General features: G+C 46.4%; 3 protein-coding genes across 4 annotated transcripts in view; 2 read left to right on the forward strand and 1 right to left on the reverse strand.

Moving 5' to 3' along the window:
* Window positions 1-2,816: 2,816 nt before the first annotated feature.
* wdfy2 (WD repeat and FYVE domain containing 2) lies at window positions 2,817-66,988 on the forward strand. 2 transcript variants are annotated; one of them, XM_080204268.1, is made up of 12 exons: window positions 2,817-2,987; window positions 21,478-21,545; window positions 30,650-30,723; window positions 38,281-38,335; window positions 41,206-41,356; window positions 41,475-41,587; window positions 43,414-43,540; window positions 43,651-43,756; window positions 55,205-55,306; window positions 57,988-58,118; window positions 58,991-59,099; window positions 64,601-66,988. In XM_080204268.1, exons 1-12 carry the CDS (start codon window positions 2,851-2,853, stop codon window positions 64,628-64,630), a joined length of 1,203 nt encoding a protein of 400 aa, XP_080060394.1. In that variant the 5' UTR covers window positions 2,817-2,850; the 3' UTR covers window positions 64,631-66,988. The 2 variants fall into 2 exon arrangements, with proteins under 2 accessions (XP_080060394.1, XP_080060395.1); XM_080204269.1 differs by lacking the exon at window positions 2,817-2,987 and adding an exon at window positions 23,169-23,237.
* Window positions 66,989-82,258: 15,270 nt separating this feature from the next.
* Window positions 82,259-110,548, reverse strand: dhrs12 (dehydrogenase/reductase (SDR family) member 12). Its single transcript, XM_080203330.1, has 10 exons — window positions 110,360-110,548; window positions 103,816-103,949; window positions 94,966-95,048; window positions 93,177-93,272; window positions 90,511-90,592; window positions 86,745-86,806; window positions 86,470-86,574; window positions 85,301-85,391; window positions 84,736-84,873; window positions 82,259-83,105 (listed from the first exon to the last, which is right to left on the reverse strand). Exons 1-10 carry the CDS (start codon window positions 110,413-110,415, stop codon window positions 82,984-82,986), a joined length of 969 nt encoding a protein of 322 aa, XP_080059456.1. The 5' UTR covers window positions 110,416-110,548; the 3' UTR covers window positions 82,259-82,983.
* Window positions 110,549-122,411: 11,863 nt separating this feature from the next.
* Window positions 122,412-144,179, forward strand: part of shroom2a (shroom family member 2a) — a 214,150-nt gene continuing 192,382 nt past the window's right edge. Inside the window, exon 1 of the mRNA XM_080204271.1 lies at window positions 122,412-122,731. Within this exon, the coding sequence (XP_080060397.1) occupies window positions 122,540-122,731 (192 nt within the window). The 5' untranslated portion in view covers window positions 122,412-122,539. The remainder of the gene's footprint in view (window positions 122,732-144,179) is intronic.

Consider the following 144,179-nt stretch of genomic DNA (forward strand, 5'->3'; position numbering starts at 1 on the left):
TGGATTGGGAACACTCTAATGTGACACCCTTATTCAAAAAGGGAGAGAGGCAAGAAATAGGAAACTATCGGCAGGTTAGCTTAACCTCTGTGGTGGGGAAGTTGCTGGAATCAACTATTAAGGAGGAGATGAATGAACATTTGGAAAGATAAAGCTCAATCCACAATTTGTCAACATGGTTTTATACAGGGAAAGTCATGCTTGACAAACTTGCTTGAGTTCTTTGAGGACATTACCAGCAAGGTGGATAGTGGGGAACCTCTGGATATGGTATATCTGGACTTCCAGAAGGCAGTTGACAAAGTGCTGCATAAAAGACTGATCCAGAGTGTGAGATTGGGGGTAGAGTACTCGATTGAATTGAGGATTGGCTGACTGACAAAACAGAGGATTGGGATAAATGGGTCCTTATTTAAGTAGCGGAGTGGGACAGGGGTGGGTCCTCATATCTCAACTGTTTATCATCTATCTGAATGACCTGCAAGCAGGGATAGCATAGAACATAGCAAAATTTGCAGATGAGACTAAAACAGGTGGGAAAACAGGCAGTGAAAAGGATATAAAGATTTTACAGACCGATGTCAATAGGCTAGAAGAAAATCTGGCAAATGGAGTTTAATGTGGATAAGTGTGAGGTTGTCCATTTTGACAAAAGAAGTAGAATGGCAAATTATTACCTAAATGGAAAGGATATTAAAAATGAGTCTGGGCAGAGGGATCTGGGTGTCTCTGTTCATGAAACACAAAGTCAGTATGCGTTTACAACATATTGTAAAGAAGGCAAACGGGATGTTGGCATTTATTACAAAGGGTCTGGCGCATAAAAGTAGAGCAATGTTGATGCAATTGTATAGCGTGTTGGTGAGACCACATCTGGAGTACTGTGTCCAATTTTAGTCTCCTTATTTCAGGAAGGATGTGGTGGCATTGGAGGCAGTTCAGAGGAGGTTCACCAGATTGATTCCAGGGATGGAAGGAGAGATTAAACAGTTTGGGCTTGTATTCACTGGAATTCAGAAGGATGAGAAGGGATCTGAATAAGGTAAATAAAATTTTAAAAGGGATTGATAAAGTAAATGTGGACCAAATGTTTCTTCTTATGGGGCAATCTAGAACAAGAAGTCAGAGGTATAGGTTGAGAGGTGGTAGATTTAAAACTGAGATGAGGAGAACTACTTGTTGCAGATGGTGGTGAATTTGTGGAACTTGCTGCCCCATAGTGTGGTGGAATCTGAATTGCCGAATAGTTTCAAGGAGATAGATATATTTCTAATAAAAAAAGGATAAGAGGATACGGGGAACAGGTGAGGAGGTGGATTTGAGACGGGGCGAGATCAGCCATGATCTGAGTCAATGGCAGAGCAGGCTCGAAGGGCTGAATTTGCCTACTTCTCCTCCTAATTCCTATCTTCCTAACACCTCCAGGAGAACATGCAACCAGGATTAGCAACCCTAGTGTGCACGCGATTTACAAAAAAATTCAAATAGGCCATAAGTTTTTTTTAAGAGATAGAAGGTGCATGAAAGCACAATATTTAAATCTGTTACTTGTTAAGAACCTGTGGCATTACACACATTTGAGTAAAGACCAGACATAAACTTTAGCTGATGTGAGGCTATGGAGTGTAGGGATAACTTGGGGAAGATGAATAGAAGCAATCAGTTCTCATTTTAAACTTTATGGTGACATTCCAATGCAGGTTCCTCAGATGTGGAAATGCCAGTGTTGGGCTGGGGTGGGCACAGTAAGAAGTCTCACAACACCAGGTTAAAGTCCAACAGCTTTATTTGGAATTATGAGATTTCGGAGGGCTGCTTCTTCATCAGGTGAGTCATAGGACTTTAACCTGATTATAGAAGATAATTATAGGCCCCTACAATGTAGAGAGAGACCATTTGGCCCATCGAGCCTGCACCAACAACAATCCTACTCAGGCCCTATACCCATAACCCCATATATTTCCCCTGCTAGTCTCCTGACACTAAGGGGCAACTTAGCATAGCCAATCCACCTAACCTACACATCCTTGGACCGTTGCAACGGTATAGGGAGCTCCTGGAGGAAAGCCACGCAGACACGGGGAGGAACGTTCAAACCTCACACACTGACCCGAGGCTGGAATTCAACCCAAGTCCCAGGCGCTGTGAGGCCACAATGCTAACCACTGTGCTACTGTGCCACCCACTGATGAAGTGAGACATCTTACATGTTGCTCAGTTCACTTGAGCCATTGTAAACTTGGGGCACTGGGTGTCAGCCTCCTGGTAAATGCAATGTGACCGATTTAACATCGTTTTTATTACAAATGTAATGACTTTAGAATTTTAAATGATAAAGCAGAGATGGATTGCATGTGGTTCGTGACACTCCATATTAAAAGATATGTGGGTTGACAAATGGAACGATGTTCATTCTTCAGAATTAAATATAAGTGCTGGATATAAAACACTGTGACCAGCTAAAATGAAACGGCAGAAACCCATTTATATTATTAGAGATTTATCGAATCATAGAATCTCTACAGTGCAGGAGGCCATTTGGCCCATCGAATCTGAACCGACCACAATCCCATCCGGCCCTATCTCGTAACCCTACATATTTACACCGCTGATCCCCCTGACACTCGGATAAATTTAGTTTGTTCGATAATTGAATTAAATAATGGTCGTAAAGACACTTCCACTTTCTGCAGCTTTCCCTTCCACTGCCGACGGAAGCTTTTCTCCGCCGCACCGGTCGGACACATTTCGGAGCTGCACGGCGGCGCTGGTTTCCGGAGTTGCGCGGTGGCGGCTGCGCGCTGGCGCGGGGCTGACGTTGGGCTGGAGCGGCGGCGGCGGTTTGTCACCATGGCGGCGGAGAGCAACCCCCGGGCTCTGAGCCGCAGGCCCGTGCTGCTCAGCAAGATAGAGGGATCTCAGGATGTGGTGAACATGGCGGCCATCATCCCGAAAGAAGATGGAGTCATCAGTGTCAGTGAGGACAGGTCTGTTTGAGCACAAAGAGGAGGGGGAGGCGTGGGGGGGGTGGGAATGGGGGGGGTGGGGGGGGGTGGGAATGGGGGGGGTGGGGGGGGTGGGAATGGGGGGGTGGGGGGGGGTGGGAATGGGGGGGTGGGGGGGGGAATGGGGGGGCGTGGGGGGGTGGGAGTGGGGGGTGGGAATGGGGGGGTGGGGGGGGGGGAATGGGGGGGCGTGGGGGGGGTGGGAATGGGGGGGCGTGGGGGGGCTGGGAGTGGGGGGTGGGAATGGGGGGGCGTGGGGGGGTGGGAATGGGGGGGCGTGGGGGGGTGGGAATGGGGGGGCGTGGGGGGGGTGGGAGTGGGGGGTGGGAATGGGGGGGCGTGGGGGGGGTGGGAGTGGGGGGTGGGAATGGGGGGGCGTGGGGGGGTGGGAATGGGGGGGCGTGGGGGGGGTGGGAGTGGGGCGTGGGGGGGGTGGGAGTGGGGGGTGGGAATGGGGGGGCGTGGGGGGGGCGGGAGTGGGGGGTGGGAATGGGGGGGCGTGGGGGGGGCGGGAGTGGGGGGTGGGAATGGGGGGGCGGGAGTGGGGGGTGGGAATGGGGGGGCGTGGGGGGGGAATGGGGGGGAGGCGGGAGCGTGGGGGGGGGAATGGGGGAGAGGCAGAGGGGGGGAACGGGGGGGAGGCGGGAGCGTGGAGGGGGGGGAAACGGGGGAGGGGTGGGGGGAGGCGGGGGGGAACGGGGGAGGGGTGGGGGGAGGCGGGGGGGAACGGGGGAGGGGTGGGGGGGAGGCGGGGGAATGGTTGGGGGGGCGGCGGGGGGAATGGGTGGGGGGGCGGCGGGGGGAATGGTTGGGGGGGGCGGAGGGACGGCGGGGGGGAATGGTTGGGGGGGCGGAGGGACGGCGGGGGGGAATGGTTGGGGGGGCGGAGGGACGGCGGGGGGGAATGGTTGGGGGGCGGAGGGACGGCGGGGGGGAATGGTTGGGGGGGCGGAGGGACGGCGGGGGGCAATGGTTGGGGGGGCGGAGGGACGGCGGGGGGGAATGGTTGGGGGGGCGGAGGGACGGCGGGGGGGAATGGTTGGGGGGGCGGAGGGACGGCGGGGGGAATGGTTGGGGGGGCGGAGGGACGGCGGGGGGGAATGGTTGGGGGGGCGGAGGGACGGCGGGGGGGAATGGTTGGGGGGGCGGAGGGACGGCGGGGGGGAATGGTTGGGGGGGCGGAGGGACGGCGGGGGGGAATGGTTGGGGGGGCGGAGGGACGGCGGGGGGGAATGGTTGGGGGGGCGGAGGGACGGCGGGGGGGAATGGTTGGGGGGGCGGAGGGACGGCGGGGGGGAATGGTTGGGGGGCGGAGGGACGGCGGGGGGGAATGGTTGGGGGGGCGGAGGGACGGCGGGGGGGAATGGTTGGGGGGGCGGAGGGACGGCGGGGGGAATGGTTGGGGGGCGGAGGGACGGCGGGGGGGAATGGTTGGGGGGCGGAGGGACGGCGGGGGGAATGGTTGGGGGGGCGGAGGGACGGCGGGGGGAATGGTTGGGGGGGCGGAGGGACGGCGGGGGGAATGGTTGGGGGGGCGGAGGGACGGCGGGGGGAATGGTTGGGGGGGCGGAGGGACGGCGGGGGAATGGTTGGGGGGGCGGAGGGACGGCGGGGGAATGGTTGGGGGGCGGAGGGACGGCGGGGGGAATGGTTGGGGGGGCGGGGGAATGGCGGAGGGAATGGTTGAGGGGGCGGAGGGATGGCGGGGGGAATGGTTGGGGGGGAGGGGGAATGGTTGGAATGGTTGGAATGGCGGGGGGAACGGTTGGGGGGACGGGGGGAACGGTTGGGGGGCGGGGGAATGGCGGGGGGAACGGTTGGGGGGCGGGGGGAATGGCGGGAGGAACGGTGGGGGGGGCGGGGGGAATGGCGGGAGGAACGGTGGGGGGGGCGGGGGGAATGGCGGGAGGAACGGTGGGGCGGGGGCGGGGGGAATGGCGGGAAGAACGGTGGGGGGGGGGGGCGGGGGGAATGGCGGGGGGAACGGTTGGGGGGGCGGCGGGGGGAATGGTTGGGGGGGGCGGCGGGGGAATGGTTGGGGGGGCAGGGGGAATGGTTGGGATGGTGGGGGGAATGGTTGGGGGAGCGGGAGAATGGCGGGGGGAATGGTTGGGGGAGCGGGAGAATGGCGGGGGGAATGGTTGGGGGAGCGGGAGAATGGCGGGGGGAATGGTTGGGGGGGCGGGGGAATGGCGGGGGGAATGGTTGGGGGGGGCGGGGGAATGGCAGGGGGAATGGTTGGGGGGCGGGGGAATGGCAGGGGGAATGGTTGGGGGGGCGGGGGAATGGCAGGGGGAATGGTTGGGGGGGCGGGGGAATGGCAGGGGGAATGGTTGGGGGGGCGGGGGAATGGCAGGGGGAATGGTTGGGGGGGCGGGGGAATGGCAGGGGGAATGGTTGGGGGGGCGGGGGAATGGCAGGGGGAATGGTTGGGGGGGCGGGGGAATGGCAGGGGGACTGGTTGGGGGGGCGGGGGAATGGCAGGGGGAATGGTTGGGGGGGCGGGGGAATGGCAGGGGGAATGGTTGGGGGGGCGGGGGAATGGCAGGGGGAATGGTTGGGGGGGCGGGGGAATGGCAGAGGGAATGGTTGGGGGGGCGGGGGAATGGCAGGGGGAATGGTTGGGGGGGCGGGGGAATGGCAGGGGGAATGGTTGGGGGGGCGGGGGAATGGCAGGGGGAATGGTTGGGGGGGCGGGGGAATGGCAGGGGGAATGGTTGGGGGGGGCGGGGGGAATGTTTGGGGGGGGCGGGGGAATGGCAGGGGGAATAGTTGGGGGGCGTGGGAATGGTTGGGGGGCGGGGGAATGGCGGGGGGAATGGTTGGGGGGGCAGGGGGAATGGTTGGGGGGCGGGGGAATGGCGGGGGGAATGGTTGGAATGGTGGGGGGAATGGTTGGGGGGGCGGGGGGAACGGTTGGGGGGGGCCGGGGGGAATGGCGGGGGGAACGGTTGGGGGGGCCGGGGGAATGGCGGGGGGAACGGTTGGGGGGGCGGGGGGAATGGTTGGGGGGAACGGTTGGGGGGCGGGGGGAATGGTTGGGGGGAACGGTTGGGGGGGGCCGGGGGGAATGGCGGGGGGAACGGTTGGGGGGGCGGGGGGAATGGTTGGGGGGGCGGGGGAATGGCAGGGGGAATGGTTGGGGGGGCGGGGGAATGGCAGGGGGAATGGTTGGGGGGGCGGGGGAATGGCAGGGGGAATGGTTGGGGGGGCGGGGGAATGGCAGGGGGAATGGTTGGGGGGGCGGGGGAATGGCAGGGGGAATGGTTGGGGGGGCGGGGGAATGGCAGGGGGAATGGTTGGGGGGCGGGGAATGGCAGGGGGAATGGTTGGGGGGGCGGGGGAATGGCAGGGGGAATGGTTGGGGGGGCGGGGGAATGGCAGGGGGGGGGGGCGGGGGAGGAGGGGGAATGGTTGGGGGGGCGGGGGAATGGCAGGGGGAATGGTTGGGGGGGCGGGGGAATGGCAGGGGGAATGGTTGGGGGGGCGGGGGAAGGCAGGGGGAATGGTTGGGGGGGCGGGGGAATGGCAGGGGGAATGGTTGGGGGGGCGGGGGGAATGTTTGGGGGGGCGGGGGAATGGCAGGGGGAATGTTTGGGGGGGGCGGGGGAATGGCAGGGGGAATAGTTGGGGGGCGTGGGAATGGTTGGGGGGCGGGGGAATGGCGGGGGGAATGGTTGGGGGGGCAGGGGGAATGGTTGGGGGGCGGGGGAATGGCGGGGGGAATGGTTGGAATGGTGGGGGGAATGGTTGGGGGGGCGGGGGGAACGGTTGGGGGGGGCCGGGGGGAATGGCGGGGGGAACGGTTGGGGGGGCGGGGGGAATGGTTGGGGGGAACGGTTGGGGGGGCGGGGGGAATGGTTGGGGGAACGGTTGGGGGGGCCGGGGGGAATGGCGGGGGGAACGGTTGGGGGGGCGGGGGGAATGGTTGGGGGGAACGGTTGGGGGGGGCGGGGGGAATGGTTGGGGGGAACGGTTGGGGGGGGCGGGGGGAATGGTTGGGGGGAACGGTTGGGGGGGGCGGGGGGAATGGTTGGGGGGAACGGTTGGGGGGGCGGGGGGAACGGTTGGGGGGAATGGTTGGTCGGGGGAACGGTTGGGGGGTCGGGGGGAACGGTTGGGGGGTCGGGGAGAACGGTTGGGGGGGCGGGGGGAACGGTTGGGGGGGCGGGGGAACGGTTTGGGGGGCGGGGGGAAGGGTTGGGGGGTGGGGGGAATGGCGGGGGGAACGGTTGGGGGGGCGGGGGGAACGGTTGGGGGAGCGGGGGGAATGGTTGGGGGGGCGGGGGAATGGCGGGGGGAATGGTTGGGGGGGCGGGGGACGCAGGAGAGTCACGGGGGGCGCGGGAGAATGGCAGGTGGCGGGGGTGGGAGAGTGGCGGGGGGTCGGGGGTGGGAGAATGGTGGGGGGCGGGAATGGGGGTGGCAGGTGTCGGGGGGAGTTGGGGGAGGCGGGATCATGGGGGTGGTAATGGTGGGGGTGGAAGGGAAAAAGGCGGAAGGGGATTGGAGGGGGGAAGGGTGGAAGGGGATTGTGGGGGAGGGTGGAAGTGGGCATTGAGTGAGGGAATGAAGGGCAGAAGGGGTGTGGAGTTGGGGATAAAGGCGGAAGTGGGTTGGAAGAAGGGGGGTGTGGATGAGGGTGAAAAGGTGGAAAGGGGATGGAGGAGGAGGGGTTAAGTAAGGGTGGGGAAGGATGGACGGGAGGGTCAATTGAGGGGGGACTGGAGAGGGCATGGGTGGGGACGGGAGAGGGGAGATGGAGGACGAGGGGAAAGGGAGGAGTTGGAGCGGGGTAGATGAGGGAGGGTGGGGAGGGGGAGACGGGAGTGGGTGGGAAAGAGGGAAGGAGGAGGTGGTGGGATGGAGGAATGGTGTGATGGAAGGGGAGAGGATGAGGAAGAGAAGGGATGAGAGAGGAGGGGCAGTAGGAGAAAGGGTGCAAGGGGATGTGGGGTCGAGGGGACAGCATACGAGAAGGGGAGAGAAGATGATGCGGGGTGCCGAGGGGGGAGGGGAAATTAATGGGTGAGTTGGGTGGGAGCAACAGAAGGGGTGGGGAATGCTTGGGAGGCGAGGGGTGAGAGCAGGTGGTGCAGGGACCTCAGAGGGAAGAAGGAGGCGAGCAGTGGAGAGTAGGGGCATGAGAGGGAGAGTTGGAGGAGTAAGAGTTGGGGGTGTGGTGGAGTGGGATTGCGAGGGAGAAGTAATTCTTCCAAATACTTGCACAAGCAGTGCATTTCGTCTGTCTCAGATGATCAAGTGGTTCTTGTTGGATGGGAAGGGAATGTTAATTGCATTGGGAAAAGGCATTCCATTTGATGGAGCAAGTAGTGTTTTGTGACACCTTGGCTTCTTGATTGAGTTTGATTTTATCTTTGATCAATGATGGGAAAAGAGTTCACAAGGGCTTAAATTATGGTTTGAAGTGGGGTGGGGGCGTAGCTCAGTGGTAGTTGTGTGCTTGAGGACCAGGGTTCAAATCCTGGTGTCCCCAGCTCAATTTTATCTTTTCATTGCTTCATTCAATAATCCAATACATTTTATACTAAAAAACAATAAATTACTGCAGATGCTGGAATCTGAAACCAAAAGAGAAGATGGTGGGAAATCTCAGCAGATCTGGCAGCATCTGTAAGCAGAGAAATAACTGACGTTTCGAGTCTAGATGACCCTTTGTCAAACATTTTATACTAAAGTCTGTTTCATTAGGGCATCAATCATCTCACTTGAGGCCAAGTACAAGAAGGGATTTGGGGTGCAGGATGGTTTAGATTCCCCCTGTGGTGTGCCTGCAAAACCTTCCTTTTCAGGTGAAGATCCGATTCCCTTTTGAAAGGCTGAATTGACCCTGCCTCCAGGGGACTCTCAGGCAGAACAGTCCAGGTGCAAACCACTGGTTCAAATAGAAAATGCAATGTCTCTTCCAGACAGGAGAATGATTTGATTTTGTATTTCTTCAGCAATGGGCAGAAACTTGTTAATGGGTTAAATTTGGGCAGGTGACTGGGGTGGTAACATAGCTAAATGGCAGAGCATGTGCTTTGGCAGTATGAGGACCTGGGTTCAAATCCCAGCATCCCATCCTAATTTTATTTTACATTCTTTCATCTAATCATATCTCATACGATGGAAAATGCCTTCTGTGCATCAAGCATTACACGTGTTTAATTTATCTCCTCTTTCCTGTTTCATCCACTAAAATGGACATGAAATGTTTTCTGATTCTCACTTTAATCATGTTTCAAGGTGGAGTATTATTCAGCACAATATATTTCACCACATTGAATGATATTCAGGGGAGTTATGATGGAGCATGTGGTGTTCTCTGATATTTGGTATCTTCCTTGTTCATCAAATGACGAACAAGATTTATTTAAACCAATATCGTTTAAATGTACAGATAAACGTTGATCATGTTTTGAACCAGGGTATTATTCAGCACGATATCTTCAGTGACAAATCGGGATTGATGAAAATACGACAAAGAACCACAGATAATTTTAACACTGAAAGCAGAAATTATTCAGGCGGAAAGCTCCCTACACTGGGAATGAAATTCTGAGCACGTATTAATACTAAGTGTTGGGATAATTTAGGAACATACGATACAAGAAGGGATTGGAGTACGGGATGATCTAGGTTCTGAAGTTAAATGGATTGAACTTCTTCATTTGTAACTTTATTGTGATCCAAAGGATGATATTTGATTTATTATCGTCACATGCATGGGCATACAGTGGAAAGTATTGTTTCTTGCATGCTGTAGACAAAACATACCGTTTGTAGAGAAGGAAATGAGTGCAGAATGTAGTGTTACAGTCGTAGCTAGGGTGTAGAGAATGATCAACTTAATGCAAGGTAAGTCTGCTCAAAAGTCTGTCAGCAGCAGGAAAGAAGCTGTTCTTGTGTTGGTTGGTCCGTGTCCTCAGACTTTTCTATCTTTTTCCCGAAGGAAGAAGGTGGAAGAGAGAATGTCTGGGGTATGTGGGGTCCTTAATTATGCTGCTTGCTTTGCCGAAGCAGCGGGAGTGTAGACAGAGTCAATGAATGGGAGGCTGGTTTGCGTGTTGGATTGGATGAGATGCGACAACAAAAAACACCTCAAGCCACCACAGACTTAGGAGCAACTGATCTAGAATGATACAATTTTAGAGCTGGAACCATTCTATGTCGTTGCACCACCAAGAGGGGATGTGGAATATAATTGAAAATAGACATCCCGAGCAAGAGGATCAAGCCTGAATCCAGCAAGTGGTGTTTTCTCAGACTTGGTAAAGTTGAGTGATGGTGAAGTAATGAGTGGTGGAAAAGTGGCTGAAAATATGTGCGGCTGATTTAGTGAATACAAGTCTGACATGCTGATTAGTCTATGATGAGCTCAAAGCTAGGGGGGGAATGGTTTCAAAGCTTGGTATTCCTATCCGAATTCTGTTTTTGTTCTGTCAAAAATCGCAGCAACATATTTCATAAAGGAGAGTTTAATTATTGATTGTCGAGGACTCCACATTTCTCTCTTAGTTGGTAAGTTCAAGAAAGGAAAAAGGAGATCGTCCTGGAAATTATGGACAGGTGAGTCTCATATTGTTGGTTGGGAGGCTATTGGAAAGCATTCTTAGGGATAGGATTTAGGCCATTTGGAAAAGCACGGCCTAATTAGGGAAAGTCAGCATGGTTTTGTGCGGGGCAGGTTATGTCTTAGTAAATCAATGGGTTTTTTTTTGAGGAGATGATGGGGGGAGGGGGCAGTAGATGTTGTCTATCTGGATTTTATCAAGTTTTTTTTTTAATCAGGTCCCTCATGGTAGGTTCATTCCAAAGATTAACATGTCTGTGATTCACAGTGACTTGGCTACTTGTATACAGAATTGGTTTGCTCATAGTGGGGAGTGTGTGTATCGGTGGTCCGGTTTTTTTTGGCTAGAGCTCGGTGACTAATATTCCTCAGGGATCCATATCATGGAATCATATAATACAGAAGAGGCCCTTCAGCCCATTCAGTCTGCACCAACATTAGAAACACCTGAACTCCCACCTAATCCCATCTGCCAGTATTTGGCCCATTGCTCTGAATGTTGTTCCATAATGGGACCTCTGCTGTTTGTGATATACATAAATGACTTGGATGAAAACATAGATGAGTGGGTTAGTAAGTTTGTAGATGACATGTAAGTGGCGTTGTAGATGATGTAGAATGTTGTCAAAGGATACAGCAGGATATAGATCTGCTGCAAATGTGGACGGAGAAATGGCACCTGGAGTTTAATCCGGGCAAGTGTGAGGTGCTGCACTTTGGAAGATCAAATATTAAGGGTAAGTATACAATTTATGGCAGGACCCTGAACAGCATTGATGTTGCAGAGGGATCTTTGGGTTAAAGTCCATAGCTTCCTGAAAGTGGCCACACCAGTAGATAGGGTGGTAAAGAAGGCATATGGCATGCTTGCCTATGTTGGTCAGGGCATTAGTACAGGAATCAGGATGTCACGTTGCAACTTTATCAAACTTTGGTTAGGTCGTACTGAGAGTATTGTGTTCAATTCAAGTCACCACGTTACAGGAAGGTTGTGGAGAATTTGAAGAGAGTGCAGATGTGATGTACCAAGATGTTGCCTGGAATAAAGGGTATGAGCTACAAGGAGAGGCTGGACAAACTTAGGGTTGGTTTCTCTGGAATGGTGGAGGCTGACGGGGAACCTGATAGAAGTCTGTAAAATTGAGAGGCATAGATGGGGTTGACAGTCAATGTTTTCCCCAGAGTTGAAATATCTAATACTAGGGGGCATGCGTTTAAGGTAAAAGGGGGAAAGTTCAAAGGAGATGTGAGGGGCAAATTCTTTTTAGAGAGTGGTGGGTATTTGGAAACTGCTGCCAGGGATGGTGGTGGAGGCAGATACGATAGGGGCGTTTAAGGGGCTTTGAGATAAGCACATGAATATGCAAAGAATAGAGGGATATGGGCCAAGGGCAGGCAGAAGGCATTAATTTAGTTTGGCCTTTTTTATGGCACAACATAGTGGGCCAAATAGCCTGTTCCTCAGCTGTACTGCCCTATGTAAGAAGTGGGTGTAAGGAGGGTGGCAGATGGTGATGAGATGAGGGATGGGGGAATGGCGGGGGGCAAGGGGAGTCGACAGGAACAAGTTGAGAGAAGGAACAAGACAGGATTAGAACAGAGGAGATGAAGGGAGGACATGATGTGGGAGGCATGAGGTGCAGTGGGAAATGAGAGGGGAGGGAGGCAGTGAGGAGCAGAAGGAGAGGGGGGAGCTGAGCAGGGCATGGGATTTTGGGGCTAGGTGGGGGGGGGGGTAGTGTTGGGCTATGTGGGGAGAGATGTGAATGGGTTGGTCTCTGTGAGCCAATAGATTTAACTGAATGTACTTTCATCTGTACTCAACTCAGCTGCCCAGTATCTCCACTATCAGTTGAAATGAAATGAAGCATTCAAGGTGAAGCTTTTTCACGGGAAGCTAGAAGTTGCTCGAACTGCCAGCAACTGTTTTTAGCTCTTGTTGACTTCTCAGCGGTGGGTAACCAAGTGGAAGAAAGTTGTTGATGTTTCTGTGACTGTGTCTTTTCCTCGTGACTTGGAAAAATCACTCATCACTTCCACAACACTTACAGTAAAATGCTGGATGGAAGAAGGTCACTTGTGTATTTCTAAAATGTTCTTCTTGCAAGTATTATTTTTGAAAGAGTGCACCTGATTCCAGTGAGTTGTGGCCTTACTCTTGGCTAACTCAGTGGGGGTAATTTTATTTTCTCCTGTAATTATTACAGACTCTTTTGAATGATGGGTCAGGCTTCTTGTGTCATGGAATTTTGTTTGTGTGCCTCAGTGGAAATGGGCAAACAGTTTAGCCTCCTCTGCTACTGAGAAGGCAGCTGAGATTTTTTTCCCCTGGTGATTTAGTTGCAGAGTGCAGTTGCTCGTACATTGAGTAGCAAGATCATGGACTCACCTCCTCTGCAGACTGCCACTTCAGTGCACCTCTCAGGAGGTGTGTCTGGTCTGCCATTTTCAGTTATACTGAGGCCCTGTCCTCCTGCTCAGGTAGACAGCAAATGCCACATTGAAACAAGAGAAGGCCATTCAGCGGCTTGAGTCAATTCTGCTGTTCATTCAGATTGCATCAGACCTGCACTTCAACTCAATTGGACTTTTTCTGTATTCTTTGGTATCCTTAAAACACCCATTGCCTCAGCTTCTGCGGCCATTTGGGAGTGAGTTCTGATTACCACACTGTGTGTGGGAAGAATGCTTTCCCTCCTGAAGTAAAGCAGGCAGTTCTCCTCATCTGGCTACCACCGTTTTCTCAATCAATACAGTCAAATCACCAGCCGGTAGGGTTAATCCTCCATGTTTGAACAGGGGGGAGTACAATAGGATGAGAGAGGAATTGGCGAATGTTGATTGGGGGAGCACATTGGAGGGTAGGTCTGCTGAGGAACAGTGGAGGATCTTTAAGGAGATCTTTCTTGGTGCTCAGCAGAAATTTATTCCGATGGTTAAAAAGGATCGTAGGAGGAGAGATAATCAGCCGTGGATAATGAAGGAGGTAAAGGAGAGTATTAAATTAAAAGCTGATGCGTTTAGAGTGGCCAAGAGTAGTGAGCGAGAAGAGGATTGGGAGAGGTTTAAATATCAACAAAAAATGACGAAGAAGTTGATAAAGAAAGGAAGGATAAACTATGAAGCTGGGCCAGCGCTAAATATAAAAAAGAAAGTAAGAGTTTTTATAAATATATAAAAAGGAAGAGGCTGGCAAGGGTGAACGTTGGACCCTTAGAGGATGAGAGGGGGGACTTAGTGGTGGGGGATGAGGAAATGGCTGAGGCCTTGAATAACTTTTGCTTCGGTCTTCAAGGAGGAGGACATGAATAGTTTACCGGGTGTTAACGATGGAAAGATGGTAGGAGTGGAGGGCCTGAATGACATTATTGTTACTAGAGAGGCAGTGCTAGATGGACTGGAGGGACTGACTGTGGACAAGTCCCCAGGACTGGATGGAATGCATCCAAGGGTTCTGAAAGAAATGGCGGAGGTGATAGTGGATGCCTTGATGATTATTTTCCAAACCTCACTGGATTCCGGGGAAATGCCGGAAGATTGGAAAACGGCTAATGTTACTCTGTTGTTTAAAAAGGGTAGCAGGCAAAAGGCAGGGAATTATAGGCCGGTTAGTTTAACGTCTGTTGTAGGCAAAATGCTTGAATCCGTAATCACGGAGAAAATAGCGAGGCATCTTGAAGAGAATTGTTTAATAGAGCGGACGCAGCACGGTTTCGTTAAGGGGAAGTCGTGTCTGACGAATTTATTGGAATTCTATGAGGATGTGTCTAGTGTGGTGGATAGAGGAGAACCGGTGGATGTAGTGTTTCTTGATTTTCAGAAGGTGCTTGATAAGGTGCCGCACAAGAGGTTGTTACAGAAGGTTGGGGGCAGGGTGTTAGCGTGGATAGGGGATTGGCTGTCAAATAGGAGGCAGAGAGTGGGTGTCAATGGGTGCTATTCGGATTGGCGGTTGGTGACTAGTGGAGTGCCCCAGGGATCGGTGCTGGGGCCTCAGCTATTTGCCATTTATATAGATGATCTGGAGGAGGGAACCGAGTGTAAGGTGTCCAAATTTGCTGATGACACAAAGATTGGTGGAAAGGCAAATTGTGCGGAGGGTGTGGAAAGTCTGCAGAGGGATCTAGATAGGCTGGGCGAATGGGCCAGGAACTGGCAAATGGAATTTAATGTTGGCAAGTGTGAGATTGTCCACTTTGGTAGGAATAATGGTAGGAAGGACTATTACTTCCGTGGCGAAAGGCTGCAGCATGCTACAGTGCAGAGGGACCTCGGGGTCCTTATGCATGAGTCGCAAAAACCCAGCCTGCAGGTGCAGCAGGTGGTCAGGGAGGCAAATGGGATGCTGGCCTTCATAGCAAGGGGGATTGAATATAAAAGTAGGGAGGTCTTGCTGCAACTGTACAGGGCACTGGTGAGGCCGCAGCTGGAGTACTGTGTGCAGTTTTGGTCGCCGCACTTATGCAAGGATATTTTGGCCTTGGAGGGAGTGCAGAGGAGGTTTACTAGGCTGATGCCGGAGTTGAGGGGGTTGAGCTATGAGGAGAGGCTGAATAAACTAGGCTTGTACTCGGAGTTTAGAAGAATGAGGGCAGATCTCATTGAGACGTACAAGATGTTGAATGGGATGGATAGGATAGAGGTGGAGAGGCTCTTCCCGCTCAAAGGACAGTAGGGCTAGAGGGCACAGCCTCAAGATAAAAGGGGGGCAGTTTAGAATGGAGTTGAGGAGGAACTTTTTCACTCAAAGGGTGGTGAATCTCTGGAATTCTCTGCCCGTTGAAGTGGTGGAGGCTGCCTCGCTGAATATATTTAAGACGCGGGTTGATAGGTTTTTGATAGGCAAGGGAATTAAGGGTTATGGGGAGAAGGTGGGAAAGTGGAACTGAGCCACGACAGATCAGCCATGATCTTATTGAATGATGGGGCAGGCTCAAAGGGCTAGATGGCCTACTCCTGCTCCTATTTCTTATGTTCTTATGGCGGGAGTAATTTATACGTACCCACATTCACCAGATGGATGTCATCCCAGAATTTTATCTGAAGCTCTGGTCTTGGTTGAATCAGAAGTGAGTGGGATTTGAACCCTGCACCTTTTGACTGAGAGACTGGAATGTGATCGCTAAGTCAACAACCTGCTCTGACAGGGAGATAACAGGAGTCATATTCCATTTGGGGTAGGGATTCAATAAATCTGCAGTGACACTAAAAATCCCTGAAGCAATGGCTTTACATCAGGAAGCGAGAACTGACCAATTTTGGCCCAGATATGTCTGTTGTTCTCTTTACCTGTGGCTGTTTATAGAATTCCGTTCAATGTATCCCGAGTTCTTTTGTATTGATTCCTTGTGGTGATTACTTCAGGTGGCGAAGCTATCCTTCAAAAGTTAAAATTTAAACATTTATTTCCAGGACACAAGTAAGGCTTACATTAACACTGCAGTGAGGTTACTGTGAAAATCCCCAAGTCGCCACACTCCGGTGCCTGTTTGGGTCAATGCATCTAACCACGTCTTTCAGACTGAGGGGAAACAGGAGGAGGAAACCCACAGACACGGGGAAAGCATGCAAGTTCACAGACAGTGACCTCAACCAGGAATCGAACACGGGGTCCTTGGCGTGGAGAGGCAACTGTGCTAACCCCAGGGGAATTTTACAGGAACTTCATTGCAGTGTTAATGTAAGCCAAATTTGTAACACTAATAAATAAACTTTAACGATGGAACCTGCTGCAGGGTGTAGGAAGTAAACCTCTGACATAGCCTGTTGAAGCATCTGTGAAGTTGGTTCTCAAGTAACACACTGGTTGGGATTTTAGTCCCCAGTGAAACATTGAGCTTGTAAACCAAGTACAAAGGGAGTCAATTAGCTATATCCTAAATTTTTATACTAAAAATATCTGTGAAGTGAAAACCTCATGAGCTCCTCAGTTTCTTCAATGTAAACCAATAAGCTATACAGGTAGATAAACTTTCAATTCGTTGACGTTTGCTGGACGTTTTGGAGTGAGAGTAATTGATTTTAATCCCCGCCTGTATTTTTTTTGCTGACCAGAAAAGTAAAGCTTTTATTAGTCACAAGTAAGGCTTACATTAACAATGCAATGAAGTTACTGTGAAATTCCCCAAGTTGCCGCAGTCTGGTGCCTTTTCGGGTCAATGCACCTAACCAGCAAGTCTTTTAGAATGAGAGAGGAAACCAGAGCACCTGAGGAAATCCACGCGGACACATGGAGAACGTGCAAACTCCACACAGACGGTGATCCAAACCAGGAATCGAACCTGCGTCTCTGGCACTGAGGTAGCAGAGCTAACTACAATGCTGCCCACACTGCCAGAAGTAAAATGTTAGGGCAATGGGAGTGCTTCTATCGGCATCTTGGCACTGTGGTTAGCGCTGCTGCCGCACAGTGCTAGGGACCCAGGTTCGATTCCCACCTTGGGTCACTGTCTGTGTGGAGTTTACATATCTTCTCCATGTCTGTGTGGATTTCCTCTGGGTGCTCCGGTTTCCTCCCACAGTCCAAAGATGTGTGGGTTGGATGATAAATTGCCCCTTCGTGTCAGGGGGACGAGCTAAGGTAAATGCATAGGATTGTGGGGATAGGGCCTGAGTGGGATTGTGGTTGGTGCAGCCTTGATGGACTGAATGGCCACCTCCTGTACTGTAGGATTCTATGACCTGCCTCTCCCTAACCAGATTACCAAACTGTCATTCATATGCTTCAGAGATTTCAAACCCAACCTTGTGGAATTTGTCTTTAATTGGACTTGTTTGTTTCAGTCTCCTTTTGCACACTCAGCTAAATTCCACACGAGGAAGAGGATGTTCACTTTTCAGACATTTGGTATTTTTGGACCTAGGGGAAACTCACGCCCATGTTTGCAAATCTATGGTTCAGTGAGTTACGGTTGTTCCTCTTTCCAGAAGCCTGCAAAACAAAGCTTGAATAATCAAAGTTCCTGGGGTTCTGTTTATAACAATGAAGTTACAGTATTTGTGTGTGGGTGCAAAGTTAAACTTTCTTGGCGATGTTTAGTCTTTTATGTGCTTGGATTCCATTATCAAAGTGTACAAGGGCCTGGAATTCTTTTGCTTCCCCATTTTCTCTTCGGTTGTTGATTCTTGTGGGAAAGTTCCATAGTTTTGCTCCAGGTCTAATTCTGTCACCATTTAAAAATCCAATGTTCAGGGTGGAGCTCTGTGCAATAGCACAGAATGGTAGAATGTATATTGACTTGATCTTGGTGAAGGTGCTGACTTCAGCTGTATTCTGAGATGTTACTAAACCATTGTCATGTTTCTCTCCTATACCCTGTGCAGTCAGTTCAGAATATGATTGGCAGTCCCTCGCTATGCTTGTTGAGTGGGAAGTTTGATCCAGTGACAGCGAAGGAGCAATGATATATGTCCGAGTCAGGGTGGCATGCAACTTGGTTGTCTTTGTCCTATTAGCTGTTGAAGGCCATGGGTGCTACAGTGCAACCCTTGTTGAGTTACTGCTGTGTATGTTGCATAATACAAATTACAGTAATGATAAGCTGGTGACTGGGGTCTGATCGAGTGGACCGCTTCCTCTGACTGATATGTTCTCATTGCTTTGCTCCTATCCATCTGACTGGGTTTCCTCTTGCTGTCAGTTTGTTCATGGGGCAGTTTAGATTCAGTGTTGTTACTTCTCCTCTTGCTTCCCCCTGAGACTGAGTTAAATTTTGAGACCAGCCCAGCAATTACTGGGCTTGTTCATGTGTGAGGCATAAACATTTAACCAAGCTCCTAGTCGTATCGTTTTTCCTGTTTCTTGATAGTCATTTCATAAGTTCCAAATTTGCTGCTGCTATGGCATTTCAACTGCTTAATAGCAGCTCGTAAAATTAAAACCATTTACTTTGTCTTTCCTCCCTATTGGTAAATAAATGTCAAGCTATACTTTAGTTGTGGAGTTGAAATCAAAGAATAAATAACAGGACAGTATAGCACAGGAACAGTTACTTCGGCCCTTCAAGCCTGTGCTAATCATGTTGTCATACCTCGACCAACTGCCCATATCTCTCTCTTCCTTCTTTGTTCATGTGTCTATCCAGATAAGTCTTAAATGTCACTAATATGTCTGCCTCAACCACTCACTTGGCAGTGCATTCCAGGCCCCCACCACTCTTTTGAAAAAAGAAACCTCCCCCGCATATCTCCACTGAACCTTCCCCTCTTACCTTGACCTTGTGCCCCCTTGTGGCCAGTGCTTCTGGTGGCGCTGCTGAGTTGCTGATCCTTTGGTTGGCTGGCAGCTCTTAGGAGTGGCCACCCATCCATAAGAGGGATTATCACTCAGACAGCAGTCACTGACAAGATATAGCCTTTTCTCTTGTATTAGCAGGCCCCTCACCACAATAACTAACTCCAGCCTTCAGTATTAGTGGGGCGAAGAGCAGGCCAAAAGAATCTCAAACTTGTTTTTTATTTTCAGGCTTTAAGGGTACTGGTTGATAGCTTGATAGTGGAGAGTGGACAGACATCTCCATTTGGACCTTGCATTCAGTTACAGACAAAGCCCATCCCCTTTATCTTTATGTGCATGTTAACAGTGGTCATACTGAGGAAATGCCAGCGTTGGACCGGGGTGGGCTCAGTAAGAAGTCTTACAACACCAGGTTAAAGTCCAACAGGCAGGGGATCATGAGCTTTTGGAGCATTGCTCCTCCGTCAGGTGAGTGGAGAGTTGGGTTCACAAGCATGGCATATATAGACGGATACACAATTGCAAGATAATGGTTGAAATGCGAGTCTTTAGAGGTACAGCCAGTGTGAGTGGAGAGAGGGATAATCACAGCTTGAAGAGCTGTGATTGTCTCAAACCAGGACAGTTGTAAGATTTTGCAAGCCCACGTGCCTCCGGGTAAGAGTTCTCCAAGGCGGCCTTCAAGACACACAGCATTCAGAATGACCGAGCAGAAACTGATAGCTAAGTTCCGCACGCGTGAGGACGACCTCAACCAGGATCTTGGCTTTATGTCACACGACGTGTAACCCCCACAATTTGGCCTGAGTTTGCAAAATCCTACTAATTGTCCTGGCTTAAGACAATTCACACCCCTTTAACCTGTCATTATCCCTCTCTCCACTTGCACAGTCTGTACCTGTAAAGACTCGCATTCCAACCATTATCTTGCCATTGTGTCTCAGTTTCTATGCCGTGTTTGTGAACCCACCTGTCCACTCACCTGATAAAGGAGCAGTGCTCCAAAAGCTTGTGATTCCAAATAAATCTGTTGGGCTTTAACCAGGTGGTGTGAGACTTCTTACTGTGTTAAGTGATGATCAACATCTGTTTCTCTTGCGTTTTTTCATTTGAAGAAGAACATCAATGTAGCTTTAATGGTGTGCAAATAAAGTCTTTGTGGGATATTTTGAGTAGCTTCTAATTGGTGATTTGTTAGTTCAGACAACGGGACAGCAGCTATTTTAAATGGGCTCCCTTTGGGGCGGCATGATAGCACAGTGGTTAGCACTGCTGCCTCTCAGCGCCAAGGACCTGGGTTCAACTCCAGCCTTGGGTGACTGTCTGTGTGGAGTTGGCACGTTCTCCCCATGTCTGCTTGGTTTCCTTCCGGTGCTGTGGTTTCCTCCCACAGTTTGAAAATGTACTCATTAGGTTGATTGACCATGTTAAATTGACCCTTAGTGTCAGGGGGAATGGTAGGGTAAATATGTGGGGGTATAGCCAGGGAGGGATTGTTGTTGATGGAGGCTCAATGGGCCAAATGGCCTACTTCTGCACTGTAGGGATTCTGTTCCTTTCCGTATATTCCCCTGTGTTGATCCCAGCCTTTTATCTGATGTTGGAATTGTAAATTAACAATGATTCTGTAAGGAGGTTAAGGCACAGATTTCGTGGTCGAAATTTGTGGGGGTGACCCTTGGGCACATTTCAGAATTCCTAGCGAAGGAAAACTGTTGTGAACCTTTATGGTCACGGCATTTCCTGAACCTCAAACAGTTTTGGTGGTGAAATCCAGTCTTAAGATACCTTGATTTTGAGTGTGCTTTTGTTGTCTGCCCCTCTGTCAGGTGTTGACTTGCTGAGAGTTAAGTGCGTGGGAACACAATACCCTCTGGCACCAAACCCAAGTGGCCATTGTACATGAATCTTGACCTTGAGGAGTGGTGGCATAGCTCAGTGGTAGAGCGTGTGCTTGGCAGCATGAGGGCCAGGGTTTGAATCCCGGTGTCCCCACCCCAATTTGTTCACTAGATTGATCCTAGAAATGAGGGGTTTGTTGTCTGAAGAGAGATTGAACAGTTTAGACCTGTACTCTGTGGCAGTTAGAAGTATGAGGGGAGATCAAACAGGTATTCAAGGTGATAAAAGATATGGATAAAGTAGATGTGGAGCGGATGCTTCCGCTGGTGGGGCATCCTAGGACAAGAGGTCATTGCCTTCAGATAAAGGGTAGCAAATTTAAAGCAGAGTTGAAAAACTACTTCTCCCAAAGGGTTGTGAATCTGGAATGCTGGAACAATGAGTAAATTTAAGGAGGAGTTAGATTTTTAATTGGTAATGGGTTGAAAGGTTGTGGGGAGGAGGCAGGAAAATGGGGATGAGAAGCATATCATCCATGATCAAATGCGGAGCAGACTCAATGGGCTGCATGGTGTAATTCTGCTCCTGGATCTTACGAATTTATGAACTTGATGTGGAGTGTTGGCAGATTACTGTTGGTTCTAAACAGGGCCCTGTGATATTCTGTTTTTGATGTAAATACACAAAAATGAGAGAGGAGCCCGAATCCAGTAAGTGTTTATAAGATTAGAACATTAGCAGTTTAGCTTATTTGTTTCTTTTACTCAATGAATGTATGAAGAAAAATTAAAGTAATGCCCTTATCTTTCCTTTCCTAGAACAATTCGTGTGTGGATTAAGAGAGACAGTGGTCAGTACTGGCCAAGCGTTTACCACTCAATGGCATGTAAGTGCATTTTGCATGTAAAGGAGAATGCATCTGGAAATACTCGGTCTGTGGACTAATCACCATTAAATTAGAACGAAAGAAACAAGTTCAAAATCCTATTTGTGACAGATCCTAATATCAAAATTGAATTATAACCTTGGCTGTAAAGTGTTTTATAAACAGCTGGAGCTGTTCCACCCTGACTAACTTTTCAACCCCTGGTGAAGTGCTGAGATAAGTTAATACACCTGTGACTGTCAAAATCTCTAGAATAACTTGGGCAGCACAGTGGTTAGCACTGCTGCCTCACAGCTCCAGGGACCTGAGTTCGATTCCTGGCTTGGGTCACTGTCTGTGTAGAGTTTGCACATTCTCCCCATGTCTGCATGGGTTTCCTCCAGGTGCTCCGGTTTCTTCCCACAGTCTGAAAGATGTGCTGGTTAGGTACGTTGACCCGAACAGGCTCCGGAGTGTGGCGATTAGGAGAATTTCATAGTAACTTCATTGCAATAAATAAATATTAACTTTAAAACTTTGATTTGTCAAAAGTCTGAACTAGCCGCATTAAGCTGTACTATTTTATGATCATGACGGTTGCCTGATATTAAAAGCAAGTTCACAGCCATCACTTGTGTGGGCTTCTTGGTGCACGTTTCTGAGAGAATTACACTGTTAAAATGTAGGCATCGCTACCTACCCAATGCTTGCCACCATTTCTTGAGCAAGAAAACACTTGACCTCTGTCAATCAGTTTCTTGTATTGTTCGCTGGAAAACATCTTAAGAGTGGCTTAGATTTCCTTGAGCTCCATTTTGTCCTTCCTCTACTCCAGTTCTTGTAGGTTCGTTTCCTTCATAAGAAACACCACTTCCTTTTGTAACCTTGCCAATATATCCCTAGCTTCTGGCCACCTGACTTCTACTCCTGGAGGAGGATCAGTGCCCATTGACTGTTAATACGTTCTTGGTTTCATAGCTGCCAACAACTCTTTAAAAATCATAATCACTTGCAGATCTTAAACCCCACAAGCCCATCATACCAGTGTCTACTTTTTGAAACAGCTATCCAATTAGCCCCTCTTCCCTTTCACCCCTCTTCCATCCTACTATCAATCCACCAGTGCCTCTTTTCTCCTCATAGCTTCTTGACCATGTTGTAGAATAGAATCCTCTGGAGATTAAAGTACAAATTAATGGGCAACTGTTAACCTGTGTATATACTGTGAGGAAGTCATCTGGTTGCGTTGAAAAAGATGTCGGAATTGCTGACTGTGTGACCTCCTGGAGACAGAGAATTATCAGATGTACCATGTTACTGTTGGATACAATGTGGTACAGTAGCCGAGAAGCTGAATAATTTATTTCCCCTTGGTATCCCTGAGGTGTCTAATCATGGTCAGTAACTTATTTCCAAAAATGAGTACTTCACAGCGAGGTGCCATGATGGATTAAGTCTTTAGTATTTCTCGATATTTGGCTGTTGTCTGCTTGTTGCTCCCTCTTTGTACTGGCAGGATTGAGCACTCTTTATTTGTGTCCTGAATTCTAAATCAAAAGGAAATTAAAGCAAGTGATCTGTCTTTGCCGGCAGTGTAGCCTGAACATGAAATATGATATTGTTAACCAATCAAACATATTCCAGGGTTCCTTCAGTGTGGTCTTCCAGACACCAGATTGAGTGTTGCATTGAAGCCTTAAAGTTTAGTCTCAGGTTAGTTCATTTCTATTCTTTTTAGCGATTTTGTTTTTGGTGTAATTAAGTTTTCTCATGAGGGTAGCCATGCACTGCTCGAGTGCCCTTTGCAGTGGGTAGTATGCAAGTTCAGGATCGTGAATTTTTGATTCAACTTCCCACCTTCTGATTATGTTGGGGAGGTAATCTAGTGCAGAGTAAAGACATGGCATAGATTGTGAAGAAAATCTAGGGTTCTTGGTGGCATAGTGGTTAGCACTACTGCCTCACAGCACCAGGGATCTGGGTTTGCTTCCTGGCTTGGGTCACTGCCTGTGTCATTTGCACATTCTCCCCATGTCTGTGTGGGTTTGCTCCGGGTCCCTCCGACAGCCCAAAGATGTGCTGGTTAGATGAATTGGCCATGCCAAATTCTCCCTCAGTGCACCCGAACAGGTGCCGGAGTGTGGCGACTCGGTGATTTTCACAGTAACTTCATTGCAGTGTTAATGTAAGACTACTTGTGACTGATAAATGAACTTTTACTTTAATGCTATCTAGTGACATGCAGAGCAATGGGCATGTGAATGATTTTGGGTGAACACAAGAGTCTCTTGCTTTTAATTTCATCCATTTTTAAGTAATACGCTGATATGCCAAGGAGTGCTGCTTGGATGAAGTAATGGACTGAGACAAATCACCACCTTCATGGAAGCAGGAAAAAAGGAACTTGTGGCCCAGTGCAGGATAAAAGTTTCTCCACTGGTTTCTTAGACCATAAAACATCGGAGCAGAAGTGGATCATTTGGCCCATTGAACCTGATCAGCCACCATTCAATATGATCATGACTGATCTGGTATGATGATCCTCAGCTCCATTTTCCTGCCTTGTCCCTTAACCCATGATTCCCTTCCTGATGAAACAGAATCCCTACAGTGCAGAAGGAGGCCATTCAGCCCATCGGGTCTGTACCAATCACAATCAATAATCTTGGGTACTGGTTCAAATACTTGTACAGGTAACCTTCACGTTGTAATACTCATGTTGAAGCTCAGGTTGCACATGTAACTTGGTACTTGGCCAGGTTTGGGATTTTTAACTTACAGATTTTACAGTGTGGTTGAGGTGGTTAGAAAGCTGGTTAGTCGACAGGCAGCAAAGAGTTGGAAAACATGAGTAGTTTTCCAATTGGCAGGCAGTGATTCGTGGGGTACTACAGGGCTCTGCTAGTACCCCAACTTTTCACATTAATGATGTAAAAGAGGGAACTGAATGTATTATCTACAAAGTTGGATGGAAGGGTGAGCTGTGAGGAGGATGAAGAGACGCAGCTCACAAGTTGCACCAATGATATCCCTAGCTACTCGGCTTACCAACAACCCTTGCTACTCAGCTTACCTATAACCCTCAATTCTATCAAGTCCCACGTACTCATCCAGAAGTCTCTTGAAAGACCCTATCGAATTTGCCTCCACCACCACCAACAGCAACTGATTTCCACTGACCCACTACCCTCTGAGTGAAAAACTTGCCCTTGATATTTCCTCTGTACCTACTCCCCAGCACTTTAAACCTGTGTCCTCTCGTAGCAACCATTTCAGCCCTGGGAAAAAGCCTCTTGAGAATTCACCCGATCTATACCTCTCAACATCTTATACACTTCTATCAGGTCACTTCTCATCGTTCGTCTCTCTCAGGAGAAAAGACCGAGCTTCCTCAACCGATCCTCATAAGACATGCCACCCAATCTAGGCAACATCCTTGTAAATCTCCTCTGCACCCTTTCAATAGCTTCCACATCCCTCCTGTAATGATGTGACCAGAACTGAGCATAGTACTCCAAGAGAGGTCTGACTAGAGTCTTATAAAGCTGCAGCGTTATCTCCCGACTTCTAAACTCAATCCCTCGATTGATGAAGGGCAGTATACCATACGCCTTCTTAACCACATCCTCTACCTGCGAGGCCGATTTAAGAGTCCTATGGACCCGTACCCCAAGGTCCTTCTGATACTCTATAGTGCTCAGAGTCTTACCCTTGATATTATACTCCCATTTGACCTGCCAAAATGGACCACTACACATTTATCTGGGTTGAAGTCCATCTGCCACTTCTCCGCCCAGCCTTGCATCCTATCTATGTCACACTGCAACTTCTGACATCTCTCCAAACTGTCCACAACACCACCAACCTTTGTGTCGTCAGCAAACTTACCTACCCATCCCTCCCCTTCCTCATCCTGGTCATTAATGAAAATTACGAACATTGTATGTTGGCCTTCATGGTGAGAGGATTTGGGCACAGAAATAAGGATGTTTTACTGCAATTTTATAGGACATTGGTGAGGCCATACCTGGAGTATCGTTTGCTGTTTTGGTGTCCTTATCAGAAGAAGACTTCCTTTCTATATTAAGATTAAATAAGATTTGATAAACATGTTCTCAGTGTGTTTAGGCCATGTTTGATACTGTGAGCCCCTTGTAAGAAATCCATTAAATCCATACATAGGGGAATGATAGTTTTTTTTTACTGAAATAGCGAATGTTCAGAGGATGGTTGAAAAAATGGTTTTGCAGATTTTAAGGGAAAACTTGGCTGGAGTATTATAAGTAGTTTTGGTGTCCTTATGAAGGATGTCCTTGCTATAGACGGAGTATAGCGAAGGTTTACCAGGCTGACTCCTAGGGTGGCAGGTCTGTCCTATGAGGAGAGACCATGTCAGTTAGGATTATATTTACTGAAGCTTAGAAGAGCAAGAGGTGATCTCATAGAAACTTATAAAATTCTAACAGGGTTAGATGGGGTAAATTCAGAAAGAATGTTCCTGATGGTGGTGGAGTCCAGAATTAGGGGTCATAGTTTGAGGGTAAGGGGTCAACCTTTTAGGACTAAGGTGAGGAAAAATTTCTTCAACCACAGTGATAAATCCTTGGAATTTTCTACAACAGCAAGTAATTGAGGCCAAAATATTGTGTGATTTCATGAAGCAATTAATTATAGTTCTAGGGACTAAAGGGATGTGGGGAGGAGAGGGGATGTGATCTGGGTATTGAATTTAAACTCCATTTATTAGTCACAGGCTTATATTAACACTGCAATGAAGTTAGTGAAATTCCCCTAATTGCCACACTTCGATGCCTGTTCAGGTCAATGCATCTAACCAGCACATCTTTTGGACTTTGGGAGGAACCTGGAGCACCTGGAAGAAACCCACACAGACACAGGGGGAACGCGTAGACAGTCTCCCGAGGCAGGAATTGATTCCGGGTCCCTGGTGCTGTGAAGTAACAGTGCTAACCACTGTGCCGCCCGAGACATGGAGAACATGTAGACTCAGCACAGACAGTGACCCTGGTGCTGTGAGGCAGGAGTGGTAACCACTGCGCCACCATGACAATATGGTAATGATCAGCCATGATAATAATGAATGGCATTGTGCCAAAGAGCTATTGGAAGAGCTTTCCGCTTAGTCCCACTTAAATCTTTGTCCATAGCACTGTAGATTCCTCCTTTTAAAATAGTCATCCAACTCCTTTTTACAATTGAATCTGCTTACACCTTTTAGACAATGCATAACTCACGATTTTTTTCAAATCTCCTCATTTTTTCTTTGAGTTTTTTTTTGGTCAGTGTTTACTGAGCACTGTAATCGATAAATATTGGAATGCCCTTAGTACCCCAGCATCTGAAGCTGTGGAATGACAATCCTGCTGCTTCAAGTTCATTAGTCGCAAGGCTTACATAAACACTGCAATGAAGTTGGTGTGAAAACTCCCCTAGTCGCCACACTCTGGCGCCTGTTCAGGTCAATGCACCTGACCAGCACATCTTTCAGACTGTGGGAGGAAACCGGAGCACCCAGAGGAAACCCACATCGACACGGGGCGAAAGTGCAGACTCCACACAGACAGTGACCCAAGCCAGGAATCGAACCCAGGTCCCTGATGCGAAAAGGCAGCAGTGCTGCCCACCATGCCGTTCTTTACAGCCATTTGACGAATGCATGGTGGCGCAGTGGTTAGCACTGCTGGTTAGGTGCACTGACCTGAACAGCACCGGACTGCGGCGACTAGGGGAATTTCAGAGTAGCTTGACTGCAGTGTTAATGTAAACCTTGTGACTAATAAACTTTAAGCAGCAGGGCTGTCGTTCCATAGCTTCAGATAGTGGGGTTATAAGGGCATTCCAATATTTGTCTACTACAATGCTCAGTAAATATTGACCAAAAAAAAACCAAAGGAAAAATGAGCATCCAGGGAGACTGGGATTTTTCTTGTGCAAATGTTGCTGCTTCTAATTTCTGTTGCGTTGTCTCCACTCCCTTTGCCAGAACTGTGAGTGTGTGTGTTTTGGTCAAGAATGGAACTGAGCCCAGTGGATGAACCCCTTTGAGCAGGCCATGGACACTTGCTGCTCAGGCGAAGAATGGCTGGTTGGGTCAGGTGCTGTTATTGTCCAGAACAATCTCCTAAACAGGAATAACCAGCCTGAGGATAGAATGCATGAACAGAAGAAGTTCACAAAGAATTCACGGGGGGAAATGTGCGTGCCATGTCTCCAACTTTTTGTCCTTCTCATGAAATGCTGAATCAGGAAAGCAACGTTAAATTAGGTGTTATTATTACATAGAAACCCTACAGCGCAGTAGGAGGCCATTCAGCCCGTCATGTTGTACCCACAAAAATCCCACATGTGCCTTATCCCCACAACCCCACACATTTATCCCTCTGACCTGCACATCCCAGGACACTAAGGGGAGAGAGAGAAAGACAGCGAGATAGAAAGAGAGAGAGGCACAGAAATAGAGAGAGGCAGAGAAAGTGGGGAAAAATTTAGCATGGCCAATCAACCTAACCCGCACATCTTTGGAGTGTGGAAAGACATCAGAGCACCTGGGGGAAACCCACGCAGACACAGGGAGAATGTGCCAACTCCACACACACAGTGATCCAAGTCGGGAATCGAACCCAGGTCCTTGGAGCCTGTGGGGCAGCAGTGCTAACCACTGTTCCACTATGTTAGGAGCTCTGACAGAGAGTCATTCAGACTCAACATTAGCTCTTAACTTTTTGAGTCATCCAGACTCAACCTTCTCTCCACAGATGCTGTCAGACCTGCTGAGATTTTCCAACTCTTCCTGTTTTTGTTTCAGATTCCAGCATCTGCAGCCTTTTGCTTTTATCCATATCAGGTGTGTCTTTGTGTGCAGAGGAAAATATGATTCATAACTTGTCTGATTTGTCAGCTGAGTTTCGCAGTGTGGTTCCCAAGTATGAGTATGGTCTACAGTCAGTGAGTTGTGAAGGAAAAAGAAGGGAGGAGAATGAGAAGAAAATAATTGTGTGAAATACTCTGCTTCTATACTGAACTGAAAAGGCAGTATTAATTTTCTTCTCACAGTAGAAACTTGTTTTATGAAATTGGGAAACATTGGTAGCACGGTGGCACAGTGGTTAGCTGCCTCACAGCGCCAGGCACCCGGGTTCGATTCCTGGCTTGGGTTACTCTCTGTGTGGAGTCTGCAAATTCTCCCTGTGCCTGCATGGGTTTCCTCCCACAGTCCAAAGCTGAGAGGCTTAGGTTAATTGGCCATGCCAAATTTCTCCTGAGTTTCAGGGGGGATTAGCAGCATAAATAGAGGTTTTCAGGGGTAGAGCCTGGGAGAGACTGTCGTTGGTGCAGGCTCGATGAGCCAAATGGCCGCCTCCTGCACTGCAGGCATTCTCTGATATATTCAGTGAAGTTCATGCACGGAGCATCACTGACCTGTTTCCCACGACTGGTGTGTCAGTCGATGAAGAAAGCAATGATCTCTGCTATCTTTACTGAGTGTAAATGTTTGTGCAGTGAGCCCCCACAGATGACAATTGATTTTTATTACGGCTGACTGGGGCTTTGCAGCAACTGAAATTTGTACAATTGCTATAGCTCACCTCTAAAAGTATGAGACTGATGTTTCCAAGCGGCTGCAGCAACAGTCCAGAGTAAAATTTGTCTATTTTGTGCTAACCTTTTGGTGTTGCCCTTCCGCCACCGATTGCTTATAGCAGCCGTGCAGTCCAAAACAAATGTGTTGGGTGAAATCCAAGGTTCAGATTTCCTGCAAGAGGTGTCAGTTTAAGGAATAGCTTACTCTGCTCTTTAGAAGTTTCAGGTAGGCTCAGAAGAATAGCTCTTTTTAAAGGCTCAAGTTTCTATTTAGCCAAATCTCTATTAGCACGGTGGCACAGTGGTTAGCACTACTGCCTCACAGCGCTAGGGACCTGGGTTCAATTCCTGGCCTGGGTCACTGTCTGTGTGGAGTCTGCACGTCCTCCCCGTGTCTGCCTGGATTTCCTCCAGATGCTCCGGTTTCATTCTGTTTATCCAGAAGAGGTTCTAGGTGCTCACCGCTGTTTCTATGTCCCAAACAATAAAGGTTATTGATGCATCTTCACTTCCACTACAGTTAGATTTGTATTTCGATTATGTAACTTCCTGTGTTACATTTACCCAACTCTTAATTTGGCCTTAGGTGCAGCAACCACTTCTGAGCTTTTCAGTCTCGGGCCAGAGATTGTAGATAGAGGCATTCCTGTACTTGTAGACTTAATGGACTTGCATTACAACATGCTTGAAATGTCTTTGTGGGTGGAGGCATGTGATCAATTTACAACATGGTTTGTGGCAGGGTTTGGGGATACTTGTCACAAGTGTTTAAAATACAGGAGTTTACAGCTAAGTGAGAGTGAGAAATCAATTAACTGTTTGCTGCAGCTAATGTGTCACATAATTATGCATGTTCTAGAGTCAGAGGTTTACAGCATAGAAACATTCCTTCGGCCTCACTTGTCCGTGCCACTCTTTTTTTGAACCCCTAAGCTAATCCCAATTGCCCGTATTTGGCCCCTATCCCTCTATAACCATCATACCAATGTAACTGTCTAAGTGCCTTTTAAAAGACAAAATTGTACCTGCCTCTATTTTTCCCTCTGGCAGCTTATTCCAGACACTCATCACCGTCTGTGTGAAAAAATTGCTCCTCTGGGCTATTTGTATCTCTCCCCTCTCACCTTAAACCTATGCCGTCTAGTTTTAGAATCCCCTACCTTTGAGAAAAGATATTGACTATCTAGCTGATCTATGCCACTCATTATCTTATTGATCTCTTTAAGATCACCTCTCAGCCTCCGACACTACAGGGGAAAATGTCCCAGTTGATCCGACCTCTCTTTATAACTCAAGAAGACAAACTGCTTGCCAACTGTTTAACATGACCATTGCACTATCCAATTTTATTTCAAGTCAAACATCGGAAAAAGAAATCTGTAGAATTTTTACTGGATGTTATGGAACAGTGCTGTATTGAAAAGTGGGCAAGCTTAAAGTATGAATTAACGCAGTGATTTTTGACATGTTCAAAATATTCATGTCAGCCTATCCATCATTACAGTGAACATTTTCCTTTACAGCTTCATGTTCATGCATGTCCTTCAACCCAGAAACAAGGAGGCTTTCAGTAGGACTGGACAATGGTACAGTCTCCGTGAGTACCTGACTATAGAGGTCATTCTTGTAAATGGCTGTCAACAAGTGTCTCATCTATCTTTGGTGTTTCTAGCATCTTTTTAAGTATCTCCATCCTTGTTCACTTCATCCCCAAGAAGAAATACTCTTGGGCAACAGCCAGCTCTTGGGGTGAGAGTTGGAGTTGTTACAGACAAAATCAAGAATAATAGAAGCATTCCTGTTCTCAGTGCGCTGTCCTTTCCCAACTTAGTATTTATTGATGAATATTGTCACTGCATCACTGCCATTTGGCAGCACAGGAGGGTGGTTGAAGAAGGATACTTGGAGTGGTTTGAACTGAAATCTGCTTTTCCTTGCTGCGATACTGGCATGCTTTTACCCCTTGGCATAACCAAGGAAGGTATTGTGCAGTGGCATTCACAAACCGTTTTGGCTAAGGGTTTTGAGGGTTCCCCATTGGGTAGGAAAATCTAAGATTTAATAATGCTGTGATGTATTCCCAGCAAGTCTATGTTTTGTCTTCATTCTAAAAGGAAGTTTAAAACACGTTTTGCTGCATAGCTTTTCAAGGTGGTTACACAACTGATATACCTGAAGAATGCAGGTGTCTGCATTTGGAGGCCCACAGGGAAGAAAATACCTTATGGGTCACAATAGGTTGTTTCAAGTACTAGTGCCAAGGTTAGTCTGACAGCTGCCAAAACTTCCCCGTTATGCTTCATAACAGAAGAAATCCACAGTATTGTTGGACGCCTGACCATGGGCAACAGTAACAAGTTACTGAAGCATTTCACAATATTTTTAGAAGTTGGAGCAGGAGAGGATGCTTTTTTGGGGAAATGGACCCACAACCAAAAACAGTGACAAAGTCCTGCATGACGAGGAGTTGTAGCTATAAGACAGAGACTCAGGGTTCTCATGTTGCCAGCAAGAGACTGGGTATGTGGAAGGATTCCAGGGCAAGAAAGCACTCTTGTGTGAGGCAAACCAAGAATAAGATGCACTGGCATTCTTATTTCAATAACAATTATAGGCAAATATTGGAATTTTTGGAAGCAACTTGGATGCGGGGCTAAAGCCCATCTGAGGAGGGAAGCTTATGCAACAGAAATTTGGACACATTTGTGCAGAAACCTCTCTCATTGTGCTGCCTGATGAAGCACTGAGTCGATTACGGAGAATAGAGACTTGAAGCTTTTGAAGATAAATGTAGTGAACAGCTGAGGTGCTAGAGGAGTAAGAGAGTGGCTGAAGTGCTGTGAAGGATAGAAAATGGATGTCAGTGTTGGATTGAGTAGATCAGTGTATTTAGAACCATCAAGGAACAATGCAATCTCTGCAGTATTAATATTCACTTGTGAAATTGGGGGTGGAGATGATGCTTTAGTGCAAATGTCACTGGCCTGTCATCCAGAGGCCCAGGCTAATACTCCAGGGGCACAGGTTCAAATCCCACAAAGGCAACTGGTGAATTAGATCTGTTAATAAATCTGGAATTGAAAACTAGTCTCTAACGGTGGCCATGGATCTGTCATCGATCAATTGTTGCAAAAACTCACCTCGTCCTTTTCTAGAGAAAGAAATCTGCCATCCTTGCGTGGTCTGGCCCGCATGTGACTCCAGACCCACAGCAATGTGATGGACTCTTAACATCCCTCTGCAATGGCCTAACAAGCCACTTGGTTCATAGGAAAATAGGGATAGGTAACAAATGCTAGCTAGCCTTGCCAGTGTTGTTCACATCCCACAAAAGAATAAACAGGAGTTTTAAAAGATCCAGTATGTGGAAGCATTGGAGAGTGTAGCAGGATGCTGTCTGGTTTGGAGGGTAGGTCTTATGAGCAAAGGTTGAGGGAGCTGGGACTTTTCTTTGGAGCAGAGGAGGATGAGGGGCAACTTAATAGAGGTTTCTAAGATGAGGAGGGGGATAGATAGAATGGACGTGCAGAGACTATTTCCTCAGGTGGATGTAGCTGTTACTAGGGGGCATAGCTATAAGGGTCGTGGTGGGAGATATAGGAGGGATGTCCAAAGTAGATTCTTCACTCAGAAAGTGGTTGGGGTGTGGAATACACTGCCTGCTGTGATAGTGGAGTTGGACACTTTAGGAACTTTTAAGCGGTTATTGGATAAGCACATGGACCATACCAGAACGATAGGGAGTGGGATAGCTTGATCTTGGGATTGGGCATAGCTTGGCACAACATTGAGGGCTGAAGGGCCTGTACTGTGCTGTACTATGTCTACGTAGTATATGTTTCATCAAATTTGATACGACTACCTGAACGAACATTTAGGTAAGAAGAGCTGATCCTCGGGTGTCTTGGATAAACAAGATTGGCTCTCCAGTGCTAAGTGATTGTTAAATGATTGCCTTGTCTAGATTCTAAAGCTATTTATTTTAAGCCATAGCTGCGTCTTTGGCATTAATCCAGCAGACTGTAGAAATTGAATGTTTTCAGTAACAATTTTTTCTAGACTGGTTGACCCTTTATAGAATTAATAGTTGTGGCTGGAGGCTTTGGTATGCATCAAAGGCCAAGCACTGCATTATGGGAGCACATCTGCACCGTTCCATCAGCCACATGGAAATCTTTAAAGGGAGACAGATGTCAGCGGATAATCTGTCATGCATGTTATATATGCACCTAGAATTTACATTGGAAGTTTATTTTGGGTTGAGTTTGTTTGCTTTGGAACTTGTTAAGGGCTAGACATGAATTCACTGGTGTGGCACTATTGAATCAATTAATTATTTTCTCAAATAAAATTTTACATTCGGGAGCAGGGTTGAGAGTCAGTCATCATCTTAAGTAACAAAATTGGGAAAATTGATTTGGAGAGGTGATGTTGCAATGACAGTGGTTGTTGCAGCCCCCCTTACTGCCTTTTATCTCCGCTGCTTGTAAGACTACAGTCTTACGCTGAGCGCAGAAAATTTGCCAAAACAGTCCACTTGTTATCGGTACCCACTTCAATCAGAAAAAGTGAATAACCAAATCCAGGGAAAGTTAATTGTTAGTGACTTGCAGTACCGCCAGTTATACTGTCCCACTTTATGGCAGATAGCTGCCTATAACAGCTCGATAGTGTTAACCTATTGCAGTTACTGTAGCATCAATTATAAAGACACTTCTGAAAGAATCTAGGGAAAAGATGGCAAAGCCATGATTACAAATTTAATACGCTTTGTTAAAAAGATGTGGTGCCACAAGGGAGATGGAACATGTCGATAAACTCGAACAGCTGACTTAACATCAGTAGTGGGGAAAAAAATGGAATTCAAGAAAATAGAAAAACATCTCTATCCAAAAAAAAAGAATTATCCACTTGGATTTTAAAAGTGGATGTTTTCCTTGGTTGATCACTTTGAATTCTTTCAAGAGGTAATGGAGAAGATAGACAAAGGTGACGTACTAAATGTGGAGGTATCTAGATTTCCAAAAAACTTTCAAGTGCACAACAGCAATGAAAAAGGTCAGAACATGAAGAGTCAGGGGACCATTGGCAGAATGGACAGCTGGCATGCTGCAAGACAAAGGAGTACAGCAGATGATCGATCTCGACGAGGATCAGTGCTGGGAAGACTCAACGCAACTTGTAACTTTGCAGATGACACCAAATAGGGGGCATCATCAACACCAGAGAATTGAAGCAAGTTGCAAGAATAGCTATATAACTAACATATTAGTTTTAGCATAAATGTGAAGTATGTCATTTTGGTAAGAAAAGCAATGATTTCATAGAATCCTACAGTGCAAGAGGAGGCCATTCAGCTTCTCGAGTCTGCACTGACAACAATCCCACCCAGGCCCTGGCACCATGGATTTACCCTAGTTAGTTCCCCTGATGGTAAGGGACAATTTAGCATGGCCAATCCACCTAGCCTGCACATCTTTAAGAGTGTGGGAGGAAACCGGAGTACCTGGAGGAAATGCATGCAGACATGGGGCAAACGTGCAAACTCCACACAGACAGTGATCCAAGCTGGGAATCGAACTCTGGTCCTTGGCGCTGTGAGGCAGTAGTCCTTGCCACTGTGCCGCCCACAAGCCACATGAGGTTCCATCATTCTGTTCCAAGTTTTACTTCCTCCAATCAAGTTTGATCGTCTCCTCAGCACCTCGCCGAGAAGATGGCTCTCGACAGGGCCAATCTCAGGACCTCACTCAACCATCCAATCAGTCGAAAGAGCAGGGATTTGATCAATTTATGACCCACACTAAGTGGGAATAAGTAATCTAAATAGAATAAAGAAGCAAAGGGATCTTGGAATACAATACACAAATTACTAAAAATTTGATTTATTATTGTCACATGTATTAGTATACAGTAAGAAGTATTGTTTCTTGCCTGCTAGGCATATTGTTCATAGAGAAGGAAAGGGGAGAGTGCAAAAACCATAGAAAACTTACGGTGCAGAAGGAGGCCATTCGACCCACCGAGTCTGCACTGACAACAATCCCACCCAGAATGTCACGTTACAGTCGTAGCTAAGGTGTAGAGAAAGATCATCTTAGTGCTGTACATGAATAAGGTCATAAAATCAAATCAAACACGGGGTCTAAGTCTGGGGAACAGAATTAAAAACCAGGGAAGTTATACTTAATCTCATTGAACCTTGGATTAGACCACAATTGGAGTACTGTGTGCATTTCTGGTCATACTATACAGGTGTTATAAAGGAAACGAGAATGTGCAAAAAGAAATTCCAAAATAATTGAGGCTATGGCTACCATGAAAGGGTGGAATGGCTAGCTCTCGTTCTGTGTTCAGAGGATGTTTCCACATGTGGTGCATGGGAAAACTAGAGGCCGTCAAGATAAAATATTCACTAGGCAATCAAGTAAGGAATTCAGAAGAAATGTTGTTAATCCACAGAGTGGTGAGAATGTGGATCTTCAACAGACCCTGATGGTTCCAGGGCATGATTCCTGGTGGTTGCCAGCACAGAAGGGGGCCATCTGGCCCATCAAGTCCATGCTGGTCAACAAAGATCTGACTGCACTAATACCATTTTGCAGCACTTGGCCCTTTGTCCTGAAGGTTAAGGCAGCACAAATGGATATTAAATTCTTCATAAATGTTACAAAAGTTTCTGCCTCGACCACTGTTTCAGGCAGTGAGTTCCAGACTTCCACCTCCCTCTGGGTGAAAAAGTTTCTCTTCCAATCCCCCCTTTGCTTTCTACTTCTCAGCTTAAATCTATGCCCACTAACCCTTCTAATGGAAAAAGAGCCTTTCTAATCACCCTATCTATGCCCCTCATAACCTTATACACCTCTATTAGGTTCCTGCTCAGCCATCACTCCTCCAAGGAAAACAGCCCCAGTCTATTCAGTCTTTCCACACATCTCAGACCCTCCAGCCAGGTAGCATCCTGGTAAATCTCCTCTGCATCCTTTCCAGTGCAATCACATTCTTCCTATAATGTGACCACAACTGCATGCAGTGCTCCAGTTGTGGCCCTACCAGTGTGTTTTATATAGATCCAGCATGACCACCTTCGCCATGCCTCGGCTAATGAAGACAAGTATCCCATGTAACCTCTTAACCACTGTATCTCCCTGCCTTGCCATCTTGAGGATCTGTGGATATGTCTTCCCAAGGTGCTTCTGATCTTCAGTAATTTCCACTTCCTACCGTTCATGGTGTAATCCTTTACCTTATTAGCCTTTCCCTAGTGGATTACCTCAACATTGCCAGGTTGAATTCCATTTGCCGCTGAGCCAGTCCATGTATATCCACCTGCAGTCTGTGGCTCTCTCTCTGCTATTTCCCATCCTATCAATTTTTGTGTTATTCATGAACTTTGTGATCAGACCCCTGAAGTGAAAGTTCAAATAATTAATGTATACCACAACTATTAAGGCCCCCAGCACTGAGCTCTGTGGAACTGGGAACAGACTTCCAGTCACAGAAATATCCTTCCACCATCACCCTCTGCTTCCTGCCTCTCAGCCAATTTTGGATCCAGTGTGGGACTTCATCAAAAATCTTGCAAAAGTCCATATAGACCATATTAAATGCATTACGTTCAGCAACACTCCTGGTTGCTGCCTCCAAAAAAAAATTGATTAACTTGGTCAAACGTGGCCTTCCCTTATATCCATGCTGACTATCCCTGATTAACCCATGTTTACCCAAGTGCAGATAGATGCTTTCCCTCTGAATTCTTTCTCGTAACTTGCCCACCCCCGAGGTTAGACTGACTGGCCTCATTTCCTGGTCTAACCCTACCTTCCTTTATGTAATTTATATGTATTATCAAAGTATGTGAAAATTGTTTCTTGCGTGCTATAGAGAGTATATCGTTCGTAGAGAAGGAAATGAGAGAGTGCAGAGTGTAGTGCTATAGTCACAGCTAGGGTGTAGAGAAAGATCAATTTAATTCAAGGTAGGTCCATTCAAAGTCTGACAGCAGCAGGGAAGGAGCTGTTCTTGAGTCAGTTGGTACGTGACCTCAGACTTTTAATCTTTTTCTCAATGGAAGAAGGTAGAAGGGAGAATGTCTGGGTTGTTTGTGGTCCTTGATAATGCTGGCCGCTTTGCTGAGGCAGCGGGAAGAAGAGACAGAGTTAATGGATGGGAGGCAGGTTTGTGTGATGGATTGGGCTACATTGACAACCTTTTGTAGTTTTATTTAACTAGTAACTAATGGATTTACTGGTCCCTTCAGCTTGTCCCACGCAGTGACGATCTCCCCAATACTTCCCACCCCACCTTAGGCTGCATAATGTTAGCAGTCCTCTGGCACCTCGTGTGGCCAGAGAGATTTGAAAATTGAAATTAGAACATTGAAAATTACTGTGTCAATCTCAACAAAACTAACACATTTATCTGCAGGTTTATGAGGAGAGGCTGAATAAACTAGGCTTGTACTCGTTAGAGTTTAGAAGAATGAGGGGAGATCTCATTGAGACGTATAAGATGATGAATGGGATGGATAGGATAGAGGTGGAGAGACTCTTCCCGCTCAGAAAGGACAGTAGGACTAGGGGGCACAGCCTCAAGATAAAGGGGAGGCGGTTTAGAACAGAGTTGAGGAGGAACTTCTTCACTCAAAGGGTGGTGAATCTCTGGAATTCTCTGCCCGTTGAAGTGGTGGAGGCTGCCTCGCTAAATATTTTTAAGAAGCAGGTTGATGGGTTCTTGATAAGAGAGGGGATTAAGGGTTATGGGGAGAGGGCGGGAAAGTGGAACTGAGCCACGACAGATCAGCCATGATCTTATTGAATGGCGGGGCAGGCTCGAAGGGCTAGATGGCCTACTCCTGCTCCTATTTCTTATGTTCTTATGAATCTGTTCTGAACAGAATTATCCAGAGATCCTTTGTCTCACAGCTTCATATGACCAATTGTTTGTTACACCGATAGATGCGTATCATGGGAAAATAATGTTTGCACAAAGCTGCTAGCTATACATATGGGAACTGACCTGTAAAAAGAACTTCTGATGCTGAAGTTTCTTAAAATTTTAAATGAGCCAAAGCAGTGCTGCTGCTTTAATTTAAATGTATATATGAAAATGACCTGAAAAAAGGTTGCAACTTAAATGTTATGTCTTTTGTCAGGAGTTTATTTTGTCGGAGGACTACAACAAAATGACTTCTGCAAAGAGCTACCTGGGTAAGGAACTTCTTGATTTTTTTTCTCAATTGAGAGGGAGGAAAAGAGCACACACACTGAAGAGCTAGGTGTTTTATCCATTGCCAAGGGCAGGAAACTGCTACTTTAACCATTGATAGGGTTTTCACGATTTCACAGCATTGCTCAGAGTCGTTGACTTGGAGGGAATCTCTGAGTGCAAGATTTTGTGTTATGGGCTAACCAAATGCATTAGGTATTGTCTCATTATAATGAGATTGAAAACAATGGGTTGATGCCATGTTGCAGAAGTCATGGAGTCCTCTTCTACCAATTGGGGGTGTTTCCAGCCTGCATACTTGTGTATAAAAAATGATGGACAGTGAAAGATTTACTGGTCCATTCAGCCTGTCCTACACAGTGACAATTTCCCCGATACAGATACTTACTACCCCACCTTATGCTGCACAATCGCTCATAGGAGAAACATGACAACCCAGTTAAAAACCTAGGCCAATTGTGGAGGTGTGGGGTGGTCAGCCAAGCTTTTGGCAAAATGCCTCAGTGATCAAATCTTAAGACCACTCTGGCCATGGCTAACGTTGTTCACGAGGCAGGTTTTCACGATGTGATCTTCATCCCAACCAGAAACAGGTCCAACTTTTGGCTGAAGGTATTCAGTGAGTCAGAGACTGCACACTATGGCAAGCTTGTTCCACAAATCTACTATTTTCTGGCAAAGAGACCAATTCCTCACATCAAACGTAGTTGTAGCCTTGACATGGCTTGAGATTGTGATCCCAAACCCATTTAGTTGAAATCAACTGTCTACATTGAAATACCTTCATTGTTTTTTAAACCCTGTTCAAATCACCCCTAAACCTGTGCTTCTCTAAAGTTTGAACCAGCTATTTGAGCCTACTCTCGGCAACTAAGTTTTTTAGCTGACTCTTAAAGCCATGGCCTGATGTTAAAAATAGAACTGATGAAGTACTACATCTCTATTTTCAACATTAATAGAACCATAGAATCCTACAGTGCAGAAGGGGATCATTGGACCCATTGAGTCTGTGCTGCCTTGGCCCTATCCCTGTAACACCAAGCAATTTATCCTAACTCGTCCCCCGTCACTAAGGGACAATTTACCCTGGCCAATCCGCCTAACCAGCATGTCTTTGGACTGTGGGAGGAAGCTGGAGCACCCAGAGGAAACCCACGCAGACACTGGGAAAATGTGCAGACTCCACACAGACAGTGACCCAAGCTGGGAATCGAACCCAATTCACTGAGTCTGAATTGTGCTGACTATATTGTTGGTTGTTTCAATGATTAAAAATTACTCCTGGGAGATTGGTCATTGCTTCCAATACCAAAGTATGTGAGCCTTGGGCCTTCCCGATTTCACACTGAGCAGCTGGTGAATGTGCAGCACCAAATGTGTCACTGCATTGGCAAAGCCAATACCTACATCTTGGTGTAGCAGAAATGTAACCTGTGTTTGCTTTTTTGATTTCCTATTTCTGCCGAGTTTCCGTCTATGCGATTACCAGTTCGTGTGAAAGGTCACTTGTGATCCTACAATCTAAGAGTGGGGTTGTGGTGGCAGGAAAACATATTTTTTAATGTCTAAGCAGTGAGCAGAATTACATATAAAGGAGGCCATTCAGCCCATCGGAGTTGCACCGACAACAATCTCACCCAGGCCCCATCCCCTGTTAATCCCCCTGACACTAAGAGCCAATTTAGCGTAGCCAATCCACCTAACCCCCACATCTTTGGATTGTGGGAGGGAACCCACACAGACAAGGGAAGAATGTGCAGACTCAGCACAGACAGCGACCCGAGGCGGAATTGAACCCAGGTCGCTGGTGCTGTGATGCATTACTGAGTAATGCTCAATACATTAGTGAGCAAATCCTCTGCAAGTGGATACAAGAACACATGAAATAGCAGCAGCAGCACTCGACCATTTGGCCTGCCGAGCCTATTCCATCATTGAATATGATCGTGGACTGATTCTGGGCTTCAACTCAATTCTCCCTCTTCTCATATCCCTTATGTCTATCTCAGTGTGAAATATATTCAATAATAGTGCATCCACAACTCTTGGGGGCAGACAATTCCAAAGACTTGCCGCTCTGAGTCAAGTAATTTGATTAAAGCACATGGGAGCGCGGTTTCCAACTGGAAAAAGTTCCAGGAGCAAAGTCCACGTTAGCACAAACTTGCAGCTTTTCCATTCTTGATACGGTAAGAGTCTGACAACACCAGGTTAAAGTCCAACAGTTTATTTGATAGCACAAGCTTTCAGAGCGCTGTTCTTCATCAAGTGATCAGCAATACTTTGAAAGCTCGTGCTACAAATAAACCTGTTTGACTTGAACTTGGTGTTGTGAGATTTCTTACTGCGGTTATCTCAGTCCACCGCTGGCATGTCCACTCCATTCTTCATGTTCAGTGACAGTGGCAAAGCACGTTTTTTGGGTATATTGTGTTTGTGCTCTCTCGTCCAGCTTGAAAGAGAGTAACTGCACGCCTGTAAGCTGTTATCATGCATAACTTTGTAATTTCTGTTGGGTGGGCTGAGATTTCAGTCTTGTGCAGGGAAATTAATGAGACTTGGAAGAGAGATTTGTGTTCAACAGTAGAAGTGGCAATTAGTATATTTTGTGCCTATCTATTTTTCCCTGCCATTTGAAACTGGGGCAGTGATGTTGAACTAGTGCATTCAGTTTTAACTGTTCCCATGAATGTAGCAATGTCAAGAGTAAGCAGGCTACTGAGAAGCTTGGAAAGCTCTGATTTATGGGATGGTGCCTCTACTATTTGCCACTTTTATATATTTTGCTCTATGTTAATGTGAAATTCATGAGCTTTAGAGAACCAACATGATTTGTTCCCTTTTTTTTCAGCTCATCAGAACCGAGTGACAATGGTCCTATTTATCTTGGAGATGGAATGGGTGCTGAGCACAGGGCAGGACAAAAGCTTTACTTGGCATTGCTCAGAGAGTGGCCGAAGATTAGGTAGCCACAGAACTTCCGCTTGGGCCTCGTGTCTACAGTATCCTGAACATAACAGTTAACGTGCTGTCTTATATAGAGTGTAACTTCTGGCATTTAAATTAAAGCACTTAAGACTGCTTTACACATGTTTTGTTTTCCATAACCACTTTTCTCAGATTTGACATTGAGACACGACATGCTTTTGTGGGGGATTATTCTGGGCAGGTGACGATTTTGAAGCTTGAACAAGACAATTGCTCTGTAGTTACGACATTTAAAGGACACAGTGGTAAGCTCACCAGACCTTATCTAATGAGAGTTCACGTTTGCCTCCCTGTCTCAATCAAATAATGCATCATTGCACAGTTCCCACTCCTCATTGCTTCTACAGTGTCTCCTTCGTTGCAAACGTTGCGAATATGAAAGTTGCTTTTGATTATTTCTAGCTAAAGGCCTAGTCACATCCCAATCGTCAGTAAAATGTTGTGTTGGTGATGGGAAACACAAGAGTAACTGTTGGCACTGAAATGGGAGTAAGCTGAACAAAACACTGGGCCACTGAAGCCAAACGTGGTATGGACAATTTGGCAGTGAATGGTTTTGGGGAGCAGTCCAATATCTGATTTTTATCATAGTTAGAAAGCTCTGGAGCTTCACTGTGGTCAATGGGAGAGGAGAGAGGTTGTGTCTCTGAAGTAAAGCAATCCCATAAGTTGACTTGCTAGCACTGACAGAACTGGATGGAACTTGCAAATGTACTAGGTGACACCAGATAATATTTTGCCACTTTTATAAAGACTTGAGTAAACGGATAAAGACTGAAGAGGAAGGAAAGACAAGTGTGTTAAGTACTCCTTCAGTTACCTGCACAAATATCTTCCACATAGTTAATTCCCCTTCACGGAGACATGACGCTTTCAGGATGATGGTCATTGTAGGGTATTGGCATACAGCACTGAACTGGACTCCTTTCTCCTACCATCCATACAAGTCAAGTGATTTCTGAGTAAGTTACTGGAGCCAATCGAGGAAACCCTGCAATGTATATACCCTGAATTAGGATGTGAGGAGATCCCAAATACAAAGTGGGTAATAATGTGCTCGTTAGGCAGCGCATGTTGCATGTGCTTCTTTCATTCAAGGGTTAGAATGTTCTTCGGAGGCATTCCAGGCTACGCTCCTGCTTTGTTTGTACAAGTTAGAAAGTGAATTTATCAAGGGATGGGGTGAAATGCTTATTTGTGTATAAACAGGCTATGTACTTCCAGCTGTTCAAAGAGAGGTATAATTCATCAGAATCCTGAGTTTAGCTTCATTTCTGTTACGGAAACATGTAAATGAACGGATGTATTTGTGACAGGAAGAGAACTGGGGCGACACAGTAGTTAGCAGTGTTGCCTGACAGCACCAGGGACCGTGTCTCTGTGGAGTTTGCACATTCTCCCTGTGTCTGTCTGGGTTTCTTCCAGGTGCTCCAGTTTCCTCCCACAGTCCAAAGATGTGCGGGTTAGGATGATTGGCCATGCTAAATTGACCCGAGTGTCAGGGAATTAGCAGGGTAAACGTGGGGTTACGGGGATAGGGCCTGGGTGGGATTGTGGTCAGTGCCGACTCGATGAGCTGAATGGCTTCCTTCTGCACTGTTAACTCTTATTGCATATAGGTCTCCTCAGACCTATTGGATGTAAGTCTACAGTCCAACATGTCGGAAATCATTCATTTCACCCAGTGGCTTAGAAATGCAGCTGACCTGGGAAGAGGAAAACATTGTCATCAATGTGAGGATGCTGTTCCAAGGTTGGGCTTAAGCTTTGATTTGCACCCATTAGCTGCTCTGGGAGTGTTTGCTACAATTGTAAGTCAAAAGTGTTCCATTCTTTGCTGCTGGCATAGAGCTTGATGAGCACAAAATGCTGTTGCAAGATACAAAACAAATAGTACTAGGTACGTGGCAGGAGTAATGCAGAAGTACCTTCTATGAATGAGCTTCTAGCATAAAGCTAAAATTGAATTGACTTAGCCAATGCCAAACATCGTAGGTTTGTTTTTTCAATTGCCTTCATTATATTTCAAACAGCAATTACTTGGATCATTGAAAATCTCTCCGTTTTTCAGGCAGCATCACTGCACTTTGCTGGGACCCAGTTCAACGAACACTATTCTCAGGCAGCTCTGATCATTCCATTATTATGTGGGATATAGGGGGCAGAAAGGGAACTGCTATTGAATTACAAGGCCACAAGTGAGTGTTCAGCATTTGTATTGATTTGCACATATGCTAGCTTTTCTGACCAGCGCATGAATGCGATTATGCTGCTTTAGCTAACTCTTTGTTCTGTTTCTGTCATACAGTGATAAAGTTCAGTCCCTTTGTTATGCACATCATACTCGGCAGCTGATCTCTTGTGGTGCAGATGGTGGGATTGTTGTGTGGAACATGGATGTAAAGAGGCAAGAGGTCAGCATGCAATTTCATTCAGTCCTTGACAATTTGGACACCGTTCAAACAGAATCCACTCATTTGTAATAATTCATATGCTTTTGACAGTGAGACTGCTGTCATGAGTGGCACTACAATCAATGCAAGGTAGAAAATGTACCTAATTTTGAAGCCACTCCATACTGTTCAGTTTCGCACTTAACATGTTGGTTTGCTTAAGTTGCATTCCCATAACTGTTGTTGGGAGGTAAATGGCTTTTCAGGTAAACGCATGCTTTGCTCTGCAGGACTGGTGAGGTAGCAGATAGGGAAGTCTGATCTGTGGTCAGCCACCAGATATCTCTGAGCTTTACCATACAGCTAGTGGAGTGGTTTTTAACTTGTAGCCACTGTTCTCATGTGACAACCAGAATTGCAAGCTTACCACAAAGAGCAACATGGCAAAGACCAGATTATCTGGTTTTTGCCATCTTCACAGTAAGAAGTCTCACAACGAGTTAAAGTCCAACAGGTTTATTTGGTGTCATGAGCTTTCCGAGTGCTGCTCGTTCATTAGGTGAGTGGAGAGTTGGGTTCTCCAAGAGGGCATATATGGGCAAGGACTCAATTGCAAGATGATGGTTGGAATGACAGTCTTTACAGGTAATCAAGTCTTAAAGGTACAGACAATGTGAGTGGAGAGAGGGTTAAGCACAGGTTAAAGAGATGTGTATTATCTCCAGCCAGGACAGTTAGTGAGTTTCTGCAAGCTCAGGCAAGTTGTGGGCGTAGTGTGACATGAACCCAAGATCCCGGTTGAGGCCGTCCTCGTGTGCAGAACTTGGCTATTGGTTTCTACTCGGTGATTCTGCGTTGTTATGTGTCTTGAAGGCTGCCTTGAACACTTAGCCGACGATTGGAGGTTGAATAGCCTTTACTGCTGAAGTGTTCCTCGACAGGAAGGGAACACTCCTGCCTAATGATTGTTGAGCGGTGTCCATTCATCCGTTGTCATAGTGTCTGCATGGTCTCGCTAATGTACCATGCCTCGGGACATTCTTGATCTTGCAATTGAATCTTTGCCTATGTATGCCCTGTTTGTGAACCCAACTCTTCACTCACCTGAAGAATGAATAGCGCTCTGGAAGCTTGTGATTACAAATAAACCTGTTGCATTTTGTTGATTGAGGAAAATATTTTGACAAGGATACTGGAATAACTCCCCTGCTCCTTTTCAAAGTAATCCCAAGAGGCCTTTTACACCCATCTGACAGGCAGAGGGGCCTTGGTTTAAAGTCTCATGAAGGACGGCACCTCTAACAGCAACTCTTCCCTCAGTGTCAGCCTTGATTTTTGTGCTTTAAGCCCTGGAGTGGGATTTGAACCAGAACCCTATGATTCCAAGGCAAGTGTTCTTACCAACTGAGCCACAGTTGATATGTGAAGTGCAGAGATGAATGAGATACTGCAGAGTGGTTGGACACTGTTTTGTACCTGATGCAGAGGTGAGCTAGTGCCTGAGAAAAAGTTGGAGAGGAGATAAAACCTCATGAAATATAACACAAAAAAGAGCTCAATCCTGTCATTATTAAATTGTTTACAAGGTGAATTAATAATATAGCGGAACAGAATCCCTACAGTGCAGAAGGAGGCCATTTGGCCCATCAAGACTGCACAAGATAACAAATTCCACCCAGGCCTAATTCCCGTAACCCCCAACGTTTACCCTAGCTGGTCCCGCTGACGCTAGGGTCATTTTAGCATGGCCAATCCAGCTAACCTGCACATCTTTGGGCTGAGAGAGGAAATCAGAGCACCTCGAGAAAACCCACACAGACATGGAGAGAATGTGCAGGCTTCGCACAGACAGTGACCCGAGGCCAGAATTGAACCTGGGTCCCTGGCACTGAGGCAGCGGTGCTAACCACTGTGCCACCATGCCACTCACCTTTGTCTACCCACCAAAGATGAGTGTTGTTTTAAAACAAGGCTGACTCTACTGCGGCTCTGAGGGAGTGGTGCACTGTTTTTCCGATGAGAGTTAAGCCATGATCCCATTAAATTATTCAAGTGGATGTAAAGTATCCCATGGCATTATTTTGAAGCAGGGGAGAGATACCTGGCCGGTATTTATCCCTTGAGTCAATATCACAAAAAAATGCTTCATTAGCTGTAAAGCTCTTTGAGGTGTCCACTGTTTGTGGAAAGTGCTTTGTAAATGCACGTCTGGTTTAAATGGAAGAAAATCTGGCAGTGGACGTTGATGGCAGACATTTATTTCCCATCCTTAGTTTTCTGCTGTTTGATACTGAGTGATGTGCTAGGTCACTTCAGAACTCAGCTAAAAGCCAGGCATGTTGGTATTAGACAGGAGTTGCATGTAGGTGAGATCTATAGATTTATAGTGCACAAAGAGACCACTTTGTCCACAAGCCAACTGGAAGGGCAATTCAGTATCAACTCCCTGCTCTTTTCCCTGTACAACACGATGGCACAGTGATTAGCTGCCTCAGAGGGCCAGAGACCTGGGTTTGATTCCCAGCTGTCTGTGGAGTTTGCACATTCTCCCCGTGTCAGCATGGATTTCCTCCCACAGTCTGAAAAACGTGCTGGTTAGTACATTGATCTAAACAGGCACCAGAGTGTGGCTACTAGGATAATTTCACAATAACTTCATTGCAGTGTTAATGTAAGCCTTATTTGTGACAAATAAATAAACTTTACATTCCTGTTTCTTTTTCCTCCTTCAAGCAATGATCCAGTTTCCTCATTGAGTCTGTATCCACTACTGTCAGGCAGAGCATTTCAAATCGTAACCACTCATGGCCTACAAAATGGCTATCTTTGTGTATCCTCTGGTTCTTTCTGTTTTGTGCTGCCTGGCTGTTGACCCTTCAGCCATCGAAAACAGTCGCTCTTTTCTCTGTATAAATCCTTCATGATTTTAAATACCTCGGTCAACCCCTCTAATCCTTATCCATTGTACTGTGAACACACCAGCTTTCCAAATAATTATAATCCATCATTCCTGTTACAATCCCAGCCAATAGTACTTCTGGGCAAGTCTGATCCCAGCATGGAACCTGCTAAATGCATAGATACACATATATTAATTAGGAACAGGAGTAGACCATTCTGTCATTCAGTAAGATCATGACTGGTCTGATTGTAACTGCAACCTTACATTCCTGCCAACCCAGATAACCTTTCACCCCTTGTTGATCAAGAATCTATCTAGCTCTGCCCTAAAAAAAAAGTTAAGACTCTGCTTCCATTCCTTTTTGAAGAAGAGAGATCTAGAGACTCTCAACCCTCAGAAAAAATGTTTTCTCATCTCGAGTGCGTGAGCCCTTAATTTTAACAGTGGCCCCTCGCTCTTGATTCTCCAACAAGAGGAAACATCCTCCCCACATCCACCAGCAGGATCTTAAAGGTTTCAATCAAGTTGGCTCTTAAACTCTGCTGGACACAACCTAACCTCTCCAACCTTTTATCATCAGACAACCTGCTGATTCCTGGTATTCGTCTATTTAGCCTTCTCAATGCTTCTAATGCATTTACATCTGACAAAGAGCAGTACAGTACAGCACAGGAACAGGCTGTTCAGCCCTCCAAGCCTGCTCTGATCATGATGCCTGCCTAAACTAAAACTTGAATTCTCATTTGGGCTCTTCAAACTATTGTGTTTAAAAAAACTTCAAAAAGACCCATGTAAAGTTGCAATGGCTGTGCATCTCCCACATTCTAAGCTGAAAACCTTTCACATGTCTTGGTGTCCTCTCTCTACTGTGCCTAGTCACTGCTCCTTCCAGGTTAAATGCCATTTGCTCTTTCTCTGCCCAAGTCTCCAACCAGTCTATATCTTGCTGTATCCTCTGACAATCCTCTTCACCATCTGCAATGTCACCAATTCTTGTGTTGTATGCGAACTTACTGATCAGACTAGCTACATCTTCCTCCAAATCATTTGTATATATATATATATGATGAACAACCTTAAATAAGGTGCCAGGTATTACGTTAATGATATTCCAGGTGTGGTCTCACCAATGTCCTGCACAACAGAAACATGGCCTCCCTACTTTTGTAATCAGTTTCCCTCCCAATAAATAATATCATTCTGTTCGCTTTCCTGATCACTTGCTGTACCTGTATACTAACCTTTTGTGATTCATGCACAGGGACATGATTCCTCTGCTTCTCAAAAGCCCTGCAATCTCTCACCATTTAGATAATATGCTTTTTTTTATTCTGATTGCCAAAATGGACCATTTCACATTTTCCCACACTATATTCTTATCTGTCAATTGCTAAAATTGTTTGAACACTTGACTGCCCTGAAGCTTTGGACTGTGTTAACCTGCATCTGTAATCTCCTGATTTATGCAATCAAAATTGCGACATTGTTTCTGTGAATTTCTCAGTCGTTGGGTCTGTCTGTTAGACACCTTGCTGAACTAATGAAATCAACATTGCTATAATATTTATAGAATCTATTTCCGCTATATATACACTTCACAAACGATTGTTCCCTTATTCAAATTCAGTTCAGGACATTCATTATTAATTGGAAAAACTGTTTCTGTTCTGTTGCTGCATGTATGATCTTGACAACATCATCAGATAAGAATACAGGTACTCCTCCACCTCCCATCAGATGAAAGAGCACAGAATATTTTGGAACTTGAGTCATCCAAGCTACTTTTGCAGCTTTGAATAGCAAGTTTAATAGGAGCAGGCAATTTTTTGAGTGTATTATGATTTTTGTTTTGGACTGGTTTGAAAGTGGACTTTAAAAGAAATGAAGCTTAACATTGTTTGATTTGATTTATTATTGTCATGTGTGTTAGCATACAGTGACAACTATTGTTTCTTGTGCACTGTACAAAGCAATACAGTTCATAGAGAAGGAAACAAGAGAGTGCAGAATGTAGTGTTATAGTCATAGCTAGGGTGTAGAGAAAGATCAACTTAATGCGAGGTATGTCCATTCAAAAGTCTGACGGCAGCAGGGAAAAGGCTGTTCGTGAGTCCGTTGGTATGTGTCCTCAGACTTTTTGTATCTCTTCCCTGACGGAAGAAGGTGGAATAGAAAAGGTCCGGGGTGCGTGGGATCCTTAATTATACTGGCTGCTTTGCCAAGGCAGTGGGAAGTGTAGAGAGAGTCAATGGATGGGAGGCTGGTTTGCACATTGGATTGGGCTACTTTCATGACCTTTTCTAGTTTCTTGCCATCTTGGACGGAGCAGGAGCCATACCGAGCTGTGATACAACCAGAAAGAATGCTTTCTATGGTGCATCTGTAAAAGTCGGTGAGAGTTGTGGGAGACGTACCAAATTTCCTTAATCTTCTGAGAAAATAGAGGCGTTAGTGGGCTTTCTTAACTATAGTGTTGGCATTGTGTGTGCACAGGAGGAGGAAGTAATCTCTGCAGTGCTCCATCTAGTCTGACCAAATTTAAGTCCAACCGATTTATTTGATAGTAAACTCAAGTTTTTGGGGTTTCTCCCTTCGTCAGGTGAAGTAGGGACAAACCCCAAAAACTTGTGAGTTTACTATCAAATAAATCGGTTGGACTTAAACCTGGTGCTGTCAGACATTTTACTGTGTTTACCCCAGTCCAACGCCGGCATCTCCACATCGTGCTCCATCTAACCAGTTTACAATTCCAAGTCTTCACTTTCTCTGCACTAGTTTACAAAGTGTGTACTCTAAGCAATGAGGTTGATCTGTTTGGCATTACGGGCTGCACTCCTTCCAACCGGCAGTCAACTGAAAGTCAAAAATCTTTGTGAAGCGGCATTATTTACCTAAGACCTTGCTCTGCCCCTATCAGTGGTATTCCGAGTCAGGAATTGTAAACTTGAATTGACCTTTGGAAACTAACACAACCATCTCACCTGTTGCTGCAAGTAGGTTTTGTTCTTCTGCCATTAAGCAAACCAGGTCATAGTCATTGGAGAGTAACAAGCTGTGCAAAAAAACTACGGACAGTTTAATCATTTAAAAGAAAATGAAAATAGTCAAAAGCAAAGTATCCATGAAGTGTTCAGGGGAGAAAAACCAGTTAGAAATCTGCACGTGGAATTCTGAGCAGGGATATTCAGTTACTGGAATATATGGTTTCATCAAAGTAACAATCTTCCCATTTCAACTAGTGCTTTGCTAAATATAAATAGCAAATGGACTCGTGTTGTGAGCACACATGCTGACAAAATGAGCCACATGGTGTTATTACTTTGCTTGTTTTGTGAGCCCAGCTGATACTGGACAAGTCCAATCCCAAGATGGAGCCTGGTTTGATAGATCATTTTCGAATCATAGAATCACTACAATGCACAAGGAGGCCATTCAGCCCATCGAATCTGTACCGACCACAATCCCACCCAGACCCTATTCCCATAATCTCATATTTGCCTTGCTAATCTCCCTGACACTAGTTTAGCATGACCAATCAACCTAACCTGCATATCTTTGGACTGTGGGAGGAAACGGGAGCACCCGGAGGAAACCCATCCAGACACGGAAAAACGTGCAAACTCCACACAGGCAGTGACCCAAGCCGGGAATCGAACCCGGGTCCCTGGCGCTGTGAGGCAGCAGTGCTAACCACCATGCCATTGTGTCGCCTAGTATTTGTTCTCCTTTTTGTTTGTTTTAGTTTCCCTAAACTACTCGGCCCTTGATAACGCATTGCTTCACTTTGATATATAAAACCACATCAAAAAGCAAAACACAAACAGGGCCTGGAGACTTCCCAGTTCCATCTTAAAAGAAACAAATTCAGGCTCCATCTTTCTTAAATTAAACACTATAACTTAAAGCTATATCTTGTTCCGAGCACTCATAAATACCTTAAAACTGTTAGGTTCCTAACACTCGTTAAACGGAGGTGCTGACTTTTAAGAACAGCCAAACAAATCTAAAGTAAGTGAGCATATGTGTACCTGCACTTTGTGCTTTTTAAAAAATCCTTGCATTTTGATTGTTTGAATATAAGAAAGCTGTGTATCCTAAATGTCATCCTTCCTTTTTGAGTTTGTTCCCTCCCAACTTGTTAGAATTTTCAGGACCTTGGCTTTTAATGTTTTACTGCAGATCCATTTGCATATACTAGCCCATGAGTTAACTGTGGATTTGGGTTGCAGGGCTGTTGTGATGGGGAGAGAGCAGGGAAAAGAAATTACAGGCTCTGTTGTCAAATAGAATCATAGAATCCTTACAGTGCAAAAAGAGGTCATTTAGTCCATTAAGCCTGCACTGACAGCAATGCCACCCAGGCCCTATCCCCGTAACCTCACATTTACCCCACCAGTCCCCTGACACTAGGGGGTAATTTAGCACAGCCAATCAACCTAACCTGTACATTTTTGGACAGTGGGAGGAAACCAAAGTACCCAGAGGAAACCCATGCAGACATGGGCAGAATGTGCAAACTCCAAACAGTCACTTAAGGCTGGAATTGAACCTTTGGCTCCGGAAGCTGAGAGGCAACAGTGCCAGCCACTGTGCCACCGTGCTGCCTCTGCTAAGTCACACATTTAGTTCAGTGCATATCTTTTTGAAATGTTCAAATACTTGGCTGCTAGACTTCTAAAATGAAGCTGGAGTGTACTTCCCAACTGTTTCAGCTTTGCTGGAGAACCGGTTTTCCTTGTGCATTACGTCTAAACAAATGGAAGATACAGCTGGTTCCATTGGGAGACTCTGTAACCTTAATATTATGCAAATCACAGCTTTCTTTGCCTTTTCGTGATATTAAAAAGATTTGAGTCCTTTAGCACTGCATTGATCTCTTTGTCAGAGATGCACCAAATGCAAGAATTGAACTCCTTGCTTTGTCTCCCAAGATTTATATGACCGAGGACCAAGCCCCTAAATAAACATCAACCAGACTGTTGGATAGCACTTAGATTAGTGTTCCCTCTGAGTTGTGAAAGTACACAACATTTTGTTTGGATGAATTATTGTCACGTGTATTAACATTGAAAAGTATTGTTCCTGGCGTGCTATACAGACAAAGCATACCGTTCATAGAGGAGGAGAGTGCAGAATGTAGTGTTAGAGTCATAGCTAGGCTATAGAGAAGGATCAACTTAATACAAGATAAGTCCATTCAAAATAACAACAGCAGGTAAGAAGCTGTTCTTGAGTTGGTTGATATGTGACCTCAGACTTTTGTATGTTTTTTCCAATGGAAAAAGGTGGAAGAGAGAATGCCCAGGCTGCGTGGGGTCCTTAATTATGCTGGCTGCTTTGAGGCAGCGGGAAGTGTAGACAGAATCAATGGATGGGAGGCTGGTTTGCGTGATGGATTGGGCCACATTCATGACCCTTTGCAGTTCCTTTGTGTCACAGTCATAATAGAGAAAGATCAGCTTAATATGTGGTAGGTCCATTCAAAAGTCTGATGGCAGCAAGGAAGAAGCTGTTCTTGAGTTGGTTGGTACGTGACCTCAGACCTTTGTATCTTTTTCCCGAAGGAAGATGGGGGAAGAGAGAATGTCCAGGTCCTTAATTATGCTGGCTGCTTTGCCGAGGGAATGGCAAGTGTAGACAAAGTCGATGGATGGGAGGCTGGTTTGTGTGACGATTGGGCTACATTCATGACCCTTTATAGTTCCTTGCAGTCTTGGGCAGAGCAGGAGCCCATACCAAGCTGTGATACAACCAGAAAGAATGCTTTCTATGGTACATTGGTAAAAGTTGGTGAGAGTTGTAGCTGACATGCCAAATTTCCTTAGTCTGAGAAAATGTTGCACAACCTGGAAGGAACTGTATAGGCTGCTCACAAATTGTCCCCTTAAAATTACAGGTATTGCGTTTTAAAATGAAAGGGCCACACACAAATTTGAGGGGAAGTTGACTGTCACTGCAGCTTATTGCTATTGAGGCAGACATCACTGTATAGTTGAGTGCAGATAAGCTTATTTGTTGGTGCTTGTGTGTCCAAAGGAGTCCTCTCTGTGTTGAAGTAAACTTTGTTTATTAGTCACAAATAAGACTTACATTAGCACTGCAATGGAATTACTGTGAAATTCCCCTAGTCACGACACTCCAGCGCCTGTTTGGGTACACAGGGCAAATTTAGCATGGCAATGCACCTAACCGGCATGTCTTTCAGACTCTGGGAGGAAACCGGAGCACCACACAGACATGGGGAGAATGTGCAAACTCCACACAGACTGTAACTCAAGCCGGGAATCGAACCCAAGTCCCTGGCGCGGTGAGGCAGCAGTGCAAACCACTGTGCCACCGTGCTCCAAAAAGGGGAAATTCCCAAATAGTCTGAAGTGACGAGTGATGGCCCCAGTTGTTCATTCCATGTGTAGATAACCTCTTTTGGGAATACATGGTAATATCACTTTTTAAAATATTCAGAATTTGAGGCATTGTGAAGTGTACAGAAAATTTCAAAATGACATTGAGATGAAAGCAGGTGGACAGAGTGAAAGAAAATCTGGAGTTCCCACATTATCCATGTTTGCTTGTGACGACAGCCCTTCCTCAAGATACTTTGACCATAGCTTGGGCCTTTCAGACCGTGGCTGAATAGAGTTTGTACTCTCTGAATGAAGGAAGGAAAATTGCTCAAGGGTTACCAGAAGTTGTTAATGATAATTGTACTGGCATTATGGCTATGTTGGAGGCAACTTGCAAATTGTGTCTCATTACTATCAGTGTGAAGTAGCTCAGTGGCAAAGCGTGCACACTTCCATAACACACTATTGCCTTGAATTAACAGCTGTAGTGCTCAAAGTTGGCCTTGTTGTTAAATTGGAGAGATTCCCATCTGCATCTCTGACTCAGCTTTTGAATAATTGTTTGAAATTTAAATAAATGAGGGAGAGTGTGTGTGGTTTCAGTCTTGAATGCAGTTCACCCTTTGTGCACTCAACCTGGCATTTGTGATAAGAGAGTGCATTTTTTACTTGTGTGGATTTACAGTCTTTATCACCTTCTTGCTGCCATCCTTTCAAAGAACCACATTATACCACCACAATCGGTACTGTATGTAGAGAAGCGTACTCCAGTGGCACAGTGGTTAGCACTGCTGCACCACAGTGTTAGGGACTGGAGTTCGACTCTTGGCTTGGGTCACTGTGTGGAGTGTTCACGTTCTCCCCATTCTGGGTGGTCCGGTTTCCTCCCACAGTCTGAAAGACATGCAGGTTAGGTAGATTGTCCATGCTAAATGCTCCCTCGGTGTTACCTGAACAGGCAGCAAAATGTTGATTAGGGGAATTTCATAGTAACTTCATTGCAGTGTTCGTGTAAGCTGACTTGTAACTAATAAATAAACTTTAACAAACTTATGGGTCTGGGAAAGGACCTCGTCACCAGTGTGTTTGCAGCTTGACCCTGGGTAACTTCCCTGTATTTTGATAAGTTGCTAGTTTGTATATGTAGGTTAATCTTGAATGAATGTGAGAGAGCATATCCAAAATAGATAATCTAACTTTTCTCAGCATTTTCAGTAATACATTCACTTGGGACTGGTGGCAACGTGCGTTTTCTTCCATGTCTCTTTTTATCCATTCAATCTTAAACCATCTTTTGGATGAGACATTGAACCGAGGGTAAATGTAAAAGATCCTGTGGCACTATTTTGTGGTTTTCTCCAATGTCTCAGCCAATATTTATCCCTCACTCCACATCACTGTAACAGATTATCTGGTCATTATCATATTTCTGTTGTGTGAGTTTGCTGTGCATAAATTGGTTGCTGCATTTCCTACATCACATTAATGGGGAGGCAATGGCCTAGTAGTATTATTGTAAGACTATTAATCCAGAAACTCAGCTAAAGTTCTGGGGGACTGGGGTTCAAATCCCGCCACTGCAGACAGTGGAATTTGAATTCAATAAAAATCTGGTATTAAGAATCTGCTAATGACCGTGAAACCATTGTCATTTGTCAGAAAAGTCCATCTGGTTTGCGAATGAAGGAAATTGTTATCTGGTCTGGCCTACATATGACTCCAGAGCCACAGCAATGTGGTTGACTCTCAGCTGCCCTCCAAGGGCAACTGGGGTTGGGTAATAAAGCTGGGCAGCCAGTGACCTCCGTGCCCCATGAATGAAAAAAAAGACTGACTACATTTTGCAAAGTGCTTTGAGATATGTTCCGAGCTTCATTATGGAATGTTACACTTCGACCTGACTGTAGTTTATGTCAGGAGACCATATTTTTCAAACTCCTTTATTAGATACATGTGGGTGAAGTGTAGTGATAAACTCTCTTTGCTACAGCAGTGTCTAATTCCAGCTTTACTGGTGTATACATTGTGGTATAAGTCTCCTTAGACAAGTAGAATGAACTACCATTGTGTCCCGTGGCAAAAGTGTTGAAAGTGGCCCTTTAATTTGGGGATAATAATAGCCATCCAGGAAAGGGAATCTGATTTGAATTTGGTTTATACGTCTATCCCAAAGGATTCAGGTGACAATGAAGTAACTTGCTTCTCTCTCCATTTTGATACCAGACTCCTGATTGGTTGGATAGTGATTCCTGCCAGAAATGTGACCAGCCTTTCTTCTGGAACTTCAAACAAATGTGGGACAGTAAGAAAATTGGCTTGAGACAGGTGTGTAATATTTGTACGTGTGAATGAAGATGTATTTGAAAAGTTATTTCATTGCAACTGGTTGAAGGTTGGAGCTCTGATCTTCAAAATAGTCACTGAGTATATACACCATATATTAATATTATAAAATAGAATCCCTACAGTGCAGGAGGAGGCCATTTGGCCCATCGAGTCTGCACTGACCAGAATCCCACCCTGGCACTATTCCCGTAACCCCATACATTTACCCTAGCTAGTCCCCCTGACCCATGTGGGCAATTTAGCACGGCCAATCCACCGAACACGCATATCTTTGGACTATGGGAGGAAACCGGAGCACCTGGAGGAAATGTGGATAGAGGATTGGCTGTCGTGGATAGAGGATTGGCTGTCAAATAGGAGGCAGAGAGTGGGGGTCAATGGGTGCTATTCGGATTGGCGGTTGGTGACTAGTGGAGTGCCCCAGGGGTCGGTGCTGGGGCCTCAGCTATTTACCATTTATATAGATGATCTGGAGGAGGGAACCGAGTGCATGGTGTCGAAATTTGCTGATGACACCAAGATTGGTGGAACGGCAAATTGAGCGGAGGGTGTGGAGAGTCTGCAGAAGGATCTAGATAGGCTGGGCGAATGGGCCAGGAACTGGCAAATGGAATTTACTGTTGGCAAATGTGAGGTTGTCCACTTTGGTAGGAATAATGGTAGGAAGGACTATTACTTACATGGCGAAAAACTGCAGCATGCGACGGTGCAGAGGGACCTCGGGGTCCTTGTGCATGAGTCACAAAAACCCAGCCTGCAGGTGGTCAGGAAGGCAAATGGGATGCTGGCCTTCATAGCGAGAGAGATTGAATATAAAAGTAGGGAGGTCTTGCTGCAGCTGTATAGGGCACTGGTGAGGCCGCAGCTGGAGTACTGTGTGCAGTTTTGGTCGCCGCACTTACGCAAGGATATTTTGGCCTTGGAGGAAGTGCAGAGGAGGTTTACTAGGCTGATACCGGAGTTGAGGGGGTTGAACTATGAGGAGAGGCTGAATAAACTAGGCTTGTGCTCGTTAGAGTTTAGAAGAATGAGGGGAGATCTCATTGAGACATATAAGTTGATGAATGGGATGGATAGGATAGAGGTGGAGAGGCTCTTCCCGCTCAGAAAGGACAGTAGGACTAGAGGGCACAGCCTCAAGATAAAGGGGGGACGGTTTAGAACGGAGTTGAGGAGGAACTTCTTCACTCAAAGGGTGGTGAATCTCTGGAATTCTCTGCCTGTTGGAAGTGGTGGAGGCTACCTCACTAAATATTTTTAAGACGCGGGTTGATAGGTTTTTGATAGGCAAGGGGATTAAGGGTTATGGGGAGAGGGTGGGAATGTGGAACTGAGACATGACAGATCAGCCATGATCTTATTGAATGGCGGGGCAGGCTCGAGAGGCTAGATGGCCTACTCCTCCTATTTCTTATGTTCTCACCCATGCAGACATGGGGACAACGTGCAGACTCCACAGACAGTGACCCAAACCCGGGTGCTGTGAGGCAGCAGTGCTAGCAACTGTGCCACCCGTGCATATAAAACTAATCATATTGAGTTTTTTCTTGTAACGGTATATTTATAAAATGTGCAAATATATTCAAGTAATGAGGATAATGAGATGTATATTCAATGTAGGTACTGTCCTGAATTGACCAATATGTTCTGACTGCTCAGGAAATGTCAACTTTTTTTTTTAAAGTCCGCCTTGACACCCTGTGAGCAAAAGGGTAAACAGGATCTAATACTTGGATATTGTCAATAGAATTTTGCACCTAGTCACAAGATGTGAAAATAGCTCAGATTGATGTTGTTGCCCAGTCGTTCTTTCCTCCCACATGCTGTGTCCCCATTCAGCACTTCTGCCTTCCTGGTTCATTATTCCACGGGGCAGCCAGACAGTAAATTGAAGTTACGTGGTCGTGGTCTCTGTGTTATAAGTTAACATTTTTGTTAATATAGATAACTTTAGATTCTATTAAAGCAAGTGTTCCCCTCCCTCTTGAAGCACGCTGCTTTGAAGAATAGCCTGTCAGGGACAGAGGAAAACCAGGTAGGTAACTCAACATGCATCTCATGCCTGCGTATCTTTCAGTGACATACGAATTTGAACCATTCTTCCTTTGTGAATTTAAAAAAGAATCCTTGCAGGTATGGCAGGTTCTCACTTGAAATTGTACTTGTGTTCCTGACAATTGCAACTTTAATTGAAACAACTTTAAACGAATCATGCTTTCCCAATAAAACTCATGTTAAAGCTGTAGTTAGGTACTGTAGGACCGTCGCCTTTTGAGAAAAATAATTAAACTTAATCACAGAATTGTTACAGCACAAGAGGAGGCCATTCTGCCCATTGAAATATTTTGCATTGTTAAATCCCTATGTTGGTTGCTTTTAAACTATAAAATCTAAAAGCTGGAATAAATTCTTCATCCTGATCCTTTCTACTTACTACCTGCTCACCGCCCCTTTTGTAATCCAACTTTTTCCCTTTCACTGACTTTCTTTCCCTCTCTTGCCACTTCCTGTCCTGAACCCCTCTCCTCTGCTTCCTTTTTACCCCTGAAGACTATTCATCCAAGCTTACAATCCTTCCATGCCGAATTTCAATCCAGCTCTTTGGATGGATCTGTGGCAGGCTATTACAGTGTCACATCTTCCCCTTTTGTTTCATTTAGCACCACTGCAGGAAATGTGGGAAAGCCCTGTGCGGGAAGTGCAGCTCAAAACGATCTTCCATTCCACTGATGGGATTTGAGTTTGAAGTGAGGGTCTGTGATTGCTGCTATGAATCAATAACAGATGAAGAGTAAGTATAATGAAGAATTAAGAGTTGGGAAGGGGTGGTAGTGTCAGGCCTTGGGTTAAACTTTGAAATGCTGGTATAATTCAGCAGTAACTTCATTTTGATTAAACTCTATTTTGATTGAGAATGTCTTGTATCAAAGTTGGTATGGTGCTTCAAAGATTTGAATTCTGACAAGGCCACCATTTCTCGTTGTTTGTAATGACCTGGAGGTGGTGATTTGCCATTTTTCTTTTTACACTAAAGATTGATTGATTGAATTTGAAAGATGTACATTTTGTGCAATGAGTCAACTTGGCTCGCTTATTCTATTCTTCACTCAGAGCTAAGATGATTGAATTTCATCCCACTGCAAGACATACAAACCTAGGCTGACATTTCAGTATAGTAGCCACTGCTCCCCTCTGTCGGTATGGAAGACTATGTTCAACGCTGCTCCATCCTGCAACAGGTCCGCAAAAAGCTATTCACCAATAACTTCCTATCTTCCCCATCCACCCAAGGGTCAGCTGGAAGCACAGTCGCTTTTGTATCACATTGAGCAGGGTGCAATTCAAAGACCCGTTGCAGGACTTGCAGCACAAAAATTAAGAGTGATGTTACAGTGCTTCAGTTTATTTTTGGAGGTGGAGCTGTCTCCCAGGTGAGACTAAACTGGGTCCTGTTTGATTGAAGGGATGAAGATGGGGGCGATACCAGAGGAGATGACCATGATTGGAGAAACTTAAGGTTTTTAAAATAATTACATTTATCAGAGCTGTGTAGCTGCGCATGTGTCTGTGTGCAGAAGGCAGAGAGTACCAATTGTGGGCACTGACAATTTTGTCTGACAGCATCAGAATTTAAACTGTATTTTTGTGAACATATTCTTGCAGTCGAGCACCCACAGCTACTTTCCATGACAGCAAACACCATGTGGTCCATATGCACCTTGATCTAACCAGAGGCTGGCTTTTGACATCGGGCAACGACCGAGTTATTAAGGTGAGGGTAATAATTGTCTTTGCTCCACTGTAACAAGTTTCACAACACCAATTTAAAGTCCAACAGGTTTATTTGGTTGCAAAAGCCACTCGCTTACGGAGCGCTGCTCTTTTGTCAGGTAAGTGACGAAGGAGCAGCATTTTGAAAGCTCATGGCTTTTGCAATCAAATAAACTGGTTGGACTTTAACCTGGTGTTGTGAGACTTCTTACTGAGTTTACCCCAGTCTATTGCTGACATCTTAACACCACTGGCCAGTGTCTGTTCCACATGTAATTCTCACTGCCTATGGAACTGTGCGCTTCCACATTCTGATTGTGATAAACTTGGGGATCGTTTTTAGAGTATGTTAAATGGGAGTTTTGCCTGCAGCCAGTGAATACTGGAAAATTAACCCACCAATGTGGAGTAATGATACAAAAGGTTTCCAACGCTCAGTGTTTATGCAGCCAATAAGTGTCTCTAGTTTTTGCTGAGCTACCCATCAGCAAGTTGTCTTAATGATTTGCTGCTGTTGTTAAAGATAGACAATTGATGGGCATGATTTGAATAAGGACTGGGAGCACGTGAAGAGATTCAGCTGGGTTGCTAGGTTGGTCATTCGTAGAACCACAGAATCTGTACAGTGCAGACTGAGGCCATTCAGCCCATCAAGTCTACACTGACTACAATCCCACCCAACCCCTCATATGGTACCCTGCTAATCCCCCTGACACTCGAGGTCAATTTAGCATGGCCAATCAGCCCAACCTGCACATCTTTGAACCGTGGGAGGAAACAGGAGCACCTGGAGGAAACCCATGCAGACACAGGGAGAACATGCACACTCCGCACAAACAGTGACCCAAGGCTGTAATTGAACCGGAGTCCCTGGTGCTGAGTCCGCAGTGCTAACCACCGTGCCACCCTGCCGCCCCTAACTTAGGAGGTAGCAATCTAATGCTTCATCCTCTGAATAAGCCTAACATTAAGGAAAAGATTCTTGTTTTATTTCTTAACTCACCATTTGACTTGGATCCAATTAAGTCGCACCAAAACTTCCCAAGACACTGAATGAACGTGCACTTATAAAGCACATGGAAATCAGCTTAAATATTGAGGATGGTGAGGAAAATGCTGAACTGATGCCATGTTCCTTTAAATCATTCTGTGCATGAAAGAACTAATTTTGGAGCTGGACTTGTGTCATGGAATGTTTTCAGTTTTCAGTTCTTATGTTGCAAAGAGACATTCAAAGATTTAAATATTTATAATTGAGGTTTCCACAGTTGCAGCAGAGTCCCAGGAAATTATGGGCTAGTAGAAAAAGCAGCATAGCTGACTTTATCCTTTAACTTCCTTGAACTTTTGCATTGGCCGTTGAGCATATCAATGTAGACATGTTATTGCAGCAGTTGATGATTTTGGGAAATTCCATCCTCTTACTGATTTGTGTACATCCTTGTAATAAAAACAAGCAAAGAGAAATTCTTACTAAGTTTAGGGAACAAATTACCAATTTGATTTACTACTTTACAGATTTCAGCTTCTATTCAGAAAATTAGTTTTCTTGATTTTGAAAGTTTGGACCTCTCTTCCCCAGCCTCCGTTAAACTCTCTGCCACACTTTTCCCCATTCTTTTTAAGACTATGAGTCATAGGAGTACAATTAGGCCACTTGGCCCATCGTGTCTGCTCCACCATTCAATCATGGCTGATATTTTTCTCATCCCCAGTCTCCTGTTTTTTTCCCCATAATCCCTGATCCCCTTATTGATCAAGAATCTATCCCTATCTTAAAGGCTTTCAATGACCAGGCCTCTACAGCCTTCTGTGGCCCAAAGCTGCTCACAGTACTCCAAATGGGGTCTGACAAAAGCCTCATACAGCCTCAGAAGTACATCCCTGCTCTTGTATTCCAGCCCTCTTGACTTGAGTGCTAACATTGCATTTGCCTTCGTAACTGCCGACTGAATCTGCAAGTTAACCTTAAGAAAATCTTGAACAAGGATTTCCAAATGCCTCTCTGCTTCTGATTTCCAAAGCATTTCCCCATTTAGAAAATTGTCTATGCCTCCATTCCCCCTTCCAAAGTGCATAACCTCTCACTTTTCCACATTGTATTCCATCTGCCACTTTGCTCACTCTCCTAACCTGTCCAAGTCCTTCTGCAGCCCCCCTGCTTCCTCAATACTACCTGTCCCTCTACATATCTTTGTATCACCTGCAAACTTAGCCACAGTGCCTTCAGTTCCTCCTTCCAAATCATTAATCTATATAGTGAAAAGTTGTGGTCCCAGCACCAACCCCTGAGGCACACCACTGGTCATCTGAAAAAGACCCCTTTATCCCCCACTCTCTGCCTTCTGCCAGTCAACCAATCCTCAATCCATGCCAGGATCTTACCCTTCGCACCGTGGGCTCTTAATTTATTTAACAGTCTTCTATGCGGCACCTTGTCAAAGACCTTCTGGAAATCTAAATAATCATGTCCACTGGTTCTCCTTTATCTAACTTCCTTGTTACCTCCCATGACCTCTCTTTGACAAAGCCGTGCTGACTCGGTCCTATTTTATCATGCACTTGCAAGTACTCTGTGATCTCATCTTTAATAATGGACTCTCAAATCTTGCCAGTGACCAAAGTCAGCCTAAGCAGTCTATAATTTCCCAACTGCTGCCTCCCTCCCTTCTTAAACTGTGGCGTGACATTTGCTACTTTCCAGTCCTCTGGTACCCTTCCTGCCTCCAGTGATTCCTGAAAGGTCACCCCAACGCCTCCAAAATTTCCTCAGCTGTCTCTTTTAGCTATCTGGGGTGTAGTCCATCTCCACTCCAGGTGACTTATCCACCTTCAGGCCTTTCAGTTTCCCAGAACTTCTCCTTAGTGATGGTCACTGCACTCATCTGTGTCCCCTGACTCTCCTGGAGCTCTGGGATCCCACTGGTGTCTTCCACCGTGAAGACTGATGCAAAGTAACTATTCAGTTCCTCTGCCATTTCTTTGTTTCCTGTTATTACTTCTCCAGCCTCCTTTTCCAGTGGTTCAATATCTATTTTTGCCTCCCTAACCTTTCATATATTGAAAGAAACTTCCTGTTATCTTTTATATTATTAGCTAGCTTACACTCACATTTCATCTTCTCCCCACTTATTGGTTTTTTAATTGTCCTCTGCTTGCTTTCAAAGGCTTTCCGATCCTCTGGCTTCCCACTAATCCTTGCCACATTGAATGCTTTTTTCCTTTGCTTTTATGCTGCCCTTGACTTCCCTCGTCAGCCATGGATGCCTTGTCCTTAGCAAGACCTCCTATAACATCTAACTTCCACCTACACTGCTTACAGTATCTCCTAATTCAGTGACATCTGCAAACTTGGAGATGTAAACCTTGATTCCTTCATCTAAAACATTCATCACTGTGAAGAAAACCTTGCCACGTGTATCCAGCTAGAGGAATATTTTGAGCATGAAACCCTTGAACTTGGAGCAAGTCAGCATTTATTGTTCATATTCTAACTGAATCCTAATCTTTCCGTGTTAACTTGAATCTTCAAATGTCACGTTTAGAGCATTACGTTGGAATCTTGCTAGAATCTAAAGAGCCACAATCACTAAATGGGCTGAGCTATATGGACCCCATATATAAGAACATAAGAACATAAGAAATAGGAGCAGGAGTAGGCCATCTAGCCCTTCGAGCCTGCCCCGCCATTCAATAAGATCATGGCTGATCTGTCGTGGCTCAGTTCCACTTTCCCGCCCTCTCCCCATAACCCTTAATCCCTTCTCTTATCAAAAACCCATCAACCCGCTTCTTAAAAATATTTAGCGAGGCAGCCTCCACCACTTCAACGGGCAGAGAATTCCAGAGATTCACCACCCTTTGAGTGAAGAAGTTCCTCCTCAACTCCGTTCTAAACCGCCTCCCCTTTATCTTGAGGCTGTGCCCCCTAGTCCTACTGTCTTTTTTGAGCGGGAAGAGTCTCTCCACCTCTATCCTATCCATCCCATTCATCATCTTATACGTCTCAATGAGATCTCCCCTCATTCTTCTAAACTCTAACGAGTACAAGCCTAGTTTATTCAGCCTCTCCTCATAGCTCAATCCCCTCAACTCCGGTATCAGCCTAGTAAACCTCCTCTGCACTCCCTCCAGGGCCAAAATATCCTTGCGCAGGTGCGGCGCCCAAAACTGCACACAGTACTCCAGCTGCGGCCTCACCAATGCCCTATACAGCTGCAGCAAGACCTCCCTACTTTTATATTCAATCCCCCTCGCTATGAAGGCCAGCATCCCATTCGCCTTCCTGACCACCTGCTGCACCTGCAAGCTGGGTTTTTGCGATTCATGCACAAGGACCCCGAGGTCCCTCTGCACCGTCGCCTGCTGCAGTTTTTCGCCACGTAAGTAATAGTCCTTCCTACCATTCTTCCTACCAAAGTGGACCACCTCACACTTGCCAACATTAAATTCCATTTGCCATTTCCTGGCCCATTCGCCCAGCCTATCTATGGAAACCATCCCAGTGGTAATACACTCACACCCATGTTCCACAGGCTGTATTTCAATAAAAACAAATTACTGTGGATGCTGGACTCTTTCCCTCTACCTTATCCCCCTTTCCTAATCTTTTCTCCCCCTTCGCTTCCCCTCTCCCCTCTTTGCCTAAATTTTACCCCTCTTCCACCCATTCCCCCCACCCCCCACCGCTGCCATTTGGCTATTCACACCCTTTATTCTCTCTGTGGACTGCCATTAGCAGTCTTTCCCCTAGTTTCTGTGGCTATGACTCATCTTTCATTCACTCCCCCTGCAGTATAAATACCTCCCACTTTCTATGCCTTTTAGCTTTAACAAAGGATCATCTGGATTCGAAATGTCAGCTCTTTCCTCTCCTTACAGGTGCTGTCAGACTTGCTGCGATTTACCAGCATTTTCTCTTTTGGTCTATATTTCAATCTTGTTGATGTGCATTTCATTTTGCACCCCCACACATTTAGCAACTTTTCTTGAGTTCCTAACCAATTTTGTTTTAACGTAAAAATTTTACATCATACTTCATTTTACTTGAAGCAGGTGGTGAAATTCCCTGGGGGATTTCTCCAACTTCAGTGCAGCTGGTGAAAGTTGGGTTTTCCTTGGTCTGGAATTAGGTATACACTGTTAGGCACTGCAGTGCTTAATGGTGTGTCTCAGAACAATATTGAGTGCAAGCTGAGTGGAGTGGCTTTGGGATGACAGCTAGAAATGAGCAAAATGAGGCTACCTTCACATCCCTGGAAAAACCTTGTAGCTAATTCCAGTAGTCGTGTTTGTTATCTGTTAAACATTAATTCCCTGGAGGTTCCAAATATTTAATTTATAGACATGTTAAGTTCCGAGGAAAAAACCATATAGTGAAGCTAAACTAAATAGACCTATAGTACCCCAGGGAGCTAATGATAACTAATTGAGCTTAACTGTGAGCAGGTTTCTTGTGTATTTGTTAACTGGAATGCTGATTGTACTTCCCTTCCCACACAGCTCTGGGATATGACCCCTGTGGTGTCCTGACATGCTTCTGACAACCACGATAAAGGATTCTGTCGGAACAGGCTAGTCTACACGTGGAGGATCAGTCTGCAATGGTAATACAGTGTAAAGGCTTCAACGAGGACCAGAAAGGAATTTGATATTTTTCAAAACGACCTTCCAAACCCTGTGCAGTTTTTAATAAGCCTGAAGTGCAATGATTTTGGAAAAACTTGGCTGAGGAATGGATTACGGTTTTCCAGAGGGTAATTTGTGTGGTTGAGGTGTTTAATTTTGTTGGAATTTTTTGATGGGCCTAAACAATTTTTGTGAGTTGTATGTGTTTTTTAATTGCAGTGACAGTTTCTGTCTGTCTGTCTGTGTTGTTTTGTATTTCAGTTCTTTTGTTACTCAGCAGCCATCCTTAAGGACACGCCCTGTAATGATGATGTTCTTTCTAATAACTGTGTGAATTTGTGTAAAGTAGCTTTTTGTTGAAAAATAATTTAGACTGATATCTCGGGCTTTTTTCCACAGTAGAAGGAAACACATATACTAAAACCAAAATGAGAACAAAGGAAGTAATAAAGGCCTAATTATCTAGATAATAATCTTCCCCTTTCAGACCATGAAATTTCTGTACTAAAAACATTCCATTTAGTCCTCAGTGATTTTAAATAGTTAAGCCAATCTCCTCGTCTACAGAGGTGGGTTATGAGCAAATGTGGTGTTTTCTCGAACTTGTAAGGTGTAAATGACATAAATTATGAGCTCTTGGAACTTGGGTCCGTAGGAAGAACAGTAACTCTAAACAAGCCAATGCAACCGATACTCAGCAATGTTTACTACAACTGACAGTCTTGCTGTCAAGGCTGCTTTACGTAGAACAGGTTTTGATGATCAAAAACTAATAATGTACTCTGATTTTGTACTCGTTGATGTCCCTTCGTGTCTTGGTCCCCATTGCTTCTCTCAAAGGAGGAAGAAGCTTCAATTGAGTCACTGTGAGCTCAAATGGTGTTGAAGAGAGTAGCTCCTTGATTTTCCAATTAACATGTTTGTTCTTCCAGTGTCTGCTTTTCTTCTTTCATTCCCTACAGTCTGCTGATAAATTCAGAGAATAAATTAAACCAACTCTGATCAGTAAAGGCTGTAATTGACTGATGATACACTGTGATCTATTTGATCCCTTGCCTGATCAGTAATGGCTGTAACAGTCTGGTGTTACACTGTGATCGAGGTAATATCCTGCCTGATCAGCAATGGGTTTTACATTCTGGTGATACATCTGTGATCTGGTTGATTCCTAGCCCAGTCAGTAATGGATGTTGCATTCTGGTGGTGCAATATGATCTAGCTGAAGTCACTTTGATCAGTAATGGATGTGATCTTGTTGATTTCTAGCCTGATTTGTATTGGGTGTACTTTGGTGGCCAACATGGAATTTGAACTTTCAACCTTCCGGTTGGCAAATGTTAAACTGGCTGCTCTTTTCACAAGTGTCTGTTTAGATTACAGTTCGTTTCTTGTGTTCCAGAAAATACTGTAGCAATTTTAACCACTTGCCTTCAGATTTCAGTGACTTCTGTCGACTCATTTCCATCTTTCACAGAATTTGAGATTTGAATGTTTGTCCTAGCCTTTGTCTGGATGTTCATTAGGATGTAAGCTCGTTTTTTGACTGTCTCCAATCTTGCAACCTTAGAAGTTTGGGCACGGAAGGAAGCTATTTGGCTGATTGTGCTGCTGCTTGGTCCACAACAGAGCTCTTGACCCCACTCTCATTCCCTCACTCTTTCCTGCAACCTAATTTTGTGTTCCCAGTTCACACAATTCTTTTAGGGATTTACCCCGTGCTATATTTTCAAATCTAAATGGGGATTCAGTCAGTCTTGATTGCAGACACCCTCATTAAAGAGAAGATGTCATCTCCCATCTGAACCCCTGTAGTATGTTTGGAAAACTGGATGGGTTGAGTGAATGGATTGAAGAATAAAGAATAACAGTGCCTTTTACATCCTCAGAATCTTTCATAGTGATTCATGTCCACTGAATCATGTTGAAGCGTAGTTACTGCTATGTTGACGCAAGTAGTGACTGGTCTGCGTACAGTAACAGTTGTGACTTTTTGTAATAGTAGACCCTCTCTACAATGCAGGGAACACAATAGCTCATCGTGACCTGGCTGTTCCTACTTATTGTAATCCTTGGTAACTTGTATTTCTTTGCCTTCAGAAAACAGATCATGTCCATGCTTGGTAGTACTCGTCAATTATGTATTACACACATTAAAGGAAAATGGTTTTACTTGAATGCTTGCAATTAATCTTCATTCCATCTGTTGTGCTTTTTTAACTAATATAAGGAGCAAAGATTGCAATAAAGCATAACTTATACCATAACTTATACACATTCTGAAGAACAAATTATATGCAGATTTACGTAAGAACAGGAGCAGAGCAAATTAGTCCCTCAAAACCTACTTCATATCCCTTAATGCTCCAATTGACATCCAATGTCCACGGCCTTTGGGGCAGTGTGTGATAGCAAGTGCTGCAGATTTGCTTTGATCCTTGGTGTGGAAAAAGGGACTTCCTATTTTCATTTTTAAATTTTCGAGCTCCAATTCTTACGGTCCCTCATTCTTGACTCTTCCGTTAGGGAATCGTTTCTGTTTCTACCCAGTTGAATCTTGTTAAGCAGATCACCCTTTAATGTGTTACACTCAGGAGTACAAAGCAAGTTTAACAGCCTGTCCTCATTATTTAACCATCTATAAGACCATAAGACATAGGAGCAGAATTAGGCCACTTGGCCCATCGAATCTACTCTGCCATTCATCCTTAGCTGATATTTTTCTCATCCCCATTCTCCTGCCTTTTCCCCATAACCCCTGATCCCCTTATTAATCAAGAACCTATATATCTGTGTCTTAAAGACACTCAATGACCTGGCCTCCGCAGCCTTCTGCGGCAAAGAGTTCCACAGATTCACCACTCTCTGGCTGAAGAAATTCCTCCTCATCTCTGTTTTAAAGGATCATCCCTTTAGTCTGAGGCTGTGCCCTCTTCTAGATTTTCCTTCTAGTGGAAATATCCTCTCCACATCAACTCTATCCAGGCCTCGCAGTATCCTGTAAGTTTCAATAAAATCATATGACAAGCTATTCATTCCAGGGATCATTCTTGTGAGCCTCATGTGGATCCTTTCCTAGGCCAACACATCTTTCCTTAGATATAGGACATAATCTAACTCCTGATATTGTTCTGGTGACCCTTTGCTGCACCCCTCCTGAATGCAGTGCCCAAGGCTGAGTGCAACATATAGTTGGGATCTGGCCAAAGCTCTATATGGTTGAAGGATAACTTTCTCATCCCTGTAATCCAATCCTTTCATATAAAGGCCAACAATCTTTAGCTTTTTTTTTTGAATGCTCTTTGTACCTGTCTGCTACCATTAAATGAGGGAAAGGTGCACCTAATCATTCAGTCATTCCTCGGACATGAAATAGTGTGTTTGTTGTAGTGACTAGCAGTTTGCTTTCTGTATGGTTGTGATTTACACATCACTGGAAGGATTTGGAAATCTATCAGAAGAGAAGTCTGGGAGTAAATAGTCCCCAGTCTTCTTACACAGTCATGGTTATTAAAGTAAAGAATAAATTGGCCAGTGTTAAAGTACGTCTGCTTGGCAGATTTAAACATATTTAAGATAAAGCTTCATTTATTCTTCACAGTCACACTTATTAGCTTACATTAGGGGAGCTAGGGGAATTTCACAACTTCATTGCAGTGGTAACGTAAGCCTTACTTGTGACTGATAAATAAACTTTAACTTTTAACATTAACACTGCAATGAAGTTATTATGAAAATTCCCTCATTGCCGCACTCCGGTGCCTGTTTGGATACAGTGAGGGACAATTTAGCATAGTCAATGCATCTGACCAGCATATCTTTGGGACTGTGGGAGGAAACCGGAGCACCCAGAGGAAACCCACGCAGACACGGACAGTGACCCAAGCTGGGAGTCAAACTGGGGACCCTGACACTGTGAGGCAGCAGTGCTAACTACTATGCCGCCCTATAATACAAAGCAGTGGGGGAGGGGTGGTGAAAAACCGATTAGGAAAGAAACTGGGGCTGCACTTGTTTTTTACAAAATTGACTTGAAAAATACAAGGCTGCATCAAGTAGCTGCAGTAACAAAAATGAAATGAAAAATATTTGGCATGCCTTCCCCTGCACTGCTTGAGGCATAGAAAAAGGTTTTCTACCATTTTGGGAGATAATTGATACCTGTAAGTGATGCTGGGAATGTCAGAGCTTTTGGAAGAGTGACAGAATTGAATATTAATCTTCAGAATACTAACTCTTCTTCGACCCGAGGAAAGGAAAGTTAATTAAGTGACGGCTTCTTGGGTGGCATGTCGAAGCACAATTAATTTCTTTTAGTGACAATGCTGGAGGGATTAATGCTGTCCAGAATTACTGCCCCACTGCTCTTCAAATGCTGTCTTGAATCTTACACATCTCTTGTAGCTGGGCAGGTAAATGTAGCCTCAGTTTTCGAATCTTTGATGTACAATGTCACTGGCTCCCTCAATACTGAATGGTTAACTTGAATTATTGCTCAATATCAAAGCGGAGCATGACTGAACCCATGAACAGATCATTAAGTATAGAGATTTTCTCCTGGAGAATACATATAAATGGTGGCACAATGGTTAGCACTGCTGCCTCACAGTGCCGGGGACCCAGGTTCAATTCTGGCCTTGGGTCAATGTCTGTGTTTTTTTGCACTTTCTCCGCGTCCACTGCATGGGTTTCCTCTGGGTATTTCAGTTTCTTCTCACAGTCCAAAGATGTGTGAGTTAGGTTGATTGGCCAGGATAAATTAACCCTAGTGTCATGGGGGATTAGCAGGGTAAATGTGCAGGGTTCTGGGGATAGGGTCTGGGTGGGATTCTGGTAGTTGACTTGATGGGCCGAATGGCCACCTTCTGCACTGTAGGGATTCTATCTTGTGGAATTGGATTTATTATTGTCACATATATTAGCATACAGTGAACTGCATACCGTTCATAGAGAAGGAAAGGTGAGAGTGCAGAATGTAGTGTTACAGTCATAGCTAGGGTGTAGAGAAAGATCAACTTAATGCAGGGTAGGTCCATTCAAAAGTCTGACGGCAGGGAAGAAGCTGTTCTTGAGTCAGTTGGTACGTGACCTCAGACTTTTGTATTTTGTTTTACCAAAGGAAGAAGGTGGCAGAGAGAATGTCTGAGGTGCGTGGGATCCTTAATTATGCTGGCTGCTTTGCCGAGGCAGCAGAAAGTGTAGACCAAGTCAATGGATTGGAGACTGGCTTGCGTGATAGATTGGGCTACATTCACGACCATTTGTAATTTCTTGGGCAGAGCAGGAGCCATACCAAGCTGTGATGCAACCAGAAAGAATGCTTTCTATGGTGCATCTGTAAATGTGGGTGAGAGTCATAGCTGACATGCCAAATTTCCTTAGTGATAGCTTCCTTCATGCTGATCTTTTGCTTACATACCCTTTGAATTCTTGCTGCTCAGTAATAATGGGACATCATACCGTGTCCCTGACGTGTTGCATGGAAGAATTGTATGAGTTTTCTTGTTCTTGCAGCAGCCTGTTAACTGCCAGGCTACAGGTTGGTAGGGACATGTAGATTGCTGTGGAGTTATATTTGACTTCACCTTTTTCACAAGCTTATCAATAGGTTATCACAGCAGGAGTGCATCTTATGTGGGTGATAAACAAGTGACCCAGACGAGACAGATTTTTCTCAAGATTGAACTATACTTTTTGATTGAGTTTACATGGCAGATTATTACGGTCTCAATTCTGTGTATGAGTTTGGAATCACTGTTCAAGTGAGATGGTGCTAAATGAAAATTGCACTACTGAAGATTCTTCTCTCTTTGATGGTTGAAGCATATGCAGGATTCAAGCTTAATCTAAGATAACACATTCATAAGTTGATAAGACACAGGAGCAGAATTAGGCCATTTGACCGATCAAATCCACTCCCCCCATTCGATCATGGCTCCTTATCCCAATTTTCTTGCCTTCTCCCCATAACCTTTCAACCCATCACCAATTAAAAATCTAACTCCTCCTTATATTTATTCACTGTCCCAGCATCCACCGCACTTTGGAGTAGTGAATTCCGCAGATTCACAACCCTTTGGGAGAAGTATCCTCCCAATTTATCCTCAACTCTGTTTTAAATTTGCTAGCCCTTAGCCTAAGGACCTCTTGTCCTAGATTACCCCACCACTGGAAGCATCCCCACGTCTACTTTATCCATACATTTTATCATCTTGAATCCCTCAATTTGATCCCCTCATCCTTTTAAATTCCAGAGAGTATCAGCCTATTCAATCTCTTTTCATATGACAAAACCCTCATCTCTGGATTCGATCTAATGAACCTCTTCTGAACTGCCTCCAATGCCACCACATCTTTCCTCAAATAAGGGGACCAAAACTGTGCACAATAGTCCAGGTGCAGTCTCACCAATGCCTTCTATTGTTGCAACAATACTTCCTTACTTTTATATTGTATTCCTAGCTGTGAATGCTGTATTTATTATCTGCTGTACCTGCACGCTAGTTTTCTGTGACTCATGAAACATATTATCCCATAGGAAGAGGCTATGGAACTAACTTTATTTGAAAGCCTTGGGATTCTTCGGGATTTTGATTGGTTTTTGGTCTTCGTCTTTGAGTCCACTTAACTTTGGATATCTGTCAACATTGGAACCTGATCGTATTCGCTCCTTATTTCTGCTTCAGTCCATTGTGAAATTTCTTGATTTTTCTATCTGACTGAAGGAAAAATGAATCACGGTGTGCTGGTTGGAATTTAAGGTATTTTATCACAAAACATTGTTCACGTAGAGGTTTTGTGACCTAACAAAAGTCTGCCTCAAGAATTCTGATTCTTCCAGCATTTTGTCAAAATTTGGTTACAAATGGGGTGGCATGGTGGCACAGTGGTTAGTACTGCTGCCTCACAGTGCCAGGGACCTGGGTTCAATGCCCGGCTTGGGTTACTGTCTGTGCTGAGTTTTCATGTTCTCCCTGTGTCTGCGTAGGTTTCCTTCGGGTGCTCTGGTTTCCTCCCACAGCCCAAAGATGTGTGGATTAGGAACTTTGACTATGATAAATTCTCCCTCAGTATACCTGAACAGGTGCCGGAGGGTGCCGACTAAAGGATTTTCACAGTAACTTCATTTGCAGCGTTAATGTAAGCCTTACTTGCGATTAATAAATAATTAAACTTTATAATAAATTATACTGGCGAACATAGCTCACCAGTTAGTTAGTCAGGTGGTGCAGGAAACTCTACTTCATAACACTACTGATCAAAATGGATTCCAGACTTCCATTCTTTTCTTTTTGTGAGGCCCAGCTCTGATTTTAAGAACATTAAAAAAATAGGAGTAGTATTAGACATTGTGACCTCTACGGGCTGATGTTGGCACAATGGTTAGCACTGCTGCCTCACAGAGTTAGGGACCTGGGTTCAATTCCCAGCTTGGGTCACTCTGTGTGGAGTCTGCACATTCTCCCTGTGTCTGTGTGGGTTTCCTCCAGGTGTTCCGGTTTCCTCCCACTGTCCAAAGATGTGCTGGTTAGGTATATTAACCATGCTAAATTGACCCTAGTGTTCGGGGGCAAGTATATGGGGTTAAGGGGATAGGGCCTAGGTGGGATTGTGTTTGATACAGACTCGATGGGCCGAATGGCCGCCTTCTGCAGTATATGATTCTATTCTCCAACATCCGATGTGATTGTGGCTAATCTGTCACAACTTCACTTCCCTGCCTGATTCCCTGAGACATCAAACCTCACATTGAGAATTCCAATGATTTACAACCCTCCCAGTGTGAAAATATCTGATCTAAGTATGAAATAACTGACCCCTTATCGTGAGGCTGTATCCCTGTCTTCCAGATTTCTCAAGCAGGGGAAATAACCACTGAATGTTAACCCCCTTCCAAATCTTATACGTTTCAATAAGATTGCTTCTTGTGCTTCTGAACTCCAAACGGTATAGGTACAATTTACTCAGCCTCTCAGCAAAGGGCAGCACTCTCATCCCAGGGACTAATTTGGTGAACCGTCACTGTACAGTCTCCAAGGCCAGGAATATTTTGAGAGGATCAGCAGTTCAAGGCATAATAGTAGAATGGTTAGCACCCGCTGCCTCACCACTCCAGGGACCTGTGTTCGATTCCCGGCTCAGGTCACTGTCTGTGTGGAGTTTGCACGTTCTCCCCGCATCTGTGTGGGTTTCCTTTGGGTGCTCTGGTTTCCTCCCACAGTCCAAAGATGTGCAGGTTAGGTGCAATGGCCATGCTAAATTGCCCCTTTAGTGTCCCAGGATGCATAGTTTAGAGGGATTAGTGGGATAAAAATGTGGGCTTATAGGAATAGGGCCTAGGTGGGATTGTTGTGGGTGCAGACTCGATGGGCCAAATGGCCTCCTTCTGCACTGTAGAGATTCTATGATTCTAAGGCCAGGCATTACTTTATAAGTGCATAAACTGCTTATTTATGACTCTCATTGTTTTCTTATGATTATGACTTGATGACGACATTCATCCTTTCGGATTATGGCAATTCTTGATCTGGATTTTGAACTTCTGCATCTTTTGAACAGAGGAGAGAATGTAACTCATGGACTGAACATGAAAGTCAGACAATCGATATGAGGGAATATCTGTCAGAAAGATGACAGTAGAAATTTGCGTCTTCCACTACTTGTACACAAGTAAAAGCCAATGTGAAAATCCTCTTGTGGATACCGGTATGTTGTAATTTCCCCAAAGTCTTCCTTTCAAGTACTGTTCTGGCTACTGATGTGTCCTCGACAGCACTTCTCAGAGCAGCTTGTCTCTTCAGAAAATGTAAATGGTTAGCTTGTTCTGACAGTATCCCGGGGTCGAGGGCAAAAAGGCTGAGAGCGGAGCCTCAGATAGGCACTGACTGATGAATAGGGATTTTGGATAGAGATGATCAGGCAATCCAATTACTAATTTGTATAGCAATGCTTTCAAATCGGCTCTCAATATGGGGGTCATGGCCGGTCTTTAAATTGTGTGTTTGTCCAAGTCTGCTGATAGCACAGCTTCATCATTTGCACATCTTTCTGATAAAGATTATATTCAAGTACCAGCTTGATTGTAAATATTTTTAGTAATTGTTAAAATGAGCACACTTGCTAATATTACTGCCTGAAAAAAGTAACTTCCCGGAATCTTATAAATAATGCATAGTGTTCAGTAAATAATGTATAATGCACAGTAAAAAGGCACATCAAGATTCAGTATTAAATTAATTTTGAATTTTTGGGGAGGTGATGGCCTAGTGGTATTATCGCTGGACTGTTAATCCAGAAACTCAGTTAATGTTCCGGGGACCTGGGTTCCAATCCCACCATGGTAGATGGTGGAATTTGAATTCAATTTAAAAAAAACAGGAATTGAGAACCTACTGATGACCATGAAATACCCATCTGGTTCACTAACATCCTTTTAGGGAAGGAATTCTGTCGTCCTTACCGTGTCTGGCCTAGATGTGACTCCACACGCACAGCAATATGGTTGACTCTCAACTGCCCTCGGGCAACCAGGGATGGACACTAAATACTGGCCAGCCAGTGATGCCTGTATCCCATGAATGAATTTTTAAAAAATTGGAGGTTTCTTGGAACATACCAATTCCATATTCATAACACACACCCCTGGGAAAAGGCCACATCAGCTTGTAACACTTGCCTTCCTCATGGGAGAATTCAGCAAACCGTTTAAAAACTGATCAGTTGGTACCAAGAGATGGGAAGTTAGTAATATGACCAGAATGTCCAATGTGTACAGTAGGCTAGGGGGACTGATTAATTTTAGTGACTGTGTAGCCCATTACATTGCTTGAAATCCTCTTTTTGATTCATGCTCTAGTGCATACTAAGGGTTAAGTGCACATTTTGAACTGAGTTTTCCTAATGGATGTAATACAGCATTTCTGAGATATTGATGTCGTTGTTTGAAAGTTAGATGTACAAAGGTGAAAACGGAATCCACAAAGTTGTCGATTTTGGCTTGGAACTACAGTGGAACTTGACTATCACAGAATCACAGCAGCAACTTATAGCAAGGAAAGAGGCCTTTCAGCCTGACACTGTTTGTGCTGCCTCTATGATAGAGCACCAGGTTTAATCCCACTTCCTCACCTATACATTCCCCATCCTCAGCTTCCTTTCCAACTCCCTTTTCAATTACTTCTGTGTCCAGCTATAAGCTTTTCAGTATTCCAGTAAATAACAACTCCAAATGGGAGGGGGGAAATAATCACTCTAGATCCACTCTCTGGATCTTTTGCTAATAATTTAAGAGTCTGTGACTTCTATTTATTGACCCAGAGGGAATACTTCTCTTATTTTATCGAAACATCTCATCTTGCGAATCCTCTTAAGCCACCTCTCGACTTCTTTGTTCCTGCTGGAACAGTCCTAACTTTTTCATCCTCATAACTGAAGTCTCGTTCCTGCTCACAGCCTGGCACAGTGATTAGCACTGGTGCCTCACAGCGCCAGGAACCCAGGTCCAATTCCCGGCTTGGGTCACTGTGTGAAGTTTGCATGTTCTCCCCGTTTCCTCCGGTTGCTCCAGTTTCCTCCCAAAATCCAAAGACATACTGGTTAGGTGCATTGACCCAAACAGGCGCCAGAGTGTGGCGCTAAAGGGAATTTCACAGTAACTTGATTACAGTATGAATCTAAGACTACTTGTGACTAATAACTAACTTTTACTAGAGATTTATAGCATTATAGCATGATCCTTGTGCTTTATATCCTATTCTAATTTTTAGCCCAGCTAACTTGTATACTTTTTAGTCAACTTATTAACTTGCCGTGTCACCTTAATAAGATGTGTGTTTTGGACACCAAGGTCTTTTTGCTCAGCTTTAGATATTCAACTGTGTCAGAAAGCTTTGAGTGCTGTCTTAATGAGCAAAGTAGGGACCAGAACAAAAGTTTCATGGTAACCTGTTAGCCACCTAATTTGTCTTGGTGATTGTCTTTGAAAGCAGTTCCCTCTGAAATCCACACCTGTAATATTTATGTGAGCCCAAAGCCTCTTCGAATGGCATTGAATTGACTTCTTCCAAGTTTAGTTCGCTGAAGGTGCTTGTAAACGGTTACTTCTGTTGATGAAATGATTGCTTATAAATGTGATGAGCCATCACTATCTATCTTCTCCAACACTGAGGAATGTTCTTGTGAGTTACCTTACTTTGGTGCTTGCAGTAGTGACCCTTTTAGCCTCTGGACGCTTAATAATAAAGTTGTATACTTCCGTTCAGACATTTTACAACCTCCACACCAAAGATGAACACTATTCCCTCGGAGGTGAGGGAACCTCTACAGATTTTGTTTTGATACATTTGTGGGACATGGGCATCACTGGCTGGCCAGCATTTGTTGCCCATCCCTAGTTGTCCTTGAGAAGGTGGTGGTGAGCTGCCGCCTTGAATCGCTGCAGTCCATGTTCTGTGAGTTGACCCACAATGCTGTTAGGGAGGGAATTCCAAGATTTTGACCCAGTGACTGCGAAGAAAGGCAATATGTTTCCAAGTCAGGATGGTGAGTGGCTTGGAGGGGAACTTGCAGGTGGTGGTGTTCCCATGTAACTGCTGCCCTTGTCCTTCTAGGTGGAAGTGGTCGTGGATTTAGAAGGAGCTTTGATGAATTGAGAGAGAGTTGGATTCTCTCTCTCATCCTTGTTCAGTGACATGCAGGACCTATTTATTCAGGTTATTTCTCCACACGTGCTAATAAACGAAAAGCAAGTTTTATATCTTGATCTTTTGGTAATGGAAACACTGTGAACGACAGAGATTTAAGCACAAAAGTTGCAAAAAAAGGATGCAACTTCATTTGCAATTAATGATCCGCATAGGAACGACCTCCAATATTTGCCAGTAAGCAGTTCCCTTTTGTGTCTGTCCCTTTTCATAGGCTGTGATGATTGGAAGTACTTGAGGTACTTCGGATAGACACATACTTTTCTGTGATCCAACACAAGTTAACTTGAAAAGAAACTGATGGAATTACTGAAAATTAATTCCAGGACAGAAATGATTCTCCAGGTACAGTAAGGACCACTCGGCTGTAAGTCAGAAAATATTCTGATAATCAGATGTAGCTGATGTTAAATTGGTGTGCATACTGCCACGAGGAGTTTGTCAGTATTCAAGGCTTTTTAATCCGCTTGGAGCTTGTAGTTTGTCAAAATTATTTAACTTTTCTGATTTGTGTGCATGTATTAATATAACATGCTTAAATAAAGGGATGGCACAGTGGCTTGCACTGCTGCCTTATAGCACCAGGGACCCGGGTTCAATTCCAGCCTCAGGTCACTGTCTGTGTGAAGTTTGCACATTCTCCCTGTGTCCGCCTGGTTTCTTGCAGGTGCTTCAGTTCCCTCCCACAGTCCAAGGATGTGCAGGTTAGGTTGATCGGCCATACTAAATTGACCATTAGTGTCAGGGGGATTAGCAGGGTAAATATGTGGAGTTATAGGAATAGGGCCTGGGTGGAATTGTGGTCAGTGCAGACTCGATGGGCCAAATGGCCTCCTTTGACACTGTGATTTTAATCTATGATAAAGGCATTCCATCAGCTTTGATTCTCTTCTTTCTCCATCAAATGGTGCGGCTTCCAGAGCTGGTAGTTCTTCCGACTGGAATATCATTTGAGGACACTGTTTTTCAGAACCCAGTCATTTTATTTAAATTATTATAGACTTGAACAGTCTCAAGATTAGTTCCAGTCATGCAAAAGTGGCTTGCCATTCCTTTAATGAGAATTGGATTGAGTGTGGTAAAAGGTTCATCAATATGCAATACCAACTGATCAGACACATCTTTTTGGAGTTAAAATATCCTGAGGTCTATCCTGTTCCTCTTTAGGCGAAAGCAGTGCAGCTGGGTATCCCCCAATGGTCAGGATCTGACCAATGTAAGAAAGTCTAGTTTTAATTGTCTTGTGCATACAATTAATAATGTTCAGCTTAATAATGGGTACCCAACTTTGAATAGGAAGTACCAGGCCCCCATAAAAAAGGTTTTTTACGAGATTGGCACCAGTTATAACAGGTAGTCTAAGCTCCCATTATCTGTAAATTAAGGTACTTTAATGTATTAATGTGACTGAACCTCACTGTTACATTTGTATGTGGAGGAATCTCGTGAGCATGGTGAAGTGTAATGCACACACTAGTGTTCCTCTATGCACTAAAATGAGATTGTCACTTTTGTGTCAATGCACAAACCTGTGCCATGCTGTGAAATGTCCCTCAGCTGACAGAACAAAACCGATGCAAAAACTTGTGCACGTGTTAGAAATCTGAAGTTAAAAACTGAAAATGTTGGAAATACTCAAAGGTCTGGCAGCAGCTGTAGAGAAACAGAACTATTGGGTTGAAGAATGGCATTTTATCAGAATGGATTATTTCTAGCATTGTCTGTTATTTTGAACTAATGCGGTACATCTTGATAAATCATTCCAAAAGTACTTTACCCCCGGGTTTTTGTTACACCTCTGGTTTCACAACTGACACATTCCAATTCCGTTCAGAACTTGTGTTGAAGTACTGTATCTAAATTGTTCATGTATTAATGTATTGGCAATCAAAATAAATGTGTTTGAGATGTTTGCATTAGAATGATCCTAACCTTGAGTGTTGTATAAAGTACTGGACCATACTCTGACTGCATATGTTGTACATTGTCCTTTGCTGTCCTTGATCAATCTGCATTTGACACTCCCCCAGTGCCTTGCCTCTGACCGACACTAGAAATTGCTTAGTTCTCAGCAATGCTCTTTCTCTCTCTCGCTCTCTACATTGCCTCTTTCGCTCTCTCTCTGCACTGCCATCGTCCCGATCCATTAAGGCTTGATCTTTGCCCTTTGTTGACCCTCGATAACTTCATTGCAGATTCCATGTTACCCCTGTTGTTCTATCTCCATTCCTAGTCTTGTTTGCCCAACCCAACCTTCAATCTTGAATGAGTCACGACTTCTGGCGCGTGAAAAGTCGAGGCCAATGCTTTCACTTCCAATCCCAATGGGGGTGGCACAGTGCTTAGCACTGCTGCCTCACAGCACCAGGGACCCGAGTTCGATTCCCAGCTTGGGTCACTGTCTATGTGGCGTTTGCACGTTCTCCTTGTGTCTGCATGGGTTTCCTCCAGATGCCCCGGTTTCCCCTCTGTCTAAAAGACGCATTGATTGGGTGCATTGACCTGAATAGCTGCCAGAGTGTGGCGACTAAGAGAATTTCACAGTAACTTTGTTGCAGCATTAATGTAAGCCTTACCTGTGACACTGATAAATAAACTTTACTACAAACTCCACTCCTCGGCCTTTGATTCTATTTTTTTCCATGACCACACTTGAGCTGAATTAGAACACTTGTAAATTGGGTGTGATTGCTGATGCCCAAGCTGAACCATACATCCGATTCAGCACCAGGAATCCTTCCACTTGTGCTGCATTATCCATCAACCTTCCCTCAACAGTTACGACCCTTTTCTGTGTGCCTTTGTGACTTGTGGATTCTGACACTGGTCTCCCAACCTCTTTTCAAACACTGTTGTTGCCTAAAAATGAGTCCTGCTGACCCATCAGCTATGTCACTCACTCTCTGCAAAAGGATAATCGAAGATCAGAAGCACAGGGCCAGTTGTTTGTACAGTAGACTAATGGATTCTCTTGGAATTCTGAATAACTGAGATACAATTCTCCCAAAAGTGCAGAATTGGTGGGAAAATTGTTCTAGATCACAACAAGTTTTTTCAGTTCAACTTCTCACCTGAATCTGTGCAATGCAGAGGTCACAATCATATCATTAAAAACCCTGAGGTGGGAGGGGCCCTAACCTGTCAGACTCCCCGTTTGCTGGCCAGCCCCGGACCCCTGCAGTGTTGCCCCTCCAGCCCCCCCCCACAACAGCCCTGACCCCCCATGTGCCCATGCCCAAGCAGCACCACCCCCTGCCACTCAGTCCCCTAAATGTGGGGAGCTAGTCTGAATCTCACCAGACTGAAGTATTTCTGGCAGTGGGGGAGATTTGATCGGGACCTGAAAATTCTCAATAACATTGAAAACATATTTAAACTACATTAAAATAAGGTTCAAATGAATTACCCCTCGCTGGTTTCCAGCGTGGTCTGGTCTCCGACTGTCCTCCAGCTCTGGGAGATGCGCATGCATTCTCGGCTCGTACGCAAATCCTGGAACAGGGCCAATGATGCACATCTCCCAGCCCAACCCAGCAGAAAAGTTGTGGGTCGCGATGGGAGAATCACCCCCTGCTGTGTGATTTCTTTATGTGGTGGTTTGATTTGATTTATTATTGTCACATATTAGCATACAGTGAAAAGTATTATTTGTTGCGCACTATAAAGACAAAGCATACCGTTCAAAAGAGAAGGAAATGACAGCGTGCAGAATGTAATGTTACAGCTATAGCTAGGGTTTAGAGAAAGATCAACTTAATGCAAGGTAGATGCATTCAGAAGTCCGATGGTAGCAGGGAAGAAGTTGTTCTTGAGTCGGTTGGTACGTGTCCTCAGACTTTTGTATTTTTTTCCTCGGTGGAAGAAGTTGGAAGAGAGTATGTCCGGCGTGGGTGGGGCCCTTAGTTATGCTGTCTGCTTTGCCAAGGCAGTGTAGACAGAGTCAATAGATGGGAGCTGGATTGGGCTACTTTCATGACCTTTTGTAATTTCTTGCGGTCTTGGGCGAAGCATGCGCCATATCAAGCTGTGACAACCAGAAAGAATATTTTTCTGGTGCATCTGTAAAAGTTGGTGAGAGTTATAGCTGATATGGCAAATTTCCTTAGTCTTCTGAGAAAGTAGAGGTGTTGATGGGCTTTCTTAACTATATAGTGTCAGCATGGGGGGGGGAAACCAGGACAGGTTGTTGGTGATCTGGATACCTAAGAACTTGAAGCTGAACCCTTTCTACTTCATCCCCGTTGACGTAGACAGGAGCACATTCTCCTCTATGCTTCCTGAAGTCGATGACAATCTCCTTCATTTTGTTGACATTAAGGGAGAGTTTATTGTCGCTGCACCAGTTCACCAGATTCTCTATCTCATTCCTATACTCTGTCTGGTCATTGTTTGAGATCCGACCCAGTACGGTGGTATCGTCAGAAATTTGAAGATCAAATTAGAGGGGAATTTGGCTGTACAATCATAGGTGTATAAGGAGTACAGTGAGGGACTGAGAATACAGATTTGTGTTGGTGGTATTGTGCCCTCTCGTAGCAGGAAAGGTAATCTATTTGAAACGTATTTACACTGCTATTAAAATTAGTCGAAAGAGGAACTTCTCATGGGTGTACTAAACATTCCTTAATTCTTAAACTCTTAATATCACGCAATGACAAAAACCTTGCTTGTGGAAAGAAGTCATGTTAAGTACATTATTGTGGGACTAATCATGAAATAAAGTAATAAAATATTGAGTAGTGTTAAAATAACTGATTTTATTGGTTTCATTCAGACAAAGCAGTTAAATAAATAGCTAGGAGGTACTTTAAATATTTAATAACTAATCTCAAACAGAAGATAGGAGCAAGATGAGGCTATTTGGATGATCACAGCTGATCATCCTACTCAAATAGCCTAATCCTGCTTTCTCCCATAACTTTTAATCCCATTCGCCTCAAGTGCTATATCCAGCCGCCTCTCAAATACATTCAATGTTTTGGCATCAACTACTTCCTGTGGTAATGAATTCCACAGGCTCACCACTCCAACACACACAGCACTTGGACATCCATGCCAGCCCCTGGAAACACGTAAACCCCCAACCTCGCAGCCCCTTCCTCCTAACGCACACCACCTCAACAACCACCTCCCCCCCCCCAATTACCTCGATTATGACAGACGCAGACCATTGCCCTATTTTCCTTTGTTCTTTCTTCCACCCTCTCTTCTGCCACAGGTGAGAGCGGGGGGGGGTAACCCCCATTCACCACCCCACAAGCCAAAAACCTACCATGAATTATAATATGTAATTTTTAAGAAGAAAAAGGCCCAGGAGGCAAGAAGGTATCAAGCCACAAGATAAAGGCAAGGCATCACAGGGAGCAACAAGGGTTGGACGTGAGCCAGAAGACAAGTGGCAGAGCACAAAGAAAAGGGGACAGATCCTCTCTCTGTCCAACCCCAAAAATCTTTGGGTGAAGAGATGTCTCCTGGTGCTGTGAGGCAGCAGCACTAACCAAACAGAAGTGAGGAGGTTGTAAGGAGCTTCAGGAAGAAGCAGAAAGCAACCTGAAGGTAAGGAGGTAAAGTCTGAAATCGCTCCAGTGCTCAGTTTACCGTGCTGCAGATGAAGAAGGATGGAGATGGAATACTGTTCCTGACCACACTCAGCTGTGTTTGGGGCAGTACAGAGGGTTTGTTTGTTTATTAGTCACAATTATCATTATGTTAACACTGCAATGAAGTTACTGTGAAATTCCCCTAGTTGCCATGCTCAGGCACAATTCGGGTCACTGCACCTAACCAGCACATCTTTGGACGGTGGGAGGAAACTGGAGCAAACCCATGCAGACTCCACACAGACAGTGACCCACGCTGGGAGTTGAACCCGGGTCCCTGGCCCTGCGAGGCAGCAGTGCTACCCACTGTGCCGACTTACAGGTCTGGTCCATCTCTGCATCAAGGTTCACCCAGTACAACAATCCACCACTCCCACTGCTGTGAAGACAAGATCTGGAAGAATTAGTCCTCCAGGCTATTTGAACCTGTAAACACAGATGCCGAGTTGGAGAAGGGGTATTAGAAGTAATGTAAATACACTGGGGAAAGACTTGGGGGGGGAGTAGCTGGCTGTGATTATGGGCCTGGCATAGCAAGGGTTAACAGGGGACTGGCTACAGCACACTGATGTAAAGGAATACATGACCCAAGCCATGTGTTCCTTCATATCAGTCTAAATGGCAGTCTTATACTGGATAGAGATGTGGTAGAAGCAAGCATGGAGACAGTTCCTAGCTTGGACCTTACACCATTATGTGTATTTACATAACTACGCATAGTTAATAAACAATGTTAAACTATATCAGACGGTCAGCAAAGGCCAGGAATCGAACCCAAGTCCCTGGAGTTGTGAGGCAGCAGTGCTAACCACTGTCCTACCGTGTTATGGAAGATATTATCCAATGAGAAACAAAAAAAAACAGGGCTCTTGCTTGGAGAACTAGAGAGAAAAATTTGCATCCATGTAACACCTTAGTAATCCTGAAGTGTTGGCCTTTTGTTGTCATGTTGTCCAGTTCAGGTAGTATTAGGTTTATGGTTTGTTGCTATTTCCTCCAGGCTTTTCATCAGTTTCTCCTCCTCTCCTGGAGTCGTTCTTGTTTGGGCTAAAAATAGATGAGTTGACACGGGTTTCCGATCTGATTGGGGAAGAATAGTAGAGACGTTGAACATAGCAGTCTTAGAGAATGATAAAACACACTTGATAATGTAACATTGGGAAACCAACACCCTTTATAGAAACCCTACAGTGCAGAAGGAGGTTATTCAGCCCATCGAGTCTGCACTGACCACAATCGCACCCAGGCCCTATCCCTACAACCCTATGCATTTACCCCCAGCTAGTCCCTGTGACACTAAGGGGCAATTTGGCATAGCCAATCCACCTAACCCGCGCATCTTTGGACTGTGGGAGGAAACCGGAGCACCTGGAGGAAACCCACGCAGACACAAGGAGAATGTGCAAATTCCACATAGTAAGAAAACCAATAAAAAGGTTGTAATTTTAAAATCGCATGAAGACCCCTCAGTAGAAACCTCACATTACAGCAGTCCTGAAGTTGAGATTGAATAAACAAACAATGAATAATGAAATGAAACTGTGTTGTGGTGTAAGTACACGCAATTCATAGAATCCCTGCAGTGCAGAAGCAGACCATTCGGCCCATCAGGTCTGAACCAACCACAGTCTCACCCAGACCCTATTCCCGTAACCCTGCGCATTTACCCTGCTAATCCCCCTAACACTAGGGTCAATTTATCATAGGCAATCACCCCAACCCACATATCTTTGGACTGTGGAAGGAAATTGGAGCACCCAGAGGAGACACACGCAGATTGGCCATGTTAAATGCTCTTTTGGTATACCTCAACAAGCAACTAGAGGGTTTTCACAGTAACTTCATTGCAGTGTTAATGTAAGCCTTACTTGTGACACTAATAAATAAACTTTAAAAAAAAACTTCACATTTCCAATTAAAAGTGCCAATCCCAATCCCATCCAGGCCCTATTCCTGTAACCCCTCATATTTACACTAGCTAGTCCCCTGACACTAGATTAATTTAGCACAGCCAATCCACCTAACCAGCATGTCTTTGGACTGTGGGAGGAAACCAGAGCACCCAGAGGAAACCCATGTAGACATGGGGACAATGTGCAAACTCCACACAGTGACCCAAGATGTGAATCGAACCCGGGTCCCTGGCACTGTGCCACCTTAATAATGGATAAAAAGTAAATTACTGCGGGTGCTGGAATCTGAAACCAAATGGGAAAATGCTGGAAAATCTCAGCAGGTCTGGCAGCATCTGTAAGGAGAGAAAAGAGCTGATGTTGAGTCCAGATGATCCTATGTCAAAGCTTAGAGAACAAAGCAGAAAGAAGCTTTGACAAAGGATCATCTGGACCGAAACGTCAGCTCTTTTCTCTCCTTACAGATGTTGCCAGTCCTGCTGAGCTTTTCCAGCACTTCTTTTGGTCACTATGCCATCATGCTGCCCCAAAACCTCCGGGTTTATAGTTCTCAAAGCTTTCCACAGCCTGGGTTTTCCTCTTATGTCTGACGATACTGTAGGCCCATTCAAAGAAATTAATTGCTCTGATTTGTTAGCGTTTCCCAACTTTCAGGGATGGTGAAAGGTTTCCTGGAAGACCAGTTCCCTCATCTGAACCACTTCTCGATACAGAGAGGGTGGTTTCATGTAAGAAAGAGGGAATGACTGGTTAAAGTGGTGTCTCGAGACAGGGTGGGCAGAATCAAACACTCTTACCCTGGAAAAAGAGACCACTGGGGTGTTGTGCAGCCGCGCTGGAGATGGCCAGCCACACCACTGTATCTGCTCCCTGCGTCGCAGTCCTCAGCCTGTTCTTCATCTTCTCATGGAAACTAGGCATTGAAGATCTCACAGCTGGCAAGAGAATCAGAGAAAAGAACACACAGCTTTAGAATCTAATCCAAGGAGATTTAAAGTCAATCTGTGATGCACTATACATCAGGTCAGCTAGACGCTGAAAGGTGATTAGTTTTGCCTTTGAGAAAGACCACCATTTGGTGTCATTTAGGATGGCACTGCTGCCTTACCGCATCAGGGACCCGGGTTCGATTCCCGGTTTGGGTCAGTGTCTGTGCGAAGTTTGCACGTTCTCCCCGTGTCTGCATGGGTTTCCTCCGGGTGCTCCAGTTTCCTCCCACATTCTGAAAGAGGTGCTGGTTAGGGTGCATTGACCCGAACAGGTGCCGGAGTGTGGCGACTAGGGGAATTTCACAGTAACTTCATTGCAGTGTTAATGTAAGCCTTACTTGTGACTAATAAATAAACTGTACTTTCATATTACCTTCTGTATCAGCCCAGCCAGGATGCATGCAGGAGAAGTGGATGCCTTTGTGTGCTGTGGCCCATTGTTCAGTCATAACCACTTGTTGCCGCTGGGATAAAAAGATAAATTAAGCACAAAAAAAAAGACTCAGTGGAGTGCAGCCTGTCAACCTCAAGTGGCTGCTTGGATTTCATCCAAAACGCACAGTAGGATAGGAAGTTCAGAAAGGTTTGCTGTGTTGACCAGACTGGATTCCATTGGGATCCAGAGTGACTCTGAGCTTGGCCAGCCAGTCACTACACCAAATCTCCGGTTCCCAGTTCTGCAGTCAGCTCCTGCACAAGCAGACAACTCTACGTTACAGAAACACAGAAATATAGGAGCAGGAGGAGGCCATTCAGCCCTTTGAGTCTGCTGCACCACTCATCATGATCATGGCTGATCATCCAACTCAGTAGCCCAAACCTGCCATCCTCCTTTGACCCCATTCACCTCAAGTGCTATATCCAGCCGCCTCTTGAATACATTCAATGTTAAGGCCACAATTACTTCCTGTGGTAATGAATTCCACAGGCTCGCTACTCTTTGGGTGAAGAAATGTCTCCTCATCTCCGTCCTAAATGGTCTACCCCGAATCCTCAGGCTGTGACCTCTGGTTCTGGACTCCCCCCACCATTGGGAACATCCTCCCTGCATCTACCCTGTTGCGTCCTGTTAGAATTTGATAGATTTCTATGAGATTTTCCCCCCTCATTCATAGAATCCTTGTAGTGCAGCAGGAAGCCATTCGGTCCATCGAGTCTGCACCAACCACAGTCCCACCCAGGCCCTATCTCTATAACTCTACTTATTTACCCCAGCTAAGCCCCCTGACACGAAGGGGCAATTTATTATGGCCAATCAAACTAACCTGCACAGCTTTGGACTGTGGGAGGAAACCAGAGCACCCGGAGGAAACATGGGGAGAATGTGCAAATTCCATACAGACCTGAGGCCGGAATTGAACCCGGGTCCCTGGCACTGTGAGGCAGCAGTGCTTCCCACTGTGCCACCGTACTGCCCATTCTTCTGAACTCCAATGAATACAATCCTAACCGACTCAGTACCTCCTCATACATCAGTTCTGCCGTTCCAGGAATCAGTCCGGTAAACCTGATGTACACATCTGTTTTTTTTTGAGGACAAACCTTGTTCTGTGCGTAGGCCATGGTTCCATCAAACACCCCTTTCTCAAACTGCAAATCGTCCACATTGAGCTTCTGGACCAACATTCCTCCCGATGATACCGTGACCTAGCAAACAAGTGAAGTATTTGATCAAACAGCAGCCAATGAAGTAGTGAATATATTTACAGGAGAAGGAAGGGGGGGGGGGGCAGGAGATAATCCACATTAAAAGTCCCTTGAAGAGACCAGACTGCAGCTTGTTAGCGTATAATGGAGAAGGAGGCAACCAAACTCACCACTCTGGCATCTTCACACCTTTCTAGTAGAGGTACCAAAGCTGTAGTGAGAATATATGTACCTAAGGAAGAGGAGAAGAAACCCATTGGATAGCTATTTGCAAACATCATTGACCTTGAAGGGGCTTTGGTCATTATTTAATACATTGCTTTTCAAGCCATGTTCCTGGATCCTCGAAAGATCCACAAAGGAACTTGCAAGATCAAACGTTTTTTTTATTCTTTATTCCAATCAAATCCAGTCCAATTCAGACTCCCAATAAGTTGAGACATTCCCGATCCAAGCTGACAAGACAGGGCTCTTACCTCCTGTCTCGGGCTTGATCTACATGATCCAAGCTGATTGGAGTAGATGTAGCTTCTCCTCCAAGGCTTGATCTCATTCGCATCTTAGCCAAAAGGCCCAGACGCTGCTTTAAAAAATTGCTTCAAATGAAGGTAAAACGTAACGTTATGACTTCAACCAAGCGCAGCATGTCGATACCACACTTGATCTTAGCCAGAAGGCCGGGAAAGTATCTTATCAGAATTCTTGTTTGGGTTTCAGTTGCGGTACTCATTACAAACCTCCACTTTCCTGTCGACTAATACCACTTCTTGTAACTCTTTATATACCGACATCAATGAAAAATTCTGTCAAAATGAAGTCCTTTATGTTGTAACAGGAGGAGGTAAACAAAAGGGACGATGAGGGTAGTGCTTTTGATGTGGCACATGTGGACTTTCAGAAGGTATTTGATGTAGTGCCACACAACAGATTTGTGAGGAAGTTATAGCTCGTGGAATAAAAGGGACAGCAGCAACGTGAATACAAAATAGGCTGAATCGCAGAACAATGGTCAATGGATATCTTTTGGGCTGGAGGAAGGTTTGTGGTGGTGTTCCTAAGGAGTCGATATTGGAACACTTGCTTTTCCTGATGTACATTAACAATCTAGGCCATAGTGTGTGTAGGGGACAATTTCAAAGCTTGCAGATGGCACAAGACGTGGAAGGATTGTTAGTTGTGAAGGGGACAGTGTAGAACTTCAAGAGCACATGGACAAGTTGGTGTAGTGGGCAGATAGATGGCAGATGAAGTTCAGTGCAGAGATTGCAAGTGATGCATTTTGGTAGGAAGAACATAGACAGCCAATGTAAAATAAGGGGTAAAATTCTTAAAGGGGTGCAGGAGCAGAGGGACCTGGACCTATATAAGCACAGATCGCTGAAAGTGGCAGGGCGGCACAGTGGTTAGTGCTGCTGCCTCACAGCGCCAGGGACTCGGGTTCGATTCCCAGCTTGGATCACTGTCTGTGTGGCGTTTGCACGTTCTACCCGTGTCTGCGTGGGTTTCCTCTGGATGCTCCAATTTCCTCCCAGAGTCCGAAAGATATGCGGGTTAGGTGTATTGACCATGCTAAATTCTCCCTCAGTGTACCCAAACAGGTGCCGGAGTGTGGCGACTAGGGGATTGTCACAGTAACTTCATTGCAGTGTTAACGTAAGCCTTATGTGACACTAATAAATATACTTTAACTTTTAAGACAGGTGGAGAGAGTTGTTAATAAAGCAATAAAGTTTAAAGTTTTACTTTAGTCTTGCATAAGGCTTACGTTAACACCGCAATGAAGTTACTGTGAAAGGCTTTATTAGTAGAGGCACGGTACAAGAACAAGGATGTTATGATGAACTTACACGAGACACTGGAATATTATGTACAGTTCTGGGCACCACACCATAGGGAGGATGTGAACACATTGGAGAGAGTGCAGAAGAAGTTTATAAGAACGGTTCCAGGGATAAGAAACTTATGAGAAGCGACTGGAGAGGTTGGGACTGTTCTCCTTGTGGAGAAGGCGGCTAAGAGGAGATTTAATAGAGATTTTCTAAATCATGAGAGGGGCTGGACAGAATAGATTGAGAGGAACCGTTCCTGCTGGGAAAAGGATCGAGAACGAGAGAACACAGATTTAAGAAGTGATTTGCAAAAGGAGCAAACATGATGCGAGATAAATCTTTTTTTTCCACACAGTGAGCGGTTGGGGAATGCACTGCCTGCAAGTGTGGTGAAGGCAGGTTCAAATCGAGAGGGAGTTCGATGATTATTGAATAAAAGCAATTTGCAGGGATAAGGGGGAAAGGATGTTATACTTTGTAAGAGGAGCTGGAGTAGGGTGGACAGTCAGGGATAGGTTTGAGAGTGTTTTTGTTCAAATTCTAAACATATTCTTGATAAAAGGAAATTATTTTTGCGCAGGAAAATAAGGTACGCATTAACTTCAACTGAGCAACATAAGATCAATGTGAGAGTTTAAAGCTCAAATTAGCAGTTTTTAAAGTTTAAAGTTTTACTTATTAGTGTTGCATAAGGCTTACATTAACACTGCAATGATGTTACTGTGAAAATCCCCTGGTCAACACACTCCAGCGTCTGTTCGGGTACACTGAGGGAGAATTTAGCACGGCCAGTTCACCTAACCAGCGAGACTTTCAGACTGTGTGAGGAAACCGGAGCACTCGGAGGAAACCCACGCAGACACGGGGAGAACGTGTAGACTTCACACAGACAGTGACCCAAGCCGGGAATCGAACCTGGGTCCTTGGCACTGTGAGGCAGCAGTGCTAACCACTGTGCCACCATGCTGCCCCAGTTCATACTAGACATTGCAGATAATGTATTAAGCTGACACATATGGAACATTGCGGGGTGGTGGGGGGGGACATCATGCTCCATGATCCTGTCCAGAATTGGGTGGAATTGCAATTATAAGTGACAGGAGATTCAAGTGGTGGAACCCATCACAGTCACATTTAACTCATGGACCTTCAGGAAGGAAAAAACCTTATTAATTTCCCAGCTTTAAAGAAAGCAGTGCTCCCTGTGCCCTCTGCAAACAACTCAAACACAGATCCATTCTGTGTCTGTCTCCTGTCACTGAGCCTAGTCTGATACCTGCAGCTTGCTAACAACAATTCTTCACATAAAGAAGACAGCTAGATTTTGCAGACACCTCAGAACACTTTACCCATCCAGTCCTGCCTGGAAGACAAACATTTTGCCAGTCAAAACATGAAGCTTGGAAAGTAAAATTTATTTGTTAGTGTCACAAGTAAGGCTGACGTTAACAATGCAATGAAGTTACCATGAAAATCTCCAAGTCGCCACACTCCGGTGCCTGTTCGGGGACACTGAGGGAGAATTTAACATGGCCAATGCACCTAACCAGCACGTCTTTCAGACAGTGGGAGGAAACCCACGCAGACATGGGGAGAATGTGCAAACTCCACACAGACACAGTGACCCAAGCCGGGAATCGAACCCGGGTCCCTGGCGCTGTGTGAGGCAGCAGTGCAAATCTCCGTGCCGTGAACGAGATGGGTTTTTCTGACAATCAGCAATGGTTTCACAGTCATTAGTGGATTCTTAATTCCAGATTTTTTTTTATATTGATTTCAAATTCCACCACCTGCTGGGGCGGGATTCGAACTCCAGAACATCAGGTGAGTTTCTGGATTAATAGTCTGGCAATAATACCAATAGGACATCGCCTCTCCTGTGGAAAACCAAGAGTCAGGGTCCGCTGTGGTGTTCTGGGGAGGGGGACGAACAGCCTGTGACAAACATCAATGGTGTTTCAGAGGAGCACTCATGCCCACACACTCACCTGGGCTTTGCCTTCCAAAAGTAGGTTTGCGGATCTCTTGTTTACTACAGTCAGACACAACGCTGAAGGTGAAAAATGTTTCATACCAAATCATTCATATCAGAGAGCTCAAAGCTTACCCAGCGTGTTTGTGGCAAAGTTGGTTTCTAACTGGTCAGCAGTCATCTCTCTCTGGTTGATCATACAGCCCGCATTATTGATCTGGGAAAGAGTTTGAAATAAACGTGACACTTGCCTTCCTGAAATTCAGATAGCTTTACCATGTTTAACACAGGAGTCATGACGTGGAGATGCCAGCATTGGACTGGGGTAAGCACAGTAAGAAGTCTCACAACACCAGGTTAAAGTCCAACAGGTTTATTTGGTAGCGAATGCAACTAGCTTTCGGGGCTCTGTCCCTTCATCTAGTGAGTGGGGAGTTCTGATCACAAACAGGGCATAAAAAGACACACACTCAGTTTACAGAATACTGATTAGAATGTGAATCTTTACAGGTAATCAAGTCTTAAAAGGTACAGACAGTGTGAGTGGAGATAGCCTTAAGCACAGGTTAAAGAGATGTGTATTGTCTCCAGACAGGACAGTAAGTGACATGTCGAAGCCCAGGAAAGTCATGGGGGTTACAGATAGTGTGAGATGAACCCAAGATCCTGGTTGAAACCGCCCTCGTGTGCGGAACTTGGCTATCAGTCTCTGCGTTGTCACTGTGTCGTGAAGGCCACGTTGGAGAACGCTTACCCAAAGATCAGAGGCCGAATGCCCGTGATCGCTGATGCATTCGCCAACAGGAAGAGAACAGTCTTGCCTGGCCTCCAACAACCGTAGCTTTCTCCACTTATTTTGTAATTGCCCCTTTCCCCACTTGGTGGCGCAGTGGTTAGCACTGCTGCCTCACAGCGCCAGGGACCTGGGTTCAATTCCCGGCTTGGGTCACTGTCTGTGTGGAGTTTGCATGTTCTCCCTGTGTCTGCGTGGGTTTCCTCCGCGTGCTCCGGTTTCCTCCCACAGTCTGAAAGATGTGCTGGTTAGGTACATTGACCCGAACAGACGCTGGAGTGTGGCGACTAGGGGAATTTCACAGTAACTTTATTGCAGCGTTAATGTAAGCCTTACTTGTGACACTAATAAGCAAACTTTAAATTTTTAACAGCTCCAGCAGGGCAGATAATCACTCCTAATTACATCCACATTTTACTCAGATACTCAAACTAGAAACAAGACTTTGCTCAGCAACAATGCTGTGGGTTAAGAAATGTTTAACTTCAGCATCATTCAACATTCGCCACCACTCAGCAGCGGGGAGAGTGGCAGTTCAGACAAGCAAACAATCTTGGACAATAATCAAAGTGGATGACAGTAAACAGCCCTGATTGACACAGCAAGTCTGCACTCGATGTTCTGTCTGCATTCCTGAGAACTGGGACTTAAAGTCAAATGAGTCACGGCTTCCCGTAGGAATCAACGTTAAGGCAGGAGTTAGGTTCCTTCAGATATTCCTCACCCAGAACAAGTTCAAATACAGGATAACAAAGTTTAGTTATTTATTAGTATCTCAAGTAAGGCTTACATTAACAGTGTAATGAAGTTACTGTGAAAATCCCCTAGCTGCCACACTCCGGTGCCTGTTCGGGTCAATGCATCTAACCAGCACATCTTTCAGACTGTGGGAGGAAACCGGAGCACCCGGAGGAAACCCACGCAGACACGGAGAGAATGTGCAAACTCTGTACAGACAGTGATCCAAGCCGGGAATTGAACCCGGGTCCCTGGCGCTGTGAGGCAGCAGCGCTAACCACTGTGCCACCGTGATGCCAATAAACGTGCATTCCATGCGGAAATAACTTGCAAACTAAAATACATCTTTAAACATAAAAGGAACACACTAATGTTTTAAGTTACAGCACTCACTTTGGTACGTGGTACCCTTTGGCTGACCCTGCCCCATCTTGTGGCTGATGTTGGTTAGTGCAAGTAACAGCTGAAGTCCCAAAACTACCCGCACAAACCAGCTTCTGCCACTAGATGGAAGCCAGGAGTCTTAGAATCCTTACAAAGTTTGTTTATTATTGTCACAAGTAGGTTTACATTAACACGGCAATGAAGTTACTGTGAAAATCCCCTGGTCACCACACTCCGGAACCCTGTTTGGGTCAATGCACCTAACCAGCACGTCTTTCAGACTGTGGGAGGAAACCGGAGCACTCAGAGGAAACCCACACAGACATGGGGAGAATGTGCAGACTCCACACAGACAGTGACCCAAGCCGGAATTGAACCTGGGTCCCAGGCGCTGTGAGGTAGCAGTGCTGATCACCGTACCGCCCTTGGACTTCCAGTGCAAATTCAGAAGGATAACCTGAACTCAAAGCCATTAGTGAACTGGAAGCTCGGGGAGGGACTGAGGGAGGGACTGAGGGAGGGACTGAGGGAGGGACTGAGGGAGGGACTGTTATGGGAGCCAAGCCACAGTGAAGGAAGTCTATAGGTGCAGCTGGTGATGTTAAAATGGATAGATCGACACTAGTCGGGATGTTAAAGTGAAACAACATTAACTGCATTGACCGTTTGGTGGGGAAATCACTGAATTCTTTTGTGTTAAACTTCTTGTTCCTCTCCTTTTAAAAATCTTCTCTTTTAGTGATTTGTTTAACTCTCTGCTCACCCCCTCCATCAGTACTCGCTCTCTGCTTTTTCATATGCAGGATCCTGTGATTTATTGTTAACTTGAGAAAGACAACAGGAAGGTACATTACTGAAGTGAAATGTTAATTTGAAAAAAACTTACCAAAACATTCAGCTTGCCATTTGCCTGTTGGAATTTATCTGCAAACTCCCAGATCATCTTGGGCTTTGACATGTCAAGAATATGGATATAAACCTCCTTTAAAAAGAGAGACCATGCTGTCAATTTCACAGAATCCCTACAGGCAGAGGGAGGCATTCGGCCCATCGAGTCTGTACTGACCACAATCCCACCCAGACCCTATCCCCATAACCCCATGCTCGTCCCCCTTTTTTTAAAGAAGCATTTAGACAGTTCCATTCGTACAACAGGTATAGAGGGATATGGACCAAATGCGGGCAACTGGGACTAGCTTAGGGGTTTAAAAAAAAAGGACAGCATGGAGAAGTTGGGCCGAAGGGCCTGTTTCCATGTTGTAAACCTCTGTGACTAAGGGGCAATTTATCATGGCCAATCCACCTAACCCACGCATCTTTGGATGTTTTTAATTAGTGTCACAAGGCTTACATTAACATTGCATTGAAGTTACTATGAAAGTCCCCTAGTTGCCACACTCTGGCGTCTGTACAAGTACACCGAGAGAAAATTTAGCACAGCCAATGCATCTAACCAGTGCGTCTTTCAGACTCTGGGTGGAAACCGGAGCACCTGGAGGAAACCCACGCAGACATGGGGAGAATGTGCAAACTCCACACAGACAGTGACCCAAGCCAGGAATCGAACCGGGGTCCCTGGCTCTGTGAGGCAGCAGTGCTAACCATTCTATGAAGTGGGATTCTATGATAATCAAGCTAACAGCCGCCCTGTTTTTACCATTTGAAGTTGATGATATTTCTTCTTATACATGAAAGATTCAGCATTTTCTATAACTCATGATGAAATGTTTAGTGTGTATTTAATATTATTAATGGGATCATAAAATCCCTACAGTGCAGAAAGAGGCCATTCAGCCCATCAAGTCTCCACCGACCACAATCCCACCCAGGCCCTATCCCCATAATCCCACCAGATTCTCAGGGCAACTAGGGATGAATGTTCCATTCTAATGGTGCCCACATGGAGAACATGCCCCTGTCTACATCAAAGAGATGAAGTAGAAAGGGTTGAGAGCTTCAAGTTTTAAGTGTCCAGATCACCAACAACCTGTCCTGGACCCCTTATGCCGAAACTATAATTGAGAAAGTCCAACGACACCTCTACTTTCTCAGGAGACTAAGGAAATTTGGCATGTCGGCTACAACTCTCACCCACTTTTACAGATGCACCATAGAAAGCATTCTTTCTGGTTGTATCACAGCTTGGTATGGGCTCCTGCTCTGCCCAAGACCGCAAGGAAGACAAAAGGTTGTGAATGTAGCCCAATCCATCACACAAACCAGCCTCCCATCCACTGACTCTGTCTACACTTCCCACTGCCTCGGCAAAGCAGCCAGCATAATTAAGGATCCCACACATCCCGGACATTCTCTCTTCCACCTTCTTCCATCAGGAAAAAGATACAAAAGCCTGAGGTCACGTACCGACTGACTCAAGAACAGCTTCTTCCCTGCTGCCGTCAGACTTTTGAATGGACCTACCTCGCACTAAGTTGATCTTTCTCTACACCCTGGCTACGACTGGAACACTACATTCTGCACCCTCTCCTTTCCTTCTCTATGAACGGTATGTACAGCACGCAAGAAATAATACTTTTCACTGTATGCTAATACATGTGACAATAATTAATAAATCAAATCAAATCACATCCTGACTAAGTTTTTACAATGGTTAATAAAAACAGCCATTAAATTTCCACACGCCTCAGAAAACCGTCGATCGGTGACTCCCTTACCTGGTTATTGGCTTCATTCACAATCTCGGCTTTGGCCCTTTCCGCACGCTCTTTGTTTCGACAAACAAGGTGAATGGTTCCCCCTGGAGGGAGACCAGACTCAGCAAACGGAATATTCAGAATACTCACAATAGCAGATAGAGGCAAAGTGCTGGAATGGCCCCAACACCATACAGGATGCTGCAGTAATTACACTGCCTTCTCTTCCTCTAGTTGGAATTTACAACCATTGTATCCCTACAGTGCACAAGGAGACGGCCATTCAGCCCATCGAGTCTGCGCTGACCACAATCCCACCCAGGATCCCCCCGACACTGGGTTAATTCAGTGTGGACAATCTACTGAACCAGCACAGTCTTTTGGACTGCGGGAGGAAACCTGAGCACCCGGAGGAAACCCACGCAGACACGGGGAGAATGCACAGATCTGTTCAAAAGGAAACCATTTCAAATCTCCATGACCTTCCTCCCAGAGTGCTAGCAGCAGTGTCCTCGGAAATGACTCCAGGACAAGTTGGTTAACCCAGTCTGACAGCAGGCAGGCAGGGCGCAGAGAGGGACCACAGCTGGAGTTTGCACTCCACTGGGCTTGCCTCCTGCAACCACCAGAGGGTAGAGGAAGCCTTTGGCTGTGGAAAGATACAGTGACAGAAGGTTCATAGAATCAAAGAATCCATCACGTCTGCAACGACCACAATCCCATCACCCTAACCCCATGGATTTACCCTGGCTAATCCCCCTGACAGTAAGGAGCAATTTAGCATGGCCAATCCACCTAACCCACACATCTTTGGAGGAAACCCACACAGACACGGGGAGAATGTGCAAACTCCACACAGACAGTGACCCGAGCCGGGAATCAAACCCAGGTCCCTGGCGCTGTGAGGCAGCAGTGCTCACCATCCTGCTGTCCCAAAAAGTGGAGGATGTGGACCCGTCCCATTTTAACACCACAACCTGTTAGTCAGCGCCCGGATTGGTAACGGACTGATGAGTCCTCGCAGCTCAGGGGTAACACAGTCGAGCTTCCAACTTAAGGTCTAAACGTTACAGCTTTTGAACAACACACTTGATTTTCAAAAGCACTGAAATCTGGAGAAATCGAAAGTTATAAAACAGGATTATCGTTGATAAGCCCTCCACCCGTAAATACAATAGTGCAGTTTCAGATTAACTCGACACGACACACTGTTAACCCATTCACTGGGCTTAGGCCCAGTGTAAGAAGTTTTGATTGATAACTGGCATATCTGTTGGGTTGGACCTAGTTTCGATGCCTTTCATTTACAAACACAATGTAAAGAGTGTTACACAATTTTTACGATGAATGCAATCATGCAGTTTAAGATAAAACAACAAAGAACTTGTGTTACTCAGAATAAAAGCTGTTCTTTGACTGCAAGAAAATGCCTCAAAGCAGTATGTTTTGTGAAGGCGAAAAAGAAGGATGATGGTAAAGTTAAGAGGGTAACTGGCAAATCTAATATGAAAATTTTCGCAGGGAGCTCTGAAACCTTAAAAGTTCAAGTTTATCTATTAGTCACAGGTAGGCTTACATTAACACTGCAATGAAGTTACTGTGAAAATCCCCTAGTTGCCACACTCCGCCTGTTTGGGTACATTGAGGGGGAATTTAGCACGGCCAACGTACCTAATCTGCACATCTTGGGAGGAAACTGCAGCACCCGGAGGAAACCCACGCAGACACGGGGAGAATGTGCAAACTCCACACAGTCAGTGACCCGAGCCGGGAATCGAACCCGGCTCCCTGGAGCTGTGAGGAAACAGTGCTAACCACTGTGCTACCCCATTAGTGACCAAACAAGCTGGAAATGCGTGGGAGAAGTGGGGGGCAGAGATTGCAAGGAGGACGATGAGAAAAGTGGCAAGAAGGAAAAAGTAGTAGCAACCAGTTCAGATCCTAATCAAATTAATCAGCACTATTATTTAAGTGGTAAAAAATTGCAGCATGCTGCTGTGCAGAGGGATCTGGGTGTCCTTGTGCAGGAATCTCAAGGAGTTGGTTTGTAGGTGCAGCAGATAATTAAGAAGGTAAATGGGATTTAGTCCTTCATTGTGAAAGGGACAGAGTTTAAAAACAGTGAGGTTATGTTGCAGCTGTAAAAGGTGCTGGTGAGGCCACGCCTGGAGTACTGTGTACAGTTTTGGCCTCCTTACTTGAGAAAGGATATACTGGCACTGGAGGGGGTGCAGAGGAGATTCACTAGGTTGATTCTGGAGTTGAGTGTGTTGGCTTATGAAGAGAGACTGAGTAGACTAGGGCTATAATCATTGGATTTCAGAAGAATGAGGGGAGATCTTATAGCAACATATAAGATTATGAAGGGAATCGATAAGATAGAAGCAGAGAAGTTGTTTCCACTGGCGGGTGAAACTAGAACTAGGAGGCATAGCCTCAAAATAACAGGAAGCAGATTTAGGACTGAGTTGAGGAGGAACTTCTTCACACAAAGGGTTGTGAATCTGTGGAATTCCCTGCCCAGTTGAGGCTCCCTCATTGGATGTTTTTAAGGCAAGGATAGATAAATCTTTGAACAGTAAAGGAATTAAGGGTTATGGTGAGTGGGCGGCTAAGTGGAGCTGAGTCCATGAAAAGATCAGCCATGATCTTATTGAATGGCGGAGCAGGCTCGAGGAACCGGATGGCCAACTCCTGCTCCAAGTTCTTATTTAACTGAGCCAACCAGAGGCCAACCAGTTGAAAAGCAATTGTCCCTGATTTTGTCAGCCAAATTTAGGCTATGTCCAGTCGTGATATTTTTATTAATTTGAATCACAGAATCACCACAGTGCAGAAGGAGACCATTCAGCCCATCGAGTCTGCACTGACCACAATCCCACCCAGGCCCTATCCCCATAACCCTATTTAATTACTTTCCCAATCCCCGACACTAGGGACAATTTAGCACGGCCAATCAACCTAACCCACGCATCTTTGGACTGTGGGAGGAAACCAGAGCACCCAAAGGAAACCCACACAGACATGGGGAGAATGTGCAAACTCCACACAGACAGTGACCCAAGGCCGGAATCGAACCTGGATCCCGGGTGCTGCGAGGCAGCAGTGCTAACCACTGTGCTGCCCTAAATTCGTGGAATGTGGTGTTGCTGGCTAGGCCAGCATTTAATACTCATCCCCAACCAGGGTTCGACTGTCCCAATACACAGTATCTATTGTCCCTTTTTGGGGAGGGGGGCTTGTGCAACAGCAAGGATGACTGAAGGCCTAAAGCTTGTACTAATGCACACACCATTAAATCCAGCACTCCAACCTTCACTGCCAAACTCGAGCTGCTCACGTTCCACCCAGATATCTAACAGGGTGGCACAGCTACCTCACAATGCCAGGGTTCGATTCCCGGCATGGGTCACCGTCTGTGCGCGGAGTTTGCACATTCTCCCCGTGTCTGCGTGGGTTCCCTCCCACATTCTGAAAGACAGCCCGATTTGGTACGTTGACCTGAACAGGCGCCAGAGTGTGGCGACTAGGGGAATTTCACTGTAGTGTTAACATAAGCTTTACTTCTGACTAATAAATAAACTTTAGAGCAGGAAGTGCGAGGAGGGTGACAGGTAAAACGGATGAACTTAAGGCCTTAATGTTTGCGAGGAATTTAGACGTGGTGGCAGTGACGGAGATGTGGTTAAAGGAAGGGAAGCTAAATATTCCTGGGTATGAGTGTTTTAGGTACGACAGAGGAGGGTTGAAAAGAGGAGGGGGAGTGGCGTTGTTAGTTAGGGAGCACGTCACAGCGGTGCAGAGGGAGGATAATATAGAGGAGTTAGGAATTGAGTCACTGTGGGTGGAGTTGAGGAATAGGAAGGGAGCGATTACTATGCTAGGGGTGTACTACAGACCACCCGACAGCCCGTGGGCAGTGGAAGAAGGTATATGTAGAGATATCTTGGATAGAACATAGAACATTACAGCACAGTACAGGCCCTTCAGCCCTCAATGTTGCGCCAACCAGTGGAACCAATCTAATGACCCTCTAACCTAAACTATTCCAATGTTATCCATATGCCTATCCACTGACCATTTGAATGCCCTTAAAGTTGGATAGGTGCAGGAAGAATAGGGTTGTTGTAATGGGAGATTTTAATCTCCCTGGGGTGGGTTGGAAGGTGCCTAGAGCTGGGGGTTCGGATGGGGAGGAATCTGTAAAACTGTACTGGAAGGGTTCTTGGAGCAGTATGTAGCTAGCCCGACTAGAGAGGGGGCTTTACTGGATTTAGTTCTGGGTAATAAGCCGGGTCAGGAGGTTGAGGTTGCAGTAGGTGAGCACGTAGCTAACAGTGACCACAACTCTGTCTACTTTAGGATAGTAATGGAAAAAGATGAGAGCTGTCCTAAGAGGAGGATGCTAAATTGAGGGAAGGCTAACTGCAGCCGGATTAGGCAGGAACTCAGGGATACAGACTGGGAGAGGCTGTTTTGAGGGCAAGTCCATGTTAGGCATGTGGGAGTTTTTCCAAGGGAAAACTGAAATGGGTGCAGGAAAGGCATGTGCTGGTTAGGAGGAAGGATGGGAAAGGTAGGATTAGAGAGCCGTGGATTACGAGGGATATTGAGGACTTGGTCAGGAAGAATCGAGAGGCATATGTTAGGTCTAAGCAATTGGGAATGACGAGAGTATTGGAGGAATACAGAGAGAGTAGGAGGGAGCTCAAACGGGGAGTTAGAAGGGTAAAGAGGGGGCACAAAATGGCTTTGGCAGACAGGATTAAAGTAAATCCAAAGGCATTTTACTATGTCAGGAACAAAAGGGTGGTTAGAGGAAAAAAAAAATCAGTCCCCTTAGGGACAGAGAAGGGGAACTGTGCTGAGAGTCCGAGGGAATGGGGGAGATCCTGAATGAATACTTTGCGTCGGTATTCACGAAGGAGAGGGGCTTGATGTCCGGTACTGTCTTGGAGGGAGCTGTAGACCAGTTGAAGGAACTATCCATTACGAGGGAGGAAGTGTTAGGGCTTTTAGGTAGCATTAAAACTGATAAATCTCCGGGGCCCGATGGCATTTATCCTAGGCTGCTTAGGGAAGCGAGAGATGAAATTGCTGGGCCTCTGACGCAAATCTTTGTCTCTTCTTTGGACACAGGTAAGGTCCCAGAGGACTGGAGGATAGCGAACATGGTACCGTTGTTTAAAAAGGGCAGTAGGGATAACCCTGGTAATTATAGGCTGGTGAGTTTGACATCAGTGGTAGGGAAGTTGATGGAGAGGATTCTTAGGGATAGGATGTATATGCATTTAGAGCGTTGCGATCTGATTAGGGATACGCAGCATGGCTTTGTTAAGGGGAAGTCTTGCCTTACAAATCTGGTAGAATTCTTTGAGGAGGTGACAAAAACGGTTGACGAAGGATGAGCTGTTGTTGTCGTCTATATGGATTTCAGTAAGGCGTTTGACAAAGTCCCTCATGGTAGGTTGGTTGAAAAGGTTAAGGCTCATGGGATACGTGGCCAGGTATCTAGATGGGTTGAGAACTGGCTTGGTAATAGGAGACAGAGAGTAGTAGTGGAAGGGTCCTTTTCTAGCTGGAGGTCTGTCACCAGTGGTGTGCCGCAGGGCTCAGTACTGAGACCTCTTCTATTTGTAATATATATAAATGACTTGGAAGAGGGAGTACATGGTGTGATCAGCAAGTTTGCAGATGACACTAAGATGGCTGGACTGGCAGACACTGAGGAGCAGTGTCAGGCAATACAACAGGATATTGATAGGCTGGCATATTGGGCAGGTAAATGGCAGATGGAATTTAATCCTGATAAATGTGAGGTGATGCATTTTGGCCGGAATAATGTAGGGAGGAGTTACATGATACCTATAAAGAGTATAGAAACGCAGAGGGACCTGGGGGTGCAAGTGCACAAGTCTTTGAAGGTGGTAGTACAGGTGGAGAAGGTTGTGAAGAAAGCCTATGGTATGTTAGCCTTTATAGGAAGGGGGATAGAGTATAAGAGCTGGAGTCTAATGTTGCAGTTGTATAGAACGTTGGTTAGGCCGCATTTGGAGTACTGCGTCCAGTTCTGGTCGCCTTACTACCGGAAGGACGTGGAGACTCTGGAGAGAGTGCAGAGGAGGGTTACCAGGATGCTGCCTGGTATGGAAGGACTGGGTTATGAGGAAAGATTGGACAAACTGGGGCTGTTTTCCCTAGAAAAACAGAGACCGAGGGGAGATCTAATAGAGGTATATAAGATTATGAAGGGTATAGATAAAGTAAACAGTGGTAAACTTCTTCCTAGATTGGAAACGCACATTACGAGGGGCCACGGGCTTAGGGTGAGGGGGACGAGGTATAATTCGGATGTTAGAGGGAGGTTTTTCACACAGAGGGTTGTGGGGGTATGGAATGCTCTGCCAAGTAAGGTGGTGGAGGCAGGCACACTGGATTTGTTTAAGAATTACTTAGATAGGCAGATGAGCGGAATGGAGATGGAGGGATATAGGAGATTGTTTTAAATAAGGTTCAGGAGCCTTGGGACGTCCCTGGGAGTCAATTGATTCCTATGGACCTTCCAACATATTTTCTGGCTCACTTGTTTTACTTTTGAGCTTCTGGGGATTCCCTTGAATGTTTGTATAAGGATGTGCGTGGTATTGATGTTTTTCTCTTTTAATCCACAGGTGATCCGGTCCGCCTTGTTGTCCAACAAGGGGCGTACACGTGATGGGTCGTACGAGGGCTGCTCTTGGATGTTTCGAGAGTAGCTTAGTGCTTCACGTCATTAGTGTACGCTTAAACTGGACCAGATGCTGGGCAAGACGACAGCTCAGTGACTATCACTGTTTGCTGTGCAGATACATGGATTTGGGCCTGTAGCTGTGAGAGTTTGCGCATTCTCCCCGTGCTTGCGTGGGTTTTCTCCGGGTGCTCCAGTTTCCTCCCACACCTCAAAGATGTGCTCTGAGGCTGATTGGTGTAACAAATTGTCCCTAAATTAGTCTCCCCTCAATGTGGAGTGCCGCAAGCATAGACAAGGGTCATGGGTGGAGGGGGGACTCATAATGTTAAAATGGCGGCGCGGGCTCGTTGGGCCGAAGGGCCTGTTTCCCGTGCGGTGTTGTTCTTTGTTCTTTGAAATCTGCTGTCCTTACCCGGTCTGGCCTATAGGTGACTCCAGAGCCACAGCAACGCGGTTGACTCTTAACTACCCTTGGGCAAACTTGGGATGGGCAATAAATGTTGGCCCAGCCAGCGACACCTGTGTCCCACAAACGAATTTTAAAAAAAAACTCTGCTGACTCATCTCTTGACTTTTGTCTCCGTTTAGCAATCACTCGTGACAGACTAAGTGACGGCAGATAGAAACCTGTCTGGTGGGAAAATGCAATCTCAAACCCACACCTCACCAGTTCATGGGAGATTCAAACGACCGAGGAACTAACCCAGGCTCTGTACGCACTGGTTGAGTTACAGGGGGGAGGAGAAAAAACAAGCTGAGGACATCGTAATCCCACAGGCCAAAATTCTGTCCTCAACTGATGGGGCTTTTTGTGACCTTCCAAGATAAAACTGTCCGTTTGGAATTTATATTTAAACATTAACTCAGATCTACCCAAAAGTTCAGCTGCAATGCTATTCACTGTTGAATATCCTGTGAGCACTTGCTATCCAGATTAACACTGCACTTGGCCCAATAAAATGGACCATTGACGATCGTAGAATCCCTACAGCACATTTGGCCCATCGATGTAGCATCTTACCCAGGCCCGAGCACCATAACTCCACCTATTTGCTATATTCCCCCTAACCTACACATTTTGGGACACTAAGGGGCAGTTTAAAGTTTATTTATTAGTCACAAGTAAGGTGTACATTAACACTGCAATGAAGTTACTACGAAATTCCCCTCGTCGCCATACTTCAGCGCCCCTTCAGGTCACCGCACACGTCTTTCGGACTGTAGGAGGAAACCGGAGCACCCCGCAGGAAACCCACGCAGACACGGGAAGAATGTGCAGACTCCACACAGACAGAGACCCAAGCCGGGAGTCGAACCCTGATCCCTGGCATTCGGCACGTCCATCTAACCCGCACGTCTTTTGGACTGTGGGAGGAAACCGGAGCAGCCGGAGGAAACCCACGCAGACACGGGGAGAATGTGCAAACTCCACACAGACAGTGGCTGGAATCGGACCCGGGTCCCTGGCGCTATGAGGTAGCAGTGCTAACCACCGTGCCACCCTTGAAGGCTATTTGTGCCTGTAGAGCCACTGTCAGTGCACAAAGCACCTTAAGGACAGGAGACGGGAACATTAGCAAAAACTAAAATCGATCCATTTCTTAGATGAGGACAAGTGAGGACACTTCAAAACTTCATTGGCTGCAAAGTGCTTTGGGACAGTCTGAATTCCTGAAAGATACTCTGGAAAATCAACGTCCTTCCTTCATCCAAGGCTCATCAAAGGCAAAACACCATCAGAATAGGTGTTCTGCTTTGCAGCTTGCTCCTAGGCTAATCGTCGCCTTATTAAGTTTATTTATTAGTCACAAGCATGGCTTACATTAACACTGCAATGAAGTTACTGTGAAATTCCCCTAGTCGTCATGCTCTGCCGTCTGTTTAGGTCAATACACCTAACCGGCACGCCTTTCAGACTGTGGGAGGGAACCGGAGTACCTGGAGGAAACCCATGCAGACATGGGGAGAATGTGCAGACTCCACACACACAGTGACCCGAGCTGGGAATCAAACCCAGGTTCCCAGTGCTGTGTGGCAGCAACGCTAACCACTGTGCCACCCCTGTCACTGCAACAAGCTCGCTGTATAAACAGTCTAAATACCAATCAACAGGAATAATGCTAGATTGTGGGAATACTTACCCCGTTTTGCAATTTCCAGTGCTGTGGCCTTGCCAATCCCGCTGTTTGCTCCAGTGATCAGGAAGCACCTTCCCGACAAATCAACATCCAGGTCCTTTGGAGCAAACTGTTGTGCTGCTGCTTGGTACCCACTTCTGCAGACAGACACAGCGTGTGATTAACGGAGATAAAGCTCTGTGTGTTACTCCACATACAACGGTCAGGATGCAACAAATCAAAGACTGGATCCATATTGAAACAAACCTTCTCTCACAGTCAATATGAACAACGATACCTTTAAGAAATACCTTGTTTCTTGTGAGAGGTATGTTTAAAATTTAGCTGTTTCACATGGTACCAATTTGTCTGCACCAGGCAGCTGAGATGCTGAGAATGCAAGCTGACGATTTTAGATGGTGATGCTTGTTTTAATCTGAGTTGATGCATTTTTGTTTATTTGCCCCTGTGGTTTCAAAGTCGGATTTTGGTTAGATTGATTGACAAAACCCAAGTGCATAAGGGAAGGAGCTTACAGGGAAAAGGAGGGTGTTATTGTCAGGTTCTGAAAGAAGCAAAAATGCTGTAATTTTCTTTGTGTCTCTCTCTTGCTTGAGGCTGCTGTTTGGAACCTGCTAGGAGAAATAGGTCTCTCTTTCTGTCTTTCTAGAGGTGTACTGGAGGCTCTTGGAGTGACAATCCAAGGATGCAAGCCTGTGTGTTGCTAACTGATTTTGAAGAGGAGTTTAAGTGTATAAGAGGAATATTGCTTGAACTGAAACTAATAGAGATAGCTTCGCAGTTAAGAATTATATCTCGTCATTTTTAATTATTCCAATTGGTAAGGATAAGGTGTTCCACTCCAGGTGTGATTCTGTGACACACTAGGAAGCTTTTGGGTAACACCAGTAAAACCAAGGGACATCCAGAATCCATTGATTTTGCCTAAGGAAAATTACTGGAATTCAGAGTTGTTTCCATCTGAATTGTTTTGTCTCTCAGCATCCGTCATCATTCAAATGATATGACAAGTTTAGTGAGCTATAGACCCTATACACATGCATCATAGAAAGCATTCTTTCTGGTTGTATCACAGCTTGGTCTGGGCTCCTGCTCTGCCCAAGACCGCACAGGACTACAAAAGGTCGTGAATGTCGCCCAATCCATCACGTAAACCAGCCTCCCATCCATTGACTCTGTCTACACTTCCTGCTGCCTTGGCCAAGCAGCCAGCATAATTAAGGACCCCACGCACCCCAGAGATTCTCTCTTCCATCGGGGAAAAGATACAAAAGTCTGAGGTCACGTACCAACTGAGTCAAGAACAGCTTCTACCCTGCTGCTGTCAGACTTTTGAATGGATCTACCCTGCAGTAAGTCGATCTTTCTCCAGCTATGACTGTTACACTACATTCTGCACTCTCTCCTTTCCTTCTGTATGAACGGTATGCTTTGTCTGTATACGCGCACAAGAAACAATACTGTATGCTAATACATATGACAATAACAAATCAAATCAAAGATAGGACTCAGAATCAGGAGACAAGATTGCAGCTACTCATCAGGCTGGGCACTCAACATGGTAAGATTAGATGTCAGCATATCCTTGCATTATCCTGCCACTCCCTTAATCCCATACTTGGTGAGGTAAACTGCAGTTCACAATAACCAGACACTAATCCTCTCCAACTGTGTTAGATTGACTGAAGTATCAACGTTCCTTTAGAATTCAATTCTATTAGCCTAAGGATGTAGAAGATAAACTATAATCATATGTAAGAATAGCGTTTGTTTTCTTTTGACTTATATAAATAATTGTAGACTTGTACGGTAGCTAGAAATAGTGGAATAGTTAAGTTGCTCAATCCAAGAATGTGTTATGGTTTAATGTTTCAAAATGCCACTTGGTAAATTGCTGTTTTCTTTTCTCTGCTGAGGTTAAGGATGTGTTAATTCATGCCCATTGACTAAACTTTGTGTATACGTACACTATATTTCTATATATCTCTTATGAAACAATAATCTGGTGATGGGAAATGGGATAATGGCACCATGAGGATGAGTAACATTGGCCATGGAGTTTAATTTAGATAAATGCAAAGTGATGCATTTTGGTAGACTGAACCAGGGCAGGACTTACTCAGTTAATGGTAGGGCATTGGGGAGAATTACAGAACAAAGAGATCTAGGGATACATTTTCATATGTCCTTGAAAGTGGAGTCACAGGTGGACAGAGTGGTGAAGAAGGCATTCGGCATGCTAGGTTTCATCGGTCAGAACATTGAATCCAGGAGTTGGGATGTCTTGTTGAAGTTGTACAAGACATTGGTAAGGCTGCACTTGGAGTACTGTGTACAGTTCTGGTCACCCTATTATAGAAAGGATATTATTAAACTAGAAATAGTGCAGATGCTACCGGATCTTGATAGTTTTAGTTATAAGGAGAGGCTGGATAGATTGTGACTTCATTCTCTGGAGCATAGAAGATGGACGGTGATCTTATAGAGGTTTATAAAATAATGAGGGGCTAGATAGTCAATATCTTTTCCCAAAGGTAGGGGAGTCTAAAACCAGAGGGCATAGGTTTAAGGTGAGAGGGGAGAGATACAAAAGGATCCAGACAGGCAATTTTTTCACACTGAGGGTGGTGAGTGTCTGGAACAAGCTGCCAGAGGTAATAGTAGAGGCGGGTACAATTTTATCTTTTTAAAAGCATTTAGACAGTTACATGGGTAAGATGGGTATAGAGGGATATGGGCTAAACGCAGGCAACTGGGATTGGCTTAGTGATTTTTAAAAAAGGGATGGCATGGACAGGTTGGGCCAAGTGGCCTTTTTCCATGCTGTAAACCTCTATGACTCTATTTGGAGTTCGTGAGAAAGGATCTTATTTCTCGGGTCTTGTTTTGTTCGCAGCAAATGGCTATTGTGCCGCAAAGAAAGGTTAAGGACAGTGTGTGACTCGAGACCTCAAAAGACCCCGGGTTTTCCTTCACAGCTTATGGAAAGACAAGAACTGAAACGGAAACAGAAAACGCTGGAGAATTCTCAGCAGGTCTGACAGCACTTGCGGGGAGAGAATAGGGCCAACGTTTTCGAGACTGGGTGACCCTTTGTCAGGGCTGAATGGTCTTACGAGCTGCACACAGCTCTGAGGAAGGGATGTCAATTTGTCAGGGCACCAGTCACCTCACGTGCTGAGAATGCGGGCTAACGATGGATTGTAGCTAGGGATGTGTTTGTCTAAATCTGAGTGAATGCATTTTTTAAAATCTGTTTTTTTCCCTCTGGTTTTGCTTAGGTTGATTGACAAAGCCATGCGCTTAAGGGGAAGAGCTAAGCTTACAGGGAAAAACAAGCTGTTACTGTCAGATTCTGAAAGGAGGAAGAGCTCTCTCTCTGGAGGCTGCTGTTTGGGACTTGCTAAGAGAAATGCGTCTCTCTCTCCAGAGGTATTCTGGAGGCTCAAGGACTGGTAGCCCATGTACGAGCATGTAAGCTGCAGGTTTTAAGTATAGAAGAGGAACTTTGCTTGCATTGCAACTAATTGAGATAGGTTAGCAGTTGTATCTTGTCATGATTAAGTATTTCAGTTGGTAAAAGTTAAGCTAAGTCATTTGTTATAGTTAAACTGTATTATTGAATACAGTTCGGTTTGATTAAAGCTTCCTAGCATGCCAATAACATCACACCTGGAGTGAAACACCTTATCCTCACACTGATGCCAAAACAGAGTGACTGTAGGAGGAAACTGGAGCACCCAGAGGAAACCCACACAGACACGGGGAGAATGTGCAGACTCTGCACAGACAGAACAATGTTCCGGATCTGAACCGTAACAAGGCAGTGGTGGTGGTGGTGGTGGGGGGGGTGGGGGGATGCTGTTTGGCTGCCGACCTAACATCATCCAATTGGATAATGAGTCTTTTTGTTTTCCAGTTGACGTAGGAAGGCAGGGTGTCACATGGGATGGATGTGTTGGCTGACAAAAGGCTGCAGTGCGGAGGCAAGTCATGCAATGAAACCTCCAGGAATGTATTTAATTGCAATTGTTAACTCTATTTCGGTGACCAAATTGACCACTGCATTTCTGACATTATAACAACTACACGTAGCACGGTGGTTAGCACTGCTGCCTCACAGCACCAGGGACCTGGGTTCAATTCCTGGTTTCAGTCACTGTCTGTGTGGAGTTTGCACATTCTCCCCATGTCTGCGTGGGTTTCCTCCCACAGTCTGAAAGACGTGCTGGTTAGTTGCATTGATCTGAACAGGTGCCGGAGTGTGGCGACTAGGGGAATTTCACAGTAACTTCATTGCGACTAATAAATAAATAAATTTAAACAATAAAAACTTCATTGACTCGGACATCCTGAAGTTGTGAAAGGTGTTATTAAAAATGTACATTCTCCCCCCCCACCCCCCATGTCCAATCTTGGAGGGTGAAAAGGGACTCTCTTTCAACCATTCTGATATGAATGGGGTTAAAGAAAACAGTGTGACAAGAATGTATCACAGCAAAATACCACCCACAATATTTAAATTTATTTAAGCAAACTTTTGAAAAGTGAGATGTTCAGCATGATGGTAAGTGCCTTCAGTTTTTATTGCTTGGAAAATTAAAAGTTTCAAAGCTTTACTATTTACTTAATTGGCATTTAAAGGGCAACTGGAATGGTTGCATTTATTAATGTTTTGTTTGCACTTCAGTCCTGCAATGTGGTACTCGGTGCGGAGGAGAGGGGAGCGGGGAGGGGTGGAGGAGGAGGAGGACCTCTTCATGAACCTACTCCTGGGCCTGGCAAAGCCTGTCATAAACAGATAGAGCCAGCAGGCTAGCGAGGGGACTGGGGACTGGTAGCCCATGCACGAGCATGTCATCTGGGGGTTTTAAACATGTAAGAGGAACTTTGCTTGCATTGCAACTAATTGAGATAGGTTAGCAGTTCTATCTTGTCATGATTAAGTATTTCAGTTGGTAAACGTTAAGCTAATTCATTTGTTATAGTTAAACCGTATTATTGAATACAGTTCGGTTTGATTAAAGCTTCCTAGCATGCCAATAACATCACACCTGGAGAGAAACACCTTATCCTCACACTGATGCCAAAATAGAGTGACTGTAGGAGGAAACTGGATGCCCCTTTACCATGGCTATACTCACGGCTGAGTGTCCCTGGAGAAGGAGCATGTGGAATCCACAGGCACCATTAACACCTTCCATGCCCGCTGGGCACCGCAGAGACTGGGAATGTGTTATTGACCCTTCTGATTTGATGTTTTATGTTTCATTTCTGCTAGGTTTCTGGCAGTTCTCCTTTAAAGGGGGGGGATGGCCATTTGTGCTATGTCCTTCAGTTTGTTGAATTTAGTTTGCCAAAAAGAACAGTAGCTGTGGAAGAACTCTGTACAAGGGTTTGCATCATGGTGGCACAGTGGTTAGCACTGCTGCCTCACAGCCCCGGGGTTCGATTCCTGACTTGGGTCACTGTCTGTGTGGAGTTTGCACATTCTCCCTGTGTCTGTGTGGGATTCCTCCGGTTTCCTCCCACAGTCCAAAAGATGTGCAAGTTAGGTGGATTGGCCATGCTAAATTCTCTCTGTGCGCCCAAACGGGCGCTGGAGTGTGGCGACTAGGGGAACTCTGCAGTAAAGATGTGCGGATTGGCCGTGCTAAATTCTTTCTGTGCACCCAAACAGGCGCTGGACTGTGGCAACTGGGGGAATTCTGCAGTAAAGATGTGTGGATTAGCCGGGCTAAATTGCCCCTTAGTGCTAGGGTAAATGTATGGGGTTTGTGGGGAATAGGGACTGGGTGGGATTGTGGTGGGTGCAGACTCAATGGCCTCCACCTGCGCTGTAGGGATTCTATTCGAATTGCCCTGGTTCTGGGGATAGGCTGTCCAACAAGGTACAAGAAACTACAACTCCCAGCATTCTTCAGCTTGATAGATACAAAACACCACTAAAGCCCTAATCGAAACTGGATCAACCAGGGGCAGTAAGAAGTCTCACAACACCAGGTTAAAGACCAACAGGTTTATTTGTGATAAATCTAGTGGGGCGCTTGCTACCAAATAAACCTGTTGGACTCTAAGCTGGTGTTGGGAGACTCCTCAGTGTGTTTACCCCAGGCGGTATCTCCACATCATGTCACCCACAGGCAGCAGGGGATTTCACATCAAACATTCCCCCCTTCACAACAGCATCTAAAAACTCATTTAATTTGGGAGTTGCCATTTCAAAAAAAAAATAGCACTTTGAACGCTTGTATTTTCCTCTCGTTTTCAGCGGTACTGGGAGGCTCAGCCCTGCCTGATGTAACCTGGGGCTTATATAACGCCGTGGGGTGGGGAACAGGACAGGGTAAAGAAGGGCAGGTGAAAGAGTGTACAGCCCAGGCAGCAGATACATACTCTCTTTACAATGGGAACGCCAAACGGGAGGAGAAAATAGCCAAGCAAAATCAACAAGGCAGAAATGCAAACAAAACCCTGACAAGTGAGAGCATGTAGAGGCAGTAGAGACTGAGCAGCTCAGTGTCAGGCGATTCCTATCTGTACTCACTTGGTGTACTCTCGCAAACCTTTTAAAAACCACACGCTGTTCCTGTAAAAAGACATGCTGGCCAGGCTGGGAGTCTCCCCTTTCCTCAGTCAGTCGCTCCCTCTGTGTCTGTCAGGGTTGTTATACAAGCTCTGAGTTCAACACGTATTTTATTTTCTCTTTCTGCGAACCAGATTCCTCCACCCGGAAGCGAACTGCAAAAGCAGCAGCTGACAGGGGTTTACATACAGAGCAAACACACCAGCTCATTGTAACTCAGCTCCAACTCACACACTGTCCCCCCCCTCCACACCCCCACACATATAGTTCCCTCCCAACCCCCCAAATACAGCCTCCTACCCCAACACACAACCCCCCAAATACAGCCTCCTACCCCCTGACACACAACCCCCCAAATACAGCCTCCTACCCCCTAATACACAACCCCCCAAATACAGCCTCCCACCCCCGACACACAACCCCCCAAATACAGCCTCCCACCCCCTGACACACAACCCCCCCAAATACAGCCTCCCAACCCCTAATACACAGCCCCCCAAATACAGCCTCCCACCCCCTAATACACAACCCCCCAAATACAGCCTCCCACCCCCTGACACACAACCCCCCCAAATACAGCCTCCCACCCCCTAATACACAACCCCCCAAATACAGCCTCCCACCCCCTGACACACAACCCCCCAAATACAGCCTCCCAACCCCTACACACAACCCCCCAAATACAGCCTCCTACCCCCTAATACACAACCCCCCCAAATACAGCCTCCTACCCCCTAATACACAACCCCCCAAATACAGCCTCCTACCCCCTGACACACAACCCCCCAAATACAGCCTCCTACCCCCTGACACACAACCCCCCAAATACAGCCTCCCACCCCCTAATACACAACCCCCCCAAATACAGCCTCCCACCCCCTGACACACAACCCCCCAAATATAGCCTCCTACCCCCTGACACACAACCCCCCCAAATACAGCCTCCTACCCCCTTAACACACAACCCCCCAAATACAGCCTCCCACCCCCTGACACACAACCCCCCAAATATAGCCTCCTACCCCCGACACACAACCCCCCAAATACAGCCTCCTACCCCAACACACAACCCCCCAAATACAGCCTCCTACCCCCTAATACACAACCCCCCCAAATACAGCCTCCCACCCCCTAATACACAACCCCCCAAACACAGCCTCCCACCCCCGACACACAACCCCCCCAAATACAGCCTCCCAACCCCCTGACACACAACCCCCCAAATACAGCCTCCCACCCCCTGACACACAACCCCCCAAATATAGCCTCCCACCCCCTGACACACAACCCCCCAAATATAGCCTCCCACCCCCTGACACACAACCCCCCAAATACAGCCTCCCACCCCCTGACACACAACCCCCCAAATATAGCCTCCCACCCCCTGACACACAACCCCCCAAATACAGCCTCCCACCCCCTGACACACAACCCCCCCAAATACAGCCTCCCACCCCCTGACACACAACCCCCCAAATACAGCCTCCCACCCCCTGACACACAACCCCCCCAAATACAGCCTCCCACCCCCGACACACAACCCCCCAAATACAGCCTCCCACCCCCGACACACAACCCCCCAAATACAGCCTCCCACCCCCGACACACAACCCCCCAAATACAGCCTCCCACCCCCGACACACAACCCCCCAAATACAGCCTCCCAACCCCTGACACACAACCCCCCAAACACAGCCTCCCACCCCCGACACACAACCCCCCAAATACAGCCTCCCAACCCCTGACACACAACCCCCCAAATACAGCCTCCCACCCCCTGACACACAACCCCCCCCCCACACAGTCTCATAAGAACATAAGAAATAGGAGCAGGAGTAGGCCATCTAGCCCTTCGAGCCTGCCCCGCCATTCAATAAGATCATGGCTGATCTGTCGTGGCTCAGTTCCACATTCCCGCCCTCTCCCCATAACCCTTAGTCCCCTCTCTTATCAAAAACCCATCAACCCGCTTCTTAAATATATTTAGCGAGGCAGCCTCCACCACTTCAACGGGCAGAGAATTCCAGAGATTCACCACCCTTTGAGTGAAGAAGTTCCTCCTCAACTCCGTTCTAAACCGCCTCCCCTTTATCTTGAGGCTGTGCCCCCTAGTCCTACTGTCCTTTCTGAGCGGGAAGAGTCTCTCCTCCTCTATCCTATCCATCCCATTCATCATCTTATACGTCTCAATGAGATCTCCCCTCATTCTTCTAAACTCTAACGAGTACAAGCCTAGTTTATTCAGCCTCTCCTCATAGCTCAATCCCCTCAACTCCCAACCCCTAACACACAACCCCCTAAACACAGCCTCCCACCCCCCTAACACACAACCCCCTAAACACAGCCTCCCATCCCCTGTCAACAACCCCGCCCCCCCCCCCTGCCCCCACACACAGCCTCCCAACCCCGACACACAACCCCCCACACACAGCCTCCCACCCCTGGCACACAGCACCACCCCACCCCCCACACACAGAACCCCCCCACATGGAGCCCCCCACCCCCTGATACACAACCCCCCCCCGACACAGCCTCCCATCCCCCACACACAGTCCCCCCTGCCTCCCTACGCAGACCCCCGCCCCCTCACACAGTCACACACCCCCTCCCCACCACACACCCCCCCTCCCCATGACACACACACCCCCTCCCCACCACATACACACACACAGTTCCCCCACTTGGAGTATTGTGCACAGTCTTGGAAAGATATAGAGGCACTGGAGAAGGAGCAAAAATATGAACAACAACGTCATATCAAAGCAAATTACTGCGGGAGCTGGAATCTGAAACAAAAACAAAATATTGTGTGAAATCTCAGCAGGTTTGACCGCATCTGTGGAGAGAGAATAGAGCCAACGTTTCAAGTCTGGATGATCCTTTGCCAGAGCTGATTTTAAAAATCAGCTGTTAAACCCATTAAAATATTGAAATAGGTGGTAGTGGAACTGAGAGGTTACACCTATCAGGAAAGAATAAACTGTCTGTGGAGATTGAGCAGTGACCTGAGAGAGAGATCCTTCAGATTAGAAAGGAGTTTGATAGGATAAATATGGAGAAAAAGTTTCCACTTAAGAGAGACAAAACCTAGAGGTTACCAAGTCACAAAACAGGAGACATTTCTTTACCCATAGAGTGGTTTAGAATCACAGAATCCCTACAGTGCAGAAGGAGGTCATTCAGCCCATCGAGTCTGCACTGACCACAATCCCACCCTATCCCCATAACCCCTTGTATTTACCCTAGCCAGTCCCCATTTAGCATGGCCTGCACATCTTTGGACTGTAGGAGGAAACCGGAGCACCCAGATGAACCCCATGCAGACTATGTGCAAACTCTACACAGACAGTGACCCCAAGCAAGGAACTGTACTTGGGTCCCTGGCGCTGTCAGGCAGCAGTGCTAACCGCTGTGCCACCTCATTAGAATGTGAAACTTGCTACCACAAGGAGTAGTTGAGATGAGTAGCAGCAGTGTGTACCATCTACATGATGCACTGCTCACCAAGGCCCTTTTGACAGCACTTTCCAAACCCATGAGGCACACTAAGAAATCTCACAACACCAGGTTAAAGTCCAGCAGGTTTATTTGGTAGCACAAACTTTCGGAGTGCTGCTCCTTGAGTAATCGGTTGAGTAAGATCCACCACCCAAAAGGACAAGAGCAGCAGATGCATGGGGACACCAGCAGATAAGAAGTTCCCCGTCAAGCCACACACTTGGAATTAGAGCGTCATTTCTTCACTGTCACTGAGTCAAAATCCTCCCTAATAGCACAGTAACTACAGCACATGGACTGCAGCAGGCCAGGAAGGCAGTCAACCACCAAGGGCAGTCCGTGATGGGTAATAAATGCTGGCCTGGCCGACAATGTCCACATCCCAGGAACAGATAAACATTAAAAAAAAGAATGGTATAGGTGTGTTACAAGGAAACTAGGTAGATACCTAAGGGAGAAAGGAGTACAAGGATATGCAAATAGAAATTGATCAAATAGGCTGGGAGGTGGCTCACATACAGAGCAAACGCTGACATAAAGTGAAAGTTTATGTATCAGTCACAAATAAGGCTTACATTAACACTGCAATGAAGTTACTGTGAAATTCCCCTAGTCGCCACACCTCAGCATCTGTTCGGGCCAATGCACCCTAACCAGCACATCTTTCTGAATGTGGGAGGAAACCCATGCAGATACTGGGAGAATGTACAAACTCCGCACAGACAGTGACCCAAGCCAGGAATCAAACCCAGGTCCCTGGTGCTGTGGGACAGCAGTGCTAAACACTGAGCCACTGTGCCTGTATCTAGGCTGTAAAATTCTCAGGCAAAAATCCCCTGTTTCGCTATCATTGTTTTTACAAATCTTTTTGAAACACTTAGATTACAAATATGACAAGGATGCAAAATTACTGAAACATGCAATACCTCAGTTCTTATCTTTTCATAGACACACAACACAGAAGAAGGCCATTTGGCCCTTTGCACCTGTGATGATTCTCTGGTTGAGTTATCCATCCATTTCCACTCCGCTGTTCTTTCCCTCAGGCCCTGGAATGAGCTTTTCCTTTGGGTACTTTTTGGGTAGTTTTACAACCAATGCCCTTCTTGCCATGAACTCTGCCCATTTTGTGTGCTGAAGACTGGCATGGATACACATTGGCCTTCCTGTGCCAGTGGCTGAGTTCTTCTTCAGTCAACATGTCCTGGAGTGGGACTCAAAACCAGGGCACTCCAGCTCAGTGGCAGTGGCACTATCCACTGCACACACCCGAACTTCTAAAATGTGGCTGCCCCCTTCAAAGTGCCAGCGCTGTTATCTTTGGCCAAATCAGGATGGAGAGAAACTTGGTGTACCGCTGAACTTATCCTCCCACATTTTTATTCCACTCACTCATCAACTCTCACCAACTTTTACAGATGCACCATAGAAAGCATTCTTTCCGGTTGTATCACAGCTTGGAATGGGCTCCTGCTCTGCCCAAGACCGCAAGAAACTACAAAAGGTCATGAATGTAGCCCAATCCATCACACAAACCAGCCTCCCATCCATTGACTCTGTCTACACTTCCCACTGCCTCGGCAAAGCAGCCAGCATAATTAAGGATCCCACTCACCCTGGACATTCTCTCTCCCACCTTCTTCCGTCAGGAAAAAGATACAAAAGTTTGAGGCCACACACAACAGACTCAAGAAAAGCTCCTTCCCTGCTACTGTCAGACTTTTGAACGGATGTAGCCCGCATTAAGTTAATCTTTCTCTGCACCTTAGCTATGACTGTAACACTACAGTCTCTTCTTTCCTTCTCTATGAACATAAGTATGCTTTGTCTGTATAGCGCCAAGAAACAATACTTTTCACTTATGCTAATACATGTGACAATAATAAATCAAATCAAAGATAGAGTGGCATAGTGGCACAGTGGTTAGTGCTGCTGCTTCACAATGCCAGGGACCCAGCTTCAATCCCTGGTTTGGGTCACTGTCTGTGCAGAGTTTGCACATTCTCTGCATGGGTTTCTGCCGGGTGCTCTGGTTTCCTTCCACAGTCTGAAAGATGTACGAGGGTTAGGCTGATTGGCCATGCTAAACATTGCCCCTTAATGTCAGGCAGTTAGTAGGGTAATAGGGAGGATTGTGAGGATAGAGGCTTGCTGGGATTGTGGTCAGTACAGACTCAATGGGCCAAATGGCCTCTGTTTGCACAGTAGGGATTCTCATCTCCCTACATTTTACCAATCCCACTACTCCCATCACTTGCCCACTCTCTCCTAAACCCTTTCATTTTTATCTGTCTAGCCTATGGCCCACAACTCACCATAATATTTTGGCAATTATTGATTTGTCAACTGCTCCGTATTTCCTGGACCCGAACCAAACCTTCCCAGTCTCCCATCTCAGTCTCTCTCTCCCCGGTAAAACACCCATCTTTGCTCACACCCAAGGTGTTTGGTACGTGAGCAAGACAGGTACCTGATTTACGTAGCTACCCAGCACGTTCTTCTGTGGCCTTGTACTTGTGGATTATCCCTTGGGAAAAGGTAACCTGTGGCTTCTCCTGCACACTCTTAATCACTCCCTCAAACCCTCTCTCTGGTCTCCTCTGACAAATGGTAGTCATGATGTGGAGATGCCGGCGTTGGACTGGGGTAAACACAGTAAAAAGTCTCACAGCACCAGGTTAAAACTTTAACCTTAACTTTAAAGTTTAACTTTAACTTTAAAGTTTTAACCTGGTGCTGTGAGACTTCTTACCGTGTTTACCCCAGTCCAACACCGGCATCTCCACATCATGACTACCATCGACACCGCAAACTGTCGGCTCCAAGTGGAGAGGATCTCCAAGAAGATTGCGCATATCAACACAGATGTCAAGTTTTTACAAAGATACACTTTAACCTAGTGAGACTTCTTACTCCTCTGACAAAGGTAGGACTCTCATCACTCATCTCAAAACTAGGCACCGTCTATCGGGTGTTTCTGCTGCTCCGACCTCAACTTTTCCCTTATCCTCTTCTACACCTTCTCTAGATACTCCCCCTCTACATTTTCATTCCACCTCACACCTCCACCTCCACTGAGTTCATCTCTTCCATACTACAGCATATCAGACGGCACAGTGGCACAGTGGTTAGCACTGCTGCCCCACAGCGCCAAGGACCCAGGTTCGATCCCCGGCTTGGGTCACTGTCTGTGTGGAGTTTGCATGTTCTCCCTGTTTCTGCACGGGTTTTGTCTGGGTGCTCCAATTTCTTCCCTTAGCCTGAAAGACGTGCGAGTTAGGTGGATTGGCCATACTAAATTGTCCCTTCGTGTTAGGGGGACTAGCTAGGGTAAATGCATGGTGATAGGGCCTGATGGGATTGTGGCTGTTGCAGACTCGATGGGCCAAATGGCCTCCTTCTGCACTGTAGGGATTCTATGATATCTCCGTGTCTCTCTCTCTCTCTCAACGTCATTCCCACAAAGCTGCTGACCACCCAAATTCTCCTCCTGCTCCCCATTCCTGATTCATTCCCTCCCCCAAGAACCTTTCCTTCGAAACCCCAGTGATATTTGATTCACTTTTGGGATGCAGGCATTATGGGCAAAGTCAGCATTTACTAGTTGCCATTGAGGAGATGGTTCATAAGATATAGGAGCAGAATTAGACCATTCGGCCCATCGAGTCCGCTCCGCCATTCAATCATGGCCTATTTGCTCCTCATCCCCATTTTCCTGCCTTCCCCCCGTAACCCTTCAACCCATTAAAAATCTGTCTAACTCCTCCTCAAATCTACTCACTGTCCCAGCTTCCACCGCACTTTGGGGCAGCGAATTCCACAGACTCACAACCCTCTGGGAGAAGATGGTGAGTAGCTTTCTTGAGCAGCTTCAGTCTGCGTGCTGAGTGTGTTCCCGTGTGAAATCTGTGTGAAATTCCAGGATCTTAAACTTTTTAAAAGTTTATTTATTCGTCATAAGTAGACCTACATTAACACTGCAATGAAGTTACTGTGAAAATCCCCTAGTTACCATACTCTGGTGCCTGCTTGGGTACACCGAGGGAGAATTTAGCATGGCCAATGCACCTAACCAGCACGTCTCTCTGACTGTGGGAGGAAATTGGACCCAAGTGCTCTGAGGCAGCAGTGCTAACCACTGTGCCACCCTGATTTTGACTCGCTGACAGTGAAGGAATAGGATCTATATCCAAGCCAGGATGCATTGTGACTTGGAAGTGACTGTGTTCTCGTTCACCTTTTGCCCTTATCCTCCTAGGCACACGAGACCAGGGGTTGCCGGGGGAGCCTCGGTGAGTTGCCACGGTGCATCTTATTTACATAGGGGGCATCCTCTGCCATTCTGCCTGTGATCAGTGGAGGGGAAGGGGGGTCCGCTGCTGCTCTGTCTGAGATCGGTGGAGTGGAAGGTGGTGGGGGGGTGTCCACTGCCACTCTGTCTGAGATCGGTGGAGGGGAAGGGGGGAGGGGTTGAGTGGCGGGGGATAAGGGGGTCAGTAATGTTTTGGGGGTGGGACAATGTCTGTGGCGGCCAGGGAGAGGCATTATCTGGCCTGGGAGGGGAGTGTTACTCCATCATTTTTGTCTGCGCATGCGCAGTTGGAAGCACCGATTGGAGCTGCAGGATTTTGGTTGCGTTCATGGGCTTGTGCAGTGTGATTCAGAATTGCTGATATTTTTCCAGGCAGAGTGCGTACGGGGCCTCCTGAGAATGGGTCTAAAAGTCGGATCTGAGACATTCCCAGTTTCAAGTCCGCCCAGCACTTAGAATCAAAATGGTTAAATATGGCCCTACATGTCATGGATATTATTGGGTTTCTTTGCCACCCAGAAAAGTGGAGAGTATTCCATCACACTCTTGACTTCTGCCTTGTAGGTGCTGGAAAGATTTTTGCCTTTATCCACTCGTTATAGAATCTCCAGCCTCTAACCTGCTCTCAGTAGCCATGGCATTTACCTGGCTGGCCATGTTGAATGCTTGGTCAACAGTGACCCGTGGGGTGTTGTGTGAGGGACTTGGTGAAGGTAATGATGGTGAAGGGGAGTTGTTTAGGAGTCTATCTCGCTGCCGTTGTCTGCCAGATGTGTGATGTTAATACGACCAGAGCAGGAGTACTGAGAAAACCAAAATCATAGGGGGCGATCTTACCAGCTTGTCCCATTGGTCGATGGGCAAGGCGATTGGGCAAGAGGCAAAAAATCGGGCTCGCACCCAGTTTTTGCCTCTCACAATCTTAACGGCCCTATTGGGCGTGAAGGCCATTTTAATATTCATAATTTAAATCTAATTAGCGAGTCCTGGGTGCTAACACCCAGGCTCGTTTCACCTGACCTGTTCATTGGCAGAGGTCCTCGTTGGTGTGGATCACAGATGGTCACCGTCAGCAGTAGGCATCACCTACTTCCTGTGATAATGAACTCCACAGGCTCACCGGGTGAAGGACTGTCTCCTCACCTCCGTCCTAAATGGTCTACCCTGAATCCTCAAACTGTGACCCCTGGTTCTGTACTCCCCCCACCATCGGGAACATCCCCCCTGTATCTACCATTTCCTTATCGCCTCAGTGCTTGCTGACCTAGAATGGCTTCTGGTTAAGCAACACTTTGATTTTATCATTTTAATCCTCCTTTTTCAAATCTCTCCATGGTTAGATCCTGCCCTATCTCTGTAATCTCCTCCAGCTCCACGTCCTTAGGGATATCGACACTCAGCTAATACTGACCATCCCCAGGTTTAATCAATTCACCACTAGTGCCTTCAACTGCTGTGGCCCTCAGCTCTGGAACAGCCTTCCGAAATTTCTCTGCCTCTCAATCCCTCTCCCCATCATAGTGGCACAGTGGTTAGCGCCGTTGCCTCACAGCACCAGGGACCCGGGTTCAATTCCTGGCTTGGGTCACTGCCTGTGTGGAGTTTGCACATTCTCCCTGTGTCTGCGTGGGTTTCCTCCCACAGTCTGAAAGATGTGCAGGTTAGGTGGATTGGCCATGTCAAATTGCCCCTTAGTGTCAGGAGGACTAGCTAGGTAAATACATGGGGTTATGGGGTTAGGGCCTGGGTGGGGTTGTAGCTGGTGCAGGCTTAATGGGCCAAAGTACTATAAGTACTAAGTACTAGACCCCTCTAAGTACTATACTCCTTATATACCTATGACTGTGTGGAAAATTGCCTTCCAACTTGATGTTCAGGTTTGCTGATGACACCACCATAGTGGGTCGGATCTGAAACAATGACGAGACAGAGTACAGGGAATGAGATAGAGAATCTGGTGAATTCATGAATAGGGTGGCACAGTGGTTAGCACTGCTGCCTCACAGTGCCAGGGACCCAGGTTCGATTCCTGGCTTGGATGGCTGTGTGGAGTTTGCATGTTCTCCCCATGTCTGCGTGGGTTTCGTCCCACATTCTAAAAGGCGTGCTGGTTAGGGCGCATTCACCTGAACAGGTGCCAGAATGTGGCGACTAGGGGATTTTCACAGTAACTTCATTGCAGTGTTAATGTAAGCTTGGCTTGTGACTAATAAATAAACTTTGGCGTGATGAAAATAATCTCTCCCTCAATGTCAACAAAATGAAGAAGATTGTCTTCGACTTCAGGAAGCGTAAAGGGAAACATGCCCCTGTCTACATCAACAGGAACAAAGTAGAAATGGTTGAGAGCTTCAAGTTCTTAGGTGTGTGGATCACCAACAACCTGTCCTGGCCCCCCCATGCTGACACTATAGTTAAGAAAGCCCACCTTTGCCTCTATTTTCTCAGAAGACTAAGGAAATTTGGCATGTCCATTGTGACTCGCACCAACTTTTACTGATGCACCATAGAAAGCATTCTTTCTGGTTGTATCACAGCTTGGTATGGGCTCCTGCTCTGTACAAGTCTGCCTCAGCGAAGCAGCCAGCATAATTAAGGACCCCACACACCCCGGACATTCTCCCTCTCGCCTTCTTCCGTCAGGAAAAAGATACAAAAGTCTGACTTCTTCCCTGCTGCTGTCAGACTTTTGAATGGACCTACCTTGCATTAAGTTGATCTTTCTCTACACCCTAGCTATAACCCTAGAAACAATACTTTTCACTGTATGTTAATACACGTGACAATAATAAATCAAATCAAATCAAAGATTGTGTGTTTTTTGTGAGAATTGAGACTGTCCATTTTGCTGTCTCTACCAGAACCCTTCTTTGTCCTAACTCACTTACCCACGGATAGGATTGGGGGGCACGGAAATAATTGGGGACAGGGATAGGATTGGGGGACAGGGATAGGATTGGGGATTCGGATAGGATTGGGGACAGGGATAGGATTGGGAATTCGGATAGGATTGGGGACAGGGATAGGATTGGGAATTCGGATAGGATTGGGGACAGGGATAGGATTAGGGATTCGGATAGGATTGGGGACAGGGATAGGATTGGGAATTCGGATAGGATTGGGGACAGGGATAGGATTGGGGATTCGGATAGGATTGGGGGGCACGGATAGGAATGGGGATTCGGATAGGATTGGGGGCACGGATAGGAATGGGGGACACGGATAGGATTGGGGGACACGGATAGGATTGGAGGGCATGGATAGGATTGGGGGGCACGGATAGGATTGGGGGACATGGATAGGATTGGGGGGCATGGATAGGATTGGGGGGCATGGATAGGATTGTGGGGCACGGATAGGATTGGGGGCACGGATAGGACTGGAGACAGGGATAGGATTGGGGACAGGGATAGGATTGGGGACAGGGATAGGATTGGGGGGCACGGATAGGATTGGGGGGCACGGATAGGATTGGGGGGCACGGATAGGATTGGGGGCACGGATAGGACTGGAGACAGGGATAGGATTGGGGACAGGGATAGGATTGGGGGGCACGGATAGGATTGGGGGGCACGGATAGGATTGGGGGGCACGGATAGGATTGGGGGGCACGGATAGGATTGGGGGCACGGATAGGATTGGGGGGCATGAATAGGATTGGGGGGTATGGATAGGATTGGGGGTATGGGTAGGATTGGGGGGTATGGATAGGATTGGGGGTATGGGTAGGATTGGGGGGTATGGATAGGATTGGGGGTATGGGTAGGATTGGGGGGTATGGATAGGATTGGGGGTATGGGTAGGATTGGGGGACACGGATAGGATTGGGGGTATGGGTAGGATTGGGGGACATGGATAGGATTGGGGGTATGGGTAGGATTGGGGGACACGGATAGGATTGGGGGTATGGGTAGGATTGGGGGACATGGATAGGATTGGGGGTATGGGTAGGATTGGGGGTATGGGTAGGATTGGGGGGTATGGGTAGGATTGGGGGACACGGATAGGATTGGGGGACACGGATAGGATTGGGAACATGGATAGGATTGGGGACAGGGATAGGATGAGGGGTCCTGGCTGGGCTGAATGTCCACTCTGTGTGTGTTGGCTTGCTGTGTGTGGCAGTGCCCAGCAGGGTGAGTGTGTAGCTGTGTGAGAGGCTGGGAGAGGGGAGGAGTTGCTAAGTTGTCCCAGTGTGTTGCAGGTGGAAGGTAGCTGGGACCCAGCACACACACACACACTGACTGATCGCTGCTAATCTCACACCGCCCCGGCCAGAGGGAGAGCCCGGGGGCTGGGAGCCCGGAGAGCCCGGAGCCGCTCTCCTCCCCATGCCCGGGGAAGGTGTGCGCACAAAGGGAGCGGCTGGCCCGCAGCAGCAGCAGGCGGCAATGGGTGAGCAGCTCCCGGGGAGGGGAGCCGAGGCTTGCCGCTGTGTGGAGGTGGCTCTGAGCGGGGGAGCGCCCTGGGGATTCAGCCTGAGAGGGGGACGCGAGCACAAAGAGCCCCTACTCATCACCAAGGTAAGAGCTGCCTCTCCCCACTCACTCACTCACTGTGTCCCCCTCACCCCTGTCTGTGTCCCCCTCACCCCTGTCTGTGTCCCCTCACCCCTGTATCCCTCACTCCTGTCTGTGTCCCCCACTCCTGTCTGTGTCCCCTCACCCCTGTCTGTGTCCCCCTCACCCCTGTCTGTGTCCCCTCACCCCTGTATCCCTCACTCCTGTCTGTGTCCCCTCACCCCTGTCTGTGTCCCCTCACCCCTGTCTGTGTCCCCTCACCCCTGTCTGTGTCCCCTCACCCCTGTATCCCTCACCCCTGTCTGTGTCCCCCTCACCCCTGTCTGTGTCCCCTCACCCCTGTCTGTGTCCCCTCACCCCTGTCTGTGTCCCCTCACCCCTGTATCCCTCACCCCTGTCTGTGTCCCCTCACCCCTGTCTGTGTCCCCCTCACCCCTGTCTGTGTCCCCTCACCCCTGTATCCCTCACCCCTGTCTGTGTCCCCCTCACCCCTGTCTGTGTCCCCCTCACCCCTGTCTGTGTCCCCCTCACCCCTGTCTGTGTCCCCTCACCCCTGTCTGTGTCCCCTCACCCCTGTCTGTGTCCCCTCACCCCTGTCTGTGTCCCCTCACCCCTGTATCCCTCACCCCTGTCTGTGTCCCCTCACCCCTGTCTGTGTCCCCTCACCCCTGTATCCCTCACTCCTGTCTGTGTCCCCTCACCCCTGCCCGTGTGTCCCCCCTCACCCCTGCCCGTGTGTCCCCCCTCACCCCTGCCCGTGTGTCCCCCCCCTCACCCCTGCCCGTGTGTCCCCCCTCACCCCTGCCCGTGTGTCCCCCCCCTCACCCCTGCCCGTGTGTCCCCCCTCACCCCTGCCCGTGTGTCCCCCCTCACCCCTGCCCGTGTGTCCCCCCTCACCCCTGCCCGTGTGTCCCCCCTCACCCCTGCCCGTGTGTCCCCCCTCACCCCTGCCCGTGTGTCCCCCCTCACCCCTGCCCGTGTGTCCCCCCTCACCCCTGCCCGTGTGTCCCCCCTCACCCCTGCCCGTGTGTCCCCCCTCACCCCTGCCCGTGTGTCCCCCCTCACCCCTGCCCGTGTGTCCCCCCTCACCCCTGCCCGTGTGTCCCCCCTCACCCCTGCCCGTGTGTCCCCCCTCACCCCTGCCCGTGTGTCCCCCCTCACCCCTGCCCGTGTGTCCCTAAGACCTAGCTATCCAAATCCCCTACCCAGTTCACCCACGCCTCCCCATGTCCCTCACTCCTGTTTGTGCCTCTTACACCTACTTACCTACCTACCAAATCCCCAGCCCTGTGTCCCTCACCCCTCCCTGTGTCCCTCACCCCTCCCTGTGTCCCTCACCCCTCCCTGTGTCCCTCACCCCTCCCTGTGTCCCTCACCCCTCCCTGTGTCCCTCACACCTCCCTATCCAAATCTCTAGCCCTCTCCGCCTCTGAGTCCAAATGTATCTGTTGACTGCAAATACATCTGTTGCCTTCACCGTCCTGCAGGCAGAGCACAGCACCGAGGGAGGGCTACACTGTCAGAGATATCCTCCCGCTGATGGGATGTTAAATGTTCTCTTGTCGGGGAGGGGTGTAATGACATTAATTCTCAGAGTCGGGCTGTGGTGATTGCCCCTTTAAGAGAAACACAGCAGAAGAGGGTGACCCGGCTTGGGAGACCCATTTGAACTGAGAGTGGGTGATTACCTCGGGGTGAAGTCCCCTCTTAGGCAGAAGACAGGGTGAAGACATGTAGGGATTGGGGGCAGCTTGTGGGCTGTTAGCCTGTGTACAGTTCTGATTTATATACACCCCGTTGTGTTCCTGATAGAGTCTATGAATGTGTGGCATTACAAGAATCGTGGTCGATACTTATCCTTCAATCCGCATCATAAGAACAGAATATTTGATTGTTATCACCTGGCTGTTTGTGGGACTTGCCCTGAGCAAATTAACTGTTGTGTTTCCTGTAATAGAGACTAGCCTACAGAATTGCTTCACTGGAGTGCTTTGGGATGTTGTGACATTGCGTGAGGTGTCTCTAAATTGCAAGTTATTTTTCCTCTGTCAGGTTTGAATTGGTAACGAGGCTTATCCCGCCACAACCCAGGGCCCTGAACCACCCCAATGAATTACAGTTGCTATTTTGTAGGAAACTGTTCAGACAGTTTGCATATGAACCAGTTCCCCCACACCGCAGTGAGATAGGCCTGTCTGCTGTATTGGGTGAAGGATGAATGTTGATTTATTCTCAGGGCTGTGGTTCCACTGGCAAGGTCAGCCTTGATTGCCCATCCCGTGCCGCCCTTGAAGGTGCCTCAGAGACCTGGGTTTGATTCCCAGCCTTGGGTCACTGTCAGCGTGGAGTCTGCACGTTCTCTCCCCTGTGGGGTTTCCTCCGGGTGCTCCGGTTCCCTCCCACTGATGTGCTGGTTAGGGTGCATTGGCCGTGCTAAAAATTCTCCCTCAGTGTACCCGAACAGGCGCTGGAGTGTGGCAACAAGGGGATTTTCACAGTAACTTCATTGCAGTGTTAATGTAAGCCCAGCTGTGATTAATAAATAAACTTTAACTTCTAAAAAAAAACTTCTTAACTGAACCTCTGCAGTCTGTGTGATGAACATACATGCAGGTTGCTGGAAAGATTTTGACCAGGGATGGTGACGGAATGATGATATATGTCCAAGTCTGGAACGCTCTTTTCTTTGAAAAACAATCTTTTACATCGAAATTGAGGCAGCAAATTGGCCTTTAGTTTAACACCTCATCTGAAAGATGTGGTTTGAATCCATAACCATCTTTTTAGGAGATAAATGCCCCCAACGCATCCAAACTGCCAGCTGGTGACAAAGATTGGCAATATTATTTAGGTTTATTTATTCATTCACAAGTAGGCTTACATTCACACTGCAATGAAGTTACTGTGAAAATCCCCTAGTCGCCCACACCCCAACGCCTGTTTGGGTACAAAGTGAGAGAATTTAGCACCTAACCAGCGTGCCTTTTGCACAAGGGGAGGAAACCGGAGCACCCAGAGGAAACCCATGCAGACACGGACACAGACCCAAGCCGGGAATCGAACCCGGGTCCCTGGCGCTCTGAGGCAGCAGTGCTAACCACTGTGCCACCTGACAAACACTGAAGAGCTTGCCATGCCATTTATTGGCGTACCATTTTCTTTAATTGGTTGACAATAGTGGAAGAAGATGATTTAATGTTTATCCACTAATATTTATGTCTTTAAATTGCCTGCGCTACTGTGGTAAAGGCTGTACTGTGGTTATTGTAACTACTGGACAGGATACAACCTTTACGTGTTTTGTACAATGAAACAGCTCTTAATGATTGTGTGTGAATAAGCCATCTGGTAAAGGGGACTCGATACTAACCGGATACCCATCCCATTGCTCCTTAATGTTTGTGCACATTGAAGCTTTTCGTTTACAGTCATTTCAACTTCTTTTCAAAATGAGGCTGGAGAGGGAAATATTTCCAACGTGTCCTGTGTGTGTTCTCCGTATTGGAAATCAATCTGAGAATGTATTAATCCATCAAACTCTCGATCTGTCAATGAGATTGTTGTGTGTGTTTTTTTTTCTGCTGGACAGTCTGTTGAAATGTATAATATTAGGGCACGTGCACTTAAGGTGAGAGGGGGAAGACTCAAATTAGAGGCGTGCGGCAAGGTTTTTTTAGCAGGGAGCATGGTAGGTGTCTGGAACCCGCTGCCAGGGGTGGTGGTGCAGGCAGGTATGATAGGGGCATATCAGGGGTTTTTAGATAAGCACATGAATTTGGAAGGATAGAGGGATATGGAGCAAGGGCAGGCAGAAGGGATTAGTTTAATTTGGTGTTGTGTTTGATGTACCTTGTGGGCCGAAGGGCCTTTTTCTCTGCTATACTGTTCAGTGTGGGATCCTTGATCAGAAGAATTTCCTGCCCACTGTGAAACCTGGTGTGACTACTGGTTTGGAATTCCAACATTACAGTATACAGGTCTCGAAACGCAGGTCCTGTTTTCTCCCCCTTACAGATGCGGCTAAGTTTTTCCAACATTTTCTGTCTTTGGTTTCAGATTCCTGCAGTATTTTGCTCTTGTTATGATGGGTGTTCTGTATTGGGAGCACTTTTGCTTTGTAAAGAGAGCTGGTGTTCTCAGTGTCATGATTATAGACCGTTCCATTGTATCTCCTGTTGTAATAGGACTGATTGCATTGTAAAGTGTTATAAGAAGAGTACAGACTGGTCAGTGTCTGGATTTCAAAGTTAAACACCCACCTTTCATAATTTACCAATATCACAACAGTGTCTACACATCAAAATAATATTCCTTTGGCTGTACAATACTAGTGAAAAACTCTCTCTCTTGGTATGAGTCTTTCCTTTGCTAAGTTCAATGTCCGCTCCCATGGCCCAAGTATTTGACATTGTGTTCATCCCGATCCTGCATTTCTGCAAATTGCAGAACCTTCTAAGCTGCAGTGTAAGGAATATTAGAAGTTTTAGGTTGTGTATCTTTGACCATTTTGAAGGATATGGAAATAAGAATATTTATTAGTGTCAGGCTACATTAACACCGCAATGAAGTTACTGTGAAGATCCCCTAGTCTCCACACTCTGGCACCTGTTTGGGTACACTGAGGGAGAATTTAGCATGGCCAATTCACCTAACCAGCACGACTTTCGGACTGTGGGAGGAAACTGGAGTACCCGGAGGAAATCCACGCAGACGTGGGGAGAATGTGCAGACTCCGCACAGACAGTTACCCGAGCCAGGAATTGAACCTGGGTACTAGGCACTATGAGGCAGCAGTGCTAACCACTGCGCCACCGTGCTGCTCTCTTCCAATCATTGTGCTATATTCTAAACGCATGAACTGACTGAAAGGAAGTTGTTTGGGAGCTGCTTCTCCTGCTCGCGGTCTCTCACTCATTCACTCTCTCCCTGTACCGTTTTTCTCCTTCCCCGAATTCCTGATTTCAGCTGAAGCTCTAATATTGCATGCCCAGGGAGATCTCGAACAGGAGTGGGGCAACTAGGGGAATTTCACAGTAACTTCATCGCAGTGTTAATGTAAGCTCTAGCTGTGACTAATAAATAAACTTTATGTAAGCGCTTGCATTTAGATCACATCTGTACATGGCACTGGTGAGGCCACAGCTGGAGTACTGTGTGCAGTTTTGGGCGCCGCACTTACGCAAGGATATTTTGGCCTTGGAGGGAGTGCAGAGGAGGTTTACTAGGCTGATACCGGAGTTGAGGGGGTTGAGCTATGAGGAGAGGCTGAATAAACTAGGCTTGTACTCATTAGAGTTTAGAAGAATGAGGGGAGATCTCATTGAGATGTATAAGATGATGAATGGGATGGATAGGATAGAGGTGGAGAGACTCTTCTCGCTCAGAAAGGATAGTAGGACTAGGGGGCACAGCCTCAAGATAAAGGGGAGGCGGTTTAGAACGGAGTTGAGGAGGAACTTCTTCACTCAAAGGGTGGTGAATCCCTGGAATTCTCTGCCCGTTGAAGTGGTGGAGGCTGCCTCGCTAAATATATTTAAGACGCGGGTTGATGGGTTTTTGATAAGCGAGGGGATTAAGGGTTATGGGGAGAGGGCAGGAATGTGGAACTGAGACACGACAGATCAGCCATGATCTTATTGAATGGCGGGGCAGGCTCGAAGGGCTGGATGGCCTACTCCTGCTCCTATTTCTTATGTTCTTATGTTCTATTCTGTTTGCAGTGCAGTGCTTTTGGAGTAAAGGCACTGTTGTAATGCACGAGACAGAACAACTAATTTGAGCAGAACAGTACCTCACCAACAGCGATGAGCAGCGTGACTGGACAATCTCTTTCTTCTGATGTTGGCTGAGTAATAAATATTAGTAAGAAGTCTCACAACATCAGGTTAAAGTCCAACAGGTTTATTTAGTAGTAAACGCCACTAGCTTCCGGAGCACTGCTCCTTCATCAGGTGAGTGGGAAACTCCCCACTCGCCCGATTGAAGGAACAGCGTTCCAAAAGCTAGTGGCGTTTACTACCAAATAAACCTGTTGGACTTTAACCTGGAGTTGTGAGACTTCTTACTGTGTTTACCCCAGTCCAACGCCAGCATCTTCACATCATCATAGAAATTAGCCAGCACACTGGAGAGAACCCTCCGGCTCTCCTTCAACATAGTCCTATCTTATGTTCACCTGAGAGCAGTGGCTCCCTCACCTTTTTGAATCAATTTGATTTGATTTATTATTGTCGCGTGTATTAGCATGCAGTGAAAAGTATTGTTTCTTGCACGCTATACAGACAAAGCATACCGTTCATAGAGAAGGAAAGGAGAGGGTGCAGAATGTAGTGTTACAGTCATAGCTAGGGTGTAGAGAAAGATCAACTTAATGCAAGGTAGGTCCATTCAAAAGTCTGATGGCAGCAGGGAAGAAGCTGTTCTTGTAACGGTTGGTACGTGACCTCGGACATTTGTATCTTTTTCCTGATGGAAGAAGGTGGAAGAGAGAATGTGCCTGGGATCCTTAATTATACTGGCTGCTTTGCCGAGGCAGCGGGAAGTGTAGACAGAGTCAACGGATGGGAGGCTGGTTTGTGTGATGGATTGGGCTATATTCACGACCTTGTGTAGTTCCTTGCGGTCTTGGGCAGAGCAGGAGCCCATACCAAGCTGCGACACAACCAGAAAGAATGCTTTCTATGGTGCATCTGTACGAGTTGGTGAGAGTCATAGCTGACATGATGAAATTCTTTAGTCTTCTGAGAAAGTAGAGGCGTTGGTGGGCTTTCTTAACGATAGCATTGGTGAGGAGGGACCAGGACAGATTGGTGATCTGGACACCGAGAAACCTGAAGCCCTTGACCATTTCCACTTTGTCCCCGTTCATTCACAGTAACAAATACTTACAGGATGATCTGAAACAGGAATAAGCCACTCTGCCCCTCTGTCAATGACAGATTTATACATCCACACCTCTACTTTGCTTCAACTTTTACAAGGGGTTAAAAAGAAGGGGTGGGGGGGGGGTGCGATGGGCACAGTGGCACAGTGATTATCACCACTGCCTCACAGCACCAGTGACCCAGGTTCAATCCCCTTCTTCTCTTAAGTGCTTTCTCACAGGAACTTAGCTGGACTTTAGAATCCGTTAATTGCTTGGAAAATATTTTCTGTGGGGTAACATTTAGATTCCTTGTTTTCTTAAGTAAGTCTGTTGTCCAGGGCCGTTTCTGTTCAATGTCTTGCAGGAAACTCTCGACAGTTTAGCCATGTCCCCCACTATGCTTCCTAAAGTCAATGACTATCTCTTTATCTGAAGGGCGGCCCTGTTAATAGTCCGCTGCTCCTTGGCACGTGCAAAAGGCAAACAATTTCTTCCAAAATGAATTAGAAGCGTCAGGGTGTAGCCGTGGCAGTGTTGGAGTTAAGTGGAGGAGGATTGGCTAGCACAGGAAACGTTTTGGCAGTTTGTATTGCCAGCTTTGCATATCATTACGATATAGATGGCCAGAATGCACTGTAAATGAGCTGTGGCATTAGAAGGTACAGATGTGATCGGCGCAACTTGTGGGCCGAAGGGCCTGTTTGTGCTGTAGTGTTCTACGTTCTATTTGCAGATCTGTCAAAGAATATTCCCGTGCATACTGAGTATTTTCGGAATACCTGTATCTTCTCGAAATCATAGCCACGAGTGTCATAGAATCCCTGTAGCGCATCCAGCCCATCAAGTCTGCACCAACTGTCTGATCGCGCATCTCACCCAGACCCCACCCCCCTGTCCTATCCCCGTAACCCCGTGCATTTCCCCTCCCCCCGACCTACACATTTGGGGGGCAGTTTAGCACGGCCGGTCCACCTAACCAGCAGGTCTTTCGGGCTGTGGGAGGAGCAACCAGGAGGAAACCCACGCAGACACAGGGAGGACGTGCAGATTCTGCGCAGACCCAAGCTGGGGGAATTGAACCCGGGTCACTGGCGCTGTGAGGCAGCGGTGCTAACCACTGTGTCACCGTGCCGTTCCCTCCCCCACTTTCTGACCCCTTCTTTTTGCCCCTTGTAAAAGTCGAGGGAAAGTAGAGGTATGGATGTATCGAACTGCCATTGGCAGCACCGACAGAGGAGTGGAATAGCTTACTCCTGTTTCAGATAATCCTGTACATATTTGTTACAGTGAATGGAAACAAGTGTTAAGTGTGTAACTTTTTCTCTTAAGAGCTTTGTCACGGAAGCTTAGCTGGACTTTAGAATCTGTTAATATTTGTTACTTGAAAAATACTTTCCCTTTTTGTTTTCTGGGGGGTATCGTTTAGCTTCCCTGTTTTCTTGAGTAAGTCTGTTGTCCAGGGGCTGTTTCTGTTCAACATGAACACGAAACTCTCAATAGATAGTTCAGCCTGAAGAAAAGACTCTGCGGCTGAAGGGTGATGGAACATAGGAGCGTGAATGAGAATAAAGAGATTGGTGGCACGGTGGTGAGCACTGCTGCCTCACTGTGCCAGGGACCCGGGTTCAATTCCAGCCTCGGGTCACTGTCCGCCCGGAGTTTGCACATTGGCCCCATGGGTTTCCTCCGGGTGCTCCGGTTTCCTCCCACACTCCAAAGATGTGCTGGTTAGGTGGATTGACCGTGCTAAATTCACCCTAGTGTCAGGGGGGGCTAGCAGGTTTAAGATGTGGGGTTACGGGGATAGGGCCTGGGTGGAATTGTGGTCAGTGCAGACTCGATGGGCCAAATGGCCGCCTCCTGCACTGTAGGGATTCTATGAAATGAAATAAAGGACGTTGTTACGCTTCTTGGTGAAGTACAAAGGAAAAATCACTTGTTCTTTGGCCTTGTGGGACGTGGGGAGAAAGAAGAACCTGTGCCAGGCACGGTGGCACAGGTCAGAGTGTTTACACTCAATACATCCACATTAGTTTTGTTAGAACTTGTTGGATGTTCTGTCACGGCACTAATATTTGTTACAGTTTCATGTTAAGAGGCGTGCTTTACTTCTAAGAATGTATTAACGACATGGGTCTGATTACCAAATGTCAGTGTAACAGATTGGATGGCGTGAACAGCACAGAAACAGGCCCTTTGGCCCAACTGGTCCATGCTGGAGTTCATGCCCAATATGAACCTCCTTCCACCCCACTTCATCTAAACCTATCAGCACCTCCTACTCCTTTCTTCCTTGGATGGTGTCTGAGAAGCTGAGTGGCCGGTATGGGAAGCCCCTGTACTGTCTCATTCAGCATCACTCTTATGGAGTCTTAGAATCCCCACAGTGCAGAAGGAGGCTGTTAGATCCATCGAACCGCCACTGCCAATGATCCAAAAAGCCTTATCCTCACGTATTTATCCTACTAATCCCCCTGACACCAGGGGGCAATTTAGCATCAACCTAACCCGTTGGATCTGTTCTGGGACCCTTGCTGTTTGTAATTTTCATAAATGACCTGGATGAGGAAGCGGAGGGATGGGTAGGTAAGTTTGCTGACGACACGAAGGTTGGTGGTGTTGTGGATGGTCTGGAGGGATGTCAGAGGTTGCAGCGTGACATAGATAGGATGCAAGGCTGGGCGGAGAAGTGGCAGATGGACTTCAACCCGGGTAAATGTGTAGTGGTCCATTTTGGCAGGTCAGATGGGATGAAGGAGTACAATATCAAGGGTAAGACTCTTAGCAGTGTAGAGGATCAGAAGCACCTTGGGGTCCGGGTCCATAGGACTCTTAAATCGGCCTCGCAGGTGGAGGATGTGGTCAAGAAGGCGTATGGTGTACTGGCCTTCATTAATTAAAGGATTGAATTTAGGAGTCAGGAGATAATGCTGCAGCTTTATAAGACCCGTGTCAGATCTCTGTTGGAATACTGCACTCAGTTCTGGTAACCTCATTACAGGAAGGATGAGGAAGCTATTGAAAGGGTGCAGAGGAGATTTACAAGGATGTTGCCTAGATTGGGTGGCATGCCTTATGAAGATAGGTTGAGGGAGCTCGGTCTTTTCTCCTTAGAGAGATGAAGGTCGAGAGGTGACCTGATAGAAGTGTATAAGATGTTGAGAGGTATAGATCGGGTGAATTCTCAAGAGGCTTTTTCCCAGGGCTGAAATGGTTGCTACGAGAGGACACAGGTTTAAGGTGCTGGGGAGTGGGTACAGAGGAGATGTCAGGGGTAAGTTTTTCACTCAGGGTGGTGGGTGAGTGGAATGGGCTGCCGTCGGTGGTGGTGGAGGTAAATTCAATAGGGTCTTTCAAGAGACTTCTGGATGAGTACATGGGACTTAATAGAATTGAGAGTTATAGGTCAGCCTAGTAGGTGTGGATATCATCGGCGCAACTTGTGGGCCAAAGGGCCTGTTTGTGCTGTAGTTTTTCTATGTTCTATGTTCTAACCAGCACATCTTTGAAGTGTGGGAGGAAACTGGAGCACCCGGAGGAAACCCACGCAGACACGAGGAGAATGTGCAAACTCCACTCAGACAGTGACCCAAGGCTGGAATCGAACCTGGGTCCTTGGTGCTGTGAGGCAGCAGTGCTGACCACTGTGCCACCGTACTGCTCGGCTTTTCACAATATACATTAATGATTTGGAGCAAAGCCTTGGAAAGGATCCAGAGGAGGTTCACAAGAATGATCCCTGGAATGAAGAGCTTGTCGTGTGAGGAACGGTTGAGGACTCTGGGTCTGTACTCATTGAAGTTTAGAAGGATGAGGGGGGGGATCTTATTGAAACTTACAGGATACTGCGAGGCCTGGATAGAGTGGATGTGGAGAGGATGTTTCCACTGGTAGGAAAAACTAGAAGCAGAGGGCACAACCTCAGGCTAAAGGGACAATCCTTTAAAACAGAGATGAGGAGGAATTTCTTCAGCCAGAGAGTGGGGAATCTGTGGAACTCTTTGCCGCAGAAGGCTGTGGAGGCCAGGTCATTGAGTGTCTTTGTGACAGATAGATAGGTTCTTGATTAATCAGGGGGTCAGGGGTTATGGGGAAAAGGCAGGAGAATGGGGGATGAGAAAAGTATCAGCCCTGATTGAATGGCGGAGCAGACTCGATGGGTCGAGTGGCCTAATACTGCTCCTATGTCTTATGGTCTGCGTTAGTGTTGCTGAAATAATGGGGCTGGTCTTAGACCTCTGCCTTAGTGTGGGTTTGTGCCAGGGATATGTGAATGTTGAGTGACCTGCTTCGTGCCATTTTGGAACAGTTTCTCCCGCTCGCTGCCTCTCTCCCCAGCTCTCCCATCTGTAATTCCTCCCGCTCGCTTCCTCCCTCTCTCCGTCCCTCTCCAAAGCCTCCCGTTTCTAAGGGTAAATTTTTAGCCAAGATATAGAAGGTTGACTTTTACGTGAGTAATATTGTTGAGTGGGTTGAAACCTGGCCCCTCCCATCAGCACACTGTTCCAGAGTTCCTGGGTCAGAGAGTGGTCTTTGGCATGTCGCGGATCAGCCTAAGCTTTCTCCAGTTTCTGCGCAATTCTTTCTCTGCTCTGTGATCTCGCCGACATTACGTTTGAACCGGGCTGTGTATCTGCCATGCCTCCTTGTTGCCCTGTTAGAGGGTGGGATTGGCACAACTGCAGGGCACACTAGTGAGGTGGCAACCTTGACATCACATATTGAGGTGCGCAAACCTGAGGGGCTGAACAGGCTTTGATGGTGGGTTTTCTCTAGGATTCTATCCACGAGTCAGGTTATAGAATCATAGAGTCCCTACAGTGCACAAGGAGGCCATTTGGCCCATTGAGTCTGCACCGACCACAGTCCCACCCAGGCTCTATCCCCATAACCCCACATATTTAACCTAACTAATCCCCCTGAGATTAAGAGGCAATTTTTAGCGTAGGCAATTTTTAGCGTGGCCAATCCACCTAACCTGCACATCCCTGGACTGTGGGAGGAAACTGGAGCACCCGGAGGAAACCCACACGGACACGGGGAGAATGTGCAAACTCCACACGGACAGTAACCCGAGGCCGGAATTGAACCTGGGTCCCTGGCGCTGTGAGGCAGCAGCGTTAACCACTCTGCTGCCATAGAAGGAGGCCATTCAGCCCATCGAGTCTGCACCAGGGTGAGGTTGTTTTCAGTGGCAATGATTGGTAAATTTGGATCTTTTGGCTGGAAGCCAAGGATTGACTTTTGTACGAGATGTATGAGAAATGAATGATTTTATTTGAAAAATCCAAGGTTGCCTTTGACACGAGATTGCCTATTATTTGAGTACATACGGTATTTCATTTATAAATATAGGAATTGGGGAATGGGTAGCACGGTGGTTAGCACTGCTGCCTCTCAGCGCCAGGGACCTGGGTTTGATTCCCGGATTGAGTCACTGTTGTGCGTAGTCTGCATGTTCTCCCCGTGTCTGCGTGGGTTTCCTCTGGGTGCTCTGGTTTCCTCCCGCAGTCTGAAAGACGTGCTGACTAGGTGCATTGACCGTATAAAATTCTCCCTCAGTGTACCCGAACAGGCGTCAGAGTGTGGTGACTAGGGGAATTCCACAGTAACTTCATTGCAGTGTTAATGTAAGCCTTACTTGTGACGCTAATAAGTAAACTGAAACATGTATGGAATGGGGAACAGGGATAATGGGGACGAGGAATGGCTGTTGGGAAGAGACCTTCTTCCTTGTCTCAGCATCATTCACGGATTTGCACTATTTCTAATCTGTTCTGTAACGTTTAAAATCTCCCCCTCAACCGTTTTATTGAATCAACACCACAGGTGAAGTAACATGTGCCTCACAAAGTTTAAATATAGCTTAAAATCAAGCCACAAGGGATTTTTGCTCCTGCAGCTTAACACTGGCATATTCTCTTGGGTATAAATTAACCAGAAGAACCTGCGCTACATGGGTTCAAGGTAGAATCTCTACAGTGCAGAAAGAGGCCATTTGGCCCATCGAGTCTGTACCAACCACCATCCCACCCAAGCCCTATACCTGTAACCCCGCATATTCACCCTGCTGATACTAGGGTCAATTTAACATGGTCAATCAACCTAACCTGCACATCTTTGGGCTGTGGGAGGAAACCGGAGCACCCAGAGGAAACCCACGCAGACACGGGGAGAATGTGCAAACTCCACACAGACAGTGACCCAAAGCCGGGAATTGAACCCGGGACTCTGGCGCTGCGAGGCAGCAGTGCTAAGCACTGTGCCGCCCCAATGTACTTCCGCCTTCAATTTCGTTAGTTACAATGTGGGAATATTTTGGAAGGAAAGTACGTGACGTCAGTGTTTGTACCACTGCCTGGTCACAAGTAATGTTGACACTGCGTGGACTCTTGCACACAATCCAGGCAGGAAACTGCATGCGTACACTTTGCCAGGTAAATGTACACCAGGTGTGTGCATATTGACTTTACATCTGCCAGCGTTCAGTAACTAAGGAACTCGCAATGGTCCAAAGCACTTGCACACTCGGCTTTTAAACTCAACATTTTCCCAACAACTGCACTAAAAGCTTCAAGTTTCCAATGCGTGCGATCGATCATTGAGATCGGTGCTGGTATCTATTACTCCTCACTTGTCTGTTTACTGATCTGAAATGTGATTAGCCACACGGGTTCACTGGCGGATAAATTTGACCACAGTGCTTTAAATCCCAAAATGCCTCTCCCTTTATCGATTCGCCTCGCTAGCCACTTCTCCACAACTGCTGCACGCTTCAATTAGCTGAAATTAAGTAAGAAGTCTCGCAACATCAGGTTAAAGTCCCACCAGTTTATTTGGTAGTAAACCTACAAGCTTTTGGAAACGCTGTTCCTTTGTCAGGTATGTGGAAAGTTAAACCCACACCTTTGCTTTTATGGTGGGCTGGATTATACATCTCACCTTTGAGCCTTTTTAATTTTTCTTTATTCTTCCGCACTGTTTAATGTGTTCTTTTGATTTGATTTATTACTGTCGCGTGTATTGAGATACAGTGAAAAGTATTGTTTCCTGCGCGCGAAACAGACAAAGCATGCCGTTGATAGAGAGGGAAAGGAGTGGGTGCAGAATGTAGTGTCACAGTCGTGGTAGAGAAAGATCAGCTTAATATGTGGTAGGTCCATTCAAAAGTCTGATGGCAGCAGGGAAGAAGCTGTTCTTGGTGCGTGTCCTCAAACATTTGTATCTTTTTCCCGACGGAAGAAGGTGGAAGAGAGAATATCCGGGGTCCTTAATTACGCTGGCTGCTTTGCCGGGGAAGTGTAGACAGTGTCAATGGATGAGAGGCTGGTTTGAGTGATGGACGGGGCTATGTTCACCACTCTTTGTAGTTTCTTGCAGTCTTGAGCAGAGCAGGAGCCCAGACCAAGCTGTGATACAACCAGGAAGAATGCTTCCTATGGTGCATCTGTAAAAGCTGGTTAGAGTCGTAGCTGACATGCCAAATTTCCTTAGTCTTCTGAGAAGGTAGAGGCGCTGGTGGGGCTTTCTTAACTGTAGTATCAGCATGGGGGGGACCAGGACAGGTTGTTGGTGATCTGGACAACTAAAAACCTGAAACTGTTCGTATTCCCCTGTATAGGACTGGTTGCCTGGGGACTTGCTGTCAATGGGGGAATGTCACATGCCAGTTTGTACGTGAGTTTGCTGGTTTTGGTCTCTCTCTAGCTTTAAGCAGTGCCCGGTGAATTGGGAGGACAGATACTGGGTGTGTGAAATACTCCATTGTCAGCGTATAACTGGCCCTCATATCCCACCTGTTTCTACACTTGCAGACAGCTTTTCCCCCATCCAGTATTGGCCCATGTTTGGACAGGTGAGGGTTTACACAAAACTGTTGGGTGCACTGCTTTCATGAGACCTAGGCACCAGAGTAGTCCATTCAGCCCATCGAGCCTGCTCTGCCATTCAATGCAGTCATGGCTGATTCAAGACACTTCAGTGCCATTCCTGTTATCCCCTTTGTAGGCCTTAGTGGAAGCTATGACATGAGGGTTTACAAATATGTAGGGTGGGGGGAAATGCACAGGGGATAAGACAGGGGGCGGGTCTGGGTAAGATGTGCGATCAGAGATTTGGTGTAAACTTGATGGGCTGAATGGACTTCTGCGCTACAGGAATTCTATGAAACTTGTGGTTATGATATACGGAAAGACACAGGCATTCCGAAAATATTCTCACGGGAACGTTCTTTGACAGAGGGTTTACTTAATCTCTCAGAGGGAAGTGACTCTCCAAAAATTATTGGCGTGATGTTGTCCCAAATATACATTGGCATCTAGGCTTAACATCGGTGCTTAATTATTTGTCCACATTTCTACTTATTTATTAGTCACAAGTAAGTCTTACATTAACACTGCAATGAAGTTAAAGTGAAAATCCCCCAGTCGCCACATTCCGGCGCCTGTTCGGGTACACTGAGGGAGAATTTAGCACGGCCAATGCACCCTAACCAGCACGTCTTTCTGACTGTGGGAGGAAGCTGGAGCGCCCGGAGGAAACCCTCGCAGACACGGGGAGAATGTGCAAACTCCGCACAGACAGTGACTCAAGCCAGGAATCGAACCCGGGTCCCTGGCGCTGTGAGGCAGCAGTGCTAACCACCGTGCCGCCCCATGGGAAGTTAGCATGGCATAAACAGGTTCTGTTAGAAATCTGCGTACTGGTTTGTGGGGGATGGATCTGGTATTTCAGGAATATCACCTAGTTAAGATTGTTTATGAGTCATGGATTCAGTTTGAATAGACACTTATTTTCGAAAATCTCCCCTTGATGATCATTTCTGAAGGGGTCAGATACAATGTAATTAGCCTCATTTCACTGTGGCCTCTGCCATGTCCCCTCTCCGTGTTCCGTCTGTGTCGTTATAAACAGCATTAACCCTTTGGATGGTGGAGGTTTCCATAACCCACAAGATGTAGGCAATAATGCAGATTTCGCAACCTCCACGTGTCCCTAAATGTTTCCAGTCAGGGCAGTACTTTTGGGCAATGACTTATCTTCTCAGTTTGGATTTGGTTTGTCTCTCCTGTGCGGAGCAGGAGTTGGATTCAGTTTAAATTTTGGTTTTTGGAGCGAGCCCGGAATGGATTTGGCTTTGCCAGGGTCTGTTCTGAGTATTGGCGTTTGTAACTTTAAGAATGGAAATATAGTCACGGTTATAATGTTGATGTCGGGCCAATATTTTCCAGTCAGCATTCTTCCCTTTTCATTTCCCTATTTTTCCATGTATTGAATGTCCAGCCAATTTGTGGACAAGCAACAATGTGATCATTAGTGATATAAATGAAGCCAGGGCCTCAGTTAATGTCTCCCCTGAAAGGTAATACGTCTCGACAGCACAGCACTCTCTCAGAACTGCATTGGAGTGTGAGGAGGAATTTTGTACTCCAGTCCCTGGAGTGGGCCTTGAACCTATAACCCTCTGACTTAGAAACCAGAGTGCTACCACCTGAGCCGTGGCTAGCATTGAATTACGAGTGACACTTATTCTACTTCAACCCAAGGTGGGTTCTCAACACTACTCTCCCAGAAGGCTAAGGAAACTTGGACCGTACACTTTTACAGATGCACCATAGAAAGTATTCTTTCTGGTTGTATCACAGCTTGGAATGGGCTCCTGCTCTGCCCAAGACCGCAAGGAACTACAAAAAGTCATGAATGTAGTCCAATCTATTGCGCAAACCAGCCTCCCATCCACTGACTCTGTCTACACTTCCCGCTGCCTTGGCAAAGCAGTCAGCATAATCAAGGATCCCACGCACCCCGGACATTCTCTCTTCCACCTTCTTCCGTCGGGAAAAAGATACAAAAGACCATGTAGCAGCTGACTCAAGAACAGCTTCTTCCCTGCTGCCATTAGACTTTTGAATGGACCGACCTTATATGAAACTGATTTTTCTCTACACCCTATCTGTAACTGCAGCATTGTACCCAGAACTCTCTCCTTTCCTTCTCTTCTATGAACTCTCTTATGAATGGTACGCTTTGTATTGCGCACAGGAAGCAATACTTCTCATTGCATCTCAATACGTGCGACAATAATAAATCAAATCAAACCACGTTCAGTCTATCGCCAGCACTGGCTTGCGCAATCTCCAGATGATTGCCCGCTACACTATTAACTCACCCACAAAAGGTAATCATCCTTGCTACCTTAGCCAATAATTTTGTACATGTTTTAGGGTGCTACCTCGCGTGTTCCTGGACTCAGTTCATCCCCTTCATCACCAAGCCCTCTCTGCTCCGCTAAATCTAATTCAAAATCTGTTTTAAATGCCTCCAATACTGACTGTTTGGGGAACCGTCCACGTTTGTTCCAGGTTGCATCCATTCTTGCTCTTGCTCTGGGTTACTGTTCTGCTCGTTTAATGATCCTTCTGCTCCCCCTCCCCCCATCCCTCCACCACAAGGCTACAGACCTCTTGCACTTTGGAATTCTCGGCCTAAGCTGCTTTGCGTTGCGAGCTCCTCCACTGTTTCTCAAAAACCTGGTTAATCTCTCTCCGCAGCCCTTAAATCCTCCCTCCAAGTACTGACGCAAGCCCTCGCGATTCAAGAGTTAACTGGTCTCCCTGTCTGTATCTGGTAAGGCCACTCACAGCCCCTTAGGCCTGAGAGTGAGTCACTCGTTTGCAGACTCCCTCAGCTCGAGTTCGGGAGGGGAACGGAGAGGAAATACCAGGATTTCATATCCCCTTTTTTGTTAAAGAAAAAGACAAACACCGGTTACAATTCAGTGCAATTTGTTGACACAGAGGAGCTTTTGAAGACAGTTTTGTCTCTGCAAGGTTAAAATTCAATCACGCTGTTTTTTATTCAGTACACTGGGAAGGGTTTGAGCTCGGTGTGCAGCCCAGGTGACTGTTATTAGTGAATATGTGCCCAGTGATCTCTAACCAGAGCTATTACGGGGTGAGTGTGTCACTGCCCTGTGTCATGGCTGGATTCTCGAAGCCAGTCGCTGAGGTTCTGATCCAGTCTCAACTTGGTGAAAATGCTGAACTGGAGCAGGCTGCAATTAACCTCTGCCCTGTGGGTGACAGATTGTTGGAGCGGGCCGTAGGATTTTCTGTCAGGATTCTTTACTTTTATTCACCTTCTTCTATTTTTCCATGTGTTGAATTTCCAGCTCTTCCAGTTTTAATGTTAATTCCGGAACCTTGCTGAGAAATGATTCTAAGACGTGTGTGTGTGGGAGTGTCCACGAGTGCACGTGTCCATGAGGGTGTGTGTGTGTGTGTGTGTGTGTGTGTCCACAAGAGTGTATGAGTGTGTGTCCACGAGAATGTCCGCGAGTGTGCATATGCGTGTCCACGAGTGTATGTGTGTGTGTGTTTGTATGTATATGTCCACGAGTGTGTGTGTGTCCATGAGTGCGCACGTGTCCACGAGTGTGAGTGTGTGTATATATGTGTCCACGAGAGTGTACAAGCATGTGTCTGCGACTGTGTGTGTGTCTCCGCATGTCTGTGTCCATGTGTCTGGTTTGTGTGTTTGTGTTCATGTGCATGTGTGTATATGTGTCCATGTTCCTGTGTGTGTGTGTGTGTGTGTGTATATGGATTTTAAGAATGTCCCCGGCAATAACAATAGCAGGTGCTGTTGTGAATGGAACTGCAACCGGAGTAAAAGCTCCATCCTTCCTGCTGTGAACTCTGTTGAACTTGCTGACATTAGGAGTGGATTCTGTCCTGATTTCTCAAACCTACAGTCCAGACAATGTCTGGACCCCATCTCCTGGCCAACTCCATAGTTACCAATGGCACGGTGGCACAGTGGTTAGCACTGCTGCCTCACAGCGCCAGGGACCCAGCTTTGATTCCCAGCTCGGGTCACTGTCTGTGCGGAGTCTGCATATTCTGCCTGTGCCTGTGTGGATTTCCTCTGGGTGCTCCGGTTTCCTTCCACAGGCCAAAGATGTATAGGTTAGGTGGTTTGGCCATTCTAAATTGCCCCTTAATGTCTGGGGGATTAGCAGGGTAAATATGTGAGGTTACGGGAATAGGACTTGGATGGGATTGTTGTTGGTACAAGCTCGATGGTCTGAATGGCCTCCTTCTCTGGGCGGCACGGTAGCACGGTGGTCAGCACTGCTGCTTCGCAGCTCCAGGGTCCTGGGTTCGATTCCCGGCTCGGGTCACTGTCTGTGTGGAGTTTGCACATTCTCCTCGTGTCTGTGTGGGTTTCGTCCGGGTGCTCCGGTTTCCTCCCACGGTCCAAAGATGTGCGGGTTAGGTTGATTGGCCATGCTAAGAAATTGCCCCTTAGTGTCCAGGGATGCGTAGGTTAGTGGGTATAATATGTAGGGATATGGGGGTAGGGCCTGGGTGGGATTGTGTTTGGTGCAGACTCGATGGGCTGAAGGGCCTCTTTCTGCACTGTAGGGTTCTATGAAGAAGACTGCACACTTAGATCATTACACTAGTGTTATAGTTATGTTAAATTATTGCATTGGTCACAATTAAGGCTTACATTAACACTGCAATGAAGTTACTGTGAAGTTCCCCCAGTCACCACACTCCGGCGCCTGTTCGGGTCAGTGCACCCTAACCAGCACAGAATGTAGGAGGAAACTGGAGCACCTGGAGGAAACCCATGCAGACACGGGGAGAACGTGCAAATGCCACACAGACAGTGACCCAAGCCGGGAATTGAACCCGGGTCCCTGGCACTGAGAGGCAGCAGTGCTAACCTTTGTTACTGTGCCATCCCAGTCATAGCTCAGGTGTAGAGAAAGATCAACTTAATGCAAGGTAGGTCCATTTAAAAATCTGATGGCAGCGGGGAAGAAGCTGTTCTTGAGACGGTTGGTACGTGACCTCAAACTTTTGTATCTTTTTCTCAATGGAAGAAGGTGGGAGAGAGAATGTCCGGGGTGCGTGGGATCCTTAATTATGTTGGCTGCTTTGCCGAGGCAGCGGGAAGTGTAGACAGAGTCAATGGATGGGAGGCTGGTTTGCGTGATGGATTGGACTGTATTCACGACCTTTTGTAGTTCCTTACGGTCTTGGGCAGAGCAGGAGCCCATACCAAGCTGTGATACAACCAGAAAGAATGCTTTCTATGGTGCATCTGTAAAAGTGGGTGGGAGTCGTAGCTGACATGCCAAATTTCCTTAGTCTTCTGAGGAAGTAGAGGCGTTGGTGGGCTTTCTTAACTATAGTGTCGGCATGGGGGTTGTTGGTGATCTGGACGCCTAAAAACCTGAAGCTCGCGACCCTTTCTACTTCATCCCTGTTGATGTAGACAGGGGCATGTTCTCCTGTACACTTCCTGAAGTTGATGACAACCTCCTTCATTTTGTTGACATTGAGGGAGAGATGATTGTCGCTGCACCAGTTCACCAGATTCTCTATCTCATTCCTGTACTCCGTCTCATCATTGGTTGAGATCCGACCCACTACAGTGGTGTCATCAGCAAACTTGAAAATCGAATTGGAGGGGCATTTGGCCACACGGTTGTAGGTGTATAAGGAGTGTGGTAGGGGGCTGAGAGCACAGCCTTGTGGGGTACCGGTGTTGAGGAGGGCTAACTGTGCTGACATGGAATCCATGAGTACACGTGTTTCGGGCATGGGCTGGCATTGCCAGCTTGCAGTTTACGTCTTTCACCAAATTTACCTGCTCCAAAAACTGTTATTTGTGATAAGTGGAAAGGAAGTCTCTCTGTGGGTACGGCTCAGAGGTGCTGCGGAGTCACCCACACTAACTGACTGTTCACTCTTCCCCAGTCTTGTTCGGTTCTCCTTAGTCGAACGTTCAGTGTCATCAAGGACTGAATAAAGTAAGGAACGTGGTTTGTGAAATACAAAATTTACCGGAGAGACAAGTTACAAGGCTTTTTAATGACATTGAAGGGAGTCGAGGTAACCCACACGCAACTCTGCTTCTCTTATTCTTTGGATTTCCTCTACAAAGAGAGAATCTTCTATCGTTCCAAACCCCTCCAACCTGTTGGACTGACAGCGATCGTTAATCTCTAACTGCCTAGTTCTTCTGGGATTCAGTAAACTGGCTTTGGTCACCCTGGGTGGCACAGTGGTTAGCACTGCTGCCTCATAGCGCCAGGGACCCGGGTTCGATTCCCAGCTTGGGTCACTGTCTGTGTGGAGTTTGCACATTCTCCCCGTGTCTGCGTGGGTTTCCGCCGGGTGCTCCGATTTCCTCCCACGGCCCGAAAGACGTGCTGCCTTGGTGCATTGGCCATGCTAAATTCTCCCTCAGTGTACCCGAACAGGCGCCGGAGTGTGGCGACTAGGGGATGTTCATGGTAACTTCATTGCAGCGTTAATATAAGCCTACTCATGACACTAATAGGATCCTACAGCGCAGAAGGAGGCCATTCGGCCCATCGGACCTGCACCAACCACAATCCCATCCAGGCCCTATCCCCATAAACCCATGCCCCTGACTCTGAGGGGCAATTTAGCATTGCCAATCCACCTAACCCACATATCTTTAATAATAATTAAACTCTACCCTTGAACTGGCATGTACACCAGGGGCTAGCAGCTGGATTTGAGTACATTCATTGCTGTGGTATTC

The sequence above is a fragment of the Carcharhinus amblyrhynchos genome, chromosome 15 (assembly GCF_965287045.1).
Source record: "Carcharhinus amblyrhynchos chromosome 15, sCarAmb.v2.hapA, whole genome shotgun sequence".
Taxonomy (NCBI): domain Eukaryota; kingdom Metazoa; phylum Chordata; class Chondrichthyes; order Carcharhiniformes; family Carcharhinidae; genus Carcharhinus; species Carcharhinus amblyrhynchos.

Bases quoted from the DNA above. Each gene is read 5' to 3' on its own strand.
- wdfy2 (XM_080204268.1), top strand. From the start codon at position 2,851: ATGGCGGCGGAGAGCAACCCCCGGGCTCTGAGCCGCAGGCCCGTGCTG. The intron at 2,988-21,477 runs GTCTGTTTGAGC...TTCCTTTCCTAG, and splicing joins ATCAGTGTCAGTGAGGACAG to AACAATTCGTGTGTGGATTA. The intron at 38,336-41,205 runs GTAAGGAACTTC...CTTTTTTTTCAG, and splicing joins TTCTGCAAAGAGCTACCTGG to CTCATCAGAACCGAGTGACA.
- dhrs12 (XM_080203330.1), bottom strand. From the start codon at position 110,415: ATGTCTTTTTACAGGAACAGCGTGTGGTTTTTAAAAGGTTTGCGAGAG. The intron at 103,950-110,359 runs GTGAGTACAGAT...GTCTGTCTGCAG, and splicing joins GGTTTGCGAGAGTACACCAA to AAGTGGGTACCAAGCAGCAG. The intron at 85,392-86,469 runs GTTTGTCCTCAA...TTTTTATCCCAG, and splicing joins TGGCCTACGCACAGAACAAG to CGGCAACAAGTGGTTATGAC.